Genomic DNA, 144,179 nt, shown 5'->3' with positions numbered 1-144,179 from the left:
CTTTTATTTTATGAACAGCCTTCCTGTGATTTCAGGTAGCGTTATCTATTTTTGATTGACAAAAAAAAATTAACCCAACAACAAGCAGAATATCCTGCTGGAGGCGTTGGTAACAGCTCTCTCACAAGTCCAGGGAAAAGCAAGAAATGGCAACCTTTGGGCTGAGACCTCGAGGAGTAGCCTGAAAACCAGTTGCTCTTTTTCTGTCACCTGTAGTTGCATTTAGTAGATCTCCAGCACATCCCAGAGAAATCAGTCTGCAACAAGAAGTTATGTAGCAACAGTCCTTCAAATCATTTCACCAGATAAAAAAAGGAACAAAATCAGAAATACCGTGACTCAGATGCCTCGTGTCATGTATAGTTTAGAAAGTGATGAAGTGAGACAAAACCCGAAAAGGACACTGAGAGCTGTCTCATTTTCAGTCAAACACTGATTGCCCATTTAGAGGGTGAATTTGCATAGGTTTTTATTTACCAAGATACAGGTATGAATAGCGCCTCTTTTTACTGTGTCCAGAAAGCAAAGTCCACACAGTGGAAGAGACAAGAGCTGCCATTTCAGATCCACCACAATCATCTTTTGTGCCCGGAGGACCATCAGTCTTTAGGTACAGCTTTTGTAGCCTCTCCTTATATAGCGGCATGAAGAAACCAAACAAGGGGGTGGGTTTTTTTTGGGGGGGTGGCCTGTTAGCAAAAAATGAGAGTGAAAGAACCAGAGAGCTTGCATTTCACCTTTTGTTTTTAGTCTTCTACCTTCACGCGGGAAAACAAAACAAAGCAGAACAAAAGCACCGTGTACAATATTAGCTTGGGCATACATCCCATAGTATAATTCCCCAGCTGTTTGCTTTACAAACTTAGAAAATGAGATTGTCACCTAATGTTAAGGTGGCTGCTTTATTATGATTGGATTCATGTACTATATAGTGGTTTTTCTGAGTTCTATTTAAAACGTATAGAGAAACGCGCTCAACCAGAGGCATGGCACAGTGGCAGAGATCACATTTCACCTCAGCACCCAACTGGAGTTTGCGTTTGTCCTCTGAAAAGCAGGCATTCAATAACTGGCCCAATTGTGGGTGCTATTTTGTTAAAGAACACGTTGATGTTTCCCCAAATTCTTGCTATCTGTGATAGATGAGGATTCCAAAGAAGAGAAGTGGATTCTTTTCAGAAGTGATTTTGAGAAAAATTTAAACTCCTAAGTCGTTGATGTCAGCATTTTTCCTAAGTAATTGGATAGCACCAAGAAAAACCTTATTAGCTCATGCAGAAGTATGAAGTGAAAAATAGTACAGATTATAGGGTCCCATTTTATGTCTAAAGTCTTCAAATGCGGAAAAACATGGGGGGGCGTGGTCGAGGAGGTGCCGTGTAATCTGATCTGTTTCATGAACGCCTATAGCAGTGGCCTCAGCCACAGACACGGGCTGTGTCAATAAGTGCTCTGCGGCTTTCTGAAGCCAGGGTCTGGGCTGGAATCAGGTTGACAGGCTCCCCAAGGGAAGGCATTTTTTGAGAAAGACGTTAGAGTTTGGCGGAACTTTGGCCAACTAGCTGCCCTGCTACCATTTATTAATCCTCTTTCTCAGAGAGAGAAACCTGGTTTTGCTGGGGGACTCATTCGGACATACTGTAGCAGTAATACGAGGGCAAAATGCTTGTGCTTCCCGACTGAAACTTCCCCTCCAAAGCTCTTTTGTGACTGAGAAGTTGACAGGCTGGAGAAATGTGACACAGGGCTTGGCATTTCACAGTGCTAGAAAAAGAAGAGAATACCTCCATATGTTGTGAAGAGTGTGGGGATAATAATAAAGGATCTAAAATGTGATTCCCTTAGAGAGCTCTCATACATGCACATACTTTGAAGTTGCACAAGTCATGTTGTGGGCTGGTGAGAGAGAGAAAGAGACAGAGAGTCAGAGGGAGAGAGAAACCAAATTTACGAAGCTAGTTCCTCTTCTCTGGGATATTGTAGTCTGCAGTTTTCTCTTACTAATCAGATGCATGCAAATTGTGGTTCTGAAAATAAACCCAAAATTAACAGGAAACATCTAGGCTATCTAATGTCTGATTCTGAGCACTTTTACTTTTCCTAATGTGGTCTGTTATTCCTGTATTCATTAAAAGTGCAGAAGTTCAAGTGACTGGTTGTATGACCTGTGCTAAGGAAAATTTTTTGGAAAAGTTACTTTTTTCACTTGCAAGCTTAGATCATCTAATAGCCCTCCTCATTGCCCTTCCATCTATCCCCAAATAAGTTTCCATAGTATTTTTAGCCACCTATGAAAACAGTTCAGACGGAGGCAGTGAGAAATGGTGACAAGCAATGACAGGAAATGCCGTTTGCGCTGGTCTCCTTCATAACTTAGTGAGGCCACAGCTGGCTGATTTGATTTTAACTTCCTGTTTGGGGGCTACTTGGGTCAAAAGTAGCAGTGTTTTCTGTATAGAGATTTTTTTGGCTTTATTCTTTAGGGCCACAGTAAATCTGTCACTGGACTGCATGTTTTATATATTTTATGGACTATCATGTGGTTTGAGTTTAATTTGGAAGGCAGTGCTTTTACAGTCAAGATTCCCCACCACCACCACACACACACGTGCAGCTTTAGGGTCTGGGGTTGCATGGGCCTTTGAAAGTTTATAGCTCTATTTACACAATAGTGATTGCTGAGAAGGGCATTTCCTGCCAGTTAATGACTGGTCGGAAAGGCCAACAGTCCAAATCCAGGGAGAGACAACCATTCATTAAATGCCACTAAGGGACCAGGGCGCTTTTATCACGAAGTGGTTAGGAGAAAGTGAAAACGCAGTCTGCCTTTTGAAGAGCCCAAAGCAGCGCTGGCAGAACCAGATATGGATGTGCTGCCTTGTGGTATGAAGAACGGAGCTTCTTTTCATGACAGGGACCAACTGACTTTCCCACAGGGTGCCAAATCAAGACGTGGGTGAGGAGGGCATTTCCTTCAGGTTGATGACCCAGTGGAGAGGGGACAAATAAAGATAAGGGCCCTGAACTTGCCAAGTATTAGCTGCCTGAAAATGGTCAACTCACAGGTGTTACAGCTACCTTAAAAACCTTTAAGATCACATGGTTGAATTTCCTAATTGGTTGAATAACTGATCATTGCCAAAGTGGACAAGAATTTAGGGATGGAAAGAATGATCTCTTTTCAAGGTCAGTTTAGCAGGACACCGATATTACGTTTCAATTCCCTAATATAAAGAAAAGGTAAATAATATGTATGAAGAATGCTTTGCCTCTTGTGGAAGCACCTTTGAGGGCTGTAATATTAACCATTTAACCTAAGACATTCCCAGGAAACAGTTTTGTCCGCAGTATAATTCTTGCCTGCTATAAAGCAGCTGAGGTGTGAAGAATTTGGCATTGATTTAGAGCGAAAACTGAATAGGACCGAGATTAGGTTCACATCCAGGAATTACTGACTTCCTGGCCTGTCCTTTGCTCCCTTAGCTTCCTAAGCCTTCAATTTGCTAAAATGTTAAATGTTTATAAAGGATAAACATCTGTTCTAAGTTCTTTAATAGATACCTCCACATAAGGGAGGTTGTGGGACACCCTGACTTCAGAACTTGGCTTGGTCCTTTACCTTGAAATTTTCTTTCATATCTATCAGATTTGGTGGGGGGATGGCAGGGGTGGACTGAACCTCTAAAATACGGGCAATCATAATAGGCCAGACACCTGGGTTTCTTCATGGGATTGAGAAATCTGTCACAGGCGGCACAAACCAAATATTAAGTTTCATTTTTGGGTCTGGAAAATGTCATTACATGCTTTTAAAATATTCAGTAATCCAAAGATTGCTGGTTATAACCAGTTCAAAAAATAAAAGTTTTCCAAAGTTTAAAACACTACAAATGAACTGTATACCAATTACTGTTGTTATTATTAGATGAGGCCTCGAGCACATTTATAAACAAAGAAATGACTTGGATGAACTAAAAAAAAATTTGAAAACATGATTTTATTATTTTGAGCATTCTTGCATTTGAATGTTAAGATACACTAAAATTCTGCGAGCTCAGATTAAAGACAATATTCTGATTTACAAAACGTTTTGGATTAAGAACAAATAAGGTTCTTCTGAGTAGATGTCCTATTACCTGAATTAACACACATTTGTAATTAGCAACACAGCTGCATTTAAATAATGATCCAGAAACCTTAGAAGTATCTTGTTCTAGGAGTTTAAGTACCCCGTCCATCTTCTTGACATCATGTTTTGTTTAGCAAACCCTTTCTTTGTAGGTTATCCCCAAATATATTTCAAGCTGGTTCGGATTCAGTTACCACAGTCTGTACTAGTGGCCTCAAAATTAATGAAGATTTACCCTACTATAAGTGAAGCCAATACCATTACCTTGTGGCGTGTGAAAAGTCTATTTGTTCTATCAGCGTAGTCTTCAAGTGGTGGGCAATAAGTCATTAGTGCATAATGAAGTCTGTTTAGTAGGTTATGACTAACATTACTTTTAAACAAAATTGAATAAAATATACAGCAAGAAAACATCAGACTATATCGTGTAGTAGGCTTAGATATTTTTTGTGAGACTTATTTCAGATCTCTGCACATATGTACTTAGGATGTAAAATGTATTTCTCACTATTTGTTGCTGTTGAAAAGGTTTAAAAGTCAGTGTTTTAGTAGATGTTATTTCAAACCAGGTCAGAAATGTTTTTTCCTCTTTTTTTTTGAAGGGAAAGTGGTCAAGGGATACTGGGGTCTTGGGTGCTGACATACTGAATGATGTTGGTTAAGTTCCTTCACAGTTGTGTGTCTGTTTTTCAAACTGAGAAGTGAGACATATTGCTGTAGGAATGCTGTAAGATTTAACGTCTATGATATGTTGTAGTCCCGAGGGTATACACTTTATGTAAGTATTATGTATTTACCAAGTGTTATTGATAGACCATGAGACACAGAAAATAATGCTAGCTAGGAACAGAAGACAAAAAAAGACATCTTAGAAAAACAACAACAATAACTAAAAATCTTGGGATGGCTGGGTGTGAGGTGCTTGTAGCAGCAAAAGAATGGTTAAAAAGTTTAAATGTAGAAAAAAGCCCACATTAATATGAGTTTAATGAGTTCAAGAATTGGCTTTGATTTTTACAAATCTAAAATGGTCATATCAAGAGAGAAGAAAGCTGATTTTTAAATAAATATAAATGTACACATTTACCATGTTTGGAAGAAAACCTGTGGGTGGCTATTTTCTTCTGCAATGAGAAAAGGCACACATTAAAATGAATTTTAAAATTGTGGATGGGAGGCATAAGCTGAGAGTCTGTTAAATATACCTAGATCAATAGATGGGAATGATTACACAAATAAAGACAATGGTAGTAACATAGCCTTTTCTAATTACTTTTTTGTACTGATGAGAATTAGGCCCAGCAGTAGGAAAAAAAAAATTTACTCATATGAGGTACTGAGTATAATCCATTAAGAGACTGGAGACCACCTTAGAAATCTGGACAATTTGTGCATATTCCTTTGAATTAGATCATTGTGAGGGGGAGGAAAATATTGCCTTCTGGGGTACTGTTGCATCTCTCCAGTACGTACGATCATAAGGATATTGTCCTTACCCACCCAGCCCCATCCCCAGTTCTCTGCCAGTGCCATGAAATCTCCTTTATGGCTGAACATGCTGACTTCATTCCCAAAGGTCTTTTACTGTGGACATCTTTCAGAGCCTTAATGCACTGCTGCTTTCTCCACACGGAGAATTTGAAATGAAATTAGGCTTTTCATCGCAGACATTTAAATGGTAAACTTAACTTACTACTCTGGAAATAAAATACAATCTCAGCTGTAATCAGTTGGTAACTAAATTCTGTCAATTGTAAATGAGTTCTTATCTCCCTCTTCAGATATACCATATTTAAAACTTGTTAAGAATAGAGAAAGGCTTACACATCTAATGGTTGTGTAATTAGCAATCAATTTATTAAATGGGATGTAAAACAAATTAAGCATCATAATAAAGTGTTATACCATCACCGACAAAAACGTTCCATGCATTACTCTATTCATGATGATAAAAACTAAAAAATGATGGATTAATCTGCATACATTTCCCGATCTTTGGAGCGACAGGTTTTAACTATTTCTTATTCTGTTTGTTAAAGCTGTTTAGAGAGCGCTAATATGTATGTTTTTAGGCCACAGGATAACTCTGCCTATAGCATCTGTTTCGCCATAAACAACATTTTAGTAGTGTAGAGTAGGTAGAATAAGATGTGGGCAGTTTAAGTGTGAGTTATTCAGGATTTTCAGTTGCAACAAGCATGTGGTTGTTTGTATGTTTTGGGCAAACAAAATTAGTCATTGGTTTAGGGTGTCAGCTACTTTTTAAAATTTTTAAATTTTTTATACAATTTTAAAGGTTACACTCCATTTACAGTTATTACAAAATATTGGCTATATTCCTTGTGTTGTACAGTACATCCTTGAGCCTTTCTTATACCCAATACCTCCCACTCCTTCACCCTTATATTGCCCCTCACCTCCCCACTGGTAGCCGCTAGTTTGTTCTCTGTATCTGTGAGTCTGCCTCTTTTTTGTTATATTCACTAGTTTGTTGTACTTTTTAGATTCCACACATAAGTGATATTATACAGTATTTGTCTTTGTCTGACTTATTTCACTTAGCATAATGCCCTCCAAGTCCATTCATGTTGTTGCAAATGGCAAAATATCATTCTTTCTTATGGCTGAGTCGTATTGCAATATATGTATTTATTTTTATTTTTAAATTTTATTGAAGTATAGTTGATTTACAATGTTGTATTAGTTTCGGGTGTACAGCAAAGTGAGATATATATATATATATATATATATATATATATATATAAATTTTTTTTTCAGATTCCCTTCCCCTGTAGGTTATTACAAAATAGTGAATACAGTTCCCATGCTATACAGTAGGTCCTTGTTGATTATCTATTTTATATATAGTAGTGTGTATATGTTAATCCGAAACTCGTAATTTATCCCTTCCCTGATCTTTCCCCTTTGGTAACCATAAGTTTGTTTTTGAAGTCTGTGAGTCTGTTTCTGTTTTGTAAATAAGTTCATTTGTATCATTTTTTTAGATTCCACATTTAAGTGATATCATATGATATTTGTGTTTATCTGTCTGACTTACCTCACTCAGTATGATAATCTCTAGGTCCATCCATGTTGCTGCAGATGGCATTGTGTCATTCTTTTTTTGTGGCTAACTAGTATTCCATTTTCTGTGTGTGTGTGTGTGTGTGTGTGTGTGTACATATCACATCCTCTTTATCCTTTCATCTGTTGATGAACACTTAGCTACTTTTTTCACTTTAGCCCTGTGGGTCTATTTTGTGAATACTTGGCAAATTAATAGTGATAAGAAAAAGCTATGGAAGAAGGTGTGCTAAATCCAACTAAACCCCAAGCTGTCATTCATTTTACACATCATCCTCGCTTTTCTCAGTCTGTGAAATATTATGATCCCTTGTGTAACACATCTGTCAAATTTCATTTAAAACTTCAAGGTATACATGGAACACAAGACCTTCGGCAGGTGAGTTTATTTTGTTTATTGTGAATGAAAATTTCCCTCAGAGGCAATGAGACTGTGAGGGAAAACTGTCTTCTAGAATGAAGAAGGAAGATGGAAAGAAAGAAAGAGATGCTAGATTTGCTAGTCTTTTGCTTGGATAATTCCTTTTATCATATTCATCATTTTCGTGGGACCCTATTGGCCAAAAGAAAATTAAGATGTTGGTATTGCTGTTGGCAGAGTTTTTCCTAACTGATAAGTGAGGAAAACCTCTTGGTTCCAAGAATCACCACCATTAGTGCTTTCAGGAAGCCTGCAACGATTGGACATAAGAAAAACAAAAGCCTGGTCATCTCAGCTCCAGGACAGGAGCTCTGGTTCCTGTTGTTCCTCATGTTGAGTAATAATTCAAACAAGACAAGACAAACCCCTCTTGAAATGAGAGGTTGGTTGGTTGGTTTGTTCTTAAGTGAAAATAAGCTGGGTTTCCTTGAATCCCTGTAGAAGGAGTGTTGTGAAGCACACATGCAAACTTCAGAGTCTTCAAATTTTTAGCTTCCTAGAGCAGGACAGAACTTAGGTAATAAGAAGTCAGAGGGCTTCCCTGGTGGCGCAGTGGTTGAGAGTCCGCCTGCTGATGCAGGGGACACAGGTTGGTGCCCCGGTCCGGGAGGATCCCGCATGCCGTGGAGCGGCTGGGCCTGTGAGCCATGCCGCTGAGCCTGCGCGTCCGGAGCCTGTGCTCCGCAACGGGAGAGGCCACAGCAGTGAGAGGCCCGCGTACCGCCAAAAAAAAAAGAAGTCAGAAAGTAGAATCAACAACCATTGCTTTTGTGTCGTTGAGGGTCCGTTTCTGATTTGCTGGGTGTGAATAGTGGCATAGAACTTAACCACGTGAGATGTCAGAGGCCTGCGACTTCCCTTGACACCCTCTTATGCTGGCAGGCCCAGACATTGGCTCTTGGAGTTCTTGGGTGGCAGTGCTTACTACCACCTTCACCTCCAATCTTAATATCTGTAGGCAGGAGTTTATATATAGGAATAAAATTTGAACCCCCATTTTCAGGCCCAGTAAAAATGTCCTATAATAGACGTTTAGAGTCAACTGACATTTATCGAATACTTACTGTAGCCAGATGCTCTGCTACGTGCTTTCATTATTGTTATGACAACATTTTCCCTAGCTATGAAATGCAACTGGTTCTAGCCAGGCAAGTACTCTCTTTGGCATGAGTAGATATCAGGCTAAAAATTGCACCTTCAGCTCTTTGCTCACTTTTTTTTTTAACATCTTTATTGGGGTATAATTGCTTTACAATGGTGTGTTAGTTTCTGCTTTATAACAAAGTGAATCAGTTATACATAAACATATGTTCCCATATGTCTTCCCTCTTGTGTCTCCCTCCCTCCCACCCTCCCTATCCCACCCCTCCAGGCTGTCACAAAGCACCGAGCCAATATCGCTGTGCCATGCGGCTGCTTCCCACTAGCTAGCTACCTTACTACGTTTGTTAGTGTGTATATGTCCATGACTCTCTCTCGCACTGTCACAGCTCACCCTTCCCCCTCCCCATAACCTCAAGTCCGTTCTCCAGTAGGTCTGCGTCTTTATTCCTGCCTTACCCCTAGGTTCTTCATGACATTTTTTTTTCTTAAATTCCGTATATATGTGTTAGCATACGGTATTTGTCTTTTTCTTTCTGACTTACTTCACTCTGTATGACAGACTCTAGGTCTATCCACCTCATTACAAGTAGCTCAATTTCGTTTCTTTTTATGGCTCAGTAATATTCCATTGTATATATGTGCCACATCTTCTTTATCCATTCATCCGATGATGGGCGCTTAGGTTGTTTCCATCTCCGGGCTATTGTAAATAGAGCTGCAATGAACATTTTGGTACATGACTCTTCTTGAATTTTGGTTTTCTCAGGGTATATGCTCAGTAGTGGGATTGCTGGGTCATATGGTAGTTCTATTTGTAGTTTTTTGAGGAAGCTCCATACTGTTCTCCATAGTGGCTGAACCAATTCACATTCCCACCAGCAGTGCAAGAGTGTTGCCTTTTCTCCACACCCTCTCCAGCATTTATTGTTTCTAGATTTTTTGATGATGGCCATTCTGACTGGTGTGAGATGATATCTCATTGTAGTTTTGGTTTGCATTTCTCTAATGATTAACGATGTTGAGCATTCTTTCATGTGTTTGTTGGCAGTCTGTATATCTTCTTTGGAGAAATGTGTATTTAGGTCTTCTGCCCATTTTTGGATTGGGTTGTTTGTTTTTTTTGTTATTGAGCTGCATGAGCTGCTTGTAAATTTTGGAGATTAATCCTTTGTCAGTTGCTTCATTTGCAAATATTTTCTCCCATTCTGAGGGTTGTCTTTTGGTCTTGTTTATGGTTTCCTTTGCTGTGCAAAAGCTTTGAAGTTTCATTAGGTCCCATTTGTTTATTTTTGTTTTTATTTCCATTACTCTAGGAGGTGGGTCAGAAAGGATCTTGCTGTGATTTATGTCATAGAGTGTTCTGCCTATGTTTTCCTCTAAGAGTTTGATAGTTTCTGGCCTTACATTTAGGTCTTTAATCCATTTTGAGCTTATTTTTGTGTATGATGTTAGGGAGTGATCTAATCTCATACTTTTACATGTAGCTGTCCAGTTTTCCCAGCACCACTTATTGAAGAGGCTGTCCTTTCTCCACTGTACATTCCTGCCACCTTTATCAAAGATAAGGTGTCCATATGTGCGTGGGTTTATCTCTGGGCTTTCTATCCTGTTCCATTGATCTATCTTTCTGTTTTTGTGCCAGTACCATACTGTCTTGATTACTGTAGCTTTGTAGTATAGTCTGAAGTCAGGGAACCTGATTCCTCCAGCTCCTTTTTTCGTTCTCAAGATTGCTTTGGCTATTCGGGGTCTTTTGTGTTTCCATACAAATTGTGAAATCTTTTGTTCTAGTTCTGTGAAAAATGCCAGTGGTAGTTTGATAGGGATTGCATTGAATCTATAGATTGCTTTGGGTAGTAGAATCATTTTCACAATGTTGATTCTTCCAATCCAACAACATGGTGTATCTCTCCATCTATTTGTATCATCTTTAATTTCTTTCATCAGTGTCTTATAATTTTCTGCATACAGGTCTTTTGTCTCCTTAGGTAGGTTTATTCCTAGATATTTTATTCTTTTTGTTGCAATGGTAAATGGGAGTGTTTTCTTGATTTCACTTTCAGATTTTTCATCATTAGTATATAGGAATGCCAGAGATTTCTGTGCATTAATTTTGTATCCTGCCACTTTACCAAATTCATTGATTAGCTCTAGTAGTTTTCTGGCAGCATCTTTAGGATTCTCTATGTATAGTATCATGTCATCTGCAAACAGTGACAGCTTTACTTCTTCTTTTCCGATTTGGAATCCTTTTATTTCCTTTTCTTCTCTGATTGCTGTGGCTAAAACTTCCAAAACTATGTTGAATAATAGTGGTGAGAGTGGGCAACCTTGTCTTGTTCCTGATCTTAGTGGAAATGCTTTCAGTTTTTCACCATTGAGGATGATGTTTGCTGTGGGCTTGTCATATATGGCCTTTATTATGTTGAGGAAAGTTCCCTCTATGCCTACTTTCTGGAGGGTTTTTATCATAAATGGGTGTTGAATTTTTTGAAAAGCTTTCTCTGCATCTATTGAGATGATCATATGGTTTTTCTCCTTCAATTTGTTAATATGGTTTATCACATTGATAGATTTGCGTATATTGAAGAATCCTTGCATTGCTGGAATAAACCCCACTTGATCATGGTGTATGATCCTTTTAATGTGCTGTTAGATTCTGTTTGCTAGTATTTTGTTGAGGATTTTTGCATCTATGTTCATCAGTGATATTGGCCTTTAGTTTTCTTTCTTTATGACATCCTTGTCTGGTTTTGGTATCAAGGTGATGGTGGCCTCGTCAAATCAATTTGGGAGTGTTCCTCTCTCTGCTATATTTTGGAAGATTTTGAGAACGATAGGTGATAGCTCTTCTCTAAATGTTTGATAGAATTCGCCTGTGAAGCCATCTGGTCCTGGGGTTATGTTTGTTGGAAGATTTTTAATCACAGTTTCAATTACAGTGCTTGTGATTGGTCTGTTCATATATTCTATTTCTTCCTGATTCAGTCTCGGCAGGTTGTGCATTTCTAAGAATTTGTCCATTTCTTCCAGGTTGTCCATTTTATTGGCATAGAGTTGCTTGTAGTAATCTCTCATGATCTTTTGTATTTCTGCAGTGTCAGTTGTTACTTCTCCTTTTTCATTTCTAATTGTATTGATTTGAGTCTTCTCCCTTTTTTTCCTGATGAGTCTGGCTAATGGTTTATCTATTTTGTTTATCTTCTCAAAGAACCAGCTTTTAGTTTTATTGATCTTTGCTATTGTTTCCTTCATTTTTTAAAATTTATTTCGATCTGATTTTTATGATTTCTTTCCTTCTGCTAACCTTGGGGTTTTTTTGTTCTTCTTTCTCTAATTGCTTGAGGTGCAAGGTTAGGTTGTTTATTCGAGATGTTTCCTGTTTCTTAAGGTGGGCTTTTATTGCTATAAACTTCCCTCTTAGAACTGCTTTTGCTGCATCCCATAGGTTTTGGGTCGTCGTGTCTCCATTGTCATTTGTTTCTAGGTATTTTTTAATTTCCTCTTTGATTTTTTCAGTGATCACTTCGTTATTAAGTAGTGTATTGTTTAGCCTCCATGTGTTTGTATTTTTTACAGGTCTTTTCCTGTAATTGATATCAAGTCTCATAGCGTTGTGGTCGGAAAAGATACTTGATACAATTTCAATTTTCTTAAATTTACCAAGACTTGATTTGTGACCCAAGATATGATCTATCCTGGAGAATGTTCCATGAGCACTTGAGAAAAATGTGTATTCTGTTGTTTTTGGATGGAGTGTCCTATAAATATCAATTAAGTCCATCTTGTTTAATGTATCATTTAAAGCTTGTGTTTCCTTATTTATTTTCATTCTGCATGATCTGTCCATTGGTGAAAGTGGGGTGTTAAAGTCCCCTACTATGAATGTGTTACTGTCCATTTCCCCTTTTATGGCTGTTAGTATTTGCCTTATGTATTGAGGTGCTCCTATGTTGGGTGCATAAATATTTACAATTGTTATATCTTCTTCTTGGATCGATCCCTTGATCATTATGTAGTGTCCTTCTTTGTCTCTTCTAATAGTCTTTATTTTAAAGTCTATTTTGTCTGATGTGAGAATTGCTACTCCAGCTTTCTTTTGGTTTCCATTTACATGGAATATCTTTTTCCATCCCCTCAGTTTCAGTCTGTATGTGTCTCTAGGTCTGAAGTGGGTCTCTTGTAGACCACAAATATATGGGTCTTCTTTTTGTATCCATTCAGCCCATCTGTGTCTTTTGGTGGGAGCATTTAGTCCATTTACATTTAAGGTAATTATCGATATGTATGTTCCTATTCCCATTTTCTTAATTGTTTTGGGTTCATTATTGTAGGTCTTTTCCTTCTCTTGTGTTTCTTGCCTAGAGACGTTCCTTTAGCATTTGTTGTAAAGCTGGTTTGGTGGTGCTGAACTCTCTCAACTTTTGCTTGTCTGTAAAGGTTTTAATTTCTCCATCAAATCTGAATGAGATCCTTGCTGGGTAGAGTAATCTTGGTTGCAGGTTCTTCTCCTTCATTACTTTAAATATGTCCTGCCACTCCCTTCTGGCTTGCAGAGTTTCTGCTGAAAGATCAGCTGTTAACCTTATGGGGATTCCCTTGTGTGTTATTTGTTGTTTTTCCCTTGCTGCTTTTAATATGCTTTCTTTGTATTTCATTTTTGACAGTTTGATTAATATGTGTCTTGGCGTATTTCTCCTTGGATTTATCCTGTATGGGACTCTCTGTGCTTCCTAGACTTGATTAACTATTTCCTTTCCCATATTAGGGAAGTTTTCAACTATAATCTCTTCAGATATTTTCTCAGTCCCTTTGTTTTTCTCTTCTTCTTCTGAAACCCCTATAATTCCAGTGTTGGTGCCTTTAATGTTGTCCCAGGGGTCTCTGAGACTGTCCTCAGTTCTTTTCATTCTTTTTTCTTTATTCTGCTCTGCAGTAGTTATTTCCACTCTTTTATCCTCCAGGTCATTTATCCATTCTTCTGCCTCAGTTATTGTGCTACTGATTCCTTCTAGAGAATTTTTCATTTCATTTATTGTGTTGTTCATCTTTGTTTGTTTCATCTTTAGTTCTTCTACGTCCTTGTTAAATGTTTCTTGCATTTTGTCTATTCTATTTCCAAGATTTTGGATCATCTTTACTATCATTATTCTGAATTCTTTTTCAGGAGAGTGCCTATTTCCTCTTCATTTGTTAGGTCTGGTGGGTTTTTATCTTGCTCCTTCATTTGCTGTGTGTTTTTCTGTCTTCTCATTTTGCTTATCTTACTGTGTTTGGGGTCTCCTTTTTGCAGGCTGCACGTTCGTAGTTCCCGTTGTTTTTGGTGTCTGTCCCCAGTGGCTAAGATCGGTTCAGCGGGTTGTGTAGGCTTCCTGGTGGAGGGGACTAGTGCCTGTGTTCTGGTGGATGAGGCTGGATCTTGTCTCTCTTTTGGGCAGTTCCACATCTGGTGGTGTGTTTTGGGGTGTCTGTGGACTTATTATGATTTTAGACAGCCTCTCCGCTAATGGGTGGGGTTGTGTTCCTGTTTTGCTAGTTGTTTGGCATAGGGTGTCTGGCACTGTAGCTTGCTGGTCGTTGAGTGGAGTTGGGTGCTGGCATTGAGATGGAGCTCTCTGGGAGATTTTTGCCATTTTATATTATGTGGAGCTGGGAGGTCTCTTGTTGACAAGTGTCCTGAAGTTGGCTCTCCCACCTCAGAGGCAGAGCACTGACTCCTGGTTGCAGCACCAAGAGCCTTTCATCCACGTGGCTCAGAATAAAAGGGAGAAAAAGTAGAGAGAAAGAATTAGTAGAAGTAGGAAGAAAGAAAGAAGGAAAGAAAGAAAGAAAGGAAGGAAGGAAGGAAGGAAGAAGAAAAGAAGGAAAGAAGGAAAGAAAGAGAGAAAGGAAGGAGGGAGGGACGGAGGGTGGTACGGTGGGACGAAGGAAGGAAGGATGGAAGGTGGGAAGGAAGGAAATAAGAAAGATAGAAGATAAAGTAAAAAAAATAGAGTAAAATGTAATAAAGTTATTAAATTAAAAAATAATTATGAAGAAAAAAATTTAAAAAAAGTGGACGGATAGAACCTTAGGACAAATGGTGGAAGCAAAGCTGTACAGACAAAATCTCATACAGAAGCATACACATACACACTCACAAAAAGAGGAAAAGGGGAAGAAATCATAAATCTTGCTCTAAAAGTCCACCTCCTCAATTTGGGATGATTCGTTGTCTAAAGGAGGGAAGGAAGGAAAGAAAGAAAGAATGAAAGAAAGAAAGAAAGAAGATAAAGTAAAATAAAATAGAGTTATTAAAATTAAAATTAATTATTAAGAAAGAAAAAAAATTAAGAAAAAAAACAGACGGAGAGAACCCTAGGACAAGTGATGGAAGCAAAGCTGTACAGACAAAATCTCACACAGAAGCATACACATACACACTCACAAAAAGAGGAAAAGGGGAAAAAATCATAAATCTTGCTCTCAAAGTCCACCTCCTCAATTTGGGATGATCGTTGTCTATTCATATATTCCACAGATGCAGGGTCCATCAAGTTGACTGTGGAGCTCTAATCCGCTGCTCCTGAGGCTGCTGGGAGAGATTTCCCTTTCTCTTCTTTGTTCTCACAGCTCCCAGGGGCTCTGCTTTGGATTTGGCCCCGCCTCTGCGTGTAGGTCGCCGGAGGGTGTCTGTTGTTCGCTCAGACAAGATGGGGTTAAAGGAGCCGCTGATTCGGGGGCTCTGGCTCACTCAGGCCGGGGGGAGGGAGGGGCACGGAGTGCGGGGCGAGCCTGCGGCGGCAGAGGCCGGCGTGACGTTGCACCAGCCTGAGGCTCGCCGTGCGTTCTCCCGGGGAAATTGTCCCTGGATCCCGGGAACCTGGCAGTGGCCGGCTGCACCAGCTCCCCAGAAGGGGGGTGTGGATAGTGACCTGTGCTCGCACACAGGCTTCTTGGTGGCGACAGCAGCAGCCTTAGCGTCTCCTGCCCGTCTCTGAGGTTGTGCGCTTTTAGCCAGGGCTCGCGCCCGTCTCTGGAGCTGCTTTAAGCAGCGCTCTTAATCCCCTCTCCTCGCGCACCAGGAAACAAAGAGGGAAGAAAAAGTCTCTTGCCTCTTCGGCAGCTCCAGACCTTTTCCGGGACTCCCTCCCGGCTAGCCGTGGTGCACTAACCCCTTCAGGCTGTGTTCACTCCGCCAACCCCAGTCCTCTCCCTGCGCTCGGACCAAAGCCCAAGCCTCAGCTCGCAGCCCCGCCCGCCCCGGCGGGTGAGCAGACAAGCCTCTCGGGCTGGTGAGTGCCGGTCAGCAGTGATCCTCTGTGCGGCAATCTCCCTGCTTTTCCCTCCGCACCCCTGTGGCTGCGCTCTCCTCCGCAGCTCCGAAGCTTTCCGCCTCCGCCACCCGCAGTCTCCGCCCGAGAAGGGGCTTCCTAGTGTGTGGAAACCTTTCCTCCTTCACAGCTCCCTCCCACTGGTGCAGGTCCCGTCCCTATTCTTTTGTCTCTGTTTTTCCTTTTTTTCTTTTGCCCTACCCAGGTACGTGGGGAGTTTCTTACCTTTTGGGAGGTCTGAGGTCTTCTGCCAGCGTTCAGTAGGTGTCCTGTAGGAGTTGTTCCACGTGTAGATGTATTTCTGGTGTATCTGTGGGGAGGAAGGTGATCTCCACATCTTACTTTTCCGCCATCTTCCCCTCCCTCTCTTGTTGCTGTTTTTAGGGTAGGAGTGACTTAGATGTGCTGACAGGGACGCAGAGGTGAAGCAGAGCTTTCATTTTATCTTTACTCATCAAGTGTAGAAATGTTTGTAAATCACCAAATATGCATCGAGTGCCTATATTACTTGCCCAGCGTCTCGGTTAACATGCACAGTATTATTTGTGCAGTCTGATTAATCTGTGAAGAGCTCTGGTGTTTATTCGTTTTGCCCTTAAGGTAAAGGATTAAGCTTGTCATTAAAGAACTGGGATAGCTTTGGACAAAAAAAAAAAAGACAGTGGAATTCACCCAAAATAATAGATAGGATTGTTTTTAAATGGCTTTAGAGACAAGTCAGTGCTACTGAATTAGTGAAAATGTGACTGGCATCTTTCTATAGGTCAGGCTCAGTGAAAACAAAAGAGAAGGTGGGAAAAGCTATAAAAAATAATAAGGATTCCAATATAACTGCCAAGGATGGACTTTTACTCTATGATTTCCCTTTAGACTAAGATTCAGTGTCAGTCCTTCATCAAGTTAGAAATTTTAACATGTGCAGCAGCTTCCCTGGGTCACATCTGGCAACTTCAGTTTTTTGTGGATTTTATATTTTAACATGTAATTTAAAAAGTAAACCTTGGGTCCAGATTCAATTCCCCTCGTTTTAATCATTATCCCAGTTCTTTCTTCTTGAACATATTTTGTTCTTCCTTTATTAGAAGCTGATGATTATTGGTACAAATATCTCTAATGTAAGCCTTGTATATAATGTCTAGGGTGATGTTTGATTCTAGTCAAAAAGAAATGGTTGCTGCTTTGAGGTTCTGAAAATGCTTTTTACTCTATAGAGAAGATGATGCAAATTTTGTGACATGTTGAAAAACTTAAATCTTTGAAGTTATTGTAAAGGTACTAATTATCTAAATCAGGATTTCCTAAACTGTGTTTATTTTGCCATATATTCCAGGAAGTAAAAAAGGGCTTCTTAGGTGGAATGCCTGGGAATTGATGGTTAAAATGAATACCATATTCTGAGGATTAAATTGTACTAAAGCTATATTCCCTCTTCCCCCCTAAACTATACATATACACACACACACACACGCGCACACATACATATTTATACACACACACATATATGCATACATATATGAGTGAGTGTATATATGTATATAATTTTTTTCAGCTTTGGGCTTTTTGTGCTGCATTTCAAATTACTGTGCAAACATGACTTGTTGATAAGAATTTAAGACTACTCCATCAACAGGAATCAAAATGGTTTAATAACATCTTCCTGCCAAGAGAACACACTGCACAAAGTCAGCAGTAACTTAGATTAAAAGATTCCCCCTACTGCAGGGAAAATGTTAAGTGTAATTCTAAAATGACTATGAAGAATTTGCCTTTAATTTCTTGTTTATGATTTGTAGCTTCAACTTCTTCCTTACCATTTTGTACTGGAGAAAATAGATTTCTGTACTATCCTAAATAGAGAAGCACACCAAATGGTTTCACATTTCAGTTACTGAGAGTATATTTTACTCTGTTCAGGTAAAAATAGGCAGCAGATCCAAACTTGAAATAATAGCCTGGATGGGCTGATTAAATCTGTGATCAACAATTTTCAACTCTTTGCTTGATAATTGGAAGAATTGCAAACGAAGGCAAGTTTATATGGTTGGTTGCAATTAAGGCTATTGTTTTGAGAGAATCAGACAGCTTGGTAATCAAGTTGTGAACTCTATGCATCTCTTAACGAACTAATTTAATCTGATATCTCTTCAAAGGCTGTGTTCTGTATTACCAATTAACTATACCTCTCAGGCATCCCAGCTCCTCTGCCCGGGGTCTGCTCTCTGGTTGATAATTATTTATTGGATTCAGTAAAGACGTTGAATTTGCAAATGGATTCTTTTGGGGTTTGTATAGTATCAATAATAACAACCCCAGAGTCCTTTTGCTCAGTGAAATTATGTTTTTTAACAACAAGCTTTACACATTGAAATTAACTAAGCAAAATTATTAACACTCATTTGAATGTTTAATAATTAATGATTTAAATAATTAAAGTTAAAATACATGTAGAAAATGTATTTTTTCCCAAAGTCTTTACTGCATTATCTTTGTGTGTCTCTGTGTGTGTTTGCGTGTATGATTAACGACTTGTTTGTCGAGCTTCAAGTGGAAAAATTCCAGCAACGAAGACAAAAGTGAGTGATGAGAGAGTATTTCCAAACAGACCTCTCTTAAAATGGCTTTTCAGTAAAAGCCTTTGCCTCCACTTCTGCCCAGCTGCATTAAGTTGCAAGAAACATTTAATTTACTTTAGGATGCCAAGTACCTTGTCTTTTTCAAAGCTAAGGAAGTCTGGTTTTGTCGGACTTGCTGTCTTTTTTTTGTTTTAATAGAAAGGACTTGCCAACTTTGAGAGGTAGTTACTCATTTCTTCAGATTCCAATTCTATTCGATTTCTTTTGTGTCTGTTCATCATCGGAGCTCCCTCTTATCTCAAAAGGTAAGCTTAAGTTTGGCCCTTTAGCCTCAGTTCCTGGAACAACATTAATGTTCCTAAATATCCGTGTTGACATCCAAAGGTCTGTAGCCTCTTTTCTTGGAAGGAATTTGATTCTTCCAATATTCAAATTGAACACTGTACTCTTATATGTGCAGAGCAGTAGATAGAAAAAGGGGAAAGGGGGCAATTTTTCTCGACTCCAGTCAACAAGCTACACAAATTCATATGAAAAAAGTGAATCTGCAAAAAATGCATGGAGAAAAATTAGGTACACCAGCTATGTGTGATTTTTGCAGTTGATTTTCTACAGCATATCAACCCTGGCACCCCTCCAAAGCAGCCTTTGACCAGGAAATCACTATATGTACAACCTTGGAAAATTGCCTCAACAATAAAATATCTTAGACAGTGTATCTTCTTTTTGTTTGAAAAGCATATTTACGATTACATGTTTATTAGGAGTTTATAATAGGGTATCCTACGTACTAAATGCCTGCCCCCCCCCAACACATATTCACACAAACACACACAGGAACAGTTTTAACTTCTATTTAAACCTGAGTTCTGTAGTAGATTATGGTTGTATTATAGATATGTAGTATCTTTGGATCTTTTTCAAGTATATCTTCCCATGTAATATCTGACCTAAAATAAAACAGTCATTCCTTTTTCTTTAAATATAACATTAATTGATAAGCAGTTTTTAGTTGCAGAGAAGGCCTAACTCTAGAACAATTTACTAGGGAGAAAAAAAGGAAGATAAACCGAATATTAAGACCATATTAAGAAGTGATAGGAAGAGGTGATGTAATTTTGTATTCTTTTCTAATGGAAACAGCTACTGACTTTGTGCCAGGCACTGTGATAAGCACTTTACACATATTATCTCATCTCATCCTCATTGCAACCCTGTGAGGTCGGTGTTATTATTTATCTCCTTTTTACAGATGGGGAACCTCAGGCTCCGAGAGATTAGGTAGCGTGCCCAAAGACATTCTACTAGTAAACAGCAGCATCCAAACTTGAACTTAACTTTCTAACTCCATAGTCTGTGTTTATAACCCCTGTGGCTATATTATGGAAACATAAAAAAGGCTTCATTGGGAACCTGAGTTTGCTGCTTGTCTCTTTCATTATGTATTAGTGATCTAGGACTGAGCACTGGATAAAGACAGTGCTGCTTGAAGGAAGTAAACATCTGGAATGACCAGATGCTGCAGACTTTGCAATACACTTCCAAGTTATAGAACTATGTATTGTTAGAAGTGGAAGGGGGTTGTTGATCTACTTTTAAAGAGAAGCAATGGATTGGGACATGTTGGGATTCCCACTTATTCTGTAACCTTTATGGGGAAAGTTGATTTCTTACATAAAGACTCACGCTGACCATTTCTGTTCTTTGGGGTGCCTCCTTTATTGGTCCCACCATATACTGGGCACTTTGCCTTGCTACCCTGCATGTGGACCAAATCTTTGTTTTCCCACCAGCACAATGTCTTCCATATAGCAGATGTTCACTACTTACATTGGTTTAGCAAGTATTTGTTAGGAACTTAGCATATATGAGGTATTGAGCAGACACTGAAGATGAATAACACATGCCCTTGAGGAGCTGACATTCGAGCAAACAGAGAGGCAAGGGTTCCACTATAGTGTGACAAGTGTTGAGATGGAGGTGGCCAGATATGTTTGATGGGGATGCTGAAACCTTGAGTATGGTTCGGTGTCTGGATCTCATTCATCCACTCATCTGATATGCATATCCCATCTGAGGCATTCTCCCCTACATTGGAGCACATCCAATAAGAAGGCACTCACTTTTTACCAAGAAGAAGTTAAACTGCATTTTTCTAATCTACCAAATGCCATGTATTTTGACATTAAATCTATGAATGCAATGCAATTACATATTTCATTTGTAAATAAAACTTAAGTAGAGCTGTTGTTAGTATTGCTTGGCACCTCCAGAAATCATATTATATCTTAATAGACCTTAAAGGTTCTGGGATTCATTCTGTGCCAAAATATATACCTAGGAATAAGCCTTTAAATTTTAGGTTATGTTTGTTCACTTTTGTGCCCATGGGAGGCAGTACAGAGTAGTGATTGACAGCAAGCATTCTAGAGCATGCCTGAATTTGACCCGGCTCTTCCACTCATCCACTGTATGACCTTGGACCAAATTACTTGTCTTTCAGTATCTCAGTTTCCTCATCTATAAAATGGGGAAAATGCTGGTATCTACTTCATAGGATTGTTATGAACAGTAAATAAAGTAATGTACATGAAAATGCTAAGGTTAGTGCCAGGCACGTAGTAAACACAGTGTGCATATTTCCTGTTATTATATTTTCAATTCATCTGAACTTTCATGCTTTATTACTCTGTTTTTCATAAATCATACACACTCACCTTTAAATGAAATTCAGATAATTAGAAATTGATGTGAACTTTTCTCTTACACAGAGTCTATAGTCCTTTGAGTCTTTTCACACCAAAAGCCGAGTAGGCTCTCTATTATCTCTGCTTGGAAACGAGAGGTCAACTTTGACATTCCTTTCTGCTCCTTTTACAAGGCCACAGCATTTTACAATAAATTACGTGACTATCTCCTGTCAGTTATCTTGATAAAATTTCTGTAGCTCACGCACTAGCTTGTGCTAAGGGATCAATGCTGTTAGAATGTTTGATGTGTAGTTTAAAATCCCCAAGAAATAAAGCATACAACAGAGTTGGATTTACATTTCTTGACTGCATTGATGCCATTCTGTTTGCCAGTCTTGTGATTTATGTGGACATTTTTTTAGTCAGCCACTAGCATCATTGGCCAATATGCTGTCTAGGGGCCAGAATTTAGTGGTGACTTTCAGTCTCCTACTGCTGATAAAGGTTTTTGGCAGTGTTTTGGAATTCTGCTTGGCCAAAACAGTTGACAAATACAAAGTCATTTAGAATAATAATAAACTAACATCGAGATTACTGTTTTTGCCTTAGTTCACATTATTGTTAGCCTTTCATCTTTCTATATTATGTCACATTTATTATTTCTATTACAATGATGATATAGTCATTTTCAGGATTAAGCACATGAAAAAATGCTGAAAATGACAGGAAGGAGTGAGGGAGCCAGTTTGGCACAGAAAACAGAAGACTGGTGGGACTAGATGCTATACTAAGTGCAGCTGATCCAGGGTCCAGGGGAAATCCACTTTGTTCTTCCAGCCTTTATGGACCAAGTTGTTGCAATGTCCTCATCATTATACTTAGATTACAATTTTATCTTTGTCATTAAATGGAAACATATTAATATTGTGCTCACCAAGAAAGCTTCCTCAGTAGCAATAAGTAAATGGGTTAATTATAGCTTTCATGTGTGTGGTCATTATCAATTTTTAATCTGAAGTTCCCTTAAATAAAATATGTAAGCAGTGAAGTTGGGCTTAGAAATTTACCCACAAGTAGTCTTTATAACCTACTGTAATTATCTCTAGAAATCATCATGTGTTCAAGTGACTAACTCTCCAAAGTTTGTACTAAGATAAATAAACAGAAGCAGCAATAACCAGTTCCCTTGTATTTCCTAATCATTGGCATGCCTTTTAGTCATATTTTAGATTTAAGAAGGGCTCTGTCTCTCCCTAGGAATCCAAACTATGCTTTCTCTTATTTGGCTTCCTGGAAAATCTAAGCCTCCCTCTCGCTCAACAACTTAAGTTCAAACAAGCTTTTGTACATCCCTTTACACTGTGCACGTAATGTCAAGGGATCTGAGCATGTGGCATGCGTTAGCAAGCACCTAGCACAAAGTATCAGTGTGATAGTCCAGCAGTATGGGCATATCTTACTGAAATATTTATTGGAATAATTCCTTATTAGTTGGTAAATAGGCACTGACCAGAGCATGCTTTCCACTGCTCACTTCCTGGTCACCCCCATGATTCAGGGGGAGAAAAAAAAGGCAGTTCCTAGCAGAGTAGCATCAGTCCTGCTTGGCTTGTGCCCATCCTAGAAGTGTTGTTTAATATTTTGGATATCATTCCTGGCTCATAGCCAATTGTGAGATCTATCCCTTTCCCACCACCCATGCCATTGGAGCTCTAAGACCTTCACGGTCTTTTCATGGACTGTTTCCTCCCGGTTGCATCTTAAATGCTAACTAGCATTCTGAGAGAAGAGTCATGTCCCATAAAGAGATGGGGCACTACTTCCAGACCTCAGCTTCTAAACAGACACTTGAGATCTCATGAAAGCCAGATCCTAAAGCTTTTGAACTGTCCTCATAGAGAAGCCCCCAAGCGCTCCCTAAGCATTCCAGAGCCCATGTCATTTGTATTTCAAGACACAAATCTAGCATGTTTGAGTTAACACCTTACACAGAGCAGTTGTCTGCTATGTTTTCTTTGATTGAATCTGGTTTTGTAAAACAGAAAATTTAATCAGTGTGTTTGTAGGGCAGGTAACAGAGGCAGTTGTACTCTTGAAGTCACAGCTAATAAATACTTGCCAGTGAGGAGGAAGACAGACAGACTATAAAAGTAGGCATGAGGATTCCAAGCACACAGGAATTTGGGACATTTAAAAAGTGCTCAACATTTCCTTCAAGGCATGACTAATGTTTCTTTGTAATGATGACCTAGAATTATCAGAAAAAGTATAACTTTTCTTTTTTTACTATCTTATGTCTAAGGAAGCAACAAAATTTTAAAAACATTTCAGAAAGATTTGTCTCCAGATCGATGATGAGACAAATATTCATGTTTAAGAGTTTTGTTTTTTGAAATCTCAATTTTATTGAATACCTCCTTGCCCGATAGTGTTCCAATAAATGAGGTGTTATTGTAACAAGACCCTAATGTGAACTTATGGACTTTTGTAGTATCTGATGGGCCAGCAATATTAATAAAAATCATTTGTCATAGAAATTATAGCATTGAGAAAATTACTTTGGGACCAGAATCATTATCATAAAGAGGTAGCTGCTTTCAGTTTAAGCACTTCCAAATTCATAGAGTTTGTTGGGGGGAAAGAATACAGAATATTAATCTTCTGTGTCCTCTTTTTCAATGAAATATAATTGAAGAATTATTCTCACTAATAGTAGTATAAGGCAGCCTGGTAAAAAAGAGTCTAAAACTGGTATCACCACTGAATTTTTGCATGTGCACCTTTTTTTAAAAATAAATATGCATTTGTATCTGGAGGGAAGATTATTTTCTTTCATCAGTATCATACACACTCCAAAATATTTATTCATTGTTTAGAAATAGAAATGTGGGCTAAAAGTAGAATAAAGATGAACACTTTACAATGTTTTTTGAGTTTCAGTTTGCCAGTGGAAGTTTTTCCAAATAACAGTAACACTTTGCTTATGCAAGGATTTTCAAGTTCTTTGTGGATGGAATGCTCGTGCTACCCTGTGTTAGAGGGAGTAATCTCCTGAAAAGAATACCATACAGATGGAAATGTCGCTTGTGTGTGCTTAGCGGAAAACCGCATGCATTTTCTTCAGAAGCAGAGCTTTCAAAGTTAAGTTCAGCTTTGTATCATTCACAGTACAATGAGCAACAAATATTCTAATTTATTTAAAAGAGTTACTGCTATCATAACAAAATAAATACATAGTAGTTTACAAGATGTGCCCTAAATAGAGTTTTCTAGGTGTGAATATATATACTCAAAGTAATTTACTCGAGGGAGGCTTTTTGATTGGCTCTATGTTAGAATTCGATATTTACACTAACATGTATTTGTGAAAACCTACTATGCACTCAGCACTAAAAAGTCTGTTTTAGCTCCCTTTTTTCTGCATTACTCCCTTCCCTTTTCTTTTTTGATCCTGTTTTATCATTTCAGCTTACAGCTGCTTTTAGGAAACGGCATTTCTGTTGCATCAGATAGTTTTTAAAGCATGCTCTTCTTACCTCTGCTTAGCATAACTGGTATATTTGGATAGCAAACACAGTATACCATCTTTAGTAGGTACAGCACTATTCCACTTATTACTAATCATTTTCCTGATTTATCTATTGGTATGAATAACCTAGTAAAGAAATGGAATATGGAATGAGTTGTTTTCTCAGGTTTTAAGTCTCATTTCTAGTTCCTACTAGATGTGAAAATTGAATGTTCTTCCATTCTTTATGTTATCAACCTTTGCAATTCTAAGGAGCAGATTTTCTTGATTTTAGCTAGCATTATAAGATATATTTAATTTTGAATTTACATTGTAAGATCATCATTTTCCTTTTACTGAGGGTTGTTGATACATTTTGTGAAATACAGTGAACTGATAAATGGAACTCAACTGTCTGAAACCCACAATCAATAAGAATTTTATCTGCATTTGGTCATTAGGAGAAATAAAATATGAATTTACCAGAGATTATAAGAAAAAAAACTACCTGTGTTGTAGTCTAAGGTCAATTCATATTCAAGCCAAACCCCAACAGCTTCTATTAACCTTGAGAAGAATTGATGTCCAGGAATGCTGGCCTTTAGCCATTATAATGTCTCTAGTAATGAAAGAAAGATTTAGTTAGGTTTACTGTATGTTGTTTATTAAGACCAAAAGCAAAAAATAAAAAAAAGGGGGACATGTATTGAAAAGATTTCTACCAAAGTGGTTTCTAGTAACCATGACTTTTAAAAAGGATCACCCAGGACTTTCCTGGTGGCACAGTGGTTAAGAATCTGCCTGCCGATGCAGGGGACACGGGTTCGTGCCCCGGTCTGGGAAGATCCCACATGCTGCGGAGCGGCTGGCCCCGTGAGCCATGGCCGCTGAGCCTGCGCGTCCCGAGCCTGTGCTCCGCAACGGGAAAGGCCACAACAGTGAGAGGCCGGCGTACCACACAAAAAAAAGTAAGTAAATAAATAAAAAAACAAATAAATATAAAAAAATAAAAAGGATCACCCAGTGTTTTTATTAATTGAATCTATTTTATATGAGCTATAGATTTTGGACAATAGTGTGCTTTATCTTTTCATAAAACTGATGAAGAAAAGCTATTTCTTCTCATGCAGTCATTTTATTTTTTAGAAGATGTTGGGGGTAGGAGTTTATTAATTTATTTATTTTGGCTGTGTTGGGTCTTCATTTCTGTGCGAGGGCTTTCTCTAGTTGTGGCAAGCGGGGGCCACTCTTCATCGCGGTGCGCGGGCCTCTCACTATCGCAGCCTCTCTTGTTGCGGAGCACAGGCTCCAGACGCGCAGGCTCAGTAGTTGTGGCTCATGGGCCCAGTTGCTCCGCAGCATGTGAGATCTTCCCAGACCAGGGCTCGAACCCGTGTCCCCTGCATTAGCAGGCGGATTCTCAACCACTGCGCCACCAGGGAAGCCCCAGTCATTTTTTATGTTCACAATTTAATGCCAGATTATTCTCCTCTTATCCCTTAAAAAAATTTCAGCCAACCTCTTTTTAGGTACAGTGATGGCTGGACCTTTGTTTAATTTACCATCTATACAGATCATGTTTGTTTGATTGATTATGAATGAGAAATCCACTCATTTTCTAAATCTTATCCATTGATGGAAATTGCTGTGCAATTGATTCAGCTGTAATAATATGAATGTATTTTAAATTCTACCAAAGTGAGAAAAGCAGTTATTGTAAAGACATGGCCTCAGTTATTTGGTGACATTTTTGAGATATTACATATTTCTTCCTAAATTATGCTTGTACAGCTAGCCTTATGCAGGCAAGCCACTATGCTTTCAATTCTGTTAGCTGACACTAGGTCGTGCCTGTTTGTAAATTGTAACCATCTGGGCTTCCCACGTGTGAATAACAGCGAGAATAGGTTTATAGTACACAAGTGAATCAGATTTTTTTCAATGAAAATTAATTATTAAAATGATCAATATAAATATTCCATCAGTTACCTATTATAGACAGGTTGATACACCATTTTTAGTAATATTTAAGGAAATGAAAGTGCATGACTATGAGTACCTTTCTCCCATCAAACTTTGTTATTAATAACCTCATATGCTTTCTTTGGTTTTTTCCTTTAGGGAGAATTTTTCTCTTCCTTTTAACTTTGTGTATTAAGAAGCTTTGGGCTATATGCCTTTATACAGCTTCCCATAGGCTTTCTGCTTATAGCTTTCTCTTCTACTGCCCTAGTTAATTGCTTTGCTGCTAGTTCTAGTTGCCCTAAATGACTAAGGTCTGATTTCTTTAGGTCTCAGATGAAGTATTATTTCTTGGCACTTTTTATATAGGAAAGAACCATGTCATGTATTCAGTACAGTCTCACTAGTTTTAACCCCCTTTTAGCCAGCAGTCATAAGATTCTATCCCTTACCCAACAACACACACACACACACACGCGCACGCGTGCACACACACACACACACACACACACACACACACACACACACCCCGAGTGCGTGCACCCTTCCCTCCCTTCATGCATTGGCTTCCAGCAGTATAATATACACATGTAGATAAGTGGCTGTAACTTCTTTTAGTCTCTGAAAAATCCTGTGGTGGTCTCTCTTCCACCAGCTAGCTGCCAGCCACTGTCACTAATTCTAACTCCTGCTTTCCTTTGGACTTTGATGCTTGGATTGTTTTAAAAGCTAATTTGCATCAAATAGTAAAGATCATCTATTAACTTCCCTAGCAAGTTCCTGGCAGTTTTATAGTCTGCTTTGTAAAAAGATGCCATTACTCTATTTCTTCTGAACCTTTGAAAGCATTTATTTCAACTTCCCTTTCAATAAATAGAATGGTTTTAAGTAGAGACATAGTGGCTTCAGTTCTTATGATCACATGTGTTCTCATGCTGTGAAAATTAAGAGTTTAAATATGAAGAGAAAGAAGAAAGAGAGAGAGAATGATACTGATGGAGGAAGGGAAGAAGGGAGGAGAGAGAGACACACAGAGAGAGACAGAGAAACAGAAAGAAAGAAAGAAAGAAAGAAAAGAAAGAAAGAAAAAAGAAAAGAAAGAAAGAAAGATATTAAAACTTCTCCAAGATGTAGAACAAAGTATTCAATTTTGGTTGTTAGAACTGAGCTCCTGTGCTGGCTGTGTCACTAACTTTCTTGTAACTGTCACCAAGTGATTTCTCATTTATAGACCTGTTATCTTGTCTGGAAAATGAAGGAATTGGCCTGTAGATCATCATTGCCCACATTGTGAGTCTGTGACTCAGGCTCGTATTAAAGCAAAAATGTGGGGAATGTATCTTAGCTTCAGGTCTGCTTGAGTTCATGACTAAACAACTCAACTACCAATAAAAGGCACAGATTTTTATGCGTAATAAAAATGTATAGGTTCACTCTTTCTCCTCTCCTTTCCTGCATTGCCTGGACCTGCTGCTGTCAAGGCAGTGCTTCACATTTGGGAGACACTGGTAGATATAACACTTTCATATTCACACTAAAGGAAAACAGGAACCCTGGGATGCTTATTTCTTTCATTCACATAGACACAGTCATTCTGATTTACAAGAAATATTACCTTTGGATAAGAGAGAGTATTCTAAGAGGGCACAGCTTCTCTCTGTATTTCTAGGAGTTTGTGGTTATAAAGCAAGGGACATTCAGAACTTAGTCGTATGCTACCTCTAATAATTTGGAGAGGTGAGGTTGTCTCCTCAAATAGATTATAAACTCCTTGAGGGAAGAGAATCTATCTTATATGCATTTTTTTTGTCGCTCAAAGACCAAATGCAGTGCTATGCACATAGCCTACAATTTAGCAGTGCACTTCCTCTCTCTGACAAAAAGTTACTGACTCATGGCATCTTAGCCTCGTATGGTGATTTTGTTGTTTCTAGTCCAACTTCCCATTCAGTGTGACAGAAACCCAGTGCAGAGGAGCGTACCACCTAGCAAAGCAGGTCAGTGCACTGTTGGACAGTTCAAGCTCTGAGCTGGTCCTTCACTGTGTTGAGCTAACATGTGTCTCTCTATATATTTTCACCCCTAGATCCTTCTGGAGAAACAGAAAACAAGTCAACTGCTTGCCTTTATATTGTTCATCTCCAGAGTTCCTCATTTCCTAAGTATTTATATAAGGAACTTGATGGCTTCAGAGTAAATACATAGCAAAACATTAAAAAAATTTTTTTAGTCATTGTAGTCATGGGATGAGGTTTGTGAGATTCCTATTTCCATATTGAACAAAATGAATTCTGATGATTTATTTCAGAAGCACTTTTTAGTGCCAAGCACTCTTCAGAGTGCTTTATAAATATTAACATACTTTAATCTACAATCCAACCCTGTGAGATTGATACTGTCATTGACATCATTTTATGGATGAGGAAACTGAAGTACAGATGATTTAGATAACTTGCCCAAGATCTTTCATCTGGTAAGAGGTAAGATTATGAATAAGGGCTTCTTGTTCCAAAATCCTATTCTCAACCACTAGGCAAAGATGGGATATCTTTTAGGATTTTTTTAAATTTATTTTTTAAGCTGGGTCATTTAATTTTTTTCTCTTTTTCATTCTCATAAATTAGTACTTAGCTGTTTAAAGTTTCCAATTTTTCATGAGACTTATTTAAAATTGTTTCCTTTTTAAAGGTCTGGAAAAGGTACTGCTTAAAGATCTTTCATTTATTGTTTGTTTTTGCCACCTTGAAGCACTATACCTTTATTTTGATTATATAAAACTTTTTCCGATTTAGTTAACTGATGTTGCTAATATTTGGGAAAGTTCTACTCCAGTCTCTAAGGATGCTGTTACATCAGCTCTGTTTTCTGTCCCTAGGGAAGCTCTACTTTTTTCCATCTAGGTCTTTTGCACTCTTCTACACTGAATTTATTTAAATGTTTGCTTTGGCTCAAGCCTAAAACATCAAATAAATACCATAATTTGCTCATTTATATATTTTTCACTTTCTTTAAATTCCTAACAACTGTCCTACCATGTGTAAAACCAGTTCTGTGTCATTAACCTGGATCTTGGATTTATGGAGTGCCTACCTCACACCAGGGATTTTCACATCTGTCATATGATTTAATCCTGCAAGGAAACTGAGATGCTGAGGTTAAATATCTTGACCAAAGGTCAAATCCAGGTCTTTGTGATTCTAAAGCTCATTCTATACAGTCCAGAACAACTAGCCTTTCTTCACTTTCCTGGGCCTTAGTTTTCTCATCTGTGCAATGAAAACAAATGGATTGAGAGCCTATTAAGCATCACGTACCAGGCTAGGTCCTGCGCAAAAGTGGTTCACAGAAATAGCTACACAACTATGACATAATAAGCTCGTGGCGGAGAGTTCTGTTTGAGCACCCGGTGATGCCTTCTTCTTGGTAGAGGTGAGAAGCTGCCCCTAGAGGAAAAAGTGAGATTTCTCCCTTTCTAAAGAAGCACATTCTATAATTCTATTCTACCATAAAATAGATACATTGAAAAAAATCATGTTGTACTCTTCTTTCTATAAACAGGTTTATTAAGTGTGTGGCATCACAATTATAGTTTGCTAGACTACTAAAGTCCATGAGAAGAGGAACCATGTCCAGTGCCTTGTGTATAGTACTTAATACATATTTGGAGGATGAATGAAGGAAAAAAGACATTTTTGTAAATATATGGACTCTTACCTACACACGACTGACAATTCAAAGATTTTTTAATGAGTAACTACTATCTTATGCCTACTGCCACCTCTGTTATTTATATAATTTTCAACTCAGCTAACACTTATTGAGAACCTAGTTGTGCTAGGTACTGTGCTAGGGAAGGTAACAGTGAACGTACCTACAGCTCTAGCAATGTTTAATTCAAATTAGCATTGTTCTTGAATGCAGTTGTAGAATGTAGAACAGTTTTAATAGAATGGTGAAGATGGAATCCATCTTGTAGTGAGTGCAAGAGTGATTAAGAGTGAGGAAGAGGAGGAATCAGTTTGAAGATATTCCAGCAATGAAGACTTAGGAAGCCTTCCTTGAGAGAGAGGCAGAGCTGAACTGTAGAAAAGTTGCATGGATGTTTGTGGGAGAGACAGAATTGCAGCTCAAGAGATCATGGGAAGGGCTTCCCTGGTGACACAGTGGTTAAGAATCCGCCTGGTTCAAGCCCTGGTCCGGGAACATCCCACATGCTGCGGAGCAACTAATCCCGTGCACCACAACTACTGAGACTGCGCTCTAGAGCCCGCGAGCCACAACTACTGAGCCCGCGAGCCACAACTACTGAAGTCTGTGCCCCTAGAGCCCATGCTCTGCAACAAGAGAAGCCACCGCAATGAGAAGCCCACACACCACAACAAAGAATAGCCCCCACTCGCTGCAACTAGAGAAAGCCCGTGCGCAGCAATGAAGACCCAACACAGCCAAAAATAAATAAATAAATTTATTTTTTTTTAAAGAAGTAATGGGAAGATTCCTGAGAAACATGGTCACACGTGGAGTGAATGAGTTCCTGAGGATATTATGGTTTGGCCTATTCATCAGTAACCTTGTGGGCCTAAACATAAGGTTTTTTTAAATGAAAGTTATATAACATCTGGATTCCTGAAATCATGTCACCTATCCACTAAGATTATCTTTTCCAAATTTTTTTGAAATTTTAAAAATAAAATGCAAACACGAGGAGCTGTGGCTTATCTGTGTTTATACCCTTGACATCTAGTTATGTGTCCCTGAAGTTAGTCCTTAATAAATGTTTGTTTGAAGAATGTATTTATGAAAGAGAAATTATGGAGAACTACTATCAATATGTATTCAGTAACTGGATATGAGCCATCTACCTGAATGGTTTAGAGTCCTTCATTTACTTACCTGAAGGTAATGAGCTAGATTTGATCTTTCAGGATTACTTGCAACTCTAGCATTCTTAAAGTCTTTATCCTTTGATGAACGAGTCTTGTTTGACTTTTGACAAACCTAATAACCCAAGCTGTATTGTTGTTTTGTTCCTTGAGGCTTGAATGGTTTTAGTGGAACAAGTACATGTGATTGATATCATCCGTATTTGGACCCTGGGAATTTAAGTTCAGTTTTATGTCAGTGTGAGTTGAAGAAGTTTCTGTTATGCTGAGAACTTTATGATCTTTTGTGAGATATACTGTTATTTAAGATAGAATCAAGGCATTTTGGTTTTCTTCACTGATACATTGAATTATATGGCAGTCCAATTTAATCATTTTAGTCATTCAGTACTTGGTGATATAGATGATATCATGTTAACCTAATTTCCTCATCATTCCTATAAGGTATACTCACATGATTATAAATTGATGAACACAACATGGTAACTACAGTATAGAATTTATCAGTTTTAATGGGATTCCGTTCACCTGAGTATAAATGTAAATGCTCTCTTTAATCCAATATTTAAGCCATTACTCCTTCTCCTCCTTTTTTGCTTGGCCATTTAAAAATGAGTCGATTTTTTGAATGATTCTTATCTATAGGTATTTTCTTAGTTTCCATATATGTTGGTGCTTACCTTAGTGTACAAACTTCCTTGCTGGTTTGACTTCAGTATTTTCCTTGAGTTTTATTTTCAAATCCTGCTTTCTTTTCAGGCTCTTACTCAGATCATGTCGTGAAATCCTCATGTGGAGAAATCTTTTTTATTTTGTCTTCTCCTTTTGATTTGCATACTCCAGGTTTTGATATAACAAGCTTACAAATTAGCAACAGAGAGAGTTTTAATAGGTGCTGGCTACTTTGTTATAGTATTATAGCTTCACAGTTTTTTCATAATTTCTCAATCTTGGTTCAAAGTTTTCACTTTGATTTGGATAAGCATTTTTTTTTTGTAGAGAGTTTTATTATTGGGGGAGGGATTTAGTATGCCCAAAGGCTTTTATGCTTCCCTTCTGCCAGCTGGATGCCAGATTTCTGGACCACATGTTCTTTTGAATGGGAGATTTTAAACCCAATGTGTCAAGCATTTTCTAACTTATTTGCCAGACATGCATGAAAAGATATATTCAAAAAATTATAAGCAATTCAGGATCCTCTGGCTTCCATGGATAGGAAGTAATGAGCTTTCATATTGTAATTACAGGAAGCTGGGAAGAAAATTGAGAAACTGGAGATTTTTAAATTAGTGCCCATAGCTCTATTATTATGACATCTGAGAACTTTAAATATTGAAAAACTCAATACTACTATTTGGTGACAAGTCTGGAACTGAGATTTGTGACAGATTTTGTTTTGAAATTAGACTTCAACATTGCTCCCTAATATTATCTACTTCATAGAGTACTGGGATGACTGAACGAGATAATGAATATAAAACTCTTAACACAGTGTCTGGCACAGAATACGAGCTCCATAAATGTTAAGTATTATTAACCTCTAGAAATACCAGTTGTTTAGTAACTAAGATACCACTTTAGAATACATCATTAAATCTGCTCAGCAAAGCAAATTTATCCTACTTATTGTGTTTTAGTGGTTATTTTGTGAACCCTAAACTCACTTTTGGAATTTTTACTCAATAAAATTCCCAGTGTCTCAATTGATTCAAAATTGATATAGAGAATATTCTTAATGGAATAGTTGGTATTTATGTTTATCCTGACCACAGAGGATAGCAGGAGAAATGGACTCTCATAGGTAGAAATAGGAACAGAGAAGCCAAAACCAAACATTTGGTTAGCAGGAGAACTATTTCAGATCATATGTTTTGGCTAGCAACAGACTGTGGCCGGGAGGGTCAGTCAGATGGTTATAAGCAGGTACACTGATTCTGATTCTAAAAGGTTTTAGAAATTAAAGAAGACCAGGTAGACCATCATAGAAAAGTAGAGTCTAAAGTTTGTCTACAGTAGAGAGGCAGTTGGGACAAAATCGTGTGTAAAGAAGGTGGTGGTCTCTGAAACTGAAAGAGGGTGTCAAGGCAGTTGCACTGAAATTAATGGAAGACACAGACTCACAGGGGTTAATAAATCCTTATAATATCAGTGGCAAGGGACTGCCTTTCCCTAGGGATTCAAAGCTTCAGAGAGTGCCCTTCTGGTTTTCAGCAATGTGAAATTCATCCATAGCCAGGAATTAAGCTCAAACATGGATATGTGCTGTCAGTGAAAGAAACTAAATGAATCAGGACAATTGGGTTAAACTTTGGGAATCTGCCCACCCATTCTGACCGCAGATGGACAAGGTATCAGATATGATGAAATCGGACCATGTGCTCTTCATGTGTACACTAACAGTTTCAGGCATTTTAGCCAAGTAGATGAACCATTCTGGGCCACTGTTCAAGGTTGAAATAATCAATAGGTTACTTTGCTCCTCATTGGCTTTGATAATTATTTTTACTTTATTTTATTTTATGTATTTATTTTATGTATTTATTTTTGGCTGTGTTGGGTCTTCGTTGCTGTGCACGGGCTGTCTCTAGTTGCGGCGAGCGGGGGCTACTCTTCGTTGCGGTGCACGGGCTTCTCATTGCAGTGGCTTCTCTTGTTGTGGAGCACGGGCTCTAGGAGCACTGGCTTCAGGAGTTGTGGCTCGCAGGCTCTAGAGCTCAGGCTCAGTAGTTGTGGTGCACAGGCTCAGTTGTTCCGCGGCATGTGGGACCTTCCCAGACCAGGGATCGAACCCCTGTCCCCTGCATTGGCAGGCAGATTCTTAACCACTACACCACCAGGGAAGCCCTGGCTTTGATAATTCTGCTGTGACCACATTTACAGTTATTTGGGGTATTTTCATATTTGATGTGGGCTTGATTTTTCTATACCTTCCTTTTAAAATCTGAAATCTGGATTTAAGTTATATACCTTACAGAAGTAGGAACATAAGTTATTTCCCCATTTATTGAGGCAAACCAGAGTTGAAATTGATAGATTTCACAGAACTGTTCTTATAGAAGATGAGTATTACATTTCAGCGTTTAGGTGTTGCTTTCCATTTTCATGGTACAATTGAAGCAATCTTCTTCCTCGCCCCCCTCTGCTTTGGGAGTTTTGTAATCTTTCCTTTGAGATTTGTTGAGATTGACTGAACGATAGAGGAGAACTATTCTATCTGGGCCAGGAAGACAACTTTATAATGACAGTATTATAGTTACACACCTTTCTTTAGTGTTAGCAAGGGCATTGACTACTTGTCCAAAATTCAGTTAAAAGATGTTAAAAAGACAGCGCATTTTACATTTTCTCTAAATTTTTCTATAAAGAGACACCCATAATTTCCAATCCAGTATAAATCACTCTGAAATATCAAGAGAAAAGTGGAATTCTTATTTTAGAGGCTGTTAAGGATACTCTCAGGCCAGTGTGAAGTTTGGGAAATGTAGAACTTAAGATTCTGACCTGTCTGTGCTCTGAACTCTTCACTCCTAATTCTTTTTTTAAAATTCAATTTATTTAAACAAACAAAAATATTCACCCATTTCTCCCACTCCCATCCCCCACCTCTGGCAGCCATCAATCTGTTCTCTATATGTATGAACACTTGGATTTTATGTGTGTGTGTGTGTGTGTGTGTGTGTGTGTGTATTTTTTCCCACATGTAAAAGAAACCATATGGTATTTGTCTTTCTCTGTCTGACTTATTTCACTTACAATAAAGCCCTCAAGGTCCATCCATGTTGTCACAAATGGGAAGATTTCATTCATTTTTATGGCTGATAATATTCCATTATATCTACTTATATATCACAATTTCTTTATCCATTCATCCATCCATGGACACTTGGGTTGTTTCCATACCTTGGCTACTGTAAATAATGCTGCAGTGAACATGGAGGTGCATATATCTTTTCAAATTAGTGTTTTCGTTTTCTTTGAGTAAATACCCAGAAGTGGGATTGTTGTATCATATGGTAGTTCTATTTTTAATTTTTTGAAGAACCTCCATACTGGTTTTCATGGTGTCTGTACCAATTTACATTCCCACCAACAGTGCACTAGGATTCCCTTTTCTCCACATCCTCACCAACATTTGTTATTTCTAGTCTTTTTGATAATAGCCATCCTGACTGGTGTGAGGTGGTATCTCATTGTGGTTTCTCTGATGGTTAATGTTGTAGAGCATCTTTTCATGTATCTGTTGGCCATCTGTATATCCTCTTTGGAAAAATATCTATTAAGATCTTCTGCACATTTTAAAATCAGATTATTTGGGGGTTTTTTGGCTATTGAATTGTATGAGTTCTTTATATATTTTGGATATTAGCCCTTTATCAGATATATGCTTTGCAAATATTTCCTCCCATTCAGTAGGTTGCCTTTTTATTCCATTGGTGGTTTCCTCTGCTGTGCAAAAGCTTTTTATTTCGATGTAGTCCTACTTGTTTATTTTTGCTTTTGTTGCGTTCACTTTTGGTGTCAGATTCAAAAAAATCATTGCCAGGACCTATGTCGAGGGGCTTATTACTACCTATGTTTTCTTCTAGGAGTTTTATGGTTTCAGGTCTTATACTCAAATCTTTAATCCATTTTGAGTTAATTTTTGTGTGTGGTGTAAGATAGTGGTTTAGTTTCGTTATGTTGCATGTGGCTGTCCAATTTTCCCAACACTGTTTATTGAAGACACTATCCTTTCCTCACTGTACATTCTTGGCTTCTTTAGTCATAAATTAACTGACCATATATGAGTGGGTTTATTGATGGGCTGTCTATTCTGTTCCATTGATCTATGTATCTGTTTTTATGCCAATACCATTAATTACTATAGCTTTGTAATATAGTTTGAAATCAAGGACCATGGTGTGGTGCCTCCAGCTTTGTTCTTTCTCAAGATTGCTTTGGCTATTTGGGGTCTTTTATGGTTCCATATAAATTTTAGGACTGTTTTTCTATTTTTGTAAAAAATCTCATTGGAATTTTGGTAGGGATAGTATTGAACCTGTATATTGCTTTGGCTAGTATGGACGTTTTAACAATATTAATTCTTTCAATCCATGTGCACAGAATATCTTTTTATTTATTTCTGTCTTCTTCAGTTTCTTTCATTAATGTCTTATAGTTTTCAATATATAGGTCTTTTACCTCCTTGGTTAAATTTATTCCTAGGTATTTTATTCTTTTTGATGCAATGGTAAATAGGATTGTTTTCTTTTTTTTTAAACATCTTTAATGGAGTATAATTGCTTTGCCATGGTGTGTTAGTTTTTGCTTTATAACAAAGTGAATCAGTTATGCATATACATATGTCCCCATATCTCTTCCCTTTTGCATCTCCCTCCATCCCACCCTCCCTAGCCCACCCCTTTGGTGGTCACAGAGCACCGAGCTGATCTCCCTGTGCTATGCAGCTGCTTCCCACTATCTATCCATCTTACATTTGGAAGTGTATATATGTCCATGCCACTCTCTCACTTTGTCCCAGCTTACCCTTCCCCCTCCTTGTATCCTCAAGTCCATTCTCTAGTAGGTCTGCATCTTTATTCCCATCTTGCCCCTAGGTTCTTCTGACCATTTTTTTCTTTTCTTTTTTAGATTCCATATATAAGTGTTAGCATATGGTATTTGTTTTTCTCGTTCTGACTTACTTTACTCTGTGTGACAGTCTCTAGGTCCATCCACCTCACTACAAATAGCTCAGTTTCATTCCTTTTTATGGCTGAGTAATATTCCATTATATATATGTGCCACATCTTCTTTATCCATTCATCCGATGATGGGCACTTAGGTTGCTTCCATGTCCTGGCTATTGTAAATAGAGCTGCAGTGAACATGTTGGTACATGACTCTTTTTGAATTATGGTTTTCTCAGGGTATATGCCCAGCAGTGGGATTGCTGGGTCGTATGGTAGTTCTATTTTTAGTTTTTTAAGGCACCTCCATACTGTTCTCCATAGTGGCTGTATCAATTTACATTCCCACCAACAGTGAAAGAGGGTTCCCTTTTCTCCACACCCTCTCCAGCATTTATTGTTTGTAGATTTTTTGATGATGGCCATTCTGACCAGTGTGAGGTGATACCTCATTGTAGTTTTGACTTGCATTTCTCTAATGATTAATGATGTTGAGCATTCTTTCGTGTGTTTGTTGGCAGTCTGTATATCTTCTTTGGAGAAATGTCTATTTAGGTCTTCTGCCCAGTTTTGGATTGGGTTGTTTGTTCTTTTGATAATGAGCTGCATGAGTTGCTTGTATGTTTTGGAGATTACTCATTTGTCAGTTGCTTCATTTGCAAATATTTTCTCCCATTCTGAAGGTTGTCTTTTCATCTTATTTATGGTTTCCTTTGCTGTGCAAAAGCTTTGAAGTTTCATTAGGCCCCATTTGTTTATTTTTGTTTTTATTTCCATTTCTCTAGGAGGTGGGTCAAAAAGGATCTTGCTGTGATTTATGTCCTAGAGTGTTCTGCCTATGTTTTCCTCTAAGAGTTTGATGGTGTCTGGCCTTACATTTAGGTCTTTAATCCATTTTGAGTTTATTTTTGTGTATGGTGTTAGGGAGTGTTCTAATTTCATTCTTTCACATGTAGCTGTCCAGTTTCCCCAGTACCACTTATTGAAGAGGCTGTCTTTTCTCCACTGTATATTCTTGCCTCCTTATCAAAGATAAGGTGACCATATGTGTGTGGGTTTATCTCTGGGCTTTCTATCCTGTTCCATTGATCTATATTTCTGTTTTTGTGCCAGTATCATACTGCCTTGATTACTGTAGCTTTGTAGTATAGTCTGAAGTCAGGGAGCCTGATTCCTACAGCTCCGCTTTTCGTTCTCAAGATTGCTTTGGCTATTCGGGGTCTTTTGTGTTTCCATACAAATTGTGTTCTAGTTCTGTGAAAAATGCCAGTGGTAGTTTGGTAAAGATTGCATTGAATATGTAGATTGCTTTGGGTAGTAGAATCATTTTCACAATGTTGATTTTTCCAATCCAAGAACATGGTATATCTCTCCATCTATTTGTATCATCTTTAATTTCTTTCATCAGTGTCTTATAATTTTCTGCATACAGTTTTATTGTCTCCTTAGGTAGGTTTATTCCTAGGTATTTTATTCTTTTTGTTGCAATGGTAAATGGGAGTGCTTTCTTAATTTCACTTTCACATTTTTCATCGTTAGTGTATAGGAATTCAAGAGATTTCTGTTCATTAATTTTGTGTCCTGCTACTTTAGGATTGTTTTCTTAATTACTCTTTCTGATACTTCATTATTAGTGTATAGAAACACAGCAGACTTTTGTGTATTGATTCTGTATCCTGCAGCTTTACTGAATCCTCTTATTTGTTTTAGGAGTTTTCTGATGGAATCTTTAGAGTTTTCTATATGTAATAGCATGTCATCTGCAAATAGCGACTGTTTTACTTCTTCCCATCCAATTTGGATTTCTTTTATTTCTTTTTCTTGAATAATTGCTCTGGGTAGGATTCCCAATACTATGTTGAATAAAAGTTTCTGAAAATGGGCATCCTTCTCTGGCTCCTGATATTAGCAGAAAAGCTTTAAGCTTTCAACCACTGAGTTGTTATATATGTCCTTTACTGTGTTCCTCTCTACCCACTTTGTTGAGAGTTTTTATCATAAATGGTGTTGAATTTTGTCAAATGCTTTTTCTGCATTTGTTGAGATGATCATATGATTTTTATCCTTCATTTTTTTTTTTGTTTTGCTTTTTTTGCGGTACGCGGGCCTCTCACTGTTGTGGCCTCTCCCGTTGCGGAGCACAGGCTCTGGAAGCGCAGGCTCATCAGCCATGGCTCACGGGCCCAGCCGCTCCACAGCATGTGGTATCCTCCCGGACTGGGGCACGAACCCGTGTCCCCCACATTGGCAGGTGGACTCTCAACCACTGCGCCACCAGGGAAGCCCCTTCATTTTGTTAATGTTGTGTACCACATTGACTGATTTGCAGATGCTGAACCATCTTTCCATCCCTGGAATAAATCCCACTTGATCTTGGAGTATGAACCTTTTAATATATTGTTGAATTCAGTTTCCTAATATTTTGTTGAGAATTTTTGTATCTATGTTCATCAGGGAAATTGGCCTGTAATTTTCTTTCCTTGTGGCATTTTAAAATTTATTTATTTATTTAGTTAGTTAGTTAGTTTTGGTTGTGTTGGGTCTATGTTGCTGTGCGTGGGCTTTCTCTAGTTGCAGTGAGTGGGGGCTTCTCTTTGTCGCGGTGCATGGGCTTCTCATTGTGGTGGCTTCTCTTGTTGCGGAGCATGGGCTCTAGGCGCACAGGCTTCAGTAGTTGTGGCACGTGGGCTCTAGAGCACAGGTCTTCAGTAGTTGTGGTGCATGGGCTTAGTTGCTTCACGACATGTGGGATCTTCCTGGACCAGTGCTCAAACCCATGTCCCGTGCATTGGCAGGCAGATTCTTAACCACTGCGCCACCAGGGAATCCTGTTGTGGCATTTTTGACTGGTTTTGATATTAGGGTAATGCAGGCCTTGTGAAATGAGTTTGGAAGACTTTCATTCTCTTCTATTTTTTTGGAAGAGTTTGAGAAGGATTGATATTAATTCTTTGAATGTTTGGTAGAATTCACCAGTGAAGCCATCTGGTCCTGGACTTTTGTTTGTTGGGAGGCTTTTGATTACTGATTTGATAACCTTATTTGTTATTGGTCTGTTCTGGTTTTCTATTTCACCATGATTTGGACTTAGTAGGTAGTATGTTTCTAGGAATTTATCCAGTATTTCTAGATTGTCCAATTTGTTAGCATATAATTCCTCATAGTACTCCCATAATCCTTTGTATTTCTGTGACATCAGTTGTAATATCTACTCTTTTATTTCTGATTTTGAGTCGTCTCCGTATTTTTTCTTGATGAATAATTCTTTACTAAAGTACCCAGCTTTCCAATTAACTCTAGGCAGTTAGCTTACAGATATGTCACAGTTGTGTATAATATGAATGTGAAATAATGCCTCTAGCAACAGTAACTTCAGACATAGATGATAGAACTCTTGTGTATACTTGCTTAAGAAATTTACTTTCCTAGAAAACTCCCTTCAAGTCTTACTAGAACTTTTGGCATTGATGTATTAAATTACTTGGTCCTTGAAATCAGGGTACCTTTGGTCCTCTCCCAACTTTTTAGCCATAAAGCTTTTTTCCTCAATCTTTTACTAGTCTTATAAGTGCTCCTAATAAGGATTGGAGGCTTTGTGCTGAGATTGAGAATCTGAATTTATTGGGCATAATACCAGTGATGAAGTCGGGTAAGGAAGCCCTCACTGGATGCTTACTAGATACAGTGATGAATCCCTTTACATGATCAAATCACTTAGATGCTAGTTTAGTTTACCTCTCTGACAAATAGTCATACTTATGTGACTCACAAATTTGACTAGAGAGTTACTTGAGCTGTTCAAGTATTTAAAGGATAAATAAACATTTTGTGATAGCTTCTGATGATTGTTTTCCAATGTGTGTGTGTTTGTGTGTGTGTGTGTTGGTGAATAGTGAATGTTCAACCAAATCTTATCAGTGAGTAAATTGGCCCTGAAAATTGAATTGAGTTCAATTCAGTATGTACTTTGGGAGGAGCATGAACACTTTCCAGCCACTGGGGTGCTGGTTAAAGTCCTGTAGCAGGAATTTACAGGATGCCATTACAGCCAAAAAGTTGCTATCTAAATTTAACTCCTGGCATGAGCTTGTTCTGTAGCAAAATCTAACTGAAGAAAAGAAATTCTTGCTGAAGTTTCAACTACATTTTTAAAAGGAATTTACCTTGCAGAGAGTAAGACTGAAAAACATTTGAGTCACTTCGTAAAATAGGAATACAGTTATGTGTCCTTAATGATGGGGGTCATTGATAAATGTGTAATTAGCAAAATGAAAGCAAGAAGCTGTACTTTTCAGTTTGTTTTTTTACCCACTTTTCATGACACCCTGACTTGAATCACTGCCTGTCCTGTCCTCACAGAGCCTGTGAACTAGAGAAACACTCTGACATCCACCCACTTCTCTCTCATTTTTTGTTCTTCCAGAGTATGTCAGATGTGTAAACTTTGCTCTGATTGTGTGTTGTGGGCTCCTTAAATAAAACAATTTTGCAAGGGCAGATCATTGTTACCATACTGCATTTATGGCCACTAAGTTTCTACTCTGCTTAAAATCTTTGAGAGCGGCTCCTATTTCTATAATAAACATTACAGTCCTTGAGCCATTTTCAAGGATCTTCAGAAACAACCCACAAATGATTTGTCTTCCACAGTATGAACCTGCCATCCTAGCCCGCCCATGTGTGCTCACCATCCTACAAATACCTGATACCTAATCTTCTCATCTCATCCTCATTTGTGCTGTTCCTCTTTCCCGGAAGTCTCTCTGCCCCTCCATCCTCACCTAGGTCCTTCTCATTCTTTAAGACCCAGCTCCACTTTCTCCTCTTGGAAAACTCCCTTGACAACTTCAGGCCTGAGTGACATCCTCTTCTCAGAACTCTCATCACATTTGTTGTTAATGTTACTAAATCTTGCTCTTAATTGTCTACATTGTTTGCTTTTATTTCATATTATGTTGTTCTTGTCTCCCCAACTCAAAAGAGGTTTCTTGAGTACACAGGCAGTGTTTTAAAGCTCGTCTGGTTCCCCAGAAGCGTGTGACACAAGTCTGTGCATATTGTTGGTGGACACAATAAATGTTTGTTGGTTAACTGACACTTTCCCACGTGAACATTTTCATTTTTATTTATTTATTTATTGAGATATAGTTGATTTATGATATTATAAAAGTTTCAGGTATACAACAAGTGATTCACAATTTTTAAAAGATTATACTCCGTTTATAGATATTATAAAATATTGGCTATATTCCCTGTTCTGTACAATATATCCTTGTAGCTTATTTTATACATAATAGTTTGTACTTCTTAATCCCCTACCCTTATCTTGCCCCTTCCCCCTTTCCTCTCCCCACTGGCAACCACTAGTTTGTTCTATATATCTGTGAGTCTATTTCTTTTTTGATACATTCACTAGTGTGTTTTATTTTTTAAATTCCACATATAAATGATAACATACAGTACTTATCTTTCTCTGACTTATTTCAGCAAGCATAATACCCTTTAAGTCCATCCATGTTGTTGCAAATGGCAACATTTCATTCTTTTTTATGGCTGAGTAGTATTCCATTGTATATTGTATACTATATCTTCTTTATCCATTCATCTGTTGATGGACACTTAGGTTGCTTCCATATCTTGGCTATTATAAATAATGCTCCTCTGAACATTGGGGTGCATGTATCTTTTCAAATTAGTGTTTTCATTTCTTGGGATATATGCCCAGGAGTGGGATTGCTGAATCATATGGTAGTTCTGTTTTTAGTTTTTTGAGGAACCTTTGTACTGTTCTCCATAGTGGCTGCACCAATTTACGCTCCCACCAACAGTGTACAAGGGTTCCCTTTCCTTCACATCCTCACCAACATTTGTTATTCCACATGAACATTTTTAAAGACCTCATTGGCTTGAATTTTAGGGAATCATAATAGATATTTGTTAAATGGATAAAATGAATGACGGATATGATTTTTTATTTATTTTCGCCACCCCCTCATCCCCATTCGTGGCCAACCAATTGAATGTATGATTCTCAGGACAGGGATTTAATCTTCTTGTTCAACTTTGCCTCCCCAGCACCTAGATCAGTGCCTAGGTCATATTAGATGCCCAATAAATATTTGTTGAATGAATCTTCAGCAAAATCACCCTGCATATATTAAATGCAATGTCTTGTGACATTTTCTATTTCTCTCATCTCAAATGCTTGAGCATTATAGGACTTAAATTGCCAAATATGTTAAGTTCCTACTGTCTTCAATTTTAAATCCAGTTTTTTGGTGATCTTTTAATGGCTCTGGGATTTCTGTCCCATGGACATAAGCAAGCAATTAACCAGTGTTGTTTGATAACAACTGTGTGCAGAATCCAGGTTTTGGGTTATTTTTATATTAAATTGGATTAGTTTAAAATATTGAAATGGCATTTATTAGCAAGTTCTCATAATTTCATATATTATTTTAAAAGACATATATCTTTTTTTTAAAAAAAGATGAACTCCTCTGACTAACAAAACCAATCACATTTGTTGCTAGAGCTATGTTTGCAAGAGACAGGGTAGCACCTGTTTTTTTTCTTTTTATGACCATATATATGCACTGAGGTGGGTCTTTTAATTGCTTTATGAAACAGAATAACTTGATTTACCTGCTTTTTGTAAAAGATAAATTTGTTACCCTGGGAATATTGTGAAAAAAATTCCATGAAACTTAAAAGAAAAGCTTAATGAAAAAGTTCTGCACATAGGTGAAATGTCCTTATTTTCACACTTATTTTTTTCAGACATAAAACTCAGTTTTCTATAGGATGCTTGTGAAATCATGGCTTCCATCTACAGTGCTGAGGACCTCTCATATGCCTTAAAGAACTGGATTGGTGGACCACTAAGCTAAATATGTGAGGGAAATAGAACTTGAAGCAAATTAGAAAACTTGTAAGCTTTTAAGCCTTGTTAGCCTGCCAATTCAAGCAGCATGTAGCAGGCGTGTCATATATTCGTAGAGCCAAAATAAATGGCCACAAGGAATTCCTTGTGGTAATACAGATGTAAGGAAAGCTTAAAATGGAAAGAAAGAAAACATTGTTTTCATTGTTTATTCCGGAGGTCGATAAATACATTTAAAGAAATGCCTCTTCAGATATTGCTTTAGGTGCCAAAGAGCGTCTTTGTGATCTTCTGGACCAGACACTGGCAATGTTTCTATGTTATGTGCTGGCTTGTGAAGGGAAGGCAAAAGAAAGGAGGAGACGAGGAAAGTGTAAGAAAAAGTGGGACAAAAGTAACTGCTGGCAGTGGCCTTGCAAGCCACTCTGGAACAAGGTACTATTTCCATTATATCAGTAGAAAATATTTATTTATTTTGTTTTACCATCAAGAACAACTCCATGAGAAAATGTTTGAATCCTTAAAAATATAGATAATCTACTTAATAATGAATCTAGTGTGTATGTAATTTTAAAGTAAAAACTTTTTTTAAATTGAAGTATAGCTGATTTACAATGTTGTGTTCGTTTCTGGTGTACAGCAAGGTGATTCAGGTGTGTGTGTATATATATTCTTTTCCACTATAGCTTACTATAAGCTATTAGATATAGTTCACTATGCTATAGAGTAGGACCTTGTGTTTATCTGTTTTATATATAGTAGTTTGTATCTGCTAACCCCAAACTCCTAATTTCTCTCTCCCCCTCCCTTTCCCCTTTGGTAACCATAAGTTTTTTTTCTGTGTCTGGTTCTGTTTTGTAAATAAGAAGTTCATTTGTATCATATTTTAGATTCCACATATAAGTGATATCATATGATATTTGTCTTTCTCTGTCTGATATTTCACTTAATATGCTATTCCCTGGGTCCATCCATGTTGCTGCAAATGGGTATATTTCATTCTTTTTTTGGCTCAGTAGTATTCCATTTTATATATATATATATATATATACACACACACACACACACACACACACCCCACATTTTCTTTGTCCAGTCATCAGTTGATGGGCACTTGGATTGTTTCCATGTCTTGGCTATTGCAAATGGTGCTGCAATGAGACTGTCTTCTCGCCATTGTATATTCTTGCCTCCTTTGTCAAAAATTAATTGACTGTAAGTGTGTCGGTTTATTTCTGGGCTCTATTCTGTTCCATTGATCCATATGTCTGTTTTTTGTGTCAATATCATGCTTTTTGATTACTGTAGCTTTATAGTATAGCCTAAAGTCAGGGAGAATGATGCCTCCTGCTTTGTTCTTTTTCCTCAGGATTGCTTTGGCAATTTAGGGTCTTTTATGGTTCCATATGAATTTTAGGATTATTTGTTCCAGTTCTGTGAAAAATGTCATGGATATTTTGATAGCGATCACATTAAATCTGTAGATTTCTTTGGGTAGTATGGTCATTTTAACAAGATTAATTCTTCCAGTCCAAGAACATGGGATATCTTTCTATTTCTTTAAATCATCTTCAATTCCCTTTATCAATGTTTTATAGTTCTCAGCATATAAGTCTTTTAACTTCCTTGGTCAGGTTTATTCCTAAGTGTTTTTAATGTGATTTTTAAAAGGGATTGTTTTCTTGAAGTAAAAACATTTTTTATTTTCCTTATGTTAATCTAATATAGAATTTTTGTAAAGGAGCATTAATTAAAATTCAAAAATAACTCTTTTACTTTCAAGGAAAAATATGTACTTTGGGGATGTTTCTTGTTTCTTCCTGTGGCTCAAAGTGAAATCTCCTTCACCTCACTCCCAGTTCAGTTTCATCACACTGATTCTTGGGCAAAAACATTCCAAAAATTAACCTACTATCCAAAGATATAGAGAAAAGTCATTTGGTTATCTCATATTTTTACTCTAAATCCAAGATAAGATCTTGCTGTTACCAAAAGAGCAGGAATAGACCATTCTTTATCGAAACTGAGTGCTCTATACATCAAGAATTGCAGGTATTAACATTTCAATTTGAAAGCTAGAATTATGAGAAAATACTCAGCTTTACAGATCTGATAGATATGAAACTGACAGAGGTAGCCAAAGCTCAGCCAGCCTAGAGGATGCTCAACTGACAAAAATCCTTGCTTGGAAGGGTTAAGTTACCATTTAATCTTTGACCTTTCGAAGTAAGAATCCTGAGAAATGCTGTCATGCTCTAACTTCCAATGAGAAGATAGAGTCAGCAAAACTAAGTAAAACATGATCTCTACTTTTATGGAATTTACAGTCTGATAAGGGAGAAAACTTAAGGGCCTATAATAAGAATGTGATCCGTGCCATAAGGGAGACACAGTATCATGACATGACTAAGAAGGTGGGCTCTGGTCGCAGACTGCCTGAGTTTGAACCATGGCTTGAGGGTAGCTACATGAAGTTGTGCAAGACTTAACCCTTTTCCACCTCTGTTTCCCCATCTGTAAAATGGGAACAGTAGTACTGTCTTCAAGAGGAGTCCGGAGAGCAGTAAGACTTGGTGTGGTAATTTCTGGGGTGTTCCTTTTAGTGACTCGTTTCTATGCAATAGTGTTTGAGTGTGTGTTTAAGAGTATTGTTAAGTTAGAGTGCTTGGTGTACCATTCATGGGAGAATGAGAGACCTGTGTTGGAATCAGAATACCTAGAGTCTGCTTCCACCCCTTCATAAACTCTCATAATCATTTCTCTTTTCTATGCCTTTGGTTTCTTCTCTATTTAAATGAGCATAGGAAGTTCTATGACAGCAGGGACCTTATCAGTCTTGTTCCACATCTAGAACGGTTCTTGGCATATAGTGGATGTGGATAAATGTTGGTGCAGCACAACACAGGAATATTATGAAAATGGCACTGCAACAGGCATGAACGTAATTTTGAGAAGGAATCATAAGTACTACACAAAAATGACTGGCTTTCGTTGTTTAAGATTCCCAAGAGAGACAAGAGATAAGAAATGATCACTGCTACATTTCTCTGCCAGGATCTAAGCATGAGATTTAGAGTCAGAGGATCTTGCCTGGAGCCATGGTTCTACCACTTAAGGCTTTGTAACTTCATATAAGTAATTTAACTTCCTTGAGCTTCATTTCCTTCATTGGTCTTTTTGGGTTATCACCCATGGTTTAGAGTATTTTTTAGAGCTCCAAAGATCAATGAAATAAAAACGCTTGCAAGCTGCGAATACCATACAAGTACAAATGTACTAAGAAACGGTAACTTTTCATGTTCTACATTAGAGGACTATAAATCATGAAAAGCAAACTCGTATTCCTATTACTCAAGTCTAAAGTAGTGAAGATAAAGTTGTATTGTCCCCCAAACAAAGTTGATCTTTAAAATGGACCCCCTTCCCCGTCTTTTATACAGAGATGAGCAGCGCGGTAGGACGGAACATCTCTCCACTGTCACACCAGCTCTTTTTAGTTGTTGCACCTAGCTTCTTCTGTGCCAGCACCAAAAATAGTTCCAGTTTGAAGGAAGACATGCAGATATGCGCTGGCTAGAACTGTTTTGAGGAGCTGGCCAGGGTCCCATCAGAGGTTACAGGTCAATTTTAAAAATGAAGAAAATTCCTTCTCCCATTCCCCCTGTTTTACATAAAATGCAGGGCCAGAGTTCAATTCCTGTTTGTATTTTTTCATTTGTAAAAGTTTAAAATTCAAATTTATTATTTGTTTCTATACTTGATAGACCTCTGTAGAAAAATCTTTCTCCAGACCCTCACTCACCGTTTATGTTCTGAGGAAAAAAACCATTATATATATATATATATATATATATATATATATATATATATATATATATATATTTCTTTTTCATTATTTTTCTTTCAAATGTGTTCAGGCAGCCCATGTAATTTAGTTATAGGATTAAATTTGAATATATCTTTAAATCTAAACTTACAAACTCACAGAACATACTCTTTTATTAGAGTACGTTCTATAATACAAGCGTGGAAATGAATTTACTCTTGAAATTCAACTTCAGAACACTACTTAGAAGAATGTGTGTCTAAGAAGAATCTAAGAAAGAAAAGATTGGGGTAGCCAATTCCATCACTTATGAAGCTTTTTTTTTTTTTTTGGTTGTCATGTCTCTTTAGACTTAAAAAATAGCTTTATTGATATATAATTCACATATTATCCAATTCACTCATTTAAAGTATACAGTTTAGTGAATGGGCTTTGGTATATTCAAAACATTGTGCAACCATCACCACTGTCTAATTCCCGAATATTTTCGTCACCCCCAAAGGAGACCCCATACACATTCAGCAGCTGCTCCACTTTCTCCCCTTCCCCAGGCCCTCACAACCACTAATTTGCTTTCTGACTCTATGGATTTACCTATTCTGGATATTTAATATAAATGGAACCATACAATATGTGGCCGCTGTGACTGGCTTCTTCCACTTAGCATCATTTTTGGGGGCTTCATTCGTGTTGTGGCATGTGTCAGTACTTTATTCCTTTTTATGGTAGAGTAATATTTCATTGTGTTGACGTATCACATTTTGTGTATCCACTCATCCGCTGATGGACACTTGGATTGTTTCTACCTCTTGGCGATTGTGAATAGTGCTGCTATGAACATGAGTGTACACATATGTCTTCGAGATCCTGCTTTCAATTTTTTTGGGTATATAACTAGGCATGGAACTGCTAGGTCATATGGTAACTGCTTAACATTTTGAGGAACTGTTATACTGCTGCAGCAGCTGCACTATTTTACATTCCCACCAGCAATGTACGATAGTTTCAATTTCTCCAATTTTTCTTTTTTTTTTTTCTTATTTTTTTGCGGTATGCGGGCCTCTCACTGTTGTGGCCTCTCCCGTTGCGGAGCACAGGGGGTCCGGATGCGCAGGCTCAGTGTCCATGGCTCACGGGCACAGCCGCTCCGCGGCATGTGGGATCTTCCCGGACCGGGGCATGAACCCGTGTCCCCTGCGTCGGCAGGCGGACTGTCAACCACTGCGCCACCAGGGAAACCCCTCCAATTTTTCTTTTTTATTGTAGCTATCCTAATGGGTGTGAAGTGGTATCACATTGTGATTTTCATTTGCATTTCCCCCATCTGGCTGTTTAAAATAGATATATATTTTAAATATTTTTAGAGGTCATTCACCTGGCAACCTTGACCCTCTGGAACGTGGTCCTGAATGGAACATATTGCAAAAGGGTTTCCAAACCAGTAAGAGTAGTCACAGACCTTCTGCATGAAAGCCCTGCACTTTGCCCGCAGGCCCCTCATACAGTGAGTAACTAACTCTTATTCAACGCTCATGATTAGCTATTATGTATTCCAGAAAGGAGCTGGACAATCCACCATGGCAGATATTGTGGCAGGAAGGGAAGTGACAGTAGAAGTGACAATTAACAATCTGCCACTGAAAGAGAACTATAATACTTCCCAGGGCATTTTATGACCCCAAGTCTTCAACCAGAGCCCAAATTATGTTCAGTATTTTTTAAGAAGGCAAAGCTACATATAATACATTTTAGAAATATTTCCATGAAGAATGACTTAGAGAAACACGTTTTGCTCTTAAATGGATAAGCCTGCATGAATTTTCTATATACTTAATTTCCTAATGGTGTCTGAAAAATTAGGTGATATTGAGTTTCATCTTGAATGCGGAAAGAATAAAGCAAAAATTCAGATTCTGTAAAATTATTGAAGAAACTGTTTAAAAAAGTAAATGAAATGTTTTCAAGAACTTTAATTCTACTTTTTTGATGAAGTTAACAATTAGTTGATTTGTCTGATACTCAGAGCTTACTTTTGCTTTAGAAAATCCCTGTTATTTTGGTATGTGTTCATGGCATAATGCCAATAAATTAACATTTAATCTATCTTCTCAGCTGAGTTCCTAGAAATTGTTGCCGGTCGACACTGGTTTAAAGTACAAACCCTAAAGCTGCACAGTATTTAATGTATGACCAGTGTGTGAACAGTGCTTTCGGTCTCACTTATTTGTCCATGCTGAAACCTCCTTCTGAGTTGTTCCAATATCCCCTCATAAAGACTAAGAACTAATAGAGCATACACAGAAAAAAAAATCCAGCATCTTTTCAAAGGATTTCTTTCTTGATCTGAAGCACATTTTACATTTCACAGTCTCTCCCCTACCTCATTTGCAGTGGGTCTCCAGCTAGTTATGTCATATCTGTTTTGTGTGATCATCAACAATTACATTTCAAATACACAGTTACCTCTTGGAGCATCTTAAATTTTCCTAGCAATTTCTGTTTTCTGGATTTTGAGAGCAGATCATCAAGCCTTCGATCAGATCATAGTAAAGCCAGTTTAATGGCAGGTCTTTGGTAGCCTCTAAAACCTGAAGACACACAGGTGGATCATGACTACATAAAGCGCTGACATGTCAGGCTCTGGCTCTTTCTGTGCAGTGGACCCCTGAATGAATTTCTGCCCCCAAACAGACCAAAATGAAATAATCTTTTTTTTCTTTTTAATTGGGTTGTTGCCCAGTCTTGTATTTCAACAGTAAATCGAAGTGGTTGCTTCCTTTTACTATGTACAGTTCTACACTGGGAAATGCCCTTTTTATTGACAATGGCTGACTGTCTCCTACGTTGCACTGTCACTGTCTAGATGCTTCCTGTTTTAAAGAGGATATATTACTACTTTTCCAAATCTAGAGTTTAAAACGGAAGCAATGTGTTATATTAGCTAATTTTATTTTATTTTATTTTATTTTTTGCAGGTTTCTGGAAAGTGCCTTTTCTGAAAACTCTGCTGATTGGATTCCACTTTCGAGCTGCCTCTTTATAAACCCCTCTCCCTACCACCATCACTGCCACCTCTCCTCGCCCCGCCCCCGCAAAAAAACCCTGGTGTGCTTGTAGTTCATTCTCAGCAACTCGTTCATTCTTTTTTTCTTTGATTCTCAATTTTCATAGTCATTTTTCCTCCTCCCGATTTTGCAGCAAAAACAAAAAAAAAATTGCAGTTGTAACATCCTATTAATCTTTAAAGCCAAGAGATAGGTAAAAAAACTTTTCTCCCCTTGACTTGAGACCATTCCACACATTGACAGGCAGCCAGCAGCATATGCTTTTTGCGAGAATAATTGAAAATATCAACTGGAGAGCACAGAATCCTTTTGAAACTCTGCCAGTTATTTGAAGTAACTTCAGCAGAGGAAAAAAATAAAGCACTCAATATCTTAACCTTGACGGCTGCCTTCTTAGGAGTTGGTCTCTAATTTGATTTTTAGTTATTCTGATACAATTTTTATTTTATAGTGGGCTTTTTGTTTGACTAGACCACCAAATTTGACTTAAATGAAAACTTAAGTGCTAACAAAGAAACCTTTCACCAAAGCAACCAGTTATCTCTTCACATTTAGCTTGAATTTATTTTTAACCTTTCAACAACAGCAGTAATAGTGTTGTAGAGAGGGTGCACTTGATTTTAACTTTGCTTTCAATATGACGGCTGTCAATGTTGCCCTGGTTCGTGATACCAAGTGGCTGACTTTGGAAGTCTGTAGAGAATTTCAGAGAGGAACCTGCTCTCGAGCTGATGCAGATTGCAAGTTTGCCCATCCGCCAAGAGTTTGCCATGTGGAAAATGGTCGTGTGATGGCTTGTTTTGATTCTTTAAAGGTGAGTCTCATCTAAATGCACATCATTTTTAATTGAAACTTGTTGATTTCTCTGGGTTTTTTTTGAAATACGTTGTGCCTTGAAATTAGTCAAGTTAATGATAGCATGAAAGCAGTAAGTTTGTTTGTTTTTTAAGACAGGATGTAGACTTTGTAGAGCTAAGCCAGACTAAAGCTCACCAATCAAAGCTCACTGACTAGATAGATAGACTTAAATAAAAAAATATTCAAGAATTATGTAGGAGTGAGAAGTTGTAGCCTTGCTGTACTTTACGTCTGTGTATATTATTTAGATTTTAATACAGTGGTCATAGTCCTCAACATAGAGAAGTCCTTCACTGAAATATAGCTTATTATCTGTATTATCAAAATATACTTGGCAGGGACCAATCAGAGGATAAATAAAGTCAGACAGAGAAAGTATAAGGTGAAAATCTCACCATCCAGGAGGAAAATGATGGCATTTTGAATTTTCTTAGTTAAAGGATATTTTGAACCTTTAACTTAAACATATTTGCTACAAAACTAGGTTCATGTAATTTTCTTCCTGAGCAACTGATTGACCAATTTCATATTTGTGAGCACATTTTATAAGAAAAGGTCTATTGCCAAGGTCATCAAACCTGAATATTATGTACATGAGTATAAACAAAATATGAGGACAGGTGAGATATTATGTAGAATAGAACATATATGATTGCAGAATGAAAAATGCACTGATTTTCATGTTTTATCCATGGTTATTCTTAAATTAAGCATAAACGTACAAATTAAAACATAGGAGTAAAAAATGATAATAGAATCCTGGTTGAATTAGTAAGATTTGCTGTGATTCATTTTAGATTTTTTTTCAAAATATGTTAAAATGGATATGGGGGGGAAATGAATTAACCTTAATAACCGTTTCAATTTCTTTTTTTTTTTAACATCTTTATTGGAGTATAATTGCTTTACAATGGTGTGTTAGTTTCTGTTTTACAACAAAATGAATCAGTTATATATATACATATGTTCCCATATCTCTTCCCTCTTGCATCTCCCTCCCTCCTAGCCTCCCTATCCCACCCCTCCAGGCGGTCACAAAGCACCGAGCTTATCTCCCTGTGCTATGCGGCTGCTTCCCACTAGCTATCTACCTTACGTTTGGTAGTGTATATATCTCCATGCCTCTCCCGCTCGCTTTGTCACAGCTTACCCTTCCCCCTCCTCATATCCTCAAGTCCATTCTCTAGTAGGTCTGTGTCTTTATTCCTGTCTTACCCCTAGGTTCTACATGACATTTTTTTCTTAAATTCCATATATATGTGTTAGCATACAGTATTTGTCTTTCTCTTTCTGACTTACTTCACTCTGTATGACAGACTCTAGGTCCATCCACCTCATTACAAATAGCTCAATTTCATTTCTTCTTATGGCTGAGTAATATTCCATTGTATATATGTGCCATACCTTCTTTATCCATTCATCCGAAGATGGGCACTTAGGTTGTTTCCATCTCCAGGCTATTGTAAATACAGCTGCAATGAACATTTTGGTACATGACTCTTTTTGAATTATGTTTTTCTCAGGATATATGCCCAGTAGTGGGATTGCTGGGTCATATGATAGTTCTATTTGTAGTTTTTAAGGAACCTCCATACTGTTCTCCGCAGTGGCTGTATCAATTTACATTCCCACCAACAGTGCAAGAGGGTTCCCTTTTCTCCACACCCTCTCCAGCGTTTATTGTTTCTAGATTGTTTGATGATGGCCATTCTGACTGGTGTGCGATGATATCTCATTGTAGTCTTGATTTGCATTTCTCTAATGATTAGTGATGTTGAGAATTCTTTCATGTATTTGTTGGCAGTCTGTATATCTTCTTTGGAGAAATGTCTATTTAGGTCTTCTGCCCATTTTTGGATTGGGTTGTTTGTTTTTTTCTTATTAACCTCCATGAGCTGCTTATAAATTTTGGAGATTAATCCTTTGTCAGTTGCTTCATTTGCAAATATTTTCTCCCATTCTGAGGGTTGTCTTTTGGTCTTATTTATGGTTTCCTTTGCTGTGCAAAAGCTTTGAAGTTTCATTAGGTCCCATTTGTTTATTTGTTTTTATTTCCATTTCTCTAGGAGGTGGGTCAGAAAGGATCTTGCTGTGATTTATGTCATAGAGTGTCCTGCCTATGTTTTCCTCTAAGAGTTTGATAGTTTCTGGCCTTACATTTAGGTCTTTAATCCATTTTGAGTTTATTTTTGTGTATGGTGTTAGGGAGTGATCTAATCTCATATTTTACATGTAGCTGTCCAGTTTTCCCAGCACCACTTATTGAAGAGGCTGTCCTTTCTCCACTGTACATTCCTGCCTCCTTTATCAAAGATAAGGTGACCATATGTGCGTGGGTTTCTCTCTGGGCTTTCTATCCTGTTCCATTGATCTATCTTTCTGTTTTTGTGCCAGTACCATACTGTCCTGATTACTGTAGCTTTGTAGTATAGTCTGAAGTCAGGGAGCCTGATTCCTCCAGCTCCGTTTTTCATTCTCAAGATTGCTTTGGCTATTCGGGGTCTTTTGTGTTTCCATACAAATTGTGAAATTTTTTGTTCTAGTTCTGTTAAAAGTGCCAGTGGTAGTTTGATAGGGATTGCATTGAATCTGTAGATTGCTTTGGTAGAGTCATTAGTAGAGTCATTTTCACAATGTTGATTCTTCCAATCCAAGAACATGGTATATCTCTCCATCTATTTGTATCATCTTTAATTTCTTTCATCAATGTCTTATAATTTTCTGCATACAGGTCTTTTGTCTCCTTAGGTAGGTTTATTCCTGGATATTTTTTCTTTTTGTTGCAATGGTAAATGGGAGTGTTTTCTTGATTTCACTTTCAGATTTTTCATCATTAGTGTATAGGAATGCCAGAGATTTCTGGGCATTAATTTTGTATCCTGCTACTTTACCAAATTCATTGATTAGCTCTAGTAGTTTTTTGGTAGCATCTCTAGGATTCTCTATGTATAGTGTCATGTCATCTGCAAACAGTGACAGCTTTACTTCTTCTTTTCCAATTTGGATTCCTTTTATTTCATTTTCTTCTCTGATTGATGTGGCTAAAACTTCCAAAACTATGTTGAATAAGAGTGGTGAGAATGGGCAACCTTGTCTTGTTCCTGATCTTAGTGGAAATGCTTTCAGGTTTTCACCATTGAGGACAATGTTGGCTGTGGGTTTGTCATATATGGCCTTTATTATGTTGAGGAAAGTTCCCTCTATGCCTGCTTTCTGGAGGGTTTTTATCATAAATGGGTGTTGAATTTTGTCAAAAGCTTTCTCTGCATCTATTGAGATGATCATATGGTTTTTCTCCTTCAAGTTGTTAATATGGTTTATCACATTGATAGATTTGCGTATATTGAAGAATCCTTGCATTGCTGGAATAAACCCCACTTGATCATGGTGTATGATCCTTTTAATGTGCTGTTAGATTCTGTTTGCTAGTATTTTGTTGAGGATTTTTGCATCTATGTTCATCAGTGATATTGGCCTTTAGTTTTCTTTCTTTATGACATCCTTGTCTGGTTTTGGTATCAAGGTGATGGTGGCCTCGTCAAATCAATTTGGGAGTGTTCCTCTCTCTGCTATATTTTGGAAGATTTTGAGAACGATAGGTGATAGCTCTTCTCTAAATGTTTGATAGAATTCGCCTGTGAAGCCATCTGGTCCTGGGCTTTTGTTTGTTGGAAGATTTTAAATCACAGTTTCAATTTCAGTGCTTGTGATTGGTCTGTTCATATTTTCTATGTCTTCCTGATTCAGTCTCGGCAGGTTGTGCATTTCTAAGAATTTGTCCATTTCTTCCAGGTTGTCCATTTTATTGGCATAGAGTTGCTTGTAGTAATCTCTCATAATCTTTTGTATTTCTGCAGTGTCACTTGTTACTTCTCCTTTTTCATTTCTAATTGTATTGATTTGAGTCTTCTCCCTTTTTTTCCTGATGAGTCTGGCTAATGGTTTATCTATTTTGTTTATCTTCTCAAAGAACCAGCTTTTAGTTTTATTGATCTTTGCTATTGTTTCCTTCATTTCTTTTCCATTTATTTCTGATCTGATTTTTACGATTTCTTTCCTTCTGCTAACTTTGGGGTTTTTTTGTTCTTCTTTCTCTAATTATTTTAGGTGCAAGGTTAGGTTGTTTATTCAAGGTGTTTCCTGTTTCTTAAGGTGGGCTAGTATTGCTATAAACTTCCCTTTTAGAACTGCTTTTGCTCATCCCATAGATTTTGGGTCGTCGTGTCTCCATTGTCATTTGTTTCCAGGTATTTTTTTATTTCCTCTATGATTTCTTCAGTGATCACTTCGTTATTAAGTAGTGTATTGTTTAGCCTCCATGTGTTTGTATTTTTTACAGGTCTTTTCCTGTAATTGATGTCTAGTCTCATAGCGTTGCGGTCGGAAAAGATACTTGATACAATTTCAGTTTTCTTAAATTTACCAGGACTTGATTTGTGACCCAAGATATGATCTATCCTGGAGAATGTTCCATGAGCACTTGAGAAGAAAGTGTATTCTGTTGTTTTTGGATGGAATGTCCTATGAATATCAGTTAAGTCCATCTTGTTTAATGTATCATTTAAAACTTGTGTTTCCTTATTTATTTTCATTTTGGATGATCTGTCCATTGGTGAAAATGGGGTGTTGAAGTCCCCTACTATGAATGTGTTACTGTCCATTTCCCCTTTTATGGCTGTTAGTATTTGCCTTATGTATTGAGGTGCTCCTATGTTGGGTGCATAAATATTTACAATTGTTATATCTTCTTGGATCAATCCCTTGATCATTATGTAGTGTCCTTCTTTGTCTCTTCTAATAGTCTTTATTTTAAAGTGTATTTTGTCTGATATGAGAATTTCTACTCCAGCTTTCTTTTGGTTTCCATTTGCATGAAATATATTTTTCCATCCCCTCAGTTTCAGTCTGTATGTGTCTCTAGGTCTGAAGTGGGTCTCTTGTAGACAGCATATATAAGGGTCTTGTTTTTGTATCCATTCAGCCAATCTGTGTCTTTTGGTGGGAGCATTTAGTCCATTTACATTTAAGGTAATTATTGATATGTATGTTCCTATTCCCATTTTCTTAATTGTTTTGGGTTCATTATTATAGGTCTTTTCCTTCTCTTGTGTTTCTTGCCTAGAGAAGTTCCTTTAGCAGTTGTTGTAGAGCTGGTTTGGTGGTGCTGAACTCTCTCAGCTTTTGCTTGTCTGTAAGGTTTTAATTTCTCCATCAAATCTGAATGAGATACTTGCTGGCTAGAGTAATCTTGGTTGCAGGTTTTTCTCCTTCATTACTTTAAATATGTCCTGCCACTCCCTTCTGGCTTGCAGAGTTTCTGCTGAAAGATCAGCTGTTAACCTTATGGGGATTCCCTTGTGTGTTATTTGTTGTTTTTCCCTTGCTGCTTTTAATATGTTTTCTTTGTATTTAATTTTTGACAGTTTGATTAATATGTGTCTTGGTGTATTTCTCCTTGGATTTATCCTGTATGGGACTCTCTGTGCTTCCTGGACTTGATTAACTATTTCCTTTCCCATATTAGGGAAGTTTTCAACTATAATCTCTTCAAATATTTTCTCAGTCCCTTTCTTTTTCTCTTCTTCTTCTGGAACTCCTATAATTCGAATGTTGGTGCCTTTAATGTTGTCCCAGAGGTCTCTGAGACTGTCCTCAGTTCTTTTCATTCTTTTTTCTTTATTCTGCTCTGCAGTAGTTATTTCTACTATTTTATTTTCCAGGTCACTTATCCGTTCTTCTCCCTCAGTTATTCTGCTCTTGATCCCATCTAGCATATTCTTAATTTCATTTATTGTGCTGTTCATCTTTGTTTGTTTCATCTTTAGTTCTTCTAGGTCCTTGTTAAATGTTTCTTGCATTTTGTCTATTCTATTTCCAAGATTTTGGATCATCTTTACTATCATTATTCTGAATTCTTTTTCAGGTGGACTGCCTATTTCCTCTTCATTTGTTAGGTCTGGTGGGTTTTTATCTTGCTCCTTCATCTACTGTGTGCTTTTCTGTCTTCTCATTTTGCTTATCTTACTGTGTTTGGGGTATCCTTTTTGCAGGCTGTAGGTTCGTAGTTCCCGTTGTTTTTTGGTGTCTGTCCCCAGTGGCTAAGGTTGGTTCAGTGGGTTGTGTAGGCTTCCTGGTGGAGGGGACTAGTGCTGTGTTCTGTTGGATGACGCATGATCTTTTCTTTCTGGTGGGCAGGTCCACGTCTGTTGGTGTGTTTTGGGGTGTCTGTGGACTTATTATGATTTTAGGCAGCCTCTCTGCTAATGGGTGGGGTTGTGTTCCTGTCTTGCTAGTTGTTTGGCATAGGATGTCCAACACTGTAGCTTGCTGGTCGTTGAGTGAAGCTGAGTGCTGGTGTTGAGATGGAGATCTCTGGGAGATTTTCACCGTTTGATATTATGTGGAGCTGGGAGGTCTCTTGTTGACAAGTGTCCTGAAGTTGGCTTTCCCGCCTCAGAGGCACAGCACTGACTCCTGGCTGCAGCACTAAGATCCTTTCATCCACACGGCTCAGAATAAAAGGGAGAAAAAGTAGAAAGAAAGAATTAGTAGAAGTAGAAAGAAAGAAAGAAAGAAAGGAGGGAGGGAGGGAGGGAGGAAGGAAGGAGGGAAGGAAGGAAAAAAAGAAAGAAAGAAGATAAGGTAAAATAAAGTATGATAAACTATAATAGTTATTAAAATAAAAAAATAATTATTAAGAGAAAAACAAATAAACAAAAAAAACGGATGGATAGAACCCTAGGACAAATGGTGGAAGCAAAGCTATACAGACAAAATCTCACACAGAAGCATATACATACACGCTCACAGAAAGAGGAAAAGGGGAAAAAATCATAAATGTAGCTCTCAAAGTCCACCTCCTCAATTTGGGATGATTCGTTGTCTAAAGGAGGGAAGGAAGGAAAGAAAGAACGAATATAAAGTAAAATAAAGTTATTAAAATAAAAGGTAATTATCAAGAAAAAAATTTTTAAAAACCGGATGGATAGAACCCTCGGACAAATGGTGGAAGCAAAGCTATACAGACAAAATCTCACACAGAAGCATACACATACACACTCACAAAAAGAGGAAAAGGGGAAAAAAATCATAACTCTTGCCCTCGAAGCCCACCTCCTCAATTTGGGATGATTGGTTGTCTATTCATGTATTCCACAGATGCAGGTACATCAAGTTGATTGTGGAGCTTTACTCCACTGCTTCTGAGGCTGCTGGGAGGGATTTCCCTTTCTCTTCTTTGTTCTCACAGTTCCCGGGGCTCAGCTTTGGATTTGGCCCCGCCTCTGCGTGTAGGTCGCTGGAGGGCGTCTGTTTTTCACTCAGACAGGACGGGGTTAAAGGAGCCGCTGATTCGGGGGCTCTGGCTCACTCAGGCCGTGGGGAGGTAGGGGCACATACTGTGGGGCGAGCCTGCGGCGGCAGAGGCCGACGTGACGTTGCACCAGCCTGAGGCGTGCCGTGCGTTCTCCCGGGGAAGTTGTCCCTGGATCCCGGGACTCTGGCAGTGGCGGGCTGCACAGGCTCCCAGGAGGGGAGGTGTGGATAGTGACCTGTGCTCGCACACAGGCTTCTTGGTGGCGACAGCAGCAGCCTTAGCGTCTCATGCCCGTCTCTGGGGTCCGCGCTTTTAGCCGTGGCTCGCACCCGTCTCTGGAGCTCCTTTAAGCAGCGCTCTTAATCCCCTCTCCTCGCGCACCAGGAAACGAAGTGGGAAGAAAAAGTCTCTTGCCTCTTCGGCAGGTCCAGACTTTTTCCCGGACTCCCTCCCGGCTAGGTGTGGTGCACTAACCCCCTGCAGGCTGTGTTCAAGCCGCCAGTCCTCTCCCGGCGCTCCGACCAAAGCCCAAGCCTCAGCTCCCGGCCCCGCCCGCCCCGGCGGGTGAGCAGACAAGCCTCTCCAGCTGGTGAGTGCCGGTCAGCACCGATCCTCTGTGCGGGAATCTCTCCGCTTTGCCCTCTGCACCCCTGTTGCTGTGCTCTCCTCCGCGGCTCCAAAGCTTTCCCCCTTTGCCACCTGCAGTCTCTGCCTGCGAAGGGGCTTCCTAGTGTGTGGAAACCTTTTCTCCTTCACAGCTCCCTCCCACTGGTGCAGGTCCCTTCCCTATCCTTTTGTCTCTGTTTATTATTTTTTCTGTTGCCCTACCCAGGTACGTGGGGAGTTTCTTGCCTTTTGGGAGGTCTGAGGTCTTCTGCCAGTGTTCAGTAGGTGTTCTGTAGGAGTTGTTCCACGTGTAGATGTATTTCTGGTGTATCTGTGGGGGAAGAAGGTGATCTCCGCGTCTTACTCTTCCACCATCTTGCCCGACCAAGCCTCAATTTCTTGATATTGTTTTATCCTCATCATGACCAATTTTACCTCATTCACATTTTTATTTATGGCTGCTTTGGCTAATAGAGATGTATTCCTTCCTGTGATCATTTATTCAGAAAACATTTTATCGTGATATCCTACTTAAGTAGTTACTTTTGCTTATTTCATGGTTGCTAGTTTTTGTTGCAGACCATTCCAGTTCAAGAATGGGAACTAGTTATAAAGATAATGGCAATTCCTAACATTGAAAATGTCTGAATTGCTCTTTTTTGTAGCAGATATTATGACTAAAGGGCTTATTCTGTTTTCTTCATTTCATTTTCATTCAGGTTTCATCTACAATTATTTTATGTATTATTTAAATCTTCTGTGTATTACTTAAATCAAGGACTGTGCAGTGCCTTAAATGGAAAAGAGCACTGGACTAGTTTAAGGGCGAAAAAAGGAGATGTCTTTTAGCCAGTTCATATAGAGTGTCCAGCACTGCGCTAGTCACCTTACAAATCTTGTTTCAGGAGTCCCAGCCCCACTACTGTTTTTGACTTTAGCTACTTAATCTGACAGAGCTTGAGTTGCTTCATCTGTAATGCATGGGTAATTCTTCTCTACCTAACTTCCATGAATATTGTGGAGATTCCAATGAGATAACATAAATGAAAAGCCATGTATCACTATAAAAGTGAATTAAGGACTTCCCTGGCAGTCCAGTGGTTAGGAATCGGCGCTTTGACTCCATGGCCCTGGGTTTAGTCCCTGGTTGGGGAAGATCCTGCAAGCCGCATAACGTGGCCCCCCCCCCCCAAAAAAAGTGAATTAAATGAAAAGTTATCTTCTTACTATTAACTAAGATGCTTATTTTAGGAGTTCTTCAAAACAGTTCTATTTAGTTAGGGTTTTATTATCTAAAACTACACATTAATGTTTCAAATGGACATGCCCACATCCAGTTGCCATGAGTGTGATGTTAGTTCTTCAAGCTAAGTATCACTGTTTTTATGGCTTACTCTTAGATATAGAGTTCCTTGCAGGCTTTGTAAATTCTGTCTTTTCAGGTGTCTGGCGGAAAGAGATGTGTGATATTACTAATCATTGATATACTTCAGATCAGTTCTCCCATTTAAAGGCAAAAGAATGCCATAATGGAAACATTGTGAAGAAAAGTAATATGGAACATGATTGTTAACAAAATGCATACTGCACTACCACTTTAAAGCTTGGAAAATGTTTAATTCAGAGACTAAATAGATAATGGCCAATGAATAGTAATAAGCCACTTAATTATTTAAATACACTGTCTACTCAGTATACCCAGTGTTTTTAAAATAATTTTTCATATGCTAAAATCTTGATGACCAGTCGCACAAGATAAAGATGATTTACATAATCCTTACATTCTCAAATTTTAATGAAAATCTTAGTATTTGAAACATACAGTGCCTTTCAAACAATTAATTAGTCATTTAGATAGCACATGCATCACAGTTCCACGTCTGCATAAAAGCTTTGTAGTTCTATTATTCCTTATCCATGATAAGCATGAAAACTATACCAAGTTGACAATAGTTGACCTACGTGGGTTGTACTACTATCATATCTATAATACACAAATAACAAAATAACTTACCTTGATGGTTATTGCAGCATTTGCTACCCACTTTGAGTTTCTGTGCTTGAAACACTTTTGAAATGTATCTGTGCACTGTTTCTTCTTCCATGAGTGGTTAAATAACAAGCAATCACTTGATGAGTTTTGGGCAGCTACTTTTGTTTTTGTTGTTTTTATAAGGATTCCATTAGCGCTAGGTACTCTACCAGATGGTGATGGTTCTTTGCCTTCGTAATAGGCACAATAGTTAACAATATCCTATACTCACCTCATAATGAGGGAATGTTATGAAAATAAGGAGGGCAAGCTTGATGGCTAATTGTGCATTGTGCTGAAGTGCTGTGCCCATCACTCCATGAATGTTGAGTGTTCAGTGATGAAGTTTGCACCATCTTCAGATAGAGATCTAGATAGCACAGCCCATAGATTAATTTCCAGCTACGTAAAAGAGTCTCGCGTCATGTTGATAGGCAGGTGTTTTTTGACTCAATTGCCTAGTCGGCTTGGCACAATTTATTTCAGAATTTCTCTCCAAAGTATTGCTTAACCCATTCTGTGCCAATTTCTTGATATTACAGTTTGCAATTGATCTAGGTTGGTATTTTTAGCGACTGTCCCTTGACTTTAACAAAAGATCATTACTGATAATACTGAAAATACTAGAATCTGTGATTGTTTTCATAGCCAATATTGTCTTCATGTATTCTGCTTCAGCAATTTCATGTGTCTTAAACCTTCTTCTCCATACTTGAAGCACTGTGATACCTGCCACTTGTTATCTAGGGAGGATATAAATGCTGTCATTATTTAATTATGAAAGATCAACACCCATCACATCTGCCCACTGCACTCACCACCTTGGGTAGTTTTGTGACAAAAATCTCCTGGCAAGGGCCTTAGCAGCAGGCATAGTCAGAGGACTGGGTGAGGAAAACACACAAAACAGCCCCATACTATGTCTTCAAACATCACATATGATCACAAGCATAATAATATTTTGGCAAGTGAAACTGGTTTTATAGACGTATGGGTGTGAATCTATCCTTGTAGGTCAATTTGTCCTGAGTTACCAGTATATTCTGTACTAGTATCACTAGTCACAGAAGTTTTCACCAGTTTAAAATTTGATTATTTTTGAGTGAATATTTACCTCATCCCTGCTTGCTAAGGGAAAACTTACTGGGAGCAGAAGACTCCTAGCAACATAATCCCAAGGGTTGCTGAATTATGCAAGATTTAGAATCATTTATGAGCTTGATCAGAGGGGTCTGCCTGTATTATAAAGATACATAGACAGCACCTGTCATCCTGAGACTCAAGGAAAATAACATTTTACTTAAGGATCTCTATCTTCTATTATTGACCTTAAAAAGGATGTATCTTTGACCGGTAAAAGTCAATGCTATTTTGGACATTTCAAAAATCTCTTTTGAAACAAAAATGGAATTACAGTCAGTACCCAATGAAATACATATTGATAGCTCAGCCTCACTTGTTAAACTTTTTATTTTGAAATAATTTTAAGCTTACAGAAAAGTTGCAAAAATAGTACAAGGAGTTCCTGCATACCCTTCACCCAGCTTCCTGTAATGTCAACAACTTACATACCATACATAGCACAGTTATCAAAACCAGGAAATAACTCTAGTTCAATACCATTAAGTAAACTAGAGACCTTATTTGAATTTCACCAATTTTCCCTCTAATGTCCTTTCTCTGCTCCAGGACCCCACATTGCATTTACTTGTCATGTTTATTTAGTCTCCTCCAGTCTGTGACAGTTCCTCAGCCTTTCCTTGTCTTTCATGACCCTGACACTTTGGATGAGTACTGGTCAGTTATTTTGTAGAATGCCTCTCAGTTTGGGTTTGTCAAATGCATTCTCATGATTTGACTGAGGTCATGCATTTTTGGCAAGAAAACCATAGAAATGATGTGCGTCATATTCGAGGGTACTTGATGTTGATGTATCTCCTCTCTCGTGTTAACCTTAATCACCTGATAAAGATGGTGTCTGCTGGGTTTGTGCTGTAAAGTTTTCCTCTTGTGAAATCGATAAATATCTTCTTCATTTATTCAACATCTCCTCAACATACCATTGATGGTAAGGATCATCCCAATATCCAAGCTGTCAAAATGTGGAAGTGTCCATCTTAGAAGTGATGGGTAACACACTTCTCTACTAACTGTCAGTCAAGAAAGGGAGGGAGGAGAAAATGGACCAAGAGATGAGGAAAGACTGAGAAACTGTCACAGATTGGAGGAGACTAAATAAACATGACAAGTAAATGCAATATGGGATCCTGGATTGGATACTGGAGCAGAGAGAGGACATTAGGGGAAAAATTGGTGAAATTCAAATAAGGTCTCTAGTTTATTTAATGGTATTGTAGTAAAGATAATTTCCTGGTTTTTATAACTGTGCTATGTATGGTATATAAGTTATAGACATTACAGGAATCTGAGTTAAGGGTCTCCAGGGGCGTTCTGTACTATTTTTGTAATTTCTCTGTAAGTCTAAAATTATTTCAAAGTTAAATGTTTTAAAAAGAACTTTCTTAATCTTGCACATGCATCTCCTGTCTTTTGATGCTCAGAAATACAGTGGAGTATTATTGTTTCTTTTTTAAAATCTTTTTAATTAATTAATTTATTTATTTATTTATTTAATTTTGGGCTGCATTGGGTCTTTGTTGCTGTGTGCGGACTTTCCCTAGTTGCGGCGAGCGGGGGCTACTCTTGGTTGCGATGCGCGGTCTTCTCATTGCTGTGGCTTCTCTTGTTGCGGAGCACGGGCTTCAGTAGTTGTGGCTCACGGGCTCTAGAGCACAAGCTAAGTAGTTGTGGCGCACGGGCTTATTTGCTTCACAGCATATGGGATCTTCCCAGACCAGGGCTTGAACCTGTGTCCCCTGCATTGGCAGGTGGATTCTTAACCACTGTGTCACCAGGAAAGTCCTAATGTTTCTTTTACTTTTTCTTTCTTCTCTTTTTTAAACTTTGGGTGTGGTAATGAGAAAACTCTGAAATGCATGGAGTGGCTGGTCTTGGGACTAACCTCAACTAACTAGATGGGTTGGATAATTTAAATAGTTAAGAAAGCACTCATACCCATAACAGTGCTTCACAAACCTAGCAAATCAAAAACTTTGAATGTAGAACATTCATTTCAGATTGTCACCATTTACAGATAGGAAACTGGAGATCCAGTGAGGGAGAGTCCCTTGTCCAACGTCACATAAGCAGTTATCAAAAGATCCTGAGAACTCCAGTGTTCTTCCAATCATTTCAGTCTTTTTTCCTGTGGTGAAGAAGGAGATGGAGAAAACATCATTTGGGCTTATTGTGTTTTGTTTGTTTTTGATCTTTGCAGCATTCATTTAATTCTAAGAGAAGAAACATACTGCTCAAAAATATGGAACGCGTCACGAATTTTCATGTCATCCGTGTGCGGGAGCCATGCTAGTCTTCTCTGTATCTTTCCAATTTTATAATATGTGCTGTCGAAGCAAGCACTGGGCTATTGTTTTACTAAACCAAAAGCATCCAGTGCTTATCACGTCAGACTGTCCCACATGACATTGGGATGCCCTGTTTTCAACGTTTTGTGTTTCTCCTTCACTTTCTGTTATTTCAAAAGGGGAAAAAGTCAACTTTCCCTTTCCTAATCTCTCCCTCATTTATTCTTTCATGACACTGTGTTTAGATGAAGACTTTAATTAAAGTTTCATATTTAGTTCTCTGACAGTCATTTGGGCTATTAATTTTGAAAAGAAGGAGGAAGAGAGGCAGGGTGTTTTTATTTTTAGACCATGTTATCTAACTTAGTGATACTAAGCTTTGTTTAATCACCAAGAGTCAGAACACTGAGCTGTCTCTACTCCCTCGTCCATCCTTTTCTTCACACCCTGCATTGCTGAGTTAGCTAGCCAGAGTCGGGGATTGTAACGGGCTGTGGATCATGTATATCTTCACTGCATGAAACTCTTTGATGTCTGATGCTGTTATAGATATACTCATTAGTACAAAGTCCTGGCCAGCTAGGGAGGTACCTGTCACAGATTAACTGAAAATATTGCAGTAGCAGCTCAGCCTTGTTATGGGTCAAATACAGTTTTGTAAAAGAATTTGGAATCTAATCCAATGAATTTAAAACGTTATTTTATGGAAGCATAGCTCAAGATCATTTCTCTCTCCTCCTTGCAGCCAAGGCTGCAATTGGCTACCTGGTAAGAAAGGACTTGTGATATGGCCAGGGATGTATTCTTCAACCAAAATTTGGTACCATTAAGATGGACCCTTTGTCACAGGAACCCCATTTAGTACGAGAGATCTGAATATCTGAAGTTTGAGAACTGTCTACTATATGTCAACTCTTTTGTGTGGAAGAAGCTCTTTACATGTTATGGAAATAGATGTCTGATCTTACTTGATCATATAATAATTCTCTCATGTCACATAGCTATATGAAGTCATTATAAATATTGTTTTTTTCTTTACTTCACGTTTTTGTGAAATGTGGATACAAGGTACTTCTGTGCATCTGGAAATAGCAATTAGTTCTTCTAGGAACATGACTTTATTCATAGAACATCATTTACTTACTGCTGTTTTTGCCCTTACAGATTAGGTTTCTGATTGTAAAGTCCCCAGGTTTGCCTTGTTTTCCTCTATCTCAGCTGGCCGCTTGATTGTTGACCTACAGGGGTATATATTCCAGAGGAATTTTAGCCATCTGGCCATCTGTTCTTTCCTCATTATCTCTAAATAATCTGTTCATTTTTTTTCTGTACTTCCTCCACTGTGTAATCAGTCTTTGCTTTCTTAAATTTATGTTTTTTTTTTTTTTTTTTTGTGGTACGTGGGCCCCTCAATGTTGTGGCCTCTCCCGTTGTGGAGCACAGGCTCCGGATGCGCAGGCTCAGCAGCCATGGTTCACGGGCTCAGCTGCTCCACGGCATGTGGGATCCTCCCGGATGGGGGCACGAACCCGTGTCCCCTGCATTGGCAGGCGGACTCTCAACCACTGCGCCACCAGGGAAGCCCCAAATTTATGGGTTTTGTTGCTGTTGCTGTCTAATCCAGATTTGCAACCCTGCTTAGGTTTTCAATGTTTTTATTTCTGTGCCTTCAGTTCTCACCACAAAGTCAAGTTTTACTGCTAGACATAATGAGAAGTTTAACTCATGCTTTTTCCTGTCTTTCTTGATACTGTTTTCTTAAAAGTCAGTAAATGATTCCATTTGGTCTACGACCTTTTGTTTTGTAAATCATCTCCACTATTTGGACTCAACCATGTTGTCTAGAGTTGGAGTAAATTATTTTTCCAATATTATTCCTTATGAGCTTGTATAATATGGCTTAGTGTCATGTCAAACTCTGTTACTTACGGAAGTAGATGTGACAAAACGATCCATCGGTTTTTGCGGCTGTTGCTTGGTCATAGGCATGTCAATGTATGCTTTCAATTGTACTGTTTTTTCTATTGTAAATGGACATATTTTTTGTTGTTGTTGAAACTCAGATTTTTATTTACCCACTGGGAATTTGTAGAAAAGAGATTAGCCTTTTGCTCCTACACATGTTCTTGTGGGTAGACAGTGAAGGCAGTTTCCACACTGAAAACCATCCAACAGCTTGAAAACATAGAGTCACAGGGATATAACTGTGTTAAATATGGCAAATTTCCTGAACTAAGTAAGAGATATCCTATTTGTCAGCCATGATTTGCCAGCTAACTAGATAGTACTAAGGTTCTAATTTCTGTCTCTAGGATGCAGAAATGCAAACAGAAAACCTTTTTCTCTGTGACTTTAAACTCTTTTTTTTAACATCTTTATTGGAGTATAATTGCTTTACAATGGTGTGTTAGTTTCTGCTTTACAACAAAATGAATCAGTTATATATATACATATGTTCCCATATCTCTTCCCTCTTGCGTCTCCCTCCCTCCCACCCTCCTATCCCACCCCTCCAGGCGGTCACATGCTTTGTGACTTTAAACTCTTAACCCATCTTTTATATGTGTCTAGGTACATTGAGTAGGCAGCATTATAGTATCAATCATCTCTTATTCCATTCCAAATACATTTTGGAGACTATATTTTTAAGATGACATTGTTTTAAGATCACACTGTCATATTGCCTTAAAATTGTTCATCCTATTTATGAAAAAATAGTAACCCTGAAGTAACCGTTTGAGAACGTTGAATATATTTAAGAATTCTGTGTGGTTTTAAAACATTTGCTAAATACCTATCCCAGAAGTTGTTTTTCTGTTGTTAATGTTTATATTTATCACATACTTTATTCAGCAAACTTAAATTTTTTCCAACTTGTATAAAAACATAATCTCTAGAGGTGTTTTTTTTTGTTTGATTTTTTTGCCATTTCCTGGTTATTTCGCTTTTTCTATTAGCCGGGAAAGCATTCTATATAGAAACAAATTCAATCTTAACTTACTTCCAAGTAACTGAAAAAAAATTTTTAAATTGTCCATTTTTATTCTGCTAGTACCCCACTAGAAGAAGGATTTTTTCCAGCTTTAGTGAGATTTAATTGATATATAACATTGTGTAAGTTTACGGTGTACAACATGATGATTTGATACAAGTATATATTGGGAAATGATGACCACCTCACATAGTTACTCTTTTTGTGGTAAGAACAGTTTAAGACTTACTGTCTTAAGCAACTGTCAAGTGTATAATACAGTTTTGTTCACTATAGTCACGATGCTGTATCTTAGATTACCATAACATATTCACCTTATAACTGGAAGTTTGTACCCTTTGACCACATCTCTCCATTTTCCCCACCCCCAGTCCCTGGTAACCTCCATTCTACTCTGTTTCTATGAGTTTAGCTTTTTTAGATTCCTCATATCAGTGAAATTGTACAGTATTTGTCTTTCTGTGTCTGGCCTTCAAGGTACATGCATATTGCCAAAAAAGGCAGGATTTCCTCCTTCTTTCTCATGGCTGAATAATATTCCATTGTATGTATTTTGGAATACTGTCTTATTTTTCATAGAGGCCTTAGAGGTAGTCTTGATAAATGCCTCTTTCTTGGGTGAACAACAGATGTAACCATGGAAATGCTTGATGTGAAGCATGGTATCAGCAAGTGGCATAAACATAGAAAATGCTGACTTGTAATAACAGCTCTAACCAAGGCTCCTTGTGTGGCCTTGAGGAAGTCATGAGAATCCTACCTACCTCTGTTTCTCTTCATACAAGAGCAAGCAGCAGTACTCAATTTGCAGGACTATTGCTTGTGGTTTACTACATGGATTTTGTAAATGTCAGGGGTCATTTAATGCTGAAAGTCCTGTTAAATCCATTAAGAGTTCTATCTATATACATTCAATTCCCCAAAGAAATGATTCATTCAACAAACATTTATTGAAAACTATTACTTGTTAGGCACAGGGCTGAGTACTGCACAGAATACAAAGTTATGGAAGATATGGTCCCTGCCTGACCTTTTAGTATGAAGCTGCTTGTGTTATGTGCCATAAGCCAGGTACAAACGAACCACTAAAAGAGTCCAAGGGAGGAGGGAGGGCTGGGATTATATCCAGCTGTGGTGGTTAAAGAAGTAGTCATGGGAGAGGTACCGTGTGAGATATTCTTGGAAGGAGAGACAGGAGGACATTCCAGGCAGAAAGGACAACCTAAGCAAAGACAGAGGGGAAAAAACTGTAGTGTGGATTTGGGGAGTCGAGTGTTAAGTCAGCCTGGCTGAAGCATAGAGCCTGTGTTGGTAGAGGAGTAGCCTTAAAAGGAAGTGAGGAGCTTGAACTTGATTTTGTAGCGCTGAGGAATCTGACAATTTTGAGTAGAGAAATGGCATCATCAGCCTATGCAAGATGAATGAATATAGCAAAAGAGACTGGCCACAGGGGGACCTCTTAGAAAGCTGCTATTGAAGCTTAGAAAGCTTCATATTGAAGGTATGAAATGATAAGAATTTGAATTAGGGGGTGGCAGTGGGAAGGAGAAGCCAGTGATGGAGTTGAGATGCTGCTCAAGTCAACATGGTTAAGTAAGAGGGGGTTGGTTGAAATACTACTTCCACCTACTGCTATTGTGTTCACCTTAATATCCAATTTCATTGAATTTGAAATGAAGATTTGTCATACTTTTTTTTGGTTTCACATTAGACGGTGTCTTGTTCACCACCACAGCTTTTGTGCGTAGCACACATAGTAAATATTGGGAGCTTGAAAAGCGTTCCCTGAATGAAACATGAGCTTGTTGAATCGCTTTGACAGAGGGAGAACCAATATGGGCTCCCCTGCAAGGTGCCTAGTCATCTCTCCACCTGCATCTGTACTTCTACTCCCAGTTCAGTTTTTACCTAAATATGAATGAAAATTGTATACACCCATGTGCCAACTTTCCTCACTCAACCACATTTTAACCTAGATTTCATGGCCTACAGATTGCTGATTTTTGTGAATTTGATTCTGTCCCTTGGCATTATAGAAATGTTCATTGGCCAAACGCCTTGGATACTCTCCAAATTTAGCATTTGAGTGTTTTTACCCTCTATGTGGATTTTTTAAAAATTTACTGAATGGCCACTGTTACATATTATTTCAAAGTAATTAGTGTGATAATCTAGTAATAGTCAAGCATCATTTTCTGCCTTAAAATATTTGAAATTGAATTTTACAGCAAGTGGCTAGCTTGCAAATAAAGGTATTCTTGGAAGCATGATTAGCACTAATAAGGTCATTCTGAGTCAAGTACCAGGTCATAATCTGCAGAAAAGGGTTTTGTGTAAAAGGTGACTGCCTAATCCAGTAAAAAAATATATTTAAAGTTTAATCAATAATGGTTGCTTCGAATGTACAGTGATATTTAAAAAGTCTGAAGAGTTTCAGCCTAGAAAGGCAAAGGAAAATTCTTAGAGAGAGAGCCTGTGCATTGACTTTTTAAGATAAACTTACCTAGCAATCTGCTTTTTAAAAGAAATGGGAAAGTAATAAGAAATGGGAAACTAATTTCAAGATGGAATTTAAAAAAGGATTTCTAGGCTTATGAGCTGTACCTTGGTATTTGTGCAGTCAGCTCAATCTCTTATACCTTCTCCATCTTCATCTCCATTTGGCATAGTGATTTCTGTTTTTCAGGACAGACATCCTGAGGCCTTGGGTGCAATCCTTAGTAATCGAGATGTGATTCAGGTTTGGGCAACTGACTCTACTTCAAAAATAAGAAAAGTACCTGGACCATTTTAGAAAAATGTTTCAACAAAGAAGGAAACTTAAAATGGTTTTAAGTATTTAGCAGCATTCAGCTGATGTCATTAATAGTTTACAATAATATCCATAATTGTGACTTGCATATTTTAATAGGCAACTGACAGCTAAGACAAAACCAAGACCCTCTTTCACTCTTCCCAAATTCTCAAGGCCTCACTCCGGTGGCACATGACATTTATTCCATCTACGAAATATTGCTGATAAAATGTATTTAATCATATTTCACTATTCCTCCCCCAAATCTCCTATTCTCCTCACTAGAGAAACACTTAAGGAAAAAAATGACATTACTTCCATGCCGGAGATTGTAGAGAAAAAAAGAAGAAATTCGGAGACACCTATTTGAGAAAAGCTTTTCATTCTGAAATACTTCAGCTCCAATAATAATGTATTTGAAGCGAAACCAGAATGAAAGTGTAATGAATAAAGTAACATACTAATGAAGGGGGGGGGGTGATAGAGAAAGTGAGACTCTGCCAGAGAGAGAATTATTTGTGCCATTTTTATCACACATCATAAACTCCTTGGATTTCCTTGAAGCAAAAATGAAGAGCTGTGATTAATTATGGCTCAGAGACGTCTCATTCTCCTCATCAAATTTCTCCTCCTCCTCAATAGCACCTCTAGACCCCTAGTTTAGTCACCTTTGATTTCTACCCCACTGTTTTCCTTTGATTTCTATCCCATAATGTCAAGTGCTAGAGCCCCTCTCAGCAACAGTCCTCAGGCCTCTGCAGTTGCAGAAGAGATAAGATAGGCAAACTCCTTGTGGGCAGGTTCCCTGCCCTATTCATTGTCTTCCATAGTATCCAGCAGTCTCTTTTACAGAGAGGTGCTTATTAACCAGTGTACTTTCTTTTATCAAGCAATAAGAACAATGCAGTTCAATACATTTTCCTCTTTACAGTGGTTGCCAGAAAGCGCAGAGCTACATTTAGGGCCCAGCTGAAGCAATTAACCTTATCTAGATTTTTGAAGTTTTTGATGTAATTATCACCACCTTCCCCATTATATCACTCTTACTCTTTAGGCCCATGATAATGGTGTTTTTGGAAGTGTGTCTTTCCTGTAAGTTGTTTCCAAGCCCTTGTGGAAGAATGGAGTTGTATACCTAGTGAGAGGGCAAGGGAAGGGGCTAATTCTATTTCTGAATTTCTTATTTACAGCTTATTAAGCTATTTGAGGGTTTTTCATTTAGACGTGCCAATGTATTGCAAGCATTATGGTATTGCAAACTGGGGGCTTCAGATTTCAATAGGCTGCCAGTGATAGAAGTAAACCGAGTACTGCTGAGACTATTCTTAATCAGAAAGGAAATGATAACAAATACTTGGAACTCCTTAGCCAGGTATTTATTTTCTTCACAATGAAAAGGACAAAGTGTTGTATGGGATGTCCTGTTTCCTTACTGCATCACTGCAGGGTACAACGGATGAACTTTGTATTTGGTGCTTGCTTTGAGGTTTGGGAGTCTATCAATACTTCACCTTTTGGTTATCCATGTTGAAATGCTGTGGTCAACATTGGGTTGTTTGCTTATTTGATGTGAAAAGTATTTCCCTCCTTTGAGCTTGTCTTTTTTCCAGATATCTTTTTTGGGGGTGAGGAGAAGAGGTAGTACTTTCAAATGAGTGTGGTTTCTGCAGTGAGTAAAGGTATTAATTTATTAGAGAGCCGAGGAGAGTTTACTAGAAAATCCTTTATCTGCTTAAATTTGGGTATGTAGCAAACATTTTGAAAAACACTCTGGGGAGATTTGTAGAGCAAACATAGGCAACATGTAATACAGAGCTCTTATATACTTACCTTTATAACTAATAGCACTACTTTGTACACAGAAAATGAATGTGTTTTCTAGGAGTAGTAGGATAGAATCTTGAGAGGTCCAATCCTTTTTTTGTGTGACCTGGACTGGCCTTCTTTTATACGACTGCTAACATCATTACTGAGGTCAGAGATGTGGAATTAAGATATCAAAACCCCGTCTATATGACCTTTTAGAAACTGATTATCAGCGACATAAGAAAATGCTTAGTAAATAGCTAAATCTATTGTTCCATAAGACAGCCATTCCCACAGTGTTGGGAAAGTGTTGTTGGCTGACTAGCAGCACCACCTTCACCTGGGTACTGGTTAGAAATGCAAATTCTTGGGCCCTACCCAGAACTGCTGAATCAGAAACTTTGAAGGTGAATCTGACAGTCTGTGTTTTACAAAGCCCTCCTGGTGATTCTGATGAACACTCAAGTTTGAGGACCACTGGTTTAGAGAAAACCCTAACAGTCCAAGAGAGTATCAACTAAAGATAATGTTTCTCAGTTTCAGAATTCTCAGCACTCTGGCTTATTGTTTATACTCAGATCTGGTGGAAAGAAAATGACATCTGTTCTGGAAGACTTATATATCTTTGGGAAACTTATATTTCTCTCCCTAGGGAGCACCACAGTGCTTATTAGCTGAGATAAGGCTCCGAGACGTACTGCACGAAAGAGCAGTTTACTTCTGTTACACTCAACATTTCTCACAATTCTTTTACCACAGAAACCCTATTTTTGTGGAGCACATAGAAACTTCCCATTGAACATCTCATCACAGGTAGCTGGACAAGAATAACATTGGTGTGTAGATGTGTGAAACCAAGAAGAAAAAGATTATTTTAATCACTTGTCTCTTGTAACCCTTTGGAAGGATTAGTGACTTTTTTTATACCCCAAAAGGTCTATTGTAGGTGTTACTAGCTGCCACAAGTGGACTTTCAAAGTTTTATATGCAGCAAGTGTGGGGACAAAAAGGGCTTATATATGTATATAACATACATAATATATATTTGTATATAATATATATTTATTATTAGTTCTTTACAATAGAAATACATATTCAATATAATTTTCAGTACAATAAGAATATTCAATGTATAAGTATATATGTTCCAACGTGTTTCACATTTATATGAGTCAATCTTGGCTTCTAAGCAGTTGGGCCTGTTGAGATGAAAAATAAGAAAAATGAAAATCTGTTCAAATAGTTAGAAACAGTTTTATAATGAGATTCATTATTATTTTACCAACTTATAGAAATAATATTCAAAATCCCTTTGCTATAATTAATTACTTGTTAGTATTTTAAGCACCATTAACATCTTCTCTTATAGCCTAAAGCTTGTTTTGCTTTATCCTCCTAACTTACCAGGAAAAAAATGACTTGCTTGATTTCTTTATATCCTTTTAATATGTGTTATAAATAAAATATAACAGCAGTTTTGGCAAAATTAAAATATAAAAAGTACCAACCAAAAAATGTGACGCTCCCAAGTTTTTCATATGATAGAGATTACTTTGAATGTTTTATTCATTACGATTCTAAAGTGAATTTTCATTATGTGAGATCTTAAAGTAAGAAGCTTGTGATGGTAGAGAAGTGCCTCTTGACTAGGTAAACTGGTCTTCTAAGTAGGCACTGGCTTATTGCCAATTGTAAAGGGAGCAATAATTCCTTTCTCTTTTCAGTTATTTGCAAGGATAAGATTAAAGCTTGGATCTGCTTCTTTATCCTCTGCTCTTTCACCTACCATTACTACTGAGTTGTGGGAGCAGCAACTGTAACAATATCTGGTTCTAAGAAGAGAAGTGTCCTTGGTTTTCTAACATTGTATATAAATTCCCTCTCTAGACACATGATAATTTATATTACTCACAAAATCAAGGATTCCTCATATAATAGTGCATTATCTTCTGTGGGGAGGTAAAATGGTAAAACATAATTTGTAATCTATTGAATTTTTTATACTTAATTCACAGCAACAATTTTAGTTCTAACTAACTAATAAAGAAAATAAATATTTTTTTTTTACTGATTTTACTTCCAAAGCATACTAAATTTCACTTTTTCCCTTTATTCTTTCAAAGTACTTATGAAGTATGTAGGGGCAGGAATTATTCGTAGAAAAACTGCTTAACAGAATTGGAAAATAATTTAGCCATGATCTAAAGGTAATTAGAATCCAGGACACTTAAATCCCAGTTTAGCCCTCTTCCTAATAAAATGCTGCATTCGTATTTAGTAAAATACTGCATTCATATTAAAAATTTAGATTTGTTCCTGCTTTGTCTCAGAATAAATGTGTTAGAAGTCAGAGTATGAACTGCCTGCAACCTGATTCCAAACAGCTGATTCATTTCAACATTGGATTTATTTATCATTATTATTTTCCGCATCAAATTGTCTTTAAAAGTATAAGTACCCTTTTGGATTCTACACGTTCAATTGTCTAGTCACTTATATAAGATCTAGGTTCCCTACTACATCATCAGCAAATACCTAGAATATTTTGTCTTTTAAAAGCTGTGGAAAAACCTAAATGCTAAGTTAGAGTGAATAGAATTGATATGTTTACATCATGTTTATATGTTTACCTGATGCATTTACATGTTGATTTGCATTTGAAGTCTTTAGTCTTATTTTGTGAATAATGTTTACTTAACCAAAAATAAATTGACAATATAGAAAAGAAAATAAATAAACATAACTTGTTCACAGGCAGAGTTGAAGCACTGAAAAAGTCAAATCCTAGTTCCCAGGCCCACAAATCATCACCCCATGTTGCACATGGGGTGCATGTGTTTTATACATGCACCCATGTATAAGTTTATATATTTTTATACATTCTCTAGTCATTTAAGTCAAATCCCCACTAAAACTGAGCTTTTGGTGGCGTAGTCTTTTGTGAGATGGTATGTGTGGTGTGTGTGAATCCTTATTTGTCTGTTCTTTGTGGAATGAAATGCTTCAGAAGAACACTTTGTACTTCTTTGTGATAAGGTTGATCTTTTGTCATCGTTTGGGATTTTCTCTGCTTTGTCATAGTGTTGAACCTACAGCACCCAGACATTTATGGTCTGAGTAAACCTGCTTCTAAATGGCACTGCCGTGGTGTTTTTTTTTTTTTAAGATTCTTCTTTTAGAGTGGTAATAATAATAGTCACAAAAAGGCACACAACCAACCCTTTCATTGAGCCCCACTTCCATCTGTTCTCTATGTCCATGGGGTTTTGCAGGACTGTTACTTTTGTCAGGCCATGGTCATTTGTGCTTAAGCTCTTATAACCTGACTCCTGATTCCAGGACACTGCTTCTCCCAGACCAACTGGCAAAATTCTATCATGTAGACATTTGCTAAAAAGCTGTGCTAAGAGATGAGATATATGAGATATATGTACTAATTGTTCTGCTTTGGTTAGGATGAAAGACTTCATAATCCGTTTAAAGCACTTTGAACAGTGCCCAGCACATGGTAAATACACAGTAAAGTTATTCAGGTGGATGTGGTGTAAAAAACATTGGACACTCAGTTATCTTGTCTTATTCGTTTTCAAGTCACCTATGATCCCCAGGTGCTTAACAAAACATCCCACTTGGCATACATTTATCTATTAAATAGTTTCTGGACATACCTAACAGCCAGTTGGTATGCAATCTTTATTATAATCTTAGAAGGAAAATAGTGACCCAACCATTAGAAATATTTGAACGAGCTCATTCCTCAGTTTAGCACACCATGGTGTTGTGAGGCATTAGTGTACGGGTTAGGAATGTGAGCTGCAGACTCAGTCCACCTGGGTTCAAATCACAGCTCTGCGACATTTGTTCTGTTACCTTGAGCGTGTTTCTTCACATCTCTGTGCCTCAGTTCTTCAGTAAAACACTGACTTCCTAGGGTTATATTGTGAAGACTATATGAGGTAATGCATGTAAAGCACTTTGAACAGTGTCTGGCACATGGGAAATATACCTACTATAAAGTCAGTTGTTATTATTATTCAGGTGGTCATGATGTGAAAAAAAAATGCAAACCTGACCACAGCGTTCAATAATTCCCTCAAATGAGTTGTGTCATTATGACTACTTTCATGATATTAATGGAAAATATAATTTTACAAGGGCCTCTACGTGGTCTCTAAATGTGTGTCAACAGTCATCTCATGCCAAGTTACATGAGCTAAACCTGTAGATACAGTTATTCTGTAGCCCACTCATAAATGGTCAGAATTAGTTCACATCTGAAGGGTCATTTGACCTTATATACTAGAGTCTGTAAAACATGAAACAAAACAAAAACGGTTAAATGCTCCAGTTACCTTTAGTAGAAAAATAACTGTGAAATATTGGTACACCGATGTTTTATATGGCCTAGTTTATTTCTCTATCACTTGATCAAATATTTTTCTAGAATAGAATTTGATTTACCTTGTATAAGAGACATATAAACTGGGCTCTTTTTTTTCCCAGAAAGACATGTTTTCTGAAGTTTTCTAATTTTATTCTGATTTTCGGGGAAGGCACAATGAAGCTAGGGATTTGTTTTATTTTTCCTATTTTTCCCCTCACCAGAATAAGGATTCCACTAATTAAAAGGCAGTGATTAGACCTTAGAAACCTTGTTGTGCGTAATATAGAGGGTCTATGGTTTTAAGAAACACTGCATCCTTACAAGTGCACTGTTCACCCACTAACTCTTCTAGCTGCTTAAACTGACTTGCAGAGAACAATTAATAGATTTTTAAAACTAATTAACTTTCGCTGTCCTTTGCTTTACTTTGTTTTAGATTTGGAGATAGGCATTCTTTGGCAGGGGTCATATTTCAACTTCTTCTCTGTAAAGATATGAGACATTTATGGTTGAGGGATTGATTTATTTTAAAATGTAAAACTTCCATTTATCATTCTATCTTCTTTAAACAACCCCATTTCTAGTTACATTGTTTGTGGATGGCCTTGTTTAGTTCTTTAAATACCAGGAACAGTTTCATCATCATCAAATATTAACTGCTCACTGAAAGCAGAAGGTGAGTTTAACAAGGTTGCTATATTTACTAAGACTGAGAGAGGATCATTTTTAAACATATTCTTTAAAAAAGTAGTCTCGGTAGTTTCATCTAGAGCATTGTCAGTTCTGTTCACATCTCTGAAATACATTTTGGATGAAACTTAATATATTTGGTAAATAATCAGGCCAGGCAGAATAGATCTTTATTTTTAAAAGAGAGAATTTATATCAATAAATTGCTTGCTTTTATGTCAGAACAGAAACAAACAGCAACTTGGCCTAATAAAGAATCACTTGGCTAAAAAAAAAACCCCACTTTATTTAAATACACAGTGCATTTGGAGTTTGGAGTTTTCTTTGGAGATTTGTCTGATACTCTAAAATGCCTACAGTTTTAATAACAAGTTAGCATAAAGGTTTCAGTAAGGCTTTTGGTGATAAAAATATATTTATCATTAACGAAATGTAGAGCTAGTCCATGCCTCAGAGCATTTTAATGCAGTCCATGTCACCAAGTAAAGCTTTCTGCTTGGAAATTGCATATTTGGTATTAGTTTGGTAGTTGGGTAGGATTGTGAGAAAAATGCGTATTTTAAAGTGGATACATTTGGCTCCGGCGTTTGAAACATGATTTCTACTTATGAATTTAGCAAGACTCTGTAAACAACCATTTGGTATCATGCTTTTAAATTTCTTTATCTGAAAGAAAACTTATGTCTAGCAAAAAAAAAAAAGGACTGATTTTTATCTCTGTGCCTCTAATTTCAAAAATGCAGAGGTAAATCAATAACTGTATCTGCCCTTTATATAACCTCTGGGTGGAGGGGTACATGGCTGGCTCTAGAGATGTAATTATTTAATTTATTCTTAGCAGCATACTGAGCGTTGCAAAGATAAATTGTTTACATCTGAACAATCATCAGTGCCTTTCTCACCTTTTACTCCCCTTAAGTTTGCAAGATATTTGTCTACATTTAATTCTTCTTTGAAATTTTCTTTTTGCTTGGAGACAGGAAATTTAACTTTGCCAGGTGGAAACCGCAAGGTTTAAGTTTAGTGCACAACTAAGACCCTTAGGAATTGGAGGGATTGCCAAATACATTCCTACTTCCCAAGTTTTAGTGCCGTTAAAACTCACTTGAGACCCTTAAGTCATGGAAAACCTAAGGTAACTGGCATGGTTTCAAGGGATAGAAGTCACAGTGTAGGAAAGCCAGTTAGACAGAGAAGGCTTGAAGTTGTGATTTCAGAAGTTACCTGACTGAAGCGTTCAAACAAAAGAAGAAAGGCCCGGCAGCCATTTGGAAAGCTCTGGCAGAACTTACAACTTTGGCAAGGAGCGCTGGGAAGCTGACTGTGGGATCTTTCTTTGTAGCCATCATAGGAAAAATCTACATCTTGTTAGCTGTGCAGAGATCGAGTATGGGCAGGAGTGTTCAATGTCATTTCAACGGACGATCCAGTTCCTTGGAGTTCACTGTATGCCATGGGGCTTGCTTTGAGCTTTAGTAGGAGGGAGTTGAATTAAATCAGTATTTTCATAACGATTCTCTAACGAGATATGTTAAAAGGTATTTTATGGAAAAAAAAAAAAGAGGCATGGTTTCTGCGATTGAACTGTGTTTCAGTTAACAGAAGTCAGCAGGTTTCTTTACTCTAGGACATGTGAGAGGGAACCTTTAGTATGCTCCGGTGGACTGTTAATCTCCAAGGGGGGAATAGAGGGTACCATTCGTTACAAGTATTTCACCAGGAAGCTCAGTTTCTGAGGCTCCTCTCTTGGGAATAGTGGTCTGTGGTACACAGACTGAAGGATCTCTAAGAGCCTTTCCAGCTTTAATGTTTCCATGACATGTTGTCTATAACATATAAGCTTCCCCAGTGAAGTACAATTTCATTCTCTCTGACCTTACTAATTCTGACTCTTTGATAATTCCAACAAAGGAGACTGCAATCTTAATAAAAAATAAATTCAGGATTGTGTCTAATAACTGATTCCTAAATGTTCACCATTGCCACTTTTGTGATATACCTGTTCTGTCATCTGGGGCTGTTATGGATTGCCATTTTTGCTGAGTATATTATTTTGTTCATTAGCATTAACCATGCCCCTCTACATCTCCCTCTCTTTTAATATGAGTAATCAAGGGTTGACTGAAAAAGACATCTATGCAAATAATGGCTATTCATGCCATTTTTTGCAGGTTTTGAATATGTATCTGCATCGATCTTATGTGTGCATGTGGAAACATAATACTTAAGCAGATGTTTTCCTGGGCTTTAATGGATGACTTTTGCTTGAATTTAAGAATACCACGGACAGGACTGAAGAAATTAAGGTTAACCTGTCCTCCTCTCCCTCCCCCCACTAACAAAAACCTTAAAAACATAAAAGCCTCATCTTCCTGTAATAATTCATATGTTCAAAAATGTATATGAATTTAGAGTCAGGAGTTCCGGCATGGTGGTCGCTCACCACACCCTCCCCCATCCCAGTTTAAAGGAGGAGCTCCGGCAGGCAGGCATCAAAGTCATTTGAATATACAGTTGCGCCACGGTGGTTGGGAAAGTGGACTGGCTGACTGGGTAGGGAGACGTGCGAAGCTTTTGGTGGGAGGAGCCAGGGGATAAAAAATTGCTTTCTCCAACAGTCAACTTCCTTAAATTCCTTGCAGCTGGTCAGGTAAGCTGGGGCTGAGAGTGCCTTCTGCTTCGCTCCGGGCAACTGAAGGCCTAGTAGAGCCTGGGCTGATTGCATAGAGGGGGCTGCTTATGACCTTAAGGTAACGGGATGAAAATGGGTTTTTGAGGATTTGACTTTATTTAGCTCAACTCACAAGGGTGGAGAATAGATAGGGAGAGGGTTGCCGTATAATATTTTGTATGGGGCATACTTATCCTAAAAAATTAGTCCTCGTTCATTTGAAATTCAAATTTGATTGGGAGTCCTGTGTTTTCATTTGATAAATCTGGCAACCCTAGATAGGATCCCAGGCAGAAGCCCTAGCTGGGAAGAAAGGGTGCAAGCAGCCGGCATCCTTTTTGTCCTGGTTCCAAATCGCTGTGGTTAGTGACTGGATGGGGTGTCCGGAGAAGGAAGCCGCGAGAACCCTGGGAGCCAGAGATTTGACTGCCTAAGGGCCAAGGGAGAGACCCCTTTATGTTGTTTTGTAACAAAGCCTATGTAGTAAGTAGCTTCTTGAAGTTGCATGATTTTGTGTATTTGTTTTCTTGGAGTAACATTCAATGTCATTCTTTTTTTCTTTCCTTTTTTTCTGTATTTTAATGACATTTTACACTGGCAGCCATCAGCTACTTTAAAGACAGCGTCCGTGAATCCTTAGCATTGGAAACGCCTTCTGACTTTCGGTAACTCGGCACCAGTGTGCTTCAGTTGTCTTTGGGTTTTAATTTGATTCTGGTTGGCTGTTTTGTAAACAGAGATCATACATTCCTGAGGAGCATATTATTGAACAGATATCCAGTTAATATTTTTCTCAAGCAGTTGAAGGTATTTGATTAGACCAGAGGGGAAAAACTGGGGGGTGGGCAGGAAGCAGATCTGGGGTATTGGGGAGGCAGGCTTGGTTTCACTATGGCCGCAACTATGATTTTTGGTGTTATTTGTTCTTCAAAAAATTTTCAAGCTAATGATTATTTGAAAATAAATGTTTAATGTGAATGCAGCTGAACATGGGTCTTAAAGCGCAGCGGGAACATTTTTCTTGTAAGAAGTCAGCATATGCGATAGAGATGCACAAGAAGGCTCCACTCCATGTGATTATCCTGAAGCCACCTTTGTCTCAGTGGCTTCAGGGAATTTGACTTGCAGCTGGTTAGAGAAATGCAGGGTGGGGATGGAGCAGTTGAAGAAGGCAGTTTATTCTAAGCTGACCCTAGAAATGCAGTGCTCCCCTTGGGCAGGCCCAGGTGCTGATTAGATGTGAATCTGCTGCAGGTTCCTTTATTCTGCTCTGTGGGCCCCTATATCCTGGGGGTTCTTGTGACCACAGACCCCTGGGAATTAGACCAGGGTTTGTGTCTGTGCCTCATGGGTTCCTAACATTTCTGATTCAGTTATACTGAATTACCAGGATTTTTCAGCCATGATGATCACACACACCCCAGAGTATATATTCATAGAAAAAAAATTGTTACGAAGTAGCTATTTTCTGGACCTGAATAGAATAACGGTTCATTTGCAACAGAAAACCAGGAACAGCCTCAGTCGTATGTTGCCTCTTGTTCTCTTCTTGGAGGAAGAAGAAAGAACTTAGGAAAGGAAATGGCGAGAGAAGCAATTAGGCCTCTAAGGCCGACTTAGTGTGATGCCCTATGAAATTATTCTCACAAAGTTTATTCATTCATTCAGCAAACTTTTATGGAGTGGTCACTATTCCCCAGGCACAGAAACAGACCTGGAGGTTCAAAGATGAGTAAGATATAGTCCTGCCTTTAGACAAACTCAAGGTGGAATGGGGAGATAGGCATGCAAACAATGTATCAATGTACACAGTGATAAGTGCTATGATAAAAGGGAGTACAAGATGCAGCTGGAGACACAAACGAGGGAGAGGGAGAGGGAAGTGGGGGTGGGGTGGGGAGAGGGGTTCAGGAAGATCTTTACAGAGAAAGAGTCATTTGAAGTGAAAATCCATATTGGGTAGTGAGTCTGCAAACTTGGCTTCTGTCCTTACTGAGCTGCTTGTTAATTAGGACAAGCCATCTCATCAATTTGGCCTTCACTTTCTCTGTAAGATAAAAGTGCACAGATGTTCCTTAAAATCCGGTTCAGCCCTAAATGTTCCGATTCTGGTAATCAGGTTATCTTAGCGGGCTGCTGCAGAGAACAATGGTGTGATTGTTGAGCCTACTCCTCCCTTCATCTTTTGGAGGTCACCACTTGCAAGATTTCTTGAGGCAGATAGGCGAGAAAATTCTTCTGCCCTCCTTCCAGCTTCTTACCTATTCAGACTTGGTGTCTGGTTTGCACCGAAGTCATTGCCCTGTGTATGTGTATATGGGATGTCAAGAAAGCAGAGTTCATGAGTTTGGGATTAGCAGATGCAAACTGTATGTAGGATGGATAAACGACGAGATCCTGCTGTACAGCACAGGGCGCTATATTCAATATCCTGTGGTAAACCGTAATGGAAAAGAGTATGAAAAAGAATGTATACATATGTATAACTGAGTCACTTTGCTGTACAGCAGAAATTAACATGACAGTGTAAATCAACTATACTTCAATAAAATGTAAAAAAAGGAAGGCAGAGTGCAGCAGAGATGCAGTGCTGACTGCAGTGGGGGAGTGCTTGGCTGGCTCATTCATTTTGCCTTCAATAAACTCAGGAAATGGTTTAATAAAGACTTTTTTAAAAGGATTTTTTGTCTGCATCCCAAATTTAAATTAAAAGTTGTATGCAAGATTTTAAGGATGCTTTTTGTGCGTATATGTCAATATTCATAGATGGTACAATACTGGAGGATATCCATTTTTATAAAGACAGAACTCTAAGAGGAAGAAAGTGGGAAGTTTGCCTTTACTATACTGATACCTGGCTAATACTCAGTTTATGTTCATGTTGCCTCACTTTTAGCCATTTCAGATTGTTCCTAGCCCTTAATAGGTCCGTGATGGTTGTAGGAACCAGGCAACCTACTACGTATCATTTGTAATTCTAAAATTACTGTTACTTCCTCTGAGAAGCCATGTCTATGCATATGTAAGTACGTTTCAGTGGGGCAGTATAATCAAGAGGATTTTTCATTTAACACATGATCATTAAAATGAAATAATTTTTTTCATAGAAATCAAATCATCTCTTCATTGCCTTTATTTAACATTTAACTTTTAACTCTTGATAGTCTAGCAGAGCAGTGAGATGTCGTTGAAAAAGTAATCCAGTTACCACTGTATTTGAGAGCTTCCCCCCGCCCCCCATAATTCCTAATGTATTTGAAGAAGCAAGTCATTCTGCAAACAGCTGTTCCTGTTAATATACTGGTGATTGACAAAGGGTAATTTTCAGCTTCCTGGGGTCCTTTTCTTATTCTGATGGATGGTAGAGCTTTCTCTCATGAACATAAAAAAGTACACTTCACAGGGGTTTTCTACCACCAAGTGCCCGGGAAGTCTTGTCTCTGACAGACTCTCGCCCTCATAACTCCCAAGACTTGGGTGGGATTTGAATCTCTACAATGCTGCTTTTCTCTTTCACTCAAGTACTCTTTGTGCTCATTTGTGAAAAGCCTGAAGGTAGGAAAAAGGAAATAGATTGAATTTGGGAGGTTTTATGAATGCTCTGCAACTTTTTCCTTTGTCTGTCATCAACTTTTTGATGTATTTCAGAAATTTCATTGGTCATTTATTCCCCTGCTGCTTTTCGGGTGCTTTTTCAAAGAGAGTAGATGGGAAAGGGGAGCGGGAAGCTTCATAGATATACTAGTGCTTATTTCAGCAGAGAGTCACTTTCCCATTGAATCACCTTGCTATTTTCTTGACTCCGTATCACAGTGAAAAACCCAATGAGGCCAAAGGAAATGGAAAAGGAGTGAAATTGAGGCAAGCCTAAATGAGCTTGCACTCTAATCTCTTCAATGCTTTAATTTTGTGTGTCTGTGGAGGGGAGGGAGAGAGGTTTACACATCTTGACCAGCCTTAGCTGCTGTTTTTAGGATAGAGCCAGCTCTACCAGTGGATGGCAATTTTCACAGGTACGACATTTAGAGTCGTTTATGACATGGTGTCCTACTTTGCACTGAGCACATGGCAACTCTGAACCTGTGGGTCTAGAAGGAGGGCTTGGACAACATTGACTTGGCTTGGGAAACACAATGGGTGATTTTTTTCAGCGCAAGATGGTTTCTGGGCTGTTACAGACCTGATGTGATAGGGAGTCTTGTGGCCCATTCAAGAGTGCTTAGCTGGCCTCAGGAAAACATTGGAACCTTTCTACTCCATAGTCTCTGGTTTTCCAAAGGACAAAAACAATAAGTGATTACATACTGTGCTGGGCAGATCCCTCCTCAGCCTCCACCCCATCCCATTCATACTTGCTTACCAAAGCCTTAATCCCCTCCAAGGACTAAAAGCAAATGTTAGCAAACGTCAAGAGCAAAGTTTGCCACCCTCTCCCCGACTCCAATGAAAGTATTTTGGCCTGTAATTAACTTTGGGCACCTTGAAGAATTAATACAGGGGAGATTTGTTATCACCAAGTGTTGTGCATATAAATATATTATCCTGAGTCCTAAAGTCATTTTGAAAAAACTTGAGGGGCTTGGCTTTCTTTTGAAATATTGTGTTCCACAGATAACATTGATGTTAAATTATTTGTTCTCATCTATTGTTTGGATAGAAAATGCAGGTTGTTTTTTGTTCTTTATAAGCTTTCTTTAACATAAGAAGCAGTCTCTGGTAAGGTAGTGTTTCTGTGCATTTGCATTGTTATAGAATTAAATGATGGATTCTGTCATTCAAAAGAGAATGCTTTATAAATCAAGTAAAATCTCATAACTATGAATAAGTTTTTTAAAATCTTATGCTGCCTCATATTCCATACTTTAGTTTTATAGCCTAACTTGATGTAATTTTTAAAGTGTAATTTTTTTTCTATTTCTGTGTACCATTTTTGATTTGTAAAAATGTCATTAGTTTCCCAAGAAAAAGCTTAAGAAAAGTTATTATACATAAAGGACAGTAACATAACAGCACAAAGGCAGGTAGCAATTCTTTATCTGTAGATTGGCAGGAAATGTGCCAAATACACCATGTTCTCTCACTCCCTTCCATTCTCCTCTCCTCTCTGATGACATTCAGTGTAAATGACGTTAAAACTCTAAACTGTAACAAGTGGCAAAAATCCTAAGGTATTCCTTTTCCTTTTTTTTTTTAACTGATCTATTGTTTGGAATTCCTGAATGTAAGAGAGAGTCCTCATCTAATTTTGGGGGCGCAGGGAGTGGGTTACAAATTGTGTTCTGTTTAAATGTTTATGGTTGTGTTTGCCACTTGTCTGGGAAAGCTATCAAGGTGGGTTTGTGATCCTAAGGCAATCCTGCTCAGCAGGTGCCTGGTTTCTTTTTTCAGGGCTGCTATGCAACTGTCCCAAAGCCTGGGAATTGGAGCAATGGCCCTAAATGCTAGCAGGCAGCAAGAGGGAAGATAGTCTAAGGAGAAGGAAGGTCGGGACTAAGTTGCTTAGACCTGGTTAGGGGGCAGGATTTCCAAATGCAGCTGCAGGTAGTGATAAAAAGACCTGAAATTCAGAAGAGGGGTCAGAGGTAGAGATAGAGATTTAAGATCTGAGCAATTGCAGTGAGAGATGAAATTTTACCAGCACTTCATTTCTCCAGGGGAAAGAGATTAAGGAGGAGAGCAGAGGATTTAGGACTGTACCTTGGGGAAATCTTTAATGTTAGGGTGTGGGAGGAAAAGAGAAACCCCGGAAGTATAAACTACCATGCTTGGCTCTGGAAGCCACCAAGTGTCACTACTTCCCCTGAGCTGTTAATTCTGAGCCAGATAATCCCAGTTATACTGGGTGGAGGGTGGAGAATCTGGGAACTAAAATCCTTGTGACTGTCATTGCTTTGATGCAGATTGTAGTAGGTGTAAAAAGAAGCTTATGGGGCTTCCCTGGTGGCACAGTGTTTGAGAGTCCGCCTGCCGATGCAGGGGACACGGGTTCGTGCCCGGGTCCGGGAAGATCCCACGTGCCGCGGAGCGGCTGGGCCCGTGAGCCATGGCCGCTGAGCCTGTGCTCCGCAACGGGAGAGGCCACAACAGTGAGAGGCCCGCGTAACGCAAAAAACAAACAAAAAAAAGAAGCTTATGTTTTTTCTTAGGGGGGACATTACTGGGGGGAACCCTCCATTACCGCAATTTTTAGCGCATATAAGGATTTCCTTATAGTCCTTATATGTATTAAAATTATGTAGCTGTTTCCTAGGCTACTTAATGAGTTCAGGAAGACTGGGTTCATACCACCCTCAACTCTTACTACCAAGAAATTCTTCCTTTTCCAGGATTTCCAGAGAAATATAAAAACACATTGAAACTAGGGTATTATTTGATTTTATAAATAATTTGATTAAAAATTTGATCAAACTGGAGAAACAACAGGACAAGCCTGACAGAAAACAATAGTGGCTTCCTTGACTTCTCAAGCTATGTTTTAAGTTATACTCAGCTTCCTGCCAGGGGAGATAAAATAAAAGAGCCACCTCGTCCCACTGATCTGATATTTAAAAGAGCAGTTGCAGTGCATCTGGTTTTGCTTTATAGGTAACTCTCTAAAATTTTGAAGGACACACCTTGATTCTCAGTGAAATTATAGCAATGCTTGGATAACAAGATAACTAAATATGGAGAAGTGATTACATAATCCGTTAAGGCATCATAAATAGGGAAAATTCGTAGCATGTGTTGAAAACACTTGATGAACTAACTGACTTTCTCCTGGGAATTCGGGTGGCCTAGCAACTTGCGCTCTTGGGTTCAAAAAAAAGTTGCCTTTTTTGCCCACCCCTCCCTCCAGTAAGCTCACGCACTATGAAGGATCTTAGCAACTGTGGGAAAAAGAATGGCTTGCAGTTGTGCTTATCTTAAAAGGATTATGGCAGACCTAGTAATCCAAATGAGAGAATCATTAGCTGCTTTGCCCAGTGCTCAAGAGTTAAACAAACACAACAGGTCACATTTGAGAATGTGATAAATACCTGTTCAGTGACATCCTTTGCTACCACATAGTCAACACCATAATTATCAGCCATATCAGCATTTAGGTAATACCAAACGCATGTTTGGTTCCACAGGACTGACATATGCTCCTGTCTGGAAGTGCTTAAACCATCCATAAAACATTCGAATACGGGACACTCCCAAGTACACTTTGGTCTCAATTATCCAAGTGATCCAGGGCCAGTGCCTCTGGAATCTACAGAACAGCATAGCCCCAAGGTAGAGATTTATTCTTTGATTAACAAAATATCAGTGGATTTCAGGATGTTTCTCACATTGTATGGATTCAGGAAAAAACTTTAGAGCCAAAATTGTCCAGAATAATGGATCTAAAAGTTTTAAGATACATTTATGTGTATATATGTAACATTTTCCCTCAGTTTTCCTGATTGTATATGTAGATCCACACCCTAAATCATATTTAACATGCATGATGTCTCACGTTGGGAAATTTTTATATAAATCTGTAATGTTATGATGATACACTATTCCTAATGTTTTATATTTTAAACATAAGTTGATGCGTATCAAAGTAGAGCAGAGCAAAGTGGCTAAGAGAATAATTTCTGGAATCAGACTAGACTAACTGGGTTTTAGTTCTGGTTTTGTCACATGTTAGCTGTGCAAGCTTCTCTCAGTCTCAGTTTCCTCACCTGGAAGATGAAGATTATGAGAGTATCAGTCTTAGCGGCCTTGTATGAAGACTGAATGCATTCATTCAAGTAAAGTATTTATGACATATACATAAGTACATCACATATGCTAAGAGATTAATAAACTTTTCTTAGCCACACCAGATTTTTAGAAATATTAATGTAAATTCATCTAATCCTTCCTTTTCAGGGTCGGTGTGCTAGAGAGAACTGCAAGTACCTTCACCCTCCTCCGCATTTAAAAACGCAGCTGGAAATTAATGGACGGAACAATCTGATTCAACAAAAGACTGCTGCAGCCATGTTTGCCCAGCAGATGCAGTTTATGCTCCAAAATGGTCAAATGCCATCACTTGTAAGTCACAGTGCTGCTTTTTCAAAATTGCATATGTATGTCTTTTATTTGTTAAGGATATATATCTACATTGGAATAACCTTGCAGGGCCTTCGGGAAGTTAGTCACCAAAGGATTGAGGATGCAGGCTGATAGGTAATTGACACTACAAAGCTGCTGTGCACATGAAGGGAGCAATCAGGTGCGTTGGATTTAAAACCTGGGTTGCAGGAACCATGAATGTAGTTTATAGAAGAATATTAATAAAGGAGCAGGGACATTTTAAGAGGAGGAAGAGGTTTGATTATTATTACATATAACCCTTTTAATTTTAGGATATTAATTCAAACAGATTTCCTTGCTCTTTGATGGTAGTTTTGTTGTGACTTTTTAATAGACTTTTTATTTTAAAATAATTTTAGATTTAAAGAAAAGTTGCAAACATAGTACAGAGAGTTCCCATATTACCCCTCACCTGGTTTCCCCCACTGTTAATATCTTATATTTCCATGGTATATTTGTCAAAACTAAGGAACTGACATTTACACATTACTATTAACTGAACTCCAGACTTTATTCAGACTTCACCAGATTTTCCATTAGTGTACCCTTTCTGTTCCAGTGTCCAATCCAGGATACCACAGTGCATTTATTTGAATCCTGTCTCCCCTCTCTCCTCTGGTCTGTGACCATTTCTCAGTCTTTCCCTGTTTCCCGTGACCTTGACAGTCTTGAGGAATACTGGCCAGGTAGTTGATGGGGGTTTTAACTTAATCTAGCCACAGTTTCCCTTTGCTGAAATTAATAATATTTTGGCGTCATTCTAGACCAATGTCTAGTATTTGTGTGGATCAGTGAGTTTAAATGGATCACCTAAAAAGTAATTTTGTCCTACGGAGAATTCATCTTGTCCTGATACCTTAAAATATAAAGTTATAGTTTGGTCTTAGAGTTTTAAGGGGGAATTGAAAACTGTCCCTGTCTACTGAGTTCTTCCAGGTCTCAAATTTAGTTCCATGGTGTCTCATTCTAATTCCAGCTGGCCTATTTCCTTTTAACCATTATCCGGATACTAATTTGAAAGGTTTATGTTTTCTTTTTTGTAACCCACTTCATTGGTGACTATATAATGAACACACTGAAAACTGAAAGATGTATATAGTATTTAGATGCAACAAAAATGTGGGACTAGGTCAATCTGCTCTCAGCAAAGTGTATCTCATTAGAAAGTTGTTTCTCAGAATTCAAGGACATCTGTATAGATAGGGCACTCCTTAATTGGTACATCTTTATAGATAATGCAAAAAACAGGTGCTTGAGGCATTGACAAGTCACTAAAATTTTGTACCATGATACTCTTTCCAGAATGTCTAGAAAATTTTAAGTAGCATAAATAGATTTCATGTTTTACGCTATTCATTTGCCAAAAACATTTGCCTTGGAATTCAGTGCTGATTAATTACATTGATAAATTCGTTCCCAGAAGGTCACCAGTGAGCTCCCTGGAGTTCCCCTTTGATCTTTAGTAATACTTTACATGGTTGAACTCCTTCAAACTCTGTCCTTAGCTTTCAAACACTCAAGTATTTCAGTTTGTCCTTACTCCTGAAGGGATAAGGAAGAGAAAGTGTTCTAGATACTGAGAATAGTATGAACAAAGCCACAGAGAAATGAATATGCTTGGTGAGTCCAGAAAATGTGAGTAGTTGGGGAATAAAGCAAGGGAGCCTTTAACCCACCATTACTACTCTTGGCCTCTTGTGGGATGTCCCAATTTCAGACTGAGCAAAGAATAGGAGCCAGATTTTATCACACACCTGAGCCCAGCATTTCCTATACAGCTGGAGCATATATTTTTTCATAGGTCAAGGGACATCAGTCAACTACCCTATTTCAGGGAATCATAGAGCAAGGGCCTGGGGTAAAATAGGGGTAAAGACAGAAGGCAGACTATTCATCTTCCCTTCAGCCTCCAGTCAAGTATCTCCATGCCAAGTCTCAACCCTTCACGCATTATTGATTAGGGAGTGGCTTTTTAGAGTCCAGTGAGAGATTCATTGAGTTTTTCAGCCTCTTGTGCTTTCTAATTTGATCCTCCATGCTTTCTATAACAGAATACATTTCCCTTTTTTCTTCAATGAGGGTAATTTCAGGCTGCAGAATATGACTGATATGACTCACAGGAATACAATTTATTTTATAGCATATCACAAGACACAAGACATTGCTTAGAAGACCCCAGGGAACAATTGGAAATTGCTTTTCTGCCTTGTAGATTATTTAACAGTAGCTGTTGTGATGTGATAAACTGATAAAAGATTGATTTCTGTAGTTACTATGTGTACAAAAAGCTAACCTCGAGATGTTTGATATGATCTTCTCTTGTGGTCTAGAAAGCTGCCTTGTGGGCATGTTGTAATTGAGCTAGTGTGAGCAATTTTAAGTGACATTTACCAGTCTGACTTGAAAGAACTGTTCTTTATTATGGATCTTGATTTTACTATGGAAGCAATGTATAATTTTACTTCATTTCCTTGGTACCTACTCTTCCCCAAACAACTCTCTATCCCTTCTAACCGCACCCCCCTCCCGCCCTGATCATCTGATTCTTTTCTCTAAAATATTCCAGCTTTTGTTTAAATTTCCAGTCCTGCTGTTTGTCTGGCTGCATATTAAGACCCATTTGGTATCACTGCCTTGAACCTCAGGTCTTCCCACAAAGCACACTTTGATCTGTTTCTAGGACAACAGAAGAGCACATCTGCTTTTGGAAAATCGAGTCTGTTTTGCTTATTATAAGCCCCCAGATAAAGGGAACGTCAACCTAAATGTAGCTAGAGAACAGATTCTGTTCAGTGTGACTGAACAATGAATAAAAGCCACACCTAGTCAATTCGGGTAGAATGCTTGCTGTAGCAGGCAAGTTTGTTCACTGTATCTAACAGGTCTAAATTGACATTTGCACGTATAAAATTCCACCTCAGAAAGCTCTTGTTAGCTTTATTGAGGAAGTTTAGCAAGTGAGGCAAAGGGTGTGACTCCCTAGTATTTTTCAGTGCAGTTTAAGAGAGATAGTTGCTGATGTTCACAGCAAAAAATTGTACAATTTAAGAACTCCCCTTGGCATAATTAAGAGGCAGACACGAGCACTGGAGAAGAATTTTAGGGCAAGCGGACACATTGGATTCCAACTCTCAAGCAAAGCTAATGTTTCAAAATTTCAGGTCTTTTCACAACTTGGAATCTTCATTACAGAAAGAAATTTCCAAGGAAGGATTCTCACTGCTGGATGTAATATATGCATGTAAAAGGTGGATATGATGTTAGAAGGCTATTAAAAATATTTTTGGCTCAGACATTTTGTATAATCTAGACCTGTCTATATCTAGTAAATTCCTTTTGCTTCTCTGTTTGAATGTGATGATTCACGTGGAACCAGTTCTTTACACGCAGGTAAACTTGACCCAGTCGGGTGTATTCACCTGATGATTCATACAGAGATTACTGGATCATCCATCACCGTGTGCCAAGTCCTCTGGTCTGCTGTATGCTTTTCATGACTTGCATTCCTGTGGCCAAGTCATGGTGTTCCAAACCACAGAGGCTATAAACACGGGACTTCAGTCTTTTTCTTTATCACAGATAGAATCATCTCATGTCTGTCTGGACCCTCCCCACCTTTTTGCATCATTTTTACAATTCTATTCACCAAATATATTTCTCAGAAACAAGCTTATATGTCTGTCTGACATTAATATAGTAAGGAATGAAGGTGATGTAACACTTCAGGACCAAATGGGGAAAAATAGGAAGGTGCAGTAGATAAGAGGAAGGGAGATATACTAATTAGTGAATAATTTCAGTATTTTTAGGCTCCCGTGTTTTGAATGTTTTTCTTCTTTAATTAAATAGGACCTCTAAGATATTATATTACTCTATGCAACTTTGGACCGGGACAGATTTAAGTGAATAGAAGTAAAATTGCAAAATATTTATTTACTTTTTAACTTTTGAAAATATTAAATGATTTTGTAGTTAAAGATGAAAGGATAATATCCTTCCCTCACCAAGATACATTCTACATTTTGCATATTCATCCAGAGTTATAGTTTTTCTAGCTCACATAAACTAGTTTGATTGACTGAAGTATATATGCTATCTCCCTGTTGTCAGGGCTCTTCTATTAAAAAATTATCGTTAAAAAGGTGAGCAAGACATTTTGTAGATTTAATGGAAAAGGAAATTCTATCCATTTTCCAGATTACCAGTCTCATGGTCAATACAGAAATTACAGTGAATTTTAATGAAGATTCTTCAGTGAGTCTCTCAGTTTACCTACTCATGAAACGATGAATGACAACCTTTACGTCTTTCATCTCAATGTGGTGACATTCGGTGTTTTGTAAAGTGATTTTTGCAAAATGTTCAAGTCAGTGGATGACGGGCATTATGTAATTATAAGATTAATATGCTCTTAATATAATTATGACTGTCATTATCATGTGAAATTCCACATTGACCGAGGTTGAGCAGATCATATCACAGGAGTGTTTGGAGTGATACCATGCTAAAAGCCCAAAGTTTTATCAAGATTTTACTAAGTTTTCTAAAAAATTAGAAAAGATTTTACTTTTAGATGTAGCAACTGAGACCTAATATTATGTATTTGTTCCACAAATTGTTCCCAGGTGTAGGCTTACCTTGAGGTTAGTGAAGGCTCAGGGCCCCTCATTAGCGTGGTGTCGTGCCAGGGCCCCGGGAGGAGGCGTAGCAATGTGTTTACAGTGTGTTTGTAAAATTTGCCAAAGATATTTGTGTATCCTTTGTTCTGAAGGCCTAAACTTGGGGCCCCACAGATCCTGGATTCACTCCTGATTGCAATTACTTGTCCAAAGTAGAGTAGTTATTCAGGTCCTTTCCCGAGGCTGTGCATGTCACACAGCTTAAAGCTCCTTTTAGAGTAAAGCAAAATAAATCACACCAGCTGGAGGTTTGCTGCCTTGCCCCACTCGGCTTAATATACAATGTGAAATCTGTTTTTCTAAAAAGTGAAATGAAAATGCTGTACTTTTGCTGTCAAACAGAGGGCATTTGTACATGATATCTTTACAGTGCGCAGTTTCTTTGATAGTGAGGAATCTCAACACTCTCCCTTTATCCTCCCTCATATATTCCCAGGAGATAAATTAAAATGTAATCTCCTCTCAGCCCATTTTGTGTCCTCCTCTGGATCTGGTTAGCTCGGTTGGTGAGAGGCTGGTGCTAATGAGACCATGTGGGCCCGTTAGCTTTCCTGCTTGCGGTCACAGTCTAAGCTCCAGCAGCTACCTCAGCATGGCTTGCCGTTCATCACCAGTGAGGTGAAGGCAAGGAAGTTGGGAGGATCTGTGAAAATCGTTTTCCCTGACGGAGGATAAAAAATCACAACAGCAACGAGAAACAAAGCCAATGCTTGGCAATCTCACCTAGAGAGGATGATATTTTTTTTCTTATCACCATCCTCTTGCTCAGATCAGTAGAGTTCAGTGGTTTGTCACTGAGAGGGCCATCAGGAGACCTAGTGTGAAAAAATGTGGTTGCCCTCCCCACCTGATAATAATCTTTCCCCCAAATAATCCTAATCTGCCATAATAATCTTTATAGATGTACTAAATCTTATTTGAAAACCTTCCTCACCTAGTCTCCCCTCTTAAACCATTCTGTGGATATCAGAAACATTAGCAATTCAATCGTCCCCTGGGACCACACATTTTGTAATAAGAAGTTGCATATTTCAGTCTGTAGTATCACTAAACCGTTTTTTTTTCCCAGACTCTTCATTGGATACCTTTTGATACTGATGATTTAGCCACTCCAATTAAAAACTGCCACGCATACATATGTGTGGGTGTGTGTACGTGCATGTGCACATGCATGTGTATGTGTTATACAGTACCCTGTGCTTCTAATACTGTTTAGCATTTCAAAAGACCGTTTGGGAGTGGCCTTCTGCTTAACGTTTTCCCCGATAGAGACCAAAACGGATGGATTTTTCAATCTCTCTGCCACTAACTTTCGATCCCTGAGTGTTTCTTTTGTTTGGTGATTTTTGATTTGGATTCTTCTAACTGGTAAACCTAAAAGTAATCAATGGCTTAGGAATCCCTTTTGACTCAATTCACTAAATATTTCTTGAGCATCTACTCTGTGCTAGGCATTTATAAGAGTAAGAGATGGATTAAAAGGTGAATTAGAAACAGTCTCTACCCTCTAGGAATATATGATCTAACAGTAGTGAAATGGTGGATTAATGTTTTCGTGATCCCCATCGTTTCTGCTTTGTACCTGATCCTCCGTATTTTTATAGCTTTGGGCTTTCTTTTTTCCTCCGTAGAGTATTTTTATATTAGCCATGCAAGGTTTTGTTTTAGTTTGTGTCGTTGTTTTGGGGGCGGTGGTGGTGGTGCTTTGTTGAACCTCTGGTAATTATAACCCTTTGCATCCATTTATCCTGGATTTGCACTGAGATGTCTCTAGTCTCCAGGCTTCCTGTGGGTTCTTTGCTTTTCTCAGCTCTTGCCATTTCCCCCTCCCCGCAAACCCTTCCTTTTTTCATACCCGTTGTTAAAATTGGGTAACCACTTGATTTTTTAAATACTTTTTCTTTCCTAGTGGTATACTAAAGTTAATTGAATTGTCACTGTTATTACATAGTGATTCACCAACAAATAATTTTTAGGGCAGTTCTTGTTCACGTCTCAGGAGCAAAGTTAAAATCCCCTCACACATCTGAGGAAGAAGTCATTTACCCTTCTGCCAGATCCTTACCTCTAGGAATCAGCCGTGGATTATAATTCCTGACCTGCTCTGCAGCTTCTCCCACCACCTACAGGCAGATCCAAACCATAACTTGTTCCCTCTTTCCTGTGATACTTTACACCTTTTATATGCACAATAATCTATCGACCCTTCCCCTACCTGTCTTCCTTCAATGCTTCCCCTTATTTGGAGACTTCCATGATTAGTAAGGTCAGAAAAGCCAGGTCTAGGTGAAGATAACTATTCACTTTGACCCTTGAATGTATTTGTTTTTCTTCACTCTCTCTTGGGCCACAGTGACTTATTCATTAACAGGTGTGATTAGTACATAAACACCACTATCAGCTTGCATCTGTTTATAAAGCTCACTCTCAATTATTGAGGGACCAATTAACTAGTCTGGAGGTTATGTGGGCCTCCTGCAGTGTGCCTTTTGGCCACTTCAGTCACCCTAGAACAACGCTCAGAGAATGTGGAGATGACCAAGCAAAAACAGGTGGCTGTTTCTGTGAAACAAAAAGGATTCAGTTGTGCTCCTCGTCAACAGCTAGTAAAGTCTGATGGAAACAAAAATGATACATTTCACTGTGCTTTGGGATTATCTAAGGATAGAAATATGCATGGTGACTGGGGAAAGGGGCTTCCTTTTGTACTGTATAAATGCTTGTAAATGAGTAATAAAATTAAGGTCTTATGAGTGATAAAGTTAAGAGTGCTATTTTTCTGGTATTAAAATCAAGTCAACAAATTGTTACCAAATGTTTACCATCCTATAAAAGAAAATGTTTAGTCGTCCACCTTTAGACAGGAGTTTAGAGAGAGGAGACCTCAATTATGATGTTGACTTCAGGCCAGGATTAGCCTAAGAGACTTAAGTGTCTTGCATTCATCCAACAATAATTGTAACTGACCTTGGATATTATTCAAGTAACTACAAATAGATCTAGGCTGTGGGGAGATACAGAGATGGATTTAGCATAACATTTAATTTTTTTTCTTTATACTAGCTTGAGGAATAACTCATTTTAAGTAATAAATCAGTGTTACTAAGATGTATATGTGAACTAGACATATTTATTTGAGGCATCATTTTTCACTGAGCTGTATTATTATTCAGAGGTGCTTCAGAATCCTTTAAGGCCAAAATGTGGTGGCTCCTAAAATTTTACCTTTACAGGAGTCCATCTATCTCCCCATTCTTAGTCACTGAGTAGTTATTGTTTTATAAACAAATAGTTAAGAACATGAATTTTACTAACTATGTAAAAGAACATTTTAGTGAGTACTTTAGTATCTGTTTCTAAAGTTTAACTTCTTCAGCTTATGGAATCTTGCTACAAGTATTAAATTCACACCAATAGATTTTTATATAATTAGTGCTTTACTTCAGAAATTGATGGAGTGCTTTATTTTTTGGAATCCTTTAGAATGAGGGTCAGCAAAATTTTCTCTAAATGACTAATAAAAGTATTTGAGGATTTGTGGGAAAGAAACAAAGTTGAGGATATTATGTAGGTACTTCTGTAACAAGAGAGGAAACAGATATCCACACTTTTTGTTATATAGGTCTACGAGTGAGTGCAGTGGAATTTATTTATGGACACTGAAACACGAATTGCATATAATTTTCATGTGTTGTGAAATATTACTTATCTTGTACTTTTTTTCAACCATTTAAAAAGGTAGAGAATAACAAATGCTGGAGAGGGTGTGGAAAAAAAGGGAACCCTCCTACACTGTTGGTGGGAATGTAAATTGGTACAACCGCTATGGAGAACAGTATGGAGGTTCCTCAAAAAACTACAAAATAGAATTGCCATATGATCCATCAGTCCCACTCCTGGGCATATATCCAGACAAAACTATAATTTGGAAAGATACATGCACCCCTATGTTCATAGCAGCATTATTTACAATAGCCAAGACATGGAAACAATCTAAATGTCCATCAATGGATGAATGGATAAAGAAGATGTGGTATATGTATACAATGGAATATTACTCAGCCATAAAAAAGAATGAATTAATGCCATTTGCAGCAACATGGATGGACCTAGAGATTATCATACTAAGTAAAGTAAGTCAGAAAGAGAAAGACAAATACCATAGGATATCACTTATATGTGGAATCTAAAATGTGACACAAATGAACTTATCTACAAAACAGAGACAGACTCACAGACATAGAGAACAGACTTGTGGTTGCCAGGGGGGAGGGGTGGGGGGGTTGAATTGGGAGTTTGGGACTAGCAGATGCAAACTAATACGTATAGAATGCATAAACAACAAGGTCCTACTGTATAGCACAGGGAACTATATTTAATATCCTATAATAAACCATAATGGAAAAGAATATGAAAAAGTAGTATATGTGTGTGTGTGTGTGTGTGTGTATATATATATATATATATATATATATATATATATATACTGAATCACTTTGCTGTACACCAGAAACTAACACAACATTGTATATCAACTATAATTCAAATAATATTTAAAAAAAAATAAAATAAAAATGTAGAAACCACTCTTACCATTCTGGCCATGCAAAAACAGGGCAGGCTGGATTTGGTTCAGGAGCTGTGGTTTGCCAACCGTTACCCTAGAACACAAGCTCTTAAACAGTAAGTCGTCCATAACCCCACACCAGGGGTGAGTTTCATGAGGTTCTTGAACTTCTTGAGATCACATGCAGTTTATGCACATATGAATTTTTCCGTGGACAGGGTCTACAGCTCTCGTCAGACTCTCAGAGAAGTTCAGGACTCGAAAAAGATTAGGTGCCTCTGTTCTAGAGGCAATTCACCAAATTTTAGAAAGCATTTCCTAAGGCCCTGATAGTTCCTAGGTACTGTGCAAGTAACTGGTAGCTCGCGGGAATTCCTACCCTAGCAGCTAATACTGCAAGAGACATTGAGGGTAAATAATTGTCTAGGTGATCGTTTTATTCATATAGTCAGTTGCCGCCATCATTCTTGTTGGTTTTATAAGTCTCAGAGAAAGATGAAAATCCATACCCCCTGTTCTAGGAGGGAAAGTTTTCTCATATTTTCAAATATTTAGGAAATAATTTAGGTTTGAGTGAATATCTGAAACATATTTAAGTGCCCAGACCATTCAGGTTGTAAATAGAAATCAGATTCAACCTGTTAGGAACCTTTTTCTTTAATATTAAGATTACCCCACTAATTGGTTCATGTTAGCTCAACTGACATCAAAGGCTGCAATACAGGTATAGGAAGGATTAAAGTCGCTTATTAAAATTGAATGTGTGAACTTGCAGGCTGCCTGATATAACAGGTGGCTGTTAACTAAAGCTAAGCCCTTGAATGTTCAAATTCATGAAAATGGAGTGGTTACCCTGGGGCAGAGGTGGTGGTGAGAAACAGAAATGTCCATTTGAAAATAAATAAGAAACTCAGGAGTTCCTCCCTGTGCCCGAGGGTTGGGAATAAAAAAAACCTGCTTCTTCTCAATAAACAGAGTTATAGAATAAAGTTTATACCAAGGAGGAAAATGGTTATAAAATCTACAATACTAACTTTGAAACCTAAACATGGCACAGTATAACCTTACAAACCCTAAACTTTTTCAGCAAGTCCCTTGCACTATTTATATAGACTTTTCATTTTCAGCTTGTTTTCATACAATTGGAACATATAACAAACGTGAGAGGGTTAAAACATATTCTAAAGAAAGCAGAAGTTAACCAGGAAATTTCCCCAAAAAAAGGAAGAAAAAAATACAGAAGTTCAGAGCTATTATAAATAGGAAGCATTGCTTACATGTACATTATTCTTAAATATTATTAATTGATCGGTTATTTATTAGTGATTAATGATTTTTTAATCTGGAAAATTCACTCACCTGCAAGTTTTCCTTTTAATTCAATAGTTTTCATTCCATGAGAAGTATGACATGTCCCTATTCCCTGTTACATCACAGCGCTAGTTAGGCTGGGTCAGCCCTTGGCTTTTGTCCTCAAACCTTAAAGCACCTCCCTGACTGCCCCATCATCTTTCCTGCCACCTGACGTCAGCCCTTTCCTCTTAAAGCTCTTGGCCACCATGCCTTCTCTGCTTAACCCTGGTGAGTCTTGCCAGTTTGGGGAGGAGGGGGCATGCTCTTTCTGCCCTTCCAAATTTGCCAGTTAGCTAATAATAAACTCATCTAAGGTAGAGTGCTAATGGGGAAGTCCTTCCTTCCAAGCTGAATGTTGTTTATAACAGGGGTTTCACGGAGAAGGCTATGCTATTGAAAGTTTCAAGTCCGACTAGGGAGTGGCGCCATGAATATAGATCGCCCCCCACTTCATACTCAATAGACTTCTACTCTACCTGCATTTAGAGCTGTTCCTATTAATGTGATTTAGCAGAAGGTGTGGGCATAGCTTGGCAGTGCAACAGATTATTGTTTTAGTGAAAGAAATAAAAAGAAAGCAAGAAAGAACAATGCTATTAGTAATACATGAGACATCACCATTTGCATGACAATGCGCTACCTACCTTATAAAGTCACTGTTAGAAATGTACTATATTTAACCATGATTTGTTATTCATTCATTAAAATGCTTACATTATTTTTAAATTATGTCATTGATTATATCAGTCATTCACTATATATTGGGTACTATAGGGGAGACAAGAGAACTATCAAAGAAATTATGACCACATTGAGAAGAAAAGACACCCACATAGGGAACAAACTGGAAAACAGCACAGTAAAGTGATAAATTATGTGGTTACAGATAATAAAGGCAGTACATATATGAAACTCTTTGAGATCAGGACTACCTAGAGGGGTGGGATAGGGAGGGTGGGAGGGAGACGCAAGAGGGAGGAGATATGGGGATATATGTATATGTACAGCTGATTCACTTTGTTATACAGCAGAAACTAACACAACAATGTAAAGCAATTATACTCCAATAAAGATGTCAAAAAAAAAGAAAAATCAAACATTTGACTAAAAGTTTTCAATAATTTCCATTTAGATTAAGTGGGACTTAATAACAAAACTGTGTATCATCTAGAGTGAAGTGTTTATAACTATGCTGTGTTACCATACATTATATGTATTTGTCAGTTCAGAATTTATTTTCAATTAGCCTAAATTAGTTTTTTGTTGTCTCCATAAAGGTTGAGTATTTACGGAGATTAACATTTTTTGTGATGTTTACAATAAGATTTGAGTCAAATAAAATAACCTGTTAATAAAAAAAAATAGAAAAGCCAATAAGATTCCTTTGCATTTCCAAGACTTTTCTTTACAAGTTATACTCTAGTGTATGTACCTTATAATCCTGTTATCTCTTCCTGCCTAATAGGGATTCTCGTAGCATGTTCAGGGCCCCCTTTTAAACTGTGCACATCATCTGATCCCTCGGATAAAGACAAGGCTAGGCAAGTCAGATTCATTTGTAAAATAAGACCTCTAAAAAAAATGACCGTACTAATTTCATTTTAGATAGACAGCAAGAAGCTCTTACAGCTCTCACTTTTCAAAATCTACCCCTTTCTTCCTGCCTTCTTGCTTTCTTCCTTAATTGATAGTGGGCCAAGAAGCAAGTGTTTGGTAGGGCAGTTGGGAACCATGGTAGGACCAGCAGCTTTGGAGCCAAGCAGTACTGCGAGGAAGGGGAAGGGAAGGGAAGGAAGAGGGTGGGATGAAGGGGGAGAACCTGAAGTCTGTGTGCAAAGGCCATGCTTGTGTGAGGAGATAAGGCAGATTGCCCACGTATTTGATATCGTTGGTGACATGGTTTTTAGGTAAAAATGGAAGTGCTAGAGAAAACACATTTGGAACACACTCCATCAGTGGGATTTAATTTACTTATGACTGTTAAAATTATGTGGCTTGGCTTATCAGCTTACCAATAAATTTGTTACTCAAAGAGATTTGTGGTTTTAAAAGGAACTCCTCCTTTATGGGAATTAGTATGAGACTAAAAATAAAGCAGAAAATACAATGGTAACTTTTGATATGACTTGAGCTTTTTGAAAGAATGCTTCCTTGTGTAATAATAGGAATATTCTATTGACCTCTAACACCTTTTTTTCTCTTTTAATCATACAGACTTCTTTTCCTGTGACTCCATCCCTGGCAGCTAATCCTGCCATGGCTTTCAATCCCTACTTACCTCATCCTGGGATGGGCCTGGTCCCTGCCGAACTTTTACCAAATGCACCTGTGCTGATTTCTGGAAACCCGCCTCTCCCACTGCCAGGAGCTCCTGGTCCAAAACCGATGCGTTCAGATAAACTGGAGGTATTTGTGTAGAAATATATAAATCCCTATGGGGTAGATATTAACCTTATGCATAAACATTCTTAGAGCCCAATGTTTTCAATGCTTTAAATAAGTACATCTGAATTTTAATCTTATGGAATATAACTTCAGAGAAATGTTAGACATTTTATTACTGCAATTTTACCCTGTTATGAAGTGCACGGTTGTATAGTAGGTCAAACAATGTCTTAGTGTACCCAGCTGCAGACTGTGCATCTCCTTTGCTATGGCACAGAAAGTCTGGTGGGAATGCTCCTTTCAGCCAGGCTCCAGCTTTGCAGAGTGGGATTACTGTATTCGCTGATGAGTCTCTACTTGCTAGAATAATCAAAAAGTCAGCTCCATTGGCAGCTCCTTAAATGCCTTGCCATGTATTGAACTGGAATCTGTGCACGCCCTTTAGTCATGGTCCACAAGTCTGCTTGTAAAAAGCACATTGCCAGACTTCCCTGGTGGTGCAGTGGTTAAGAATCTGCCTGCCAATGCAGGGGACACGGTTCGAGCCCTGGTCCAGGAAGATCCCACGTGCTGCGGAGCAACTAAGCCTGTGCACCGCAACTACTGAGCCTGCACTCTAGAGCCCGCGAGCCACAACTACTGAGCCTGTGTGCCACAACTACTGAAGCCCGCGCACCTAGAGCCCGTGCTCGGTAACAAGAGAAGCCACCGCAATGAGAAGCCCGCGCACCGCAATGAAGAGTAGTCCTCGCTAGCCACAACTAGAGAAAGCCCCCGGGCAGCAACGAAGACCCAATGCAGCCAAAAATAAATAAATTAATTTAAAAAAAAAAGAAAGCACATTGCTGTGTAATAAAGACACATCTTGGAGCTTAACAAAATAACCCCCTCTTGCGAACTTAGCTAATTACACTTTAGGCTGTGTATCAAGTGGAGGATTAAAAACTGGTTTTCAACAATACTTGCATTTCAATGTAAGGAAAGCAGACAAACTTTTCCTTTGGGAAGATTGGAGTTTTTCTTCCTCGGAATAGAAATTTTGTTTAGGTTTACATCTCATAGTGAATATGGCTCGACATTATCCTTCAGCTTTTAGAATTTTTCCTAAATAGATGACAAAAGAATGTATACTGTTGCTCTTATACATTCACTGGCAAAATAAATAAAAGCTAATCACCTTCCAAGCGTCAATGTGATTTTTTTTTTCTTTAAGGTTTGCCGTGAATTTCAGCGTGGAAATTGTACCCGTGGTGAGAACGATTGCCGCTATGCTCACCCTACTGATGTTTCCATGATTGAGGCAAGTGATAATACCGTGACCATCTGCATGGATTATATCAAAGGTCGATGCTCCCGGGAGAAATGCAAGTACTTTCATCCTCCTGCGCACTTGCAAGCCAGACTCAAGGCAGCTCATCACCAGATGAACCATTCAGCTGCCACTGCCATGGTAAGAAAAGGCCAGGACTCGTCGACTGTTTGGGGATAAATGATTCTTATATCCCTCAGTTTGTCTAATATCCTGGAACCATGATCTTGGATAGTCATGAGGGGACCTTAAAATGAATTGCCCAGGTTATAAGCTGGAAAAGAGAGAACCTATTTATTCTAGTTCACTAAAATTTTCTAAAGATAACTATTTAAAATCTTTCCTAATGATTTTAACTTACTGTGCTTTTTCTCCCATTTTTTAAGAAAGAGTAAATTATACAACTTAAACAGTAAATTATTTTGGAGTGGTTTTTATAGCCTAACTAACCTTAATATCGTAAAAAGGCAGAAAGTTGCCTTTCTGCCCCGTGAGCCACCTAGATGGTCACTTTGCTGGTAACATCCTTAATGCCTTTCACAAACAGAGGACTTGGAGGATGGGGTGGAAAATAGGTTCTAATTTCCCACAGGTTAATGATTTCAAGTCAGCAGCCAGCCAAGGCTGGGGGGGGGGGATTTCTACATGGTTGGAGAAGAGGCCTGGCTATTGAGTTGCCCTAGTAAGTAAATTTGGGGGAAAAGTTAGTCCTACTGAACCACGAAAAGATAGGAGGTAGGAAACTATTTGCATAACACTGTAGTGTGATAGGTTAAAAAATAGGAATTACGATTACTTACGCCTGTCACAGCTGTCAATTATTTTGATAGGCTGTGGGCTATTCATTTCTTTTATAGTCTGGGCTTTTCCTCATGTAATAGGGTATAACCCCAATAAGGGACAAAACCCCGAGGAAACCTCATTTTTCCCGGCTGTGGAAAAAAAATCACCTCCATGACCCTGAAGCCCATGACAGAGACCTTTCCTTTTCATAAGAGAGATACATTTATTTTCAGACATCCCTATTTGTTGAGAAGGTTTTCCTCATACTAAGTTAAAATCTACCTTGTTGTAACTGGAACTTACACTTAGTTTATTGCAAAACATGCCAATCCCTATTTCATAGGAGCCTGATTCTCATGTCTTTTCCCTAAGCCAAACACCCCAAATTTGGACTTGTTCTCTTTCTCAGTACCCCTGCTCTCTCAGAACTGAACCCAATACTTTGTGAAAGAGCTGAGTACCAAAATAGAACAAACTTATTTTCTGCCTTGATCTGGACAGCAGAATTTGTTAATGAACGTTAAAAAAGACTTCATCAAATATTTTTTGTCTTAAATTATTTTGGATGAGGGAATTTTAAGCTATGAAAATAGGAAGGTATCCAGAATATTCAATGCAGAATTTAAGCCTCCAATTGTTAGATTATTTCTGTTGGTGGCATACAGTTCAGAAACAACGCACCCTATTGTAAAGGAGAGGAATACAGTTGGCCCCCTAAAAATAAAGGTTCTCATATGCATGGGATGTACAAGGAATACCATGCCTGTGCCATGGTGTACCTACCTGTCCAATGCTCAGTCATGGAGCCTTCGTATGTATGTGCCTATTTCTGATGATTTTGGTGTGTTTGTTAGCATGCATATAAGTCAGCCCCAAATTTCCATGTAGAGAGTTAAACATACTATATATAGTAAGGTCTTCAACTGGTACTTTTGAACGTCAATATAGAATTCTTTTCTGAGTGACTGATCAGAGCAGCGTCTTAAAGGTAAAGTAACACTGGCCCATAGGAATTTGTTTGAGGTAAGATTAAACAAAGGAGGCTGCATGAAGAAATTTAAGCTTTCTATATTTTAAAGATTCAGAGTTGAAATGCTTTGTGAAGCAGAGATTTTTACCCTGTTCGTGTTCATGTGCACAGCTCAGGTTGACTTTACTGAAAGCAGCTTGTATGCATTTAAAAGGAAAGACTTGAAGGGGTGATATTGATTTCCCAAATGAAAATAGAGGTACCATTAGGCCTTCTTGTCCATAGGAATAAGGAGGTCATGGCATGCCCCTTTTCGGCTTGTGGAAGGCTAGATACTCAGCATAAGTGTGCCCGTCTCCTTAAGAATTTGGAGCATACCCAATCGTTGTTGCTGGGACAAGTTTTTAAAGTACTGTGCAATTTGCTGAGGAAAAAATGTAAAGTAATGTCAAATTTCTCCAATGAATCTGATCCAGGGGGAGCTTTGACTGAATATTTTAAGCACAGTGGGATTTTGAAAGAATTGTAGACATGAAAGGAGGATTTTAAAACGCTAAGAGGTTTCAGAATTAAACTTTACAACAAAGCAAGCAAGACATATCGAAAGGCACAGCAAGTCTCTCTAAGTGAGAATTGCATACATTTTGCTATCTATGGTATCTGGGTGAGGTGGCGGGGGCAGATTAATTCATTTGCTTTTTCCTTACATGTTAGTTGGGAAATATACAGTTACAGGGTTTGGACCTGAAATCCTTGTATAAATTGAATTTTGGATCTTGGAGCTTTAGACTCTGATCTACTGACATCTGTGTTTTCACCTACATACCATTTATCTCCTAGATTTATATTGGAATTGTAACTGGCAAAAATTTCTTTCCTGCTATATCTGTTGCTTCTGCTAATCTCATTTTAATAGGTTAGGAGATGAGCATCCTTTAGATGTTAATTTTATTTTATTTTATTTTTTTTTAACATCTTTATTGGAGTATAATTGCTTTACAATGGTATGTTAGTTTCAGCTTCACAACAAAATGAATCAGTTATATATATACATATATTCCCATATCTCTTCCCGCTTGCGTCTCCCTCCCTCCCACCCTCCCTATCCCACCCCTCCAGGCGGTCACAAAGCACCGAGCTGATCTCCCTGTGCTATGCGGCTGCTTCCCACTAGCTATCTACCTTACGTTTGGTAGTGTATATATGTCCATGCCTCTTTATCGCTTTGTCACCGTTTACCCTTCCCCCTCCCCATAGCCTCAAGTCCATTCTCTAGTAAGTCTGTGTCTTTATTCCTGTTTCATCCCTAGGTTTTTCATGACATTTTTTTTTCTTAAATTCCATATATATGTGTTAGCATGCGGTATTTGTCTCTCTCTTTCTGACTTACTTCACTCTGTATGACAGACTCTAGGTCTATCCACCTCATTACAAATACCTCAATTTCGTCTCTTTTTATGGCTGAGTAATATTCCATTGTATATATGTGCCACATCTTCTTTATCCATTCATCCAATGATGGACACTTAGGTTGTTTCCATCTATGGTACTGGCACAAAAACAGAAATATAGATCAATGGAACAGGATAGAAAGCCCAGAGATAAACCCACGCACATATGGTCACCTTATCTTTGACAAAGGAGGCAGAAATGTACAGTGGAGAAAGGATAGCCTATTCAATAAGTGGTGCTGGGAAAACTGGACAGCTACATGTAAAAGTATGAGATTAGATCACTCCCTAACACCATACACAAAAATAAGCTCAAAATGGATTAAAGACCTAAATGTAAGGCCAGAAACTATCAAACTCTTAGAGGAAAACATAGGTAGAACACTCTATGACATAAATCACAGCAAGGTCCTTTTTGACCCACCTCCTAGAGAAATGGAAATAAAAACAGAAGTAAACAAATGGGACCTAATGAAACTTAAAAGCTTTTGCACAGCAAAGGAAACCATAAAGAAGACCAAAAGACAACCCTCAGAATGGGAGAAAATATTTGCAAATGAAGCAACTGACAAAGGATTAATCTCCAAAATTTATAAGCAGCTCATGCAGCTTAATAACAAAAAAACAAGCAACCCAATCCAAAAATGGGCAGAAGACCTAAATAGACATTTCTCTAAAGAAGATATACAGAGTGCCAACAAACACATGAAAGAATGCTCAACATCACTAATCATTAGAGAAATGCAAATCAAAACTACAATGAGATATCATCTCACACCAGTCAGAATGGCCATCATCAAAAAATCTAGAAACAATAAATGCTGGAGAGGGTGTGGAGAAAAGGGAACCCTCTTACACTGTTGGTGGGAATGTAAATTGATACAGCCACTGTGGAGAACAGTATGGAGGTTCCTTAAAAAGCTACAAATAGAACTACCATATGACCCAGCAATCCCACTACTGGGCATATACCCTGAGAAAACCATAATTCAAAAAGAGTCATGTACCAAAATGTTCATTGCAGCTCTATTTACAATAGCCCAGATGTTAATTTTAAATGATTATTTGCTGTCAACAGCATCCTGTCACATCCAGCCCACACGATGAGGTCCTTTTCAGCTTCATTAATTTGTCTAAATTAGTGAAGTTGAAAAGCTTCTTTTCCCCCCTGTATGTTTATTTTCTGTTTTGGACTGAGTATGTACTCATATAGTCAATGGCTTCATCTCTGAAGTTGGTTACCTTGCTCAATGGCGACCCTTGCAAAGGGTTCCCAGGCCAGACCTTATCTAACTGCTGCTTGCTTGGTTTGTGTACATATTTTACTTTCCTTAATACTATTTATTAATCCACCCTTCCCTCACAGGCCCTGCAGCCCGGTGCACTTCAACTGATACCAAAGAGATCAGCACTTGAAAAGACCAATGGTGCCACCCCGGTCTTTAATCCCAGTGTTTTCCACTGCCAGCAGGCTCTGGCTAACCTGCAACTCCCGCAGCCGGCATTTATCCCTGCAGGTGAGAACAGGGCTCTGGGCACCATGAGTTGCTTGATGTTGCGAATGAATACAGTGCCCACCATCTTCCAAAGAGCATTTATGTGAGAACGGTCAACAGATATTGTGGTTAGAAATAAAACAAGGCAGCTATGCTCAATCTGTTTGTATACTGAACAAACTGTTTTCCTATGATTCCTGAAAATTAATGGTTTTGAAATCAAACTAGGAAACACTGTCAACATTTTTCTTTTGAGCATTTCCTAATTTTTGCTTCTCATGTTTGATTCACTTGTTTCAGTCTCAAACTAATTCCTTGATTCTTAGGTATCACTTTCAAAGGCAATGGTCTGCCCTCAAAAAAAAAAAAGAAAGTTTCCAAGCTTCAGCATTGCAAAAATAGGTAGTCCATATATCTTTGATATGCCAAAGATAGTTATAATAAAACTACCCTTGCATTTACAATATAATACAGTGTAGTATATATATAAAACAGGTAGTTTTAGCCTCTAACTCTTAAACCAGTTAATATAAAATATATAGCAGTTTATCACATTTTCCTGATACTTTGTGGCATATTTTATTACCTCCTACATTCAACTATATTTAATAGCATAACAGTTTTGCACTAAATTGAAAAGAAAAATTTAAGCCATAATTTTTTCAAATAAATATCATAGGGGGCTTCCCTGGTGGCACAGTGGTTAAGAATCCACCTGCCAGTGCAGGGCACATGGGTTCGAGCCCTGGTCCGGCAAGATCCCACATGCCGCTGGTTGATTTGTAGCTGGCAAAATGAAATTATTTCCATGACCAGATATGGTCTCAAACCAGCATTCATGCAGGCCCAGAAGCAGAAGAGCTGAGGTCAAACAAATATCATATATGAGGGGAATTACTTTTCTTCCAGTGGTTCAGTACTTTAAGAACAAGCATATAGTCTCTTAGGAATAAGTTGAAAATACTAACCCCTGGGAGTACGGTAGATTTTTTTTTGTCAGAATCATAAGTGCCCCAGTTTGGAAACTGTTAAATGAAAGTTACATGCTTTAAAAATTAATTTAGAAACCTTGTTAATTATAAACATACTAAGCACATGGTATTGTATGCCTGGATTTGAAGAAACCCATTGGTTAACTGATACATTAATCAGTTAATTAATTTTGAAAGAAGCCATAAAAATCCAGTCTTTTGTCTAGTTAACTAACCATAATAGTTCCTCATGAGATCATTTAAAAACACAATTTTTAGACTTGTTGGGCTGGATTTGGCTAATTTAAAATCTAGATTTACAAGCAAAGACATCAGAAGAATCCCTTTCTCCTTAATTAATAGCAAAAGAAAAACTTGTCAGGCTGAGAGCCCCCTCTTGATGAAAAGCCTATTTGCCATATGTTCACAGTCAAGTCCTTGGTTGCCAGGTGGAGAAAGCAATGATAATAGATTAGTGCCCTAAGTACAACTTATTGGCACCAGCTGCCAGATCCTGGTGCATATTTTGAAAATTGTACGTATAATAAATTAAAATTCTGCCTTTCATAATAAAAATCACTTAGGATGTATTCGTCCAGAATAAATATGTAATTTAAGTGAGCTAATACCTTTAAAGAAAAATTAATGTTCATTTTTATACCTAAGAATCCAAGAATTACTTTGATTACCTGGGTTTGGGATCTTAAGCTGTAATTGTGAGCATGGGAGATTACTGGATATGCATGTGCTGATTGATTAATATTGCTAAGAATATCTTTCTAGTTAGAAATTATTTCTATCAGTAAAACTTCAATAATGAAATATCTCTTTTCTTTACTTTTCACGCTTTTCTGCATGGTGTACAGGGCCAATACTGTGCATGGTACCTGCTTCAAGTATTGGTAGGTTTTGTACAAAAATTCTCAACTTTTTACAGTCTGAAAAAAAGTGTTTTTCTGTTGTGACTATGAAAGAGACAAGCAACTGGATGACGTGGCTGGACATTTTCTGAGTATTTAAGGTTTAATATGGTGCTGTCTGTCACATGTCTTTGTGGAATCACAACAGTCCTACACTCTCACAGTTGGTTGCCACTGTGGTCAAATAGCGATCCTGCCATTTCTGTATTTTCACCCTAAAAATAGTAGCTGAAATATTTTGAAACATTTCCTTATCTAGCCAGAATGGGCAGTTTTATTCTTAGCTTTACATCTGTTACTAAGAAATTGTAAAATATTTAAAGTATTTTAAATGTATAATTTGTAAAGTACAACGCAACAATTCCTCCAAAAAAAAAGTTATCCATAAGATCAAAATCATTCAATACTCAGATGTTGCAAAAAAGCAAAGCTAGAGCGTTCTGTAGTGTTTTGTGATGATTTCTATAGTGTTCTAGGATGAAGTGCTATCTGCACGGAAACCAGGCACCACAGAATCATTTCAAAATGACTCTTTGGGGGTATGTGATTTTTAATAACCAGTTGCACACAGATCCTTTAATTAGCTACCTATCCAATATGGTAGCCATCTCGAAACCATTTTGTACATCACTAACACCGAAGAAGACAAGGAAAGGGACTTGTTTCCCTCTCAGAACTCCTAGGGAGTTCACAGCTCCTATAGTTTCCATGGGCACCAGGAACAGACCAGGAGAAAATAGCTCTGTTCCATACAGGGAGGAATTATCCCACCTCACCCCACCATCTCATATCAATCCAGTTCCTTTTATTCTTTTTGAGAGTTCGCAACAGCTTGACCTCCATCCCATTGGTCAACCAAAGTCGATGCAGAACCCAAAAGGGACTAACAGGTTTATCAAGATAAAACAAAAAAGTCAAAATGACAACTACATAGTAGTAGCACTCACTAACAGGTGAGGCCCCTGTTATTAGCTGTGCTCTGTCAGAATTAAAAACATCTCCACTGGTACTAACAGAAGCATCATATGCATATGATTAGAAGAGCATACTTCTGCAAGTTCGTGAAATGTGTCTCCATCTTCCCATTTTGTGACTCTGCTCCCTTGTCCTTTCACCTAAGAGCTCAGTGTAGGAATGCAAACTGCATGCTTCAGTGGTGCTGCTTTCTGCACAGTTCTTGTGCTCCCAAAGGGAAAACAAGAGTGTTTTTAGAATTGGCATGTGCTACAATAAGGGATGTTGATAGGTAATGGATAACTAGAGATGAGCATGAGAGATAACTACAGAGTTTCTGTTAATCACCATTTGGGGTACGTTTGTGGTTTCTGTGACGTTGCATGTGTTGATTTTCCTCTCTCCAGGCCATTCACTTTCTCTGTAGACTTTCAGAAAATCTGAATTCAATCGATATATTATAGATGCAAATTATCACATATGCACACGTGCCATTCAGACATTAATTCCTTGGCTTGCTATCCAAAATGAGCTAGAAATAAGGAAAGCATCCCAGCAGCTTTCAAAATGACATAGAAACTAGAAAAGGCAAAGAGAAATCAGCCTGAAAGAGATGTTGCAGCTGCTAGTCATTGTCGCTGTAATATTGCAGTGAAGACAAGATTTTGTCGGATATTTACTATGAAGTACCCGTTGGAAATTTTGGCTATTTATGAAACAATAAATAAATGGCCTACGTTGTTTCATAAGTAGCCTAAGTTTGCAAGGGGTTTGCCAGAGGTGTGCTGAAAAACCTGCGTGCATAGGCCACTGTATTCTTTATCTGCTCCCCTACCACATATCCACCAAGCAAACTATGATCTTTTTGTATACAGATCAGGTAAGTATATCTTTGCACCTGCAAATCCAGTGACAGCGCTCATGTCTGTCATGAGTTAGCGAAACCAAACACCAATTCACAGTTCCCTACTCCCGTTTTGAATGCACAGCCCAGTTACTTTTCTGCTTGACTAGCTGTTCATAGCGATTTCTGCTTGACTAGCTGTCCACAGAGATAGCCTTGGTAAACTCAGATTTGTCATAGGTACCCATTGTAACCCCTTCTGAAAATTTGGCCCTTGAAGTCAACTACAGTGTGATTCTGCTCAAAAACTAACTAAATGTTGAGAATGATTCCATTTTCCTTAATGGTAACTATAATTGGCTTTCCCCTTTTCTCTTTTTAAATATTTCCCCCTTCCATGCTGTGTTGCTTTGCACTGACTGTGATTGCATGTTGCACCCTGGTGTATCCATCATGATGATGTTACATGGCTTGTTGCTGTGATACCTGCCACGCCCCATTCCATCGTGTATGTCACGGTTACGTAAATGCTCCACCCCCTCGTGTGTTGCTTCCATGATTTCCTACTGAAAGTGCCCATGATGCACGGTGCTACACCTACCACTGTGTCTGCAGCAACACCACCTGCCACCAGCGTTCCCTTCGCTGCAACAGCTACAATCAATCAGGTTTGGCCATTTATTTCACCTGTTCAGACCTAGCTAACTACGGTGTGTTGGTAAGGCACAGTATATGCTTTTGGGATTGGTGAGAGACATTAGTCCCTATTCTTAAGTGTTTCTTTAGCCATTGTTACATTTAGAATTTCTCTTTTTGTGTATATTCTAGAGGGATGTTCCTGCTTTGCTGTTCATCCTGAGATGAGTCAGCAGAGTGTTCTTTTTTAATTGGTTACAGATGTCACTCTTGACATCTTATATATATAGTTGTTGCTACCACACCAATCCTCAAAGGTATATACTGAATATTTTTTAAATGTTTCTTCATTGGTTGAGAGGAGAATTTATTTTAGTTGACTACCATTTTTGGTTATTGCGTTTGAACTTTCACTTAGTACTATCATCACCTTTACCTTTAGATCTACTGGAAAGAAAGATAACACATTTCTTTCCAAGGCACAGATATGCTTATCATTACCCAGTGATTACATCCGAAATTCCTTCTCATACCGACATGAGATGTGCTTGTGTTGTTTTAATTTTCATTTGCTTGAGGTTTTTACAGGCAGTCACAAGGCAAATTATGAATTTGGGGTGAGTCTTGAAATTATAAGGAGATACTTAGAATAATTATAGTGTAATATTATGGCCATTTTGCCTTGTTAAAGTGGTAACCACTCTTAAAGACTGCAAGTTCCACTGCTGTTTCAATTACAAGTATGATAAACATTTAGGACACAGAGCATTAATCCATTGGGGAAACAAACCACATTCTAACCTGTGCTTTTCACAAAGTTAACTATTATTGGATATGGTTAGTATGTCTAAATTTTTCTGTGAAATTGGTTACGGTTATTGATTACCATGTCCAAGCAGTGAACAAAATAAATGGAATTCTCTCAAGAAACTATTTTAATCTAAAATCTTTTTTACTACTATAGATACCCCCATTATCAATAGATGAACTGAATAGCAGCATGTTTGTTTCACAGATGTAGAAGTTACCAGTAGAACAGTAAGTCTCTTTAAGTATTAATATAATATTTGTAGGTTATATCTTTTATCTACACAGTTGCATTTGCTAAAGACTTTGGTAAATATTTTCATTAATAGGCACTGCTTATAACTTAGAGCTTGATTTAAGCATTCCAAATTTTCCACAATGAAATATGGACAGCAAATATGCGATTTTTTAATATGAAAATGACAGCTGGTATTCTATTTTCCCAATGAGCTTACAAATTCCCAAATGTTTTCCCATTATTAAAGGGGTATGATTGGTTAGCCAAAGGCACAGATCGATTTTGAATTTTAATCTTTTAACATTTTTCTAGCTTTGTTTTATTTTAATTGAAATAAAGCAAAGTAATTTTGTCACAATTTGATTAAGATGGTTGTCTTAAAGACAGTAGGCAGTATGCTTTTTCTAAAGACATTATGGAAAATAGCGCTTTCACATTCTGCCACTTTGTGTTGCTTCCCATGTAAGTCTAGCAGAATTGCTCCAGCTGTTTTCAATTTTGAGTGACATAATTTAATCATTATTTTCACTCACATCATGGCACCTTTTTTTTGGTAATTTTTGTTGTTGTTTTCGGATTTTTCCCCCTTCACTTTTGATTTCCTTTGCCTGGTCCAGAGCCTGTAATGGCAACACACTTAATTTGAGCAGTTGTTCACTTGGAACATGTGACTTTTAAAGTCACTCAAGACGCTGAGGCATCTTAATTAATAATTATAGGGAGTTATTAAACAAATACACTGATTCTGAGTTGCATCCATTAGTCATTGAAAGCTTGAAGTTCTCACACCTGGAGTGTTTCACTTGGTTGAAGAAGGCAACAGTTCTGTTCTCTTGATGGACTAGTTCCCCAGAACCTGGCTAGCATTTCTTTCCTGCTGAGGACACACAGGCCCAGAAGACTAACTGTTCTGGACAGAGCATATAGATAGCTGTACATTAGATAACAGGTCCCTTCAATCATAAGGAGCGTTTTAAAAAAGACATCTTTGAGTACACGGAATAACTGAAGTAGCTGTATATTGTAGTAGTTTTCAGGGGTATCATTTTGGATAGTGGCAAGTTGGGAATAGCACCGAACAGGAGAATAATAGGCTTTGTAAACACTTCCCTGATTCTCATGGGCTGCTTCACATCAAGGTAAACAAAAGTGGTCAAATATATTTAACTTTCCAACAGAACATGTTTGGGAATAGTGATTCTTTTTTACTTGATTCCATTAGAAAATTTAGAGGTATTTGGCACATCATAATCATTGCAATATGTAACAGATGTTGAAAATTTCTCCAGAGTGCAAAACTGTAATTTTGTAAAATACTGTCTACCGAGAATTCACACTTAGGCTATTCCTGCACTGCTCCAAAACATACAGATAAAAAGTTTAAAGTTTGTTTAATAGTTGCATATTTCAAAATGGAATCCAGTATGTTTTGTCAATATATGCTTGTTGGAGGAAGTGGGTGGATGGGTGGATGTTCATGGTGTAGACAGTGCCTTAAACAACCGAGTGTATCTCTGTTAACTTAGGGCAACTGTCCACACTGTCACTCAGCGAGAACCATAGACTATCAGACTGTCATGCTATGTGACTCCTTAGTGAGCATTTCCAACAGCTCGATTTTCGTAGATTCAGAGTGGGGAATATCTTGGCATATGGTTCACACACAGAACTGGAACAAGAACCAAGTATCCTGACCCCTACTTCAATAACCCTCCAATATTTCTCACTCTTTTTTTTCTTCCATTTCAGTTGAAATTCTGAACAACAGAGTTATGGAGTATCAGAATCTCTCCGTGAGAACCTCCATATGGCCTTTCTATGTATATTCACGTATGTCCTCTTCTACCAACACAACAATAAGCATGGTGCAGTCAATATATTAAACAAAACAAACATACCAACCAACAAATTCGAATAAAAAACAAAGCATCAAACAATCAATGGAGATGTTAAAACACCAACAGAAAACTAACAACTACCATCTGTCTATCTTATTTGAATTATTAGGTAGAACAGCATAACATTTTGTAATTTATCACACTATTCTTTGTGATTTTCCAATAACCATTATGCTGAGTGAATCTCTACAGTGGACTGCTGGCTTATTGTGCATTCTTGGTGGATAAATGTTCGGTCTGTTTGGAAGTGTTACCTTACCATTTTGTTTACACAGTAGTCTGTTGGTTTGATTCAGGATGTAACAAATATATCCAATACCATTTTCCCCATTACTGTATTGCATTGTATTGTATTGTGGTGTGTTGTGTTAGGTTTTTACATACTATAGTGTTTTGCTGTAATGTGTGGTGTTTGATTTTAACTAAAATGCTATTAATGGGAAACAGAAACACATGTGCTTGAAAAACATGATAGGTTAATGTTGATATGCTCTCTCTCTCTCTTTAGAATATTTCTGTAGGTTTCTTGAGGCAGACGTTTAAAAGGCCTCACTTTTGAGTGTGTCCAAAACCTGTTCATAAACATGCATGTGTATAATTTGTACCTGTAGATCTGACCTTGCATAGTACAATCACATTACTGGATTTTTTTTGTGAGAGAGAAATAATTACCTGAAAATAACAGGGAACTTCTTAAAACATTAACCCGAATTTCACTCCTTAAGTAGATTGAAAAACTAGAATTTACCTTTAAGTGAATTTCTCAGCGTATATACTAAAAATTATGTAAAGTGCCCATTACATTTTTTGTGGCTCAAGGATCCTGTCTTCTAGGTTGAGTGTCTAAAACGGAGCCATTTGTCATTTTCAGCTGAAAAATTGGTTCTTGGAAGTTTAAAGGTATTCTAATGACAGGTTATAAATTAAGCAGAGAGAGGGGGGCTTGGAGCTAGTTTTTACATATTGGAGGAAAGTGTGTAAAAACCATTGCAATGTAACCTTTGATACAAGTGCCACTTTCTGAATGCAAATGGCTCATGCTCTTTAGACTACTCTTTGAATAATAAGTAAGATGCAGTCTGGAAAAGTCAGTCAGGGTGAAGGAGAATTGGTTCCAAGTGAGGCCTTTCCTCCCCAAATGGACAGTCTCTTCTGTTCATCACAGCTGGAGTCTGAGTATAGATTTGGAGAAATGGCGGGACTGGGGAGGGAGGGAGGGAGCCATTTGAAATTACTCTTCGATTTATTTAAAAATTCTAAGAAGGATGTCCACAGTTGTCTTTAGCCTCAGTTCAGCTGAGTTTCCAGTTTTGTTAAACATCTCAGTGAAGGAGCGAGTGCCTGTGATATAATATGTTAAGTGTTGCCCTTCCCAAACTTTATTAACAGCAGAATCTCTCATATCATAACCAAGCCTCTTTTTTTGTTTGTTTGGATTTCTTTGTTTTTATATGTTTTGAAAATCATAATAGAGACGAATAGAGAGGTTTGTAACACCCTTTGGATGAGACAGAGTGGCTACACTCCACAGAGCTGACCTGAATTCACATTACTAATACTTTTGAAATAATTGTATAACCAAGTAAAATAGCAATTAATTCCCATGGTATGTCACATACTTCTTCCACCCTACTCAGTAATTAAAGTTACTATTATTAATCAGTGGTAGAACCATATGATAGTTTGCATTGATTTAGATAGATTTAATATTTTCTACTAAATATGTGTTCTCTCACTGGAAAGTATAAAATCATCAAATTTGATGTTTATACCAAGTTTATTTTTCTCCTTCATGAAAATGACAAGCAAAGGGAAAATCTGATTTAGGATACCTTAAGCCGGCTAGTAGTGTTTGAATCACAGAACAGTGGAACTGGCAAAACCTTTTCACAGCCAGGGCATGTGATTCGCCCAGGGCTGCCTAACTACTTGGTAGCAGCCGGACCCAGAAATATCTCCTGACTCCTGGTTGTTCGCCTTTTTCACATTGTTTGTGCTTCAGAACATTTGAGACTCCATCCCAAAGCAGATCATTTTGGCTCAGAATACAAAAGAGCAAAATTAACTCCTCAGTAGCTGATATCCTGTTGATCTTAATTATCAATCCAAATCATGATCATCAGGGATTTCTAAACGGTCTTGCTTGTACTGAGCCATTGTCATCTGCTAACAGTATTGTCTGGAGTTAGAGAGCAAGAGGTGCCTTGACTTTTACCTTTTGGTCCTTTGAACTACTTAATTTCTGTTTCCCAAAATCTTGACATTGCTAGAGAAGAAAGTAGAATATGCCTTTGTGAAATTACTTGTGTTTGGAACTGAGTTTTGTAAAACCTGTGCTGGTGCCTCTCAGGAAGGGCAGATTTGATCACATGAATCCAGGAGGGATGCCCCTGAGCTACTCTAGATGTGTTCCTTAAAAGAGACAGAGACATGTTCAGTGTGAAATGAACTTTTTTGTCATTTCACATTTTGATACAGCATACTGTCTCACTTAACTTTTTAAACTTCTGACCAAGATGTACATGGACAATAAACCTAGAGTACAGCTGTTTGCATGTTGCCTTAAGCACTGGAAGACATGAATAATGATGTATTTTTTAGTAAGAGGTTCAGTGAGAGATATTCAGGGTAGTGATATTTTTGGTGCAACAATTTTTGATATTGTTGGCATTTTAAAAGTTGCTTTGTGAGTGAATTTAAAGAAAGAAAACTCAAAGCACTAAGGTTTTGATCAGAGGTGAAAGAATTTTGACAAAAATGCAATTTTAAGATAGCACTCTTTAACTAGTTGTGCAATGACTTATTCAAGTGATCTTTATTCAAGAAAAGAAAAGAAGTCATTAGACTATAAATTTCTGGTGAAAAAGACAAGTCACAAAACTAATCAGTGACTCTAAACAACAATTTACTGGATGGACTGTATATATAAAATTCTAATCACTTGTGATTCTTAGTTAACATTTTATAAGCTTTTTAATTTACAAGGGCCTCTTTTTATTTATCCAAAATTATTGTTTTTGTCCATTCCTCTCAGCCTTTTGCAAAAATACGCAAGCGTGCTGAAACTTGGATAAAACAGGTCATGTATACAGAGAAAATAATCTAAAGGTTTTCTTTTAAGAGGGTTTTAGTAGTGTCAAATTTTTTAAAGCACTGTGTGACCACAACATAAGTATATTCTAAAGAGGATTAAGAAACTTAAATTAAATGGATTCATAAAATCCGTGCAGTATTTGCTTTTGCAATTGGAGCATGATTCCTCAACTAGCTGTCGCATTTCATTGCATTTGTCTAAATTAGAGTCTTTAATTTGTAGTTAATCATGATATGAAAAGCTATCCTCTCCCTATTCCATCAGTCTTTGCCATCCATTTCTGAACACGCTAAAGCACTTTGATCTTGCCATAAGTGTTGTCCTACACCACTAGGCTGTGTTCACTAATGGGCAGCCTCAGCTCACCAGCTCTCCATTGGGGGCAAAGCAAGTACCTCCTCCTTACCATCAGCAGGAACCAAATAAAACTAATCTTTACAACGTGAATCTCTTTTTCATGGCATAACCAGTAAGCACAGTGATGTCTGATTAAGGACAGCATTGACATCAAATTTTATTAAATACTATGTAGGGAAGGCCTGTGTGCTACTTGGAATGTTATTTGGTCCTTCCTCCACTCCTTTGGAGAGTACATGAGGATGCTCTTAGGTAAAATGCAGCCACACGTTTTCAAGTTATTTCAGTCTGTAGGGTAGGCTGTGATGCACAGAACGAATGGAAACTGGAATCTTCTTTCTTTGATCTCTTCTACATTTCACACACTTTGAAATAGAAATAGGGAAATATGATTGAGGGAAATATGATTTCCCAATTCTGTTGAATAGATTTAGGAAGATAGTGGCCTCATTTTTAATTTTACCAGTGCCTGTCAAAGGCAATAGAATAAACACTATGTAAAAGAGTATGACAAGTTTTTTTTTGCAAGTTTAGTTGACAGCCTAATCAAACTGTAAATATAATGACAAATAGAGGTTCTGGGCACCAACTCACTAACTGGTGCCACGTTTTCATTTTTCTTATTACTTTTTAAAGTTTTTATTTTATTCCCTTTTCATATCTTTAAGTATCATTAGTATGAATTTAATTTTGAAGGAGAGTTAGAGAAGCTTTAAGATTTTACTACAGGCATTCAACCCGCCTAGATAGGTCCTCAACTGACACTGAAAAACAACAAGGTATAGAGTATAGTTCATAACTATTCCTTACAGTTCACAGTTTAAGAACAAACTTAACTTTATATACAAATAATAATTTTTAACTAATTGTATTTAGTTGTTGCTTTAGCAACAAACCTACAACATGGCTACCTTTAGACATTTTTTTGTGCGTGAAAATTTTACTTGTAAACTCTGTGGTTTTTGACAGTGTGAGCATGTAGCAGATACAGCTCAAAGCTCAGAAATAGATATGGTGGATTTTTCTTTTTAATCCAAATTCCCGTGTGAAAACTGAATTTGTGTCCTTGTGTGACTTTTTTGAGCAAAAAGTTTACAACATCTGGATTCTAGAATCAGGCTTTAGAGCTGATAGAATTTGTTGTGTGGATAGGGTTATTCCACAGTATTTAGACTCCAAAACACAATCGTATTTATAATATGCCCCGATCTCTTTCCATAACCTTACTTATTCAGAATCATTCTATTCAAGTGGCATAGCTGTAGCTACAAAAATTCTCTTTTACAAATCTATCCAAATGAGGGTTAAAGAATGACAAAAGTACAGATTAAATTAATTCATCTTTGTGAAACCATCCATACAGATACTGTGGAATGACCCCATAACAGTGTTGAAGAGACATATGCTGCAGTTAACTGATGGTCTCAGTTAGGGTGCGAACGTGTGAGACACACCTTTTTTGCACTTATGTACATAGTCCATGAGAGCGATCCTTGGAGCTTTTTTTTTTTTTTTGATATAAGAAGTCTGTGATAATAGTGGAAAAGTTAGTAAGAGAGAGTTATTTCTAAGGCTTTGAGAAGAAGGGTTTGTTTTTTTTTTGCTACAAGACTTAACTAAAACATGATGTTGCTTTGCTGTTGTGGAGGCTTTCTAGTTTGCTAGGGCTCGTCATAAGACAAGACTGGTTACAGTTTAACAGGTCAACTTGAGCTAACGGCACTAAACAAAAGTTAAGGTACTTCAGCTTTTAGCAAGATTACTAGCAGAGATCGTTTGTTTTTAAATTAATCCTCACTGTAAACACACACACACACACACACACACACACACACACACACACACACACACACAGGCAGCAGGTTTCTGGCTGAGGTCTTTTTTCAATGGTTGCAAGGAGTTGTAAATTGCAAGATGGATATTCCCATTCTGATCTACTTAGATTTCATCTTTCACAGAAAATGGTCGATTGAGATATATCGGTTACATCGATTAATATGTATTTAAGTGACAAATTGCTAACATTTGCCACTATTTCCCCTTCAAGATCCAGAAGCCAAAACCAAATTGGCAACTACTGAAAGATGTAATTGAACAGTTAAGTATGGCCAGCACAGAGCATTTCATTCCCTTCAGCAAAGGAAAAAATGCTTCTGGCACAATTTTAGAAATGGCTGTTTTCTGACTTACCTTTACCAGATGAGACAGCGCTTCACTGTGCCACTTCAGCCTCCTACTCTTTTAACAAAACAGAAGAGAACTAGCCGAAATCTTGTGTACATCAGAGCTGTAAAAGAATGTTTCAATCAGATCACCTCTGCCAATTTCAGCTCCCACATCACCTACAGATCACCATTTATCTTTTTGTTGCCTCCAGGCGATGAGGCCTAGAAAAGGTCGAGGTTAGAAAGGTTTAAGGATAGATCACCATGAGGGCTTTGAGTCCTTCCCATCTTGAGGCCTGTTGTCCTTGCCCTGGAGAAGGAGCCCATCTTGGGATTGAGGGAGTTGTTATTAATATTGCTACCCATTTTGATAGTTTTCACTTACAGAGACAGGAAAATAAGCCAAAGCCAGAAAGCAATCCAAGCCTTACAGTTGTCCAATAGCTCAGGGCCAGTTGGTTAGAAATGTCCTTTTTTTTCCCCCCCTTGAGCCCATAACCACATAGAGTCAGCCATACAGCTAACAGCCTGACCATCTGACCAGTATTTCCATTGATAGAAAATGTAAGCATTCACTCCTTCTGTAGTTAGGAACTCCAACTTTAACCTTATCACCAACATATTTCCCCAACAACCCATGTTCTTGTGTTGACATTTCCTTGTGAAACTATAAGCCACACGAATATATTTTCATAAGGTCAATAGAAATATAGTAAGATTTTAAGTCAGGCAGAATCACCTATAAAAGAGTAAGAATGAACCTAGAAGCATCACAAAAGATAACCAGTTAATTGATGGCATGTGGTACATACTGACAGCCACTATGTCACACTCTTTGGAGCTTAAACACAGTGCTGTCTTTTAAGTAAGTAAAATTAGAGAATGAAAGGACCTCTATTATTAAGCCCAGGAAAGGATTTAGTTTGACTAATTCAGTTTCCAGCCCCTCCACTTGTTCTTTCCTGAAAGAGAACCACCCATCAATACTCCAAAGCAGGGTTATTCCAGAGGAATTTTATCTTTAAATAGAACCCATCCTCAATTATAGCATATCACTGTGAAATAAGTCACAGGTATATCATTATTACTTTAATTTAAAAAAAAAAACCCTGTAACAAGACCTAAAAGTAACCCAACTTTAAGCAGTGCTCTTTTCTCCCCAAACACACAACCTACAACATTGATCTGTCACAGAACTGCATGATTCCAAAGCTTTATTCTGGTATACAGATGCTGTTTGTTAATGATGGAAACCAAATTATTTTCTTGCTGTGTCTTTTGTGTCTAGCAGTTGAGAGAATTACATGACCATTATATCATTGGACTCTGGGATTGCCCTTTTCAAAATAAGTTTCCTTTTATTATTGTTGTTGCTTTAATCATTAGAAAATGAACAATTTGTGACATGCCCCCAAATTACAATAATTTAAATACGTTTTCTTTAAAAGATGCTCCAAAAATACTCTTTTAAAGGGCTAATTTTATGCATTTGTATAACAACAATCCAGTATAATGTAGAAAATGGAAGCACATATTTTGGGCAGAAAAATGCCAATTTAAAAATACTTATCAATAAGAAAATTATTAGCCCTGTGCAACACTTATAGATTTAAATAATGATCACTGTATTTAATAAATGTAAACTGTTCCCATAATGTTTTGCCTCCAAAATGCAATAGCTCATTCCCTCAACTGCTATCAATAGGGCAGATGCTTTGATTTTGGGGTGTTTTTTTTTCCAAGTTATAGTGCTGTACTGCTTGTTTGTGTTTAGAAGTGTGCATTATGCAATTCATTTTAGTATGCTATTTCTATGTTGTTTATTTTTTGTTCTTTCAATAAAATGTGTAAATTTCTTGGTTTTGTCTTTTTTTATGAATCCATATTCACACATTACGAGTTCACCTAAAAGCTATTTGTCTTCTAGTATATTAATCCTAATAGTAATTCTAATATAAGATTTGATTTGGTTCTGTGCTATATTTCATACATAGAATAAATTTATTACTAAATATATACCTTCAGTATTTTGAATTATATAGCTAATACATCCATTGTATTAGATGTATTATTCCTATAATGTTGAAGTCATTAACACAAGAAAGACACACTTATATTTTAGCAAAAGAACACTAAAAATTTTGTGATAACGCTTACTGGTTTCTATTGTGCTTCAGAAATTCTGAGGCATATTCTAAGCTACATTATTATTATTCGTTTGTATTTTCCTATTATTCATTTCTATCCTGCATGTTGAGTGTAACATATGAAACCAGTGTCATTCATTTTATTCTTTTCAAGATGGGCATCAATGGTCTCATAACAACGGGATGCATGACTTTTTCCATTAAAATGTTTTATCTCACTTAAAATTGGTTATCTCCAACAAATGGCACAGGAATGAACGGATAATCGGTTTTGTTCTTTAAAGAAAGCAAAATGTAACTTGGTAATTCTTTATTCGGTCAGATTTGTAAACACTTAAAAACACTAATCAGGAACTTCTCCATATCGCTGCTGTTCAGTAGTCAGGCTGATAGAAAAGTGATGTGAAGAGACTTTGGATGAGAGGTTGTAACAGAGTAAAGTATTATTCACGTGTCTAGAACAGTAAAAAGGGCCAGGGAGGAGGTTGGGTCCTTGTCCAATATCAGCTGAATCATACAGAGCTACTAGCTGCCTTGCCCTTTGTGCCCTGCTTGACTATTTCTAAATGTGGTTCCCACTGTGGCATCTCCTGATTAGCCAACTTTGAGCCCTTTGACGTGTTTGATATGTTTCTGTGACTCTCATAATTCCAGCACTAAAACCAGTTCAGTATATAGACATTTACAAGAGGTCTTTAGCCTCTAAAGAATTCAGCTAATGTCCCTCTCTTTGAAGCTGCTGAATGATAGAAGGAAGAATTCAGGGCAGGCATTCTCCATGGTCATCAAAATGGAGTTTCTATTGGTCAGAAGAAAGTTGACTCAGGGGCAAAACCAGATGTCAACCAAGTTTACCTTGACACTTTTCAGTCTTTTCCCAGCATCCTTTTAAGCCCCTCCTTTTCTCATCCCCCATGGTGGCCTCTGGCCTTCTAGAAGCCCCATGGTAGCAGCTTATCAGGCCTGCTTCCCCAGATACATAATGGATTTTTTTCCTTCAGAACTTTCCTGGTGGGCATCTCAGGCTATGGAGAGCAGCTCATAGCTGCTAAGAGACAAATCACACTAAGGTGTTATAGACCAGAAGTGCTTAATGCACGGCCCCTCCTGGGAGTGTTTGTATTTAAAAAGTCATGACTCTCCAGTGTTCAAATATCAGATGGCCACATGCGTAGATGACGGAGAAATGCTTTAGTGAAGCAAAAATCTGGGCACTTGAATCACAGCATTTAACCAGCAGCCAAATTCCCATGGAGGGGTGGTACCGTCATTCACCACATCAAGAAGGCCGAAAAAGGAAGACTCCTGTCATTTTGTTATTGTCAGGAAAGTTCTGATACCATAATGAACCTAAAATACTGACTTGATACTGAGCATCCCCGAATTCCACAGACCTGAATCCACGCCATGGTCCACCTCTGTAGTAAAGAGCATAACAGAGTGATGGGCCTGACAAATGGTCACATTTCTGGAGTAGCCTCATGCCTGTGCTTGCTAATATCCAACATACTCTGACTTTTTACTTGACTCTTCCCTGTACTAGAAGTGCCCGTTTAACTGAGCCCTCCCAGCTTTTCCTTTCTGTGCCTGGACTTAGACTTCTCCCTTCAGCAGGAGGACAGTGGGAGTCTGGGGAACAAAAGCCAAGGGCTCCACTGATAAGAAGGGCAGCCACCCAGACAGAAAGGTGAGGTTTGCGAGAGGAACAGAGATTTGATTCCTGTCCTTTCAAATAGATGCCCCATTCCAAAGTGGATGTAGCATTTGGTATGAGAAGGAAGTTCTGGTCAGCCCAGCATTTTCGTGTTTTGCACGTAAACAGAGTGCAGTGCAAAGGCAGGCAGGACATCTGGGGCAAAACAGATAGATGCAAGAAAAATCAGAGATTTTCCTGATGAGAGAGAGGGAGGTTTCACCCCATAAGTGATTCAGTGCACAGCATGCATGTCCGAGTGCAAAGAGAGAAGTTGGTGAAAAATCAGAGAGTAACTGGATGAATGGCAGCAAGCAGTAGCGACAGCACCTGTTAAAGCAGACACAGCCTGTTCGTGAACTGGACCTGAGGATGCAGTCTCTGCAGTCAGCATGCTCCTAGAGACATTATGGCTACAGAAAATGATGGTTAACTCTGAAGATCAACGCAGCTCTCAAGAAGAGGGCGGGGAATACTAAGGTCAGGACTGAGACTTTGCCCTTAGCCTTCGTGCCCTGAAGAGTCGGACAATTCTTTGTTGAGGAAATTGGAAGTTAAGAATCATATCTGTGTTTTATATATATATATATATATATATATATATATATATATATATATATATATATATATATATATATATAAAGTGGTTATTGATGTGCCTTTGTTAACTATTTAATAAATGTGTATGTAGTTCATTCACAGTGTTTTGATTCTTCTCAATTTCTGTTTACAAAGTCCCAGGTGCCGAAATCCATTTATGGGTTGTTATACTAGGAAAGCCTGAACTCACATGAATCAATGGTAACTGTTGGGGGCTTCCAGCAGGGGTTGCCAATAAATGAGGCATTTGAGCTAACCAGCACACCGCAGTTTGGCTGGTGTACAGGACCTCACTGAATATCAAGCAAGTGTTTATCATAAACTCAGCACCAGCCAATGGCAGAGACCACTGTAATAAGCAACTCCCCTTCTCCTGATGGAAATCATCAGAGATAGTCTAGTTCCTGAAGACACTACTCTCCACATCCTGGAGAAATGTCCCTGTGGTAAAAATTAAAATATATAAATCCAGGGCTTCCCTGGTGGCGCAGTGGTTGAGAGTCCGCCGGCCGATGCAGGGGACGCAGGTTCGTGACCCGGTCCGGGAAGATCCCACATGCCACGGAGCAGCTGGGCCCGTGAGCCATGGCCGCTGAGCCTGCGCGTCCGGAGCCTGTGCTCCGCCAATGGGAGAGGCCACAACAGTGAGAGGCCCGCGTACCGCAAAACAAAACAAAACAAAACACAAAAATCCAGATATTCATAGGGGGCTTAGGGAAAGGCCAGTCCAAGAATAACCTATGAGTAGTAACACACTAAGAAAGCCCTTAACTAGTATTTTTCAATTATTATTGTGTCCACATGCAGTGCTATGACACTAGACCCTTCTCCCTTCCAACCCACCCTGTATGTTACTGCTGGAGTCATTTTTCTAAGGTCGAACATTATGTCATTTCCCTGACTGAAATTCTCCCATAGCTCCTCCCCCTGCCTGTGGAATAACACTGACCTGCTCACATAGCACACTTGTGCTCTGGCCTTATGCTCACCTTCTCGTTTCATCTCTCCCCTGCCTTCTGTAACCTGTACACTCCAGACAAACCAAACCTCTGTTGGGGAAATTGAAAAAGTGAGATCTTCCAATGCCCAAATCCTCTCCACAAAGGTAGTCATGAAAGAAAACATTTTTATTATTGAATGAACATTAAAGTGGAATGGGATGAGCATCAGAGGCACCCCACTAAGTGATTGCAGAGACAGAAAGGAATCTCACCCCCCTCATATAATCAAACAGATACAACCCATTCCATACTTGTTTTCGGGGTAAACAATAACTAGTCCTCAACTAAGAGGACTTGACGGCACCTGTGGTCATTCAGAGGTCATCCTAACTTTCTCATCCACTGGGGAGGCCACCTGTGTTGACTTTATCTGCAGGGGAAACAAACTTATCATATCTTTATCAAAGATAGTCTTGCAAATTGGAGCAAGGTGCCCAGGGAAGTTAGGCTCCTAAACTCCCACAGCAACTGAAAGATGGGGCTCTATCCCCCTTGATGTTTGCATTTCAAAGAGATGGCTCCCAGATCCTTGAGGAAACATCCCGGAGTTGTGAGACTATCGAGAGGTTGATTTAGCCATTATTGAGATTTACATTCATTTGTAAGGGACAGGGAAAGAAATTTGGAAAGAAATGGGAGACATCTCCTCACTTATTTTCAACAAGGAGAATTAAGCATCTCAGTTTTAATCTGAATTTGCCCTTACACGACTCACCGTTTCCCACACGCACCCCATCGGTTCCCATATCTTTGTGCTATTTTTCTATTTGGAACATCTTCCCCTCTTCTTCCTCCTCTTCTTTGCCCTCATCATTCAAGGTATATATCAACTATCACCTCTTCCTTGGAGTCTCCTCTGACCTTACTAGATACCACTGAGATGCAGCTACTACAGATAGTTCCCAACTTTCGATTTTTTGATCTTACAATGCCAGTCAGCCACGTGGTCACGAGGGTGACCATCCAAAACACAACCATTCTGGACCCATAAGACTGTTCTGGTTTTCACCTTTAGCACAATATTAAAGAAATTACATGAGATATTCCACACTTTATTATAAAATAAGCTTTGTGTTAGATGACTTGGCCCAACTGCAGGCTAATATAAGCGTTCTGAACACGTTTACCGTAGACTAGGCTAAGCTTCAGTGTTTGGTGGGTTTGGTGTATTAAGTGCATTTTCGACTTATGATATCTTCACCTTCAAATGGGTTTATGGGGGTGTAACTCCATCGTAAGTTAAGGAAGATCCGTTCTTACCAAGTAATCTCAAATCTCAGCAGCCACCTCCCCTACAGGACTTCTAACATTATCTATATTCCTCCTACATTAAACGGGGCCTCTCAAGGGCAATAACCCTTGTTGACCTTGCTATCATTTTTTTTTTTTTTCTGTACGCGGGCTTCTCACTGTTGCGGCCTCTCCCGTTGCGGAGCATAGGCTCCGGACGCGCAGGCTCAGCGGCCATGGCTCACAGGCCCAGCCGCTCCGCGGCACGTGGGCTCTTCCCGGACCGGGGCACGAACCCATGTCCCCTGCATCGGCAGGCGGACTCCCAACCACTGCGCCACCAGGGAAGCCCGACCTTGCTATCATTTATGATGTCTTGTACAGTGGCCACACAGTAAATGCACAATATATTTTTGGAAAAATAATCGACTAAGAAATCGGGGCATTTTTATTATAAAGAAGAAAACCCCATTCAAATAAAAGGGATTTATGCAGTGATGCAGGGAAATTTCACAAATTCCAGTTGCAGGAAGAACAACTGGGACTCATGTTACCGGGAAGTTATCAGGTAGCTTGTTTCTCCTCTCTTTGTCTCTCTGCCTCTGTTTCTCAGTGTCTGTCTGTCTGTCTGTCTCTTTTCAGTCTCCTGCTTCTCTCTGCAAACCAGCTTCCTCTGCTTACTTATCAGCACTTGGGTGATTCATCAGGGTTCCTCTCAGAATGGCAGTCTTATCCCAAGAGTCTCTATCAATGATAGCCTGCACCAGAAGGGAGGTTTGTAAAACATATATTACTGGGACCCATTCAAGAGTCTCTGAATCAGTAGCTAGGGGATGAAGTATGAGAATTTGAATTTCTAACAAGTTCTCAAATGATTCTGATAATCTGGGGATGCAATTTGAGAATGATGGATCTAGTGGACCTTCAAGCTTGGTTCCCCACCAAACTGACTAAGTCATGGGGCCCCAATGCCTGATTCTCATGAGAGATCATTTGAATGATGAGTCAAATGTTTATCCCTATAACATGCAGCTGTGGACAAAGTTTGAAGTCACATGGCATATACGAAAGGTTGCCTTTTTGAGGCTGTGGAATGGGAAACTTTTCAAAGAAGGTGGATCTCTGGTATAGTCATTCCCATAAGAATTTCCACACTGAACTGGATTCTTGGTCTCTGCAGCTCAATTCTCCATAGCCAATAGAGCCAATAAGAACATAATGACCATCTATTGGGCATCTCCAGCCAGTCATCTCAAAGTAAATCAAATCTTTACATCCAGCCCTAAAATCATAATCTTCCCTCTTAAATATGCTGCTCCTCCACCCAGTGGTCCAAGCGAGAAACCTGGGAATCACTTTTGACTCCTCCTCCCCCACCCTCTATCTTTAATCTAGCAAGTCCCATCAGTTCTATCTCCTAGTTATTTTCTCTATCCCTACTATACCTGGTTGATATCTTGCCTCCGGTGCTGTTTTCCTCCAATCTGTTCTTCACATGACTGTCAGAATGATCTATCTAAAACACCTTCCCAACCTTAGCTCCTGAGACAGCTGTGTTGGACCTGGGGCAGCTAAAGTCTGGTCCTGTCATCTCCAGCAGCATGCAGCTGCAAGTACACCTACCTCAGAATGCCACACAAATCTCATCATGCTATGTATACCATGATGGAATACGAAGAAAGATTGGAAAGGTCTGATCTAAAACACAAGTTTCACTATATAACTCCTCTGCTTAAAACTCTTGAATGACTCTCCATAGCTCTCAGGATAAAGCATAAACACACCTTACAACAGCCTACAACATCTGGCATGACCAGTCCCTGTCTAGCTCTCCAGCCTCATCCCTTGCCACTGCCTACATTGGACTTGCCACTTCAACAGCAGGTAAATGCTTGGAGTTTCCAGCACATCCCCTACTGTTCTATGCCTGCAAACCATTGCTCATCACTTCCTTTCTGCCTGAATGTGCACCCCACCCCTCTTTTGCCTGGCTAGCATCCTTTGAGACTCTGTTTAAGTACCATATCGCCCAGGAAAACTTCCACGTCTGTTTCCCACCTCCACTAGTGTACCCCTCTTTGAAACTCTCATAATACCTTGAGCATACAATTATCACTGGATTCACCACACTGCATTAGAATATTGTCTGCTTCTCCCACTAGCTTGTGAGTTTCTTGAGGACAGAGTCTGTGTCTTACCCATTGCTATATTTCCAGCACCTAACTTAGGGATTTAAAAAGCATAATCATACAACTCAACAACAAAAAACCAAATAACTCAATTCAAAAATGGTCAAAGGAAGGACTTGAACAGATATTTCTCCAAAGAAGATATACAAATGGCCAATAAACACATGAAAAGATGCTCCACATCATCTTAGAGAAATGCAAATCAAAACTATAATGAGCTACCACTTCATACTCACTAAGATAGCTATAATTTTTAAAATGGAAAATAACTAGTGTTGCTGAGGATGTAGAGAAATTGGAACCCTTCTGCTTTGCTGGTAGCCATGCGAAATGGTATAGCCATTTTGGAAAACAGTTCGTCAGTTTCTCAAAAATTTAAACATAGAATTACCATATGAATTAGCAGTATATACCACACCTGGGTATATACCCAAAAGACTTGAAAGCAGGGACTCAGATACTTGTACACCAGTGTTCCTAGCAGCATTATTCACAATAGCTAAAAGGTGAAAATAATCCAATTATCCATCAACAGATGAATGGATAAATAAAATGTGGTACATATGTACAATGGAATACATTCAGCCATTAAAAGGAATGAAATTCTGATGCATGCTACAACATGTATGAACCTTGAGAACATTATGCTAAGTGAAATAAGCCAGACACAAAAGGCAAACATTGGATGATTCCACTTATATTAGGTCTTAGATTAGGAAAATGTATAGAGACAAAAGGTAAAATAGGGGTTACCAGGGGGTAGGGGGAGAGGGGAATGGCGAGTTATTGTTTAGTGGGTAAAGGATTTCTATTAGGGATGATGGAACATTTCTGGATCTGGATGGTGGTGATGATTGCACAACACTGTGAATGTACTGCACTGAACTGTACACTTAAAGTTGTTAAAATTTTACGCTATAAACATATGTAACCACACTTTTTAAAAAGTAGTATCCTATGTTGAATGAAAGATCATAGAATGGCCCTTTGTCCTCTCTGATAGCTTTAGAGTTGAGATTTATCACTGATCGCTTAGGAGCATGTCATACAATTAAACTTTTTATTTTTTATTTTTTTCAATTAACCTTTTTTGTGTGTGATACTTCTCCTATGTGGAATAAAAAGAAACTGCTCAGACTTGGATTCTGTTGCAAAGACCTTATAGACTAAGAGAGGAGAAAATAGAGTCAAGTCTCGTTTTGCAGCAAGTAATGAAAATTTAGTCAAATCAGTATAGCAGCTATGAAAATACTCTACAAAATGAGTATAAGGAATTTCCCTATTTCTCCAATTTAAATTTAATCTTCTCTGAGTCCCCACTTGATGGACTGGTAAAGAATTAAAAACTCCCCCAACCACTGCCCCCTACCCCAGATGCTCATTCAAGGACCTTGAGTGTTTTGCAGAGCCATAAACATTCAGAGAGAGGTATTCTGTTCTTATGTCCACACTAGTCGCCACAAATATGCTCTTTATCCAAGCTTTCATGTTTCTTTAAAAGTAAATGACTTGACTGAAAGCAGGGACTCAGATATTTGTACACCCATGTACATAGCAGTACTATTCACAATAGCCAAAATGTGGAAGCAACACATGTCCATCAATGGATGAATGGATAAATAAAATGTGGCATATACATACAATGGAATATAATTGAACCTTAGAAAGGAAGGAAATACTGATACATGCAACAACATGGATGAATTTTGAGGCCATTATGCTAAGTGAAATAAGCTAGTCACAAAAGGACAAATACTACTTATATGAGGTACCTAGAGAGATCGAAAGTAGAATGGTGACTGCCAGGGACTGGTGAGTTATTGTTTAATGGGTACAGAGTTTCAGGTTTGAAAGATGAAAAAAGTTCTGGAAGTGAATGCTGGTGATGGTTTCACGATAACATGAACGAACTTAAATGCCACTGAACTGTACACTTAAAAATGGTTAAGATAGCAAATTTTTTCCAGCTTTATTGAGATATAGTTGTTGTATAACTTGTGTAAGTTTAAAATGTACAATGTGATGATTTGATACACATATATATAGCTAGGTGTTTACCAAAATAAGGTTAATTAACACATCCTTCACCGCACATAATTGCCGTTTTGTTGTTGTTGTCATGGTGAGAACATTAAAGCTCTACTATCATAGCAACTTTCAAGCATACAATATAGTATTAACTACAGTCACTATGTTGTACTTTATGTCCCCAGAACTTATTCTTCTTATAACTGGAAGCTTGTACCCTTTGACCAACATCTCCCCATTTTCCCCACCCCTCAGCCCCTGGCAACCACCATTCTACTCTCTGCTTCTATGAGTTCAATGTACTCAGATTCCATATATATGTGAGATCATACAGTGTCTTCTTCTGTCTAGCTTATTTCACTTAGCATAATACCCTCGAGGTCCATCCATGTTGTTGCAAATGGCAGGATTTCCTTCTTTTTTATGGCTGAATAATATTTCATTGTATATGTATACATATATGTATATATATATCACCTTTTCTTTATTCATCTTAAGATGGCAAATTTTATGTTATGTATATTTTTCCACAATTAAAAAAAAAAGCACATGAATCCACTGCTACTTCTATTCTAAGCTTGGACATAAGAATCCCACTTGCAAGACTGGGAGCCACAGTTCTTAGGATCTGCCTCCCTCATTGTACCACCCAGTCATTTCCTTCCAAGGTTCTGCCATATCCCCCAGAGCACTGAGAGGGTACAGAGTGCACAACAAAATAGCAGTAGCTTCCTAATTGAATACCCTTCCTCCTGTTTGGTCTTCTAGGTCTCCCAGGAAGTTTTCCAAACCTCCCTCCCATTTTGCCTTCTCTGTCTTTTGCATCTCCAAGCCTTCACCTCTATTCTTTCTCCCTTTAGGACTATCCAGAATAGTTCTTTACACAAGGCAATGCTTAAAAACAAGCAGCATCAACAAACAGGATGGGAGTTGGCTTCTCACGTGTGGCTTAAAAGCAGATCAGAAGAGCCACTATGGAGAAAAGTATGGAGGTTCCTTAAAAAACTAAAAATAGAACTACCATACGACCCAGCAATCCCACTACTGGGCATATTCCCTGAGAAAACCATAATTCAAAAAGAGTCATGTATCACAATGTTCATTGCAGCTCTATTTACAATAGCCAGGACATGGAAGCAGCCTAAATTTCTGTCGACAGGTGAATGGATAAAGAAGATGTGGCATATATATACAATGGAATATTACTCAGCCATAAAAAGGAATGAAACTGAGTTATTTGTAGTGAGGTGGATGGACCTAGAGACTGTCACACAGAGTGAAATAAGTCAGAAAGAGAAAAACAAATACCGTATGCTAACACATATATATGGAATCTAAAAAAAAAAAAATGGTCATGAAGAACCTAGGGGCAAGATGGGAATAAAGATGCAGACCTACTAGAGAATGGACTTGAGAATACGGGGAGGGGGAAGGGTAAGCTGGGACAAAGTGAGAGCGGCATGGACATATATACTACCAAAAGTAAAAGTAAAATAGACAGCTAGTGGGAAGCAGCCGCATAGCACAGGGAGATCAGCTGGATGCGTTGTGACCACCTAGAGGGGTGGGATAGGGAGGGTGGGAGGGAGGGAGACGCAAGAGGGAAGAGATATGGGGATATATGTATGTATATGTATAGCTGATTCACTTTGTTATACAGCAGAAACTAAAGCAATTGTACTCCATTGTAAAGCAATTATACTCCAATAAAGATTTTTTTTTAAAAAAAAAAGCAGATCAGACAAGGAAGAATAAATATGGAAGGGAAAAATACCAATAGCCCTGAGAAAAAACCACAAGATACTATCAGTAAATGATTCTTAGCATAAGTATAATGGGGGCAGGGGTGCATTATGAGGATATGGGTGTCTATTTGTCAGAGTTCTTCTGATTATAAACGATTGAATTCAAAATAAACTGGTTTAAAAAAGGAGGGCATGTATTAGGTCATATAGTTGAAAGGTCCATGGATGGTTTAGTTTCAGGCACAGCTGTATGCTGGTGCTCAAGCTCTGTGTTTATCACTGGAAGGTCCACACTTAGATCTCACTAGATTAGCAATCCAGAAGAAGAGAGTGCATTGTTCCCAATAGTTCCACTGTAATTCCAAGGGCTGGTTCACTGGCCTAGTTTTGGGCACATGATTATACCAGCTTAGATCACATGCCCATTCTTGAAGCCAGGTTAGAGTTTATGCACCTACTCTTTGAACCAGGGAATGGGACAGGGAATGGGACATCTCCGCTCAAACCTGTGGATTGAAAGAGAGAGAGCTGGTTCCTTAGAGGGAAAACAGGATGAACTAAATAAAACCTACCATTTGGAAATGGAAAAAATTGATACAATATACAAAGATTACTTAAACAATATCATATCCATTTATGTACCATATACATGAATAGTAAGAGCTCCTTGACTTGGCAATAGAGTGAGTTCTTGTTCAAACCAGCTGGATATCTCAGATTCTGTTCTCTGAGAGTATCTCCCTTGTCCATTTTCCTACTTGGCTACTCCTGAAAGGGGCATTGGGAAGGTTTATCCTTCTGGGGACTGTACCATTTCAGCAACTCACTTCCTGTAGATGTGAGTTCAGTGACTTGGGGATTGCCTTAGGGGTTGAAAAATCATAGGCCTTTGGGTTTTTTGTTTGTTTGGTTTTTGTTTGTTTGTTTTGGCCAGGCTTTGCTTTTGTCTGGCAATGTACTTCCTTAAAATTAGTAGATATATCACTTAGTATTAAATTTAGTTTCCTATAAGATAACAACCCAAAGAATAGTGTCCTACTCAAGATTAAAGTTTCTTTCTTTCCTTCATAAGTCTGGAGATAAATCATCCAGAGCTGGTATGAAGTACACAACTTCCTTTTGGCTCTCTGTTCCACTATCCCTAGGGTATGGCTGTCATCCTCATGGCCCAAGTTGGCTGAGAGAACTCCAGCTATCATATCCACATTCCAGGCAGTAGGATGGGGAAATGTGAAGAAGGGAAAGCCTCCTCCCTTCTAAGTAGATTTCTCAGAAGGCCCACAAAACACTATTGCCTATGTCTCATTAATGAGAACTTAAATGCATGGCCTTGTCTAAGTAAGAGAGGTAGGGAAATGTTGTCTAGTTTTTCATTCCAAATGGCAATATGCCCAGATAAGAACCGGGAATCTGTTACTAAAGAAGGAGAAAATAGATGTTGGGGTAGGCAATTAAAATTCTACCTTCTACCACAATAGATTTGATTTAAATTCTCTTCCATGGGGTGGTAGTCAAAGGAAGAGTTGTCGTCAACTCACGTCCTTGAATCTTCACACTAGCCTAGAAATTTCTGTCTTAAGTTTAGCAACAGGCCCTAGGACTCTGCCGAGGTCCCCTAGTCCCTCAATTACCTTAGGGTAGCGGAGGCACAGCTAATCTTCCCCTTTATTTTAAGAGGCATCTGAGGTATTGGCTCTCCTTTTGATAAAAGTAGGTGCTTGGGGGATACCAGGGGGATCTGAATTTTTCCAGGCCCTGTTCTTATGCTCCACTGTGTTTTCTTTTCTTTTTTTTTTTTAAGTATCTCTTTTTTATCTACTCATCTCTGCACTTGGATTTCCCTAGCCCTAAAATAACCTTGGTTGATGAGACATCATTCATATGTGGGTCATTGTCAACAGAGTTTTCCCTTTGGTCTGGCAGAGGATTTTTTAACAGAACCTGCTTGAGAAAGGCCTAGACCACTAATTGTATCTTCTGCTGTGCCTGCCATTCTTTGCCACTGATTGTGCCAGCTTCAGTTTTGAGATACAGGAGCCTGTGGTTTTTACAATCCTGTAAGGCTCCAAATTATGGGACAATCAGTCAATTTAAACTACAGTCTATAGGCAGAAAGTACTTATCTTAGAAATACTGTATCTCTTTTTATATCTACTTGCAGACCTCCTCAGGTCTAGTTTGAGTTAATTCCTCTCCTGTAGAACTTTGGTGAAAGCAACAGGAGGTAAGTAGTAAATGCCAACATCTTGATTTTTTTCCCTCTAATTTCTCCTAACACTACAGCCATCCCTCTTTGCACATCTACTTCATTCTCGTTTGTTCAGAAAAACTTTGTTTCTCTGAGCTTTCTGCTGGTCCTAGCAATGCTTGGGTTAACATATCTTCAGTTTAATCAAAAGCACTAAGACTCACCAGAATCCCTGAGTCTCAAATTCAAATTCCCTAGGGAGAGAATTTTACTGATTCAATTTGGTCAGTTGTCCACCCCTCATCAAATGAGCTACGATCAGGGGCCAAGGATCATGTACTATGAATATGGCAGACAGAACTCTCCCTTGCTGTTTTGTACTATTATTTCCAAGGTAGAGATTTGGTTGTCTGAGCAGACAACTAAAAAGGTGCCTACTACAGAAATAATCATAAATAACTGTGCTATAACATATATACCACAAGAAAGTTGAGAATTAGATGTCATAGCAGTGCAAAGGAAGAAGACATTTCTTACAGTGAAGAAGCTTCATGGAAGTGATGATGCAGGCCGATTGGAATGATTCATCTATAAGCCAAGATAGGCCAAGGATTACCAGCAAAGAGCAGAAGCTAGAGGGGACAAAGAAGAATTATCCCCTAGAGGTTTTGGAGAAAGCATGGCCCTGATGATACCTTGATTTTATACTTCCAGCTTCCAGAACTGTGAGAGAATAAATTTCTGTTGTGTTAAGCTACCCAGTTTGTGGTACCTTGTTACAGCAGCCCTAGGAAACTAATATATACTCTAAAGTGACAGATGCCATGTGCCCCAAAGCCTGACCTTAACTCTGAAGGAAACCTTCATCAATGAGTCCACCATTACAAACAATGACTTCAAGTGGGGAGATCCTTGATGCTACCCACTCCACCCCTCTGGCCTCTCATTTCCTTTAAGGATCTTTTCTTTGTAATTTATTTCTTAGCACAAAATTATATATCATTTAGTCTTTCTAATATGACAAAAAAGACCCTATAAAAAACTAAATAACTTTTGGTAATAATGGTTTATTGTGTAATTGGTTTCGATGTACTCCTCAGATTTGAGTATACAGAAACTATTATATTTCTTTATTTTCTTTAAATCAAATTTATTTCAACTCCACATCTCTGCACTTCCAGAATTGCAAAAAATTAAATTCCAGTCACTTCCTGGAGCTCTCTTCCCTCTTGAGGATCAGGAGATTTGCACTGCAAGTGTCAAACAGGAAGAGTATCTCTAATCCTCAGGCCATCATGTTTTTTAGTCCAAGTCTGCATGGTACTGGAAAAGCAAGCAGTTACACTTCTCCCATGCCTAGGTGAAAGCCACAGTACCTAGAGTCTAGTTAGCCTCCTAAGGCTGACCACAGATACATCACCCACAGGGGTTCTGCCAGGAAGGGGCCCCAGATCCTTACTACTTCCAAACTAGCAGCCGTCAGTTCTTCCCAAGGCTTGGAGAAATCACAGTCCTTCTGCCTACTCTAAAGTCAACTACTTCCTTCCTCTCCTTTGAGCACAATCCTTACAATAGGCTCAGGATTCCAGGTAAACAAAAGCTAGGAAGACAGACTTTAGGCCCTGAACCCCAACCCACTCTCTCCCCAGGAAAGAGAGAACAAAGGACCTGGAGTCCTCTTTAGAATACAGGAAAGGGAAAATAGGGGGAAAAGAAACACAGCATCTCAACAAGTTATTTTGCCTCACTTAAGAAACAGGATAAAATAATACTAAGAGCTTTTGTCTTTTTGAGCATTTACTATGTGCCAGCCATTGTTCTAAGTGTTAACATGTACAAACTTGTTGCAGCCTCACAATTCAGTCTGGCAGATACCGTTATTACACCAGTTTTCCAGATGGAGAAATTAAGGTACAGAGAATTGATGGCACTTACATAAGATCACATAGCTATCTATTGGCAGGCTAGTCTTCAAACACAGGCAGTTTGGCTCCTGAGTCTGCACCCCACCTTTAGGCTCTACTGCTTCTCAATGGAACTTATCATCTTATCCACAAAGGTATTTTAGATCCCAGTAATCCCTAGACTTGGATGATTATCAGCTTTCATTCAGAACCTTAGAGACTCCTTCTTCTTCTCTACCTCCTCTACATCTATAGGACCTGTAAGACCAAGTTTCTCAATAAGCCACAAAAGGACTGATAGTCTTCACATCTATTCTATAGATGTTAGCCCTTGTTACAAGTACATTTTAATATAGGACACTATTATAAGGCAGTGTTTCAAGCCAAACAGTCTTAGATAAAGTTATCCTTAATTATGTGCAAATCTCTTGTTCAACATATCATGGCTGGAGCTAACTCTATTCCTAGGGTTAGCTGCTCTCAATTTATATGGCATAGGCTCTTGCAACTTTATGCAGGAAGAATCCTGGGGCTGATTTCTTTCAGAAAGTGGCTGGGGGAGTGCTAGTCACTAGGACTGTCAAAGACTACAGCCCAGGATCATGCTAAATAATGAACACTTAATAGCTTTGGCTGGGAGGACATGATTGCATGGACATTTAGGACATGCAACCTAAATGTCCATTGACAGAGGAATGGATAAAGAAGATGTGGTACATATATACAATGGACTATTACTCAGACATAAAAAAGAATGAAATAATGCCATTTGCAGCAATGTGGACCTAGAGATTGTCATACTGAGTAAAGTAAGTCAGACAGAGAAAGACAAATATCATATGATATCACTTATATGTGGAATCTAAAAAAATGATACAAATGAACCTATTTATAAAACAGAAATAGAGTCATGGATGTAGAAAACAAACTTATGGTTACCTGGGGATGGGGCAGGGAGAGGTATATTGGGAGACTGGGACTGACATATGTACACTACTATATATAAAATAGATAACTAATAGGGACTTACTGTATAGCACAGGGACCTCTTCTCAATACTCTGTAATGACCTATATGGGAAAAGAATCTAAAAAAGAGTGGATATATGTATAACTAATTCACTTTGCTGTACATCTGAAACTAACACAACATTGTGAATCAACTATACTCCAATAAATTTTTTTAAAAAATAGTTTTGGCTGGAGCTTAGGAAGTGTTCTAGTATCAGGTCAGGCTACATAGCGGGTCAGGCCCTCCCTTCCACACATCTTAACAGTGGTAAGATGCTGTCTTTTTCAGAAAGAACTCCCAACTTAATAATATGTTCTGTTGGTGAACAAATGCCTCCTTGCCACTGTTTCTCCTTCAAATGATGATTATGGCCTCAAGTAAGAGTTCTTATAACCATTAAATCAATAATTAAAAATACTAAAGACGAATATAAAAGATGTCTCTGAATAAATATACCCTGGTACCAGCCAGAAGGATTCTAGGTTAGGAAGGCAGAACTTTTGCCTGAAGATATGAAGACATGATGAGACATGATCAACACATTCATAGCTTTTCCGGTGAATGAGTGTGATGTACCCAAATGGGCTCCTCAGAGCTGTTAGGTGCAGGACTTGAGTAAGCAAGAAATATAAGCTGAGATTATATCATATATATATTATAATATATATTATATTTATATTAAATTTTTAATACTTATTTATTATATTTATATTATCAATATCATTAATATAAATATGGTATATAATATATTATAATACATTGTATCATGATATATATTATATATTATAATACATTGTATTATATTATATATAACTATATATAATATCTTTTATTCTGCTTTCTTATCATTGCTCAATGATAATAGTGACATGTTAGATCTGGAAACAGAATCAAAGACAGGACAAGGTCAGAGAAGCCGATATAATGAATGTTAAACTCATGAAATGGAGCCTAAGGAAAAAACTTGCTATGTTCATTAGACAAGGAATCCAGGCAAAAAACGTAATCACAAGTGGTTAGTCCATGATCCCATCCCTTTGCTGTTCTTTAAGATAGGAATTATAGAGATTTAAAGTATATTTAGTGATACTTTTCATCTTCCTGCTTGGAACCTTTATTAAGATCGGATCATAAAGCTCATCAGATCAGTAGAAGATTTTTCAAGACATGCGTCAGTGAAACTCCTCCTACATGTGATTATGTAAACTATAATGGTTGTCAGGGTGAATCAGTCTGCAAATGCCTGGGCTGGACAATCAGTCCTTCCTCTTTCTATTCTTCATATTTACCATGCTAACTCTTCTTTTGCTGCTTTCATCCCTGCTAGCCTCTCCCCAACTTTTCACTTTTTTATCTTTCAAAATCTGAATCATATATTGCCTTCAGGACTCAGGTTATTGCCCAGTGATAATCATGACATGCTAAATCTGAAGATAACCTTAGAGCTCTCCAAAGCTCACTCACTTGTTTTATGAATGAGAAAACTGAATCCCAGAGAAGAGACGTGACCTACCTGCTTGTCTGGAAACCTAGGTCACCTGATTTCCAACTTGGTATACTTCTTACCCCTGCACACCAGTTCCAGTTGGGTTGGTCATATCCCTTTGACCACCTTCATTTAGAAACATCTGAAAAATAGATAAGGAGTCAGAGACGAAAAAATCAGCTTTATTGTTGCTAAGGCTTGATTGGAGAATGTGGCCTGGATCTGTGACCACAAATGGGATTCTAATGGCTGTCACTTTGCCCCTCTCCCACATCAAACTGGACTGACTTGCTACCAAGACAAAGAACAAAGAAGCCTAGTCTCAGTGCATTTACCACATTGCTCATGCCATTTGCAGCCACGTGGACCTAGAGATTGTCACACTGGGGGAAGGCAGCTCTGAACTAACCAAATTCAATCGTTTTTCCCAATTTCACCAAACATGTAAGTCATTCCTCTTGGATAGAAACAGTGAGTGAGAGGTAGGAAAAAAGAGCATAAGCTCTATTCAATATTGATGAAGGGGTGAAAGTCCCTCTTTTTATAGACCAAGTTTGGAAGGAAGACACAAGGAAGAAAAATGCTCCCTCTAACAATCTTCTATTCCCAAAGAGTCTGTAAGTGACTCAAATCCGGGACTATGTTTTGTCAAGACACTGTAAATAAACAACTGCTATTTATAACTGCCCAACATCTTATTCCCCCTCTTTAAGTAAAAAAATCCTGATTTTCCTCTGGGAAACCCCAACTCCTCTTAACTCAATCAATAGAGTTGTAGCAGAGTTCAAATCCCTACCCCATACCCCACCCAGTTCCAGAGGGGGATATATGACCCAGGACAGACCAAACAGGCACTGTATCGATTTAGAGATGGAGAGGTGACACAAGTCATGACAAAATGAGCCACACGTGGGACTTCGATAGAATTATTAGGAAATAAATGTCACTCTGTTTCTGCTGGGTTTGTTAAGCCTGGAGGTGCAGATAACCATCTTTGTCATCATGTGGAAAGAGTCTGCCTGATAATGATGTAAGCATAAGGAAAGGCAGAGCTGAGATGTGGGCAATGCAAGATGGAGAAACATGGCGAACACCTGGATGATATCATTGAGCCCCCAAACCCAGTTTTTCTTTAAGCCAGATTGATTCCAAGAATTTTTTTAACTGTGTGAACAAATGAAAAAACTTTCTCCACATAATTTTTTAAACACCTAGAGTAGGACTTCTATCATAAACAAAAGACTACTGATGAAAATACCTTCTTTACTGACAACTCTAGAGCCATTCCTCTCACTTCTGTGGTTTTCTGATCCACACTGTTTTTGCCTATCTCAAAATCCACTAACTCAGCACTGGAATGACACAAATCATTCCTTTCTTTTTACTCCCATGCTGATTATTTTCAAGGCATGCATTGTCCCCTTCCCAGTTAGTCTGTAAATATTCGGATACCAGAAGTAATGTTTTATTCTTCTTTTTTACTTTTCTTTTTTTCTCTTTATTTCCAAATTTATTGAGACATATTTGACATATGTAAGTTTAAGGTGTATGATTTGATGATTTGATATATGTATATGTTGCAAAATGATTACCATAAAAAGGTTAGCTAACGTTTTCATCTCTGTTTCTATGAATTCACTTTCTTTTAGATTCCACATATAAGTGAGACCATACAGTATTTGTCTAGACAAAATGGAAAGGCAACCTATGGGATTGGAGAAAGTATTTGCAAGTCTATATGTAAAATAGAGAGAAACTAGGATTTACTATATAGCACAGTAAGCTATATTCAATATCTTGTAATAACCTATAATGTAAGATAATTTTTTTAATGAGTATAGAGTTTCAGTTTTGGAAGATGAAAAAGTTCTGGAGATTGGTTGCACAACAGTGTGAATGTACTTAACGCTACCGTGTTGTACACATAACAGTGGTTAAGATAGTACGTTTTATGTTATGTGCATTTGATCACAATTAAGAAAAAAAGAGATTAATATTTTTAGAGCTGTAAATGACTGATGTACACGGAAGAACTATGACCATGTAAGAAATACTGAAGAAGGGTTAGAGAAAAAATAAACTGCAGGATGATCAAACAATATTAATGAAAATGGAGAATATAAACAGACCAATCACAAGCACTGAAATTGAGACTGTGATTAAAAATCTTCCAACAAACAAAAGCCCAGGACCAGATGGCTTCACAGGCGAATTCTATCAAACATTTAGAGAAGAGCTAACACCTATCCTTCTCAAACTCTTCCAAAATATAGCAGAGGGAGGAACACTCCCAAATTCATTCTGTGAGACCACCATCACCCTGAAACCAAAACCAGACAAAGATGTTACAAAGAAAGAAAACTACAGGCCAATATCACTGATGAACATAGATGCAGAAGTCCTCAACAAAATACAAGCAAACAGAATCCAACAGCACATTAAAAGGATCATACACTATGATGAAGTGGGGTTTATCCCACGAATGCAAGGATTCTTCAATATACACAAATCAATCAAGGTGATACATCATATTAACAAATTGAAGGATAAAAACAATATGATCATCTCAATAGATGCAGAAAAAGCTTCTGACAAAATTCACACGCATTTATGATAAAAACCCTGAAGAAAGTAGGCATAGAGGGAACTTACCTCAACATAATAAAGGCCATATATGACAAACCCACAGCCAACATCATTCTCCATGGTGAAGAACTGAAACCACTGCCTCTGAAATCAGGAAAAAGAGAAAGATGTCCACTCTCACTGCTATTATTCAACATAGTTTTGGAAGCTTTAGCCACAGCAATCAGAGAAGAAAAAGAAATAAAAGGAATCCAAATCGGAAAAGAAGAAGTAAAGCTGTCACTGTTTGCAGATGACATGCTACTATACATAGAGAATCCTAAAGATGCTACCAGAAAACTACTAGAGCTAATCAATGAATTTGGTAAAGTAGCAGGATACAAAATGAATGCACAGAAATCTCTTGCATTCCTATACACTAATGATGAAAAATCTGAAAGAGAAATTAAGGAAACACTCCCATTTACCATTGCAAAAAAAAAGAATAAAATACCTAGGAATAAACCTACTTAAGGAGACAAAAAAACTGTATGCAGAAAACTATAAGACACTGATGAAAGAAATTAAAGATGTTACAAACAGATGGAGTGATATACCATGTTCCTGGATTGGAAGAATCAACATTGTGAAAATGACTAATCTACCCAAAGCAATCTACAGATTCTATGCAAACCTTATCAAACTACCAATGGCATTTTTCACAGAACTAGAACAAAAAATTTCACAATTTGTATGGAAACACAGAAGACCCCAATAGCCAAAGCAATCTTGAGAAAGAAAAACGGAGCTGGAGGAATCAGGCTCCCAGACTTCAGACTAAACTACAAAGCCACAGTAATTAAGACAGTACGGCACTGAAACAAAAACAGAAATATATATCAATGGAACACGACAGACAGCCCAGAGATAAACCCACACACGTCACCTTATTTTTGATAAAGGAGGCAAGAATATACAATGGAGAAAAGACAGCCTCTTCAATATGTGGTGCTGGGAAAGCCGGACAGCTACATGTAAAAGAATGAAATTAGAACACTTCCTAACACCATACATAAAAATAAACTCAAAATAGATTAAAGACCTAAATGTAAGGCCAGACACTATCAAACTCTTAGAGGAAAACATAGCCAGAACACTCTATGACATAAATCACAGCAAGATCCTTTTTGACCCACGTCTTAGAGAAATGGAAGTAAAAACAAAAATAAACAAATGGGACCTAATGAGACTTAAAAGCTTTTGCACAGCAAAGGAAACCATAAACAAGCCAAAAAGACAGCTCTTAGAATGGAAGAAAATATTTGCAAATGAAGCAATTGACTAAGGATTAATCTCAAAAATCTACAAGCAGCTCATGCAGCTCAATATCAAAAAAACAAATAATCCAATCCAAAAATGGGCAGAAGACCTAAATAGACGTTTCTCCAAAGAAGATATACAGGTTGCTAAGAAACACATGAAACGATGCTCAACATCACTAATCATTAGAGAAATGCAAATCAAAACTACACTGAGGTATCACCTCACACCACTCAGAATGGCCATCATCAAAATATCTATAAACAATAAATGCCGGAGAGGGTGTGGAGAAAAGGGAACCCTCTTGCACTGTTGGTGGGAATGTAAATTGATACAGCCACTAAGTAGAACAGTAAGGAGGTTCCTTAAAAAACTAAAAATAGAGCTACCATATGACCCAGCAAACCCACTACTGGGCATA

The 144,179-nt window shown here is 38.2% G+C and overlaps 1 protein-coding gene across 7 annotated transcripts; it reads left to right on the top strand.

Annotated features, from left to right (window-relative positions):
* The first annotated feature begins 51,590 nt into the window (after positions 1–51,590).
* Positions 51,591–122,507, top strand: MBNL3 (muscleblind like splicing regulator 3). 7 transcript variants are annotated; one of them, XM_082865361.1, is made up of 8 exons: positions 51,592–51,924; positions 88,568–88,732; positions 101,588–101,779; positions 102,972–103,208; positions 107,638–107,788; positions 112,030–112,124; positions 113,057–113,130; positions 114,887–115,000. In XM_082865361.1, exons 1-7 carry the CDS (start codon positions 51,748–51,750, stop codon positions 113,111–113,113), a joined length of 1,074 nt encoding a protein of 357 aa, XP_082721487.1. In that variant the 5' UTR covers positions 51,592–51,747; the 3' UTR covers positions 113,114–113,130; positions 114,887–115,000. The 7 variants fall into 7 exon arrangements, 6 of the variants coding, with proteins under 6 accessions (XP_082721487.1, XP_082721489.1, XP_082721488.1 ...); XM_082865365.1 differs by lacking the exon at positions 51,592–51,924 and adding an exon at positions 80,673–80,762; XM_082865366.1 differs by lacking the exon at positions 51,592–51,924 and adding an exon at positions 80,789–81,348.
* The last annotated feature ends 21,672 nt before the right edge of the window (positions 122,508–144,179 follow it).

This window comes from Leucopleurus acutus, assembly GCF_964270905.1.
Source record: "Leucopleurus acutus genome assembly, chromosome: X".
Lineage (NCBI taxonomy): Eukaryota > Metazoa > Chordata > Mammalia > Artiodactyla > Delphinidae > Leucopleurus > Leucopleurus acutus.
The sequence above is the reverse complement of the archived record's forward strand: the minus strand, read 5'-3'. Positions and strand labels throughout refer to the sequence as shown.

What these genes read in the sequence shown, in the direction of transcription:
- MBNL3 (XM_082865361.1), top strand. Translation starts at nt 51,748, where the DNA reads ATGACGGCTGTCAATGTTGCCCTGGTTCGTGATACCAAGTGGCTGACT. An exon ending in ATGGTCAAATGCCATCACTT is followed by an intron (nt 88,733 to 101,587) that starts GTAAGTCACAGT and finishes TTAATCATACAG; the next exon opens with ACTTCTTTTCCTGTGACTCC. An exon ending in CAACAGCTACAATCAATCAG is followed by an intron (nt 112,125 to 113,056) that starts GTTTGGCCATTT and finishes TTACTACTATAG; the next exon opens with ATACCCCCATTATCAATAGA.